Source organism: Lemur catta, chromosome 2 (assembly GCF_020740605.2).
Source record: "Lemur catta isolate mLemCat1 chromosome 2, mLemCat1.pri, whole genome shotgun sequence".
NCBI lineage: Eukaryota > Metazoa > Chordata > Mammalia > Primates > Lemuridae > Lemur > Lemur catta.
Window position 1 is genome coordinate 28859914 of NC_059129.1, and position 121896 is coordinate 28981809.

Genomic DNA, 121896 nt, shown 5'->3' on the forward strand with positions numbered 1-121896 from the left:
CAGCCTGCCCCAAGCTCGTGGGTCTCAGCGCCCTGGTGGAGGGGACTGGACGGGCCATCTGTGAGCTTTCCCAGGGCTCTGAGGGTGTCTCGACCCCACCGCCTTGAAGTGTGCCTGCATTCTCTGCTCATTTATTTATTTTCAGAGCAGGAAAGTGGATTTGAAACGCTCCTTCTGAATGTTTACCCCTGGGGGAACATCAGGCTAATGAATAATGCAGCACAGCGGGGACTGGGGGCCTCGTGGGCTCCATCCTGTCCCAGGAATGCGCCAAGTCGCCACGCTGCAGAGGCAGACAGGCCCTGGACAGATCCCTGCCCTGCCACGTGCTGCTCTGTGAGTTTGGGCAGGTGCCTCTGAGCCTCAGTGTCCCCAGCTATGAGATGGGGTCATCGAGCCTCTGCTCGGGGTCGTTGTGGTTCCTTCCGTTTGCCACTCCCGGAGCGGCCCCATGGGGCGCTGGGCCCGTCCCCATGGCTGCCTCGCCTCTGCCTGGGCATCGCCGCTCTTCCTGCCAGAGCTCAGAGCCCAGCAGTCTTTTCTGAAGATTAGCACAGACGGAAGGTGACTCCAGGCTGCCAAGGGCCCAGGCCGGGTGGGGCCCTGGTGGCTCAAGTGGGCTCTTCCTGTTCCTGTCCCCAGTGATCCTGGTGTGCCTCTCTTAAAGGGGCCATTTGAATGCCTGCTCCTGCTCTGGGCCTCCACCCTCCCTTCTGGGTAGAAAGGGGGGCCTCTGGATGCCAGAGGTGTCCCTTGTCCCCCAGCAGCTATGCTTGGGGCAGTGTCCTGCCCCTCCCAAAGCCCCCTGCCAAGACCCCTCAGGATGCCCGCAGCTTGCAGTCAAACCCAGCTGGGGGTGCCCCCTGTTGGGGGGGTGACAGAAAGCACGGCCCCACCCTGAGCAGGCTGCTGAGTGCTGGGCCCGAAGCAGGGACATCTCAGGTTAGACACGGGAGGGTGGATCGGCGTTCAGAGGGAGGAGCCAGCAGTCCAGCAGCAGGTTCTCTGGAGCTGGGGTGGAGGGCTGGGGGGCCTGGCTGGGAGCGGGGGAGGGGCCACGGATCTGGGGCAGCACCCACCCCTTCCCTGCAGCGCTGGGAGGCAGTGACCTCACGCTACTCTCTATCATAATATTTACCAACAGCGCTGCAATTGAGCCAGGCAGCTCGGCAATTATAATCATGTTATCATTATTGCTGATAATTCTGATCATAAGCATAAATTAGACACAGGAGCAAGGCGCAGCGGGTAGAGCAGGAGGCAGGGACACCTCTGGGAGGGGGGAGGGGAGCCCGGCCTACCTTCCCCTCAGCCCCTGCCGCCCCCTCCTGTCTCTGGCCTTGTCCCCTCCTAAGGCCTGCGGGGACATTGGTGACTCCAGGTGGGTTCTTCCCGCCAGGGTCCCGGGGCTGTCCTGACCACCTTACACGGAGCCCCACTCCGCCTCGCACAAACTATTAAGGTGCAATTATTACGGAGACGGTCGTTCCAAATTGATCTTTCAGTTACTCCACAGCTGCAACCATGGCGACGGCCCCAGCTCAATTACATGCCTCTCTCTGTTCTTTAAAGATTCCAGCGGAGGAGACTCGGAGGAGAGAGTGGCACAGGCAGCAGGGGGGCAGAGACGCCGAGAAGCAGAGATCACAGAGACAGAGCACAGAGACAGAGCACGGAGACCCCCAGAGATAGAGAGACGGAAATGGGAGAACTGACTGAGACAGAGAGAGAAATACAGAGGCTCAGAGACACCCCGAGCGAGAGAGACAGAGAGAGATGACAGATCCCAGATAGCTGGGAGAGATAAAGGATCAGAGATAGGGACAGAGGAAGGACAGCTGCCTGGGACAGACAAAGACGAGAGACCCAGGGAGAGAGAGCTGGGCAGCCAGGCTTGCACCCAGAGAGCAGCAAAGAGAAGAAGAGACGGAGGCCTTGTAGAGACAAGGACTAGGGACAGACCCTCCCCCCATTTTGCTGGTGACAGCTACATAAAAGGACAAGTAACCAACAGATGGAGAGAAACAGAAAGAAAAATAGGACCAACAAGTCACGCTGGCCAATGAGGCCCGTTTGCATTCATTCATTCATGCAGCAAATGTTTGCAGAGCCCTACCGTGTGCCACACTCGGTGCCAGGTACTGGGACGACCCCCTTCTGCCCTCACATGGGGCTTAGAATTTAATGGGTGGGTCAGATCCAATAATCACCCAAGCCATGCAAGATTTCCACTGGGTCCAGCGCTCAGAGGAGCTGAGGGGCTCAAAGAGCCTTGGTGGGGTGGCCTGGCTGGCAGTCAGGAAGCCTGAGCTCTGGTGAGGGAGGGGCTGACTTGGCAGAGCGCCCCGGCGGAGGGACGCGCCCACCTGCTAATGCAAAGTAAAGATTTGGGTCCAAGGCCTGGGCCAGATCCCTCCTTGCGGAGGGGGAGTGGTACAGAAGGCTGGTGGGCAGAAAGGGAGACCCCCGGTGATGCTTCTTCCTGGGGCTGAAGGGGTGCAGCAGGGTCCTGGGTTTCCAGAAAATCCTGGGGCAGGAGAGAAATATTTTAGCAGGTGCTGAAACTCCTGGCCCAATGGGTCACTGCCTCCGCAGGCTGAGTAGCGTGCCCTCTCTGGCTCCCGCGCCCAGGGCCCCGTCATCACTGCACACACCCCAACTGCTCCCAGGGGCAGGGACTGGTTCTGTGTGACGCCTGGCCCAGAAAGGGCACCTCAGTGGAATCGTGTCTCAGGGCTGGTCTAGCCCAGCCAGATGCCAGGCCTGGCTGCTGGTCTGGGCATTGGCAGCTGCGACAGAGGAGCTGGCACTGGGAGCCTGGTGGCACGGGGGACGTGGCCCCACTAGCCATGGCTGCGGGCTGGTGCTGCGTCGCAGAGTGTGGTTAAACCACGGATGCCAGAGCTTGAATGGTCCTCTGAGAACATGAAGGCTGGTGAGCCCCAAACTTGAACGGGCATTGGAAAAATTTGGGGACCGTGTTCTAAAATGGAGAATCCTCGGCCTCTCCCCTGACTCCCAGCGTCTGAGCCAACACGTCTCCTGGAAGCGGCTGGCCCTGTGCTTTAACAAGCACACAAAATGAGGAAACCGAGGCCCAGGTCCCCTGAAGTCAGTGGCTGAGCCGAGATGGAAGGTGCTCCCACCTGACCCCCCATCCTGGCTGGTCCACTGGCCACGCCTGGTCCCTGCTCTGTGCCAAGCCCTGGGCTGCAGTGGGCTCACCACAGGCCTTGGGCTGCATTAGGAAGCCCCTCTGCAGGAAAGGAAGCCGAAGCTCAGAGAATAGACATGTCCCCAGATGATGCAGCTGCATTTCAGGCCCAGACCGATGCTCTTCTTGCTGTGCCAGGCTCTGCAGGGAGCGGGTGCCTGGCGGCTGGCATCCCTTCTCCCCGGCACCCTTCCTCTGCCTGAGGAGCTGGTTGGGACTGGGACCCCGTCCACCCCAGGCAGTGCGAAGAGACTGAGACACACAGAGCGGAACCTCCCCCCAGAGCTTTCCGAGGGACCTTGGTTTTTTCCCACAGTGTTGGGGAAGTCGCTTTGAAGCACTTTCTCCTCCATGTTTCCTGTTCTGGCCCTGAAGTTGTTCTAAACGCTCACTGATTTATCCCTGAACTCGCTTAGCAGAGCAGCTGCCTGGGATTTGCTGGAAAACCAAGCCTGCTGGTTCCCCCTGGGCTGGGGGGCTTGGGGGGCTGGGGGCTGAGTGCCAGGATTCTGCAAGCAGGGGCCCCTCATGTGGAGGATGGGAGGGCAGCAACGTTCCCCACTTGTCCCAGCTCCTCCCGGCTCAGGCACTTTTCTGAGTCCCTTCATCCCTCCGAATGGGCACGATGGACACTCTCACCTCCCTCCTTGGGGATTAACGGAGATGATACACGTAAGACGTTTAGCACCGATAAATCAGAAGCATTCAGTAAATGCTAGCTGTTGTCACCATTCGCATTTCCAGTGGTTGCTGTGCAGAGTAGGAGATGAGGGCGAGTGAGGTGAGGGGTGGGGGGCTCTCCAGGGGCCTCTCAGAGGAACCAGAGGACAAAGGGACCTGCGAGTGACCCCAAGCCCACTTCTACCCAGAGCAGCCCCACACTTATCTCATGCGCAACTTGAGCTTGTGTGTGAGAATTTATTGGAAAGGGGGTTTTGTGGCTTAAGAAAGGGTCAGAAAAGGATCCCCTTAGACCTGCGAGGCCCGCGGTGTGGCTGTTGAGCACGTGAAGTCTGTCTGGTCCAAACCAAGAGGTGCCGTTAAGTGTGCACGAGACCCTGGTTTTCAAAGACAGCATAAGAAAAAGAATGTAAAAGAGCTCAATTTTTAAATATTATTTCATGTTGAAATGACAACATTTTGGATATCTTGGGCTAAATAAAATGTCTTATTAAAATTAATTTCACCCGTTTCTTTTGACTTTTTTAGTGCAGCTACTAGGAAATTTTAAGTGTCCAATGTGGCATGCATTTGTTTATTTCTGTGGGACAGTGCTGAGCTAGACCACGAAAGGGGCTGAACCCCGGGACCTGGGAGGGTGAGGCTTCAGAACTGCCCACGTCCTAACGTGGTCCTCCCCGCTTCCAAGTGTCCCCACCCCAGCTTGCCAGGGTACCTGAAATCTCAGCACTAGAGTGTTATTTGGGGGGTTCTGGAAGCCTTGGAGGACTCTAAGAAGTTGCTCTGGGGATCAGATACCCCAGTGAGGGAGGGGATTTCTGTTTTTAGCAGCCTGGAGGAGCCCTGGGTACCAAGAACTGGGAGGACAGGGCCCAGGTCGGTGATGAGCGCCAACAGCTGGGGAGACAGCCCTTGCTGGGGTTGGAGGTTTGGGTCACAGACACAGGGGGGCCAGCAAGCCTGTCACCTTCCCCCTAGCCCTGGCCTGGTCCCTATGCCACCTGAGCACCCGCTGTTAGGCATAACAGGTATCAGTAACATCTAGGCTACAGACGGCACGCACCCTTGTCGGATGCTGTTTTACGGATCCTGCACCTGCCTTGGAAACACATTCCCACCCCTCGGACCTTACTTTCCCTTTGGCTTCCACGATGGGATAAGAGCTCCGTTCCTCTGGAGGGAAAGAGGAGTAGTTGATTCCAGAAGACATTCAAGCCTCATTTTTAAAGGATGAATAGCAATTATCAGACAAAATAATAGCCCTGAAAATATAAGGAAAGCCAAGGAGATGGCAGAAAGGAGTGGCAGGAAGAGGACCCGGATCCCGAGGTCTGACCTGCTTCCACTCACTCCTGGGTTGCTGTGGACCTGCCTGCCCTCGGGGCACTGCAACTGCAGCACCTGTAAGGTGAGGCTGCTGGGGCCGGGCACGGTGTCACGCCTGTAATCCCAGCACTTTCAGAGGCCGAGGCAGGAAGGTCGCTGGAGGTCAGGAGGTCGAGACCAGCCTGAGCAAGAGCAAGACCCCATCTCTACAGAAAATAGAAACATTAGACGAGACAGGTGGGGAGTAGCGTGGTTGCCCTTCTCAGAAGGAATTAAACATGACAAAAATGTGAATGTTCATGACCTTGTCCTTAGACTCCCCACCTCCTCAGGAAGAGCAGTTCAGCCACAAACTCCGAGTCTGACTTAGTCACTAGATGAAACCAACAAATAAAACAATTGAGAACTGTCCTTTATCGAGAATCTACTATGTGCCAGGCACCACACTAAACATTTTCCCTCTATCATGTGTCACCGAAGCCTTACAGCAACCTTATGAAGAAAGAATTGTCTTAGCTCCATTTTACAGATGAGGAAGCTGAGGCCCAGAGTGGCCAGTTGACTTGGCCTACAACACACAGCACATGTGGAGCCAGGCGTCATACCTAGATCGCACGTGGCTGAGTGTGGCCTGGACACGCTAGTGTTGTACCACACTGTCCCCTGGTCTCTGCTGGGGTGAGGCTGGCTGTTTGGGTGTCAGGGAGGCAGGCCACACCCACCCTGGGCCCGCCACAGGCTGTTCTGCATTCTGCCTGCAGAGGGCAGTACCAAGGTTCCTCCAGGCCCTGGGGTCCAGGACTTGGGGAGGGGGAAGCCTTCTGCCCAGAAACCAGCAGCTCAGCCGGATGAGCTTCCCCCAGCTGGGCCCACCGAGGCCACACCTTACCCTGACTCCTTCTGGGCTGGTGCAGATGTAATGGGGGACACGGTAGCTCAGCGGGCAGGAGAAGGGCTTTAGAGACCCTAAATGCAACATGCCCAGCACCCAGATGTTAAACAAGTGGGGGCCATCACCAGTGCTGTCCACCACGGGGCCACACTGTGGTGGACAGAGGGGCTGCAGGACGGGAGAAGTGTAGACTCTAGAGAGGGGTGCCCAAGTTCACACCAGTGGTAAGAGGAAGAGCCGGGATTTGAAGCCACATGGTCAGGTGGCTTTCTGTCTTAGCCATGCTGCTGAGCCAGGGCCAGCACACGGCACTGGGGAAGAGGGTCTGAGGGGGCCGCACAGGAGGGTGCCTCAAAGTGTCCCCAGGCCCTGGTAGGACAAGGGGGCAGCAGAGAAAGGAGGGCCTCATTCCCACCCCTGCTGCTCTGCCAGCACCCGCTGTGGGCAGCAGGGCCCCTCTGGGCTCTGCCTCAGGCTGGACGCTGGGGACAGGCCTGGGGCAGGGGGAGCCCTGGTCAGCCAAGGTTAACCCTCACCCAGCGCCTGGTGTGTGGCTGGCCAGCAGGGCCCGCAGGAGGCCACGGGGAGACCTTGTGGGCTTTGCTAGGACCTCGTGGACTCTCAGTCTACCTTTGGCTCTCCTGAGCCTGGAGCTCCCTGGGGTTGGGGCCTGCCTCGGGTGTGTCCCTCCGGGCAGCCCAGCCTAGTACAGGGCACCACGTGGCGAATGACTGTGTTCCTTGTGCTGAATTAGGATTTATGGCATTGGGGAGGATGGGAAGTGTGCTCCCTGATTCAGTAGGGCAGCCCGCGGTACGGTGTGGGGGGGCCAGGGGTAAAAGCCTGGGTCGAGGGACCAGAAGGGCAGGCTGGGCGGGCAAGATGGGCCCCGGAGTCCAACTGGATCTGCTGCGACCTTGGGCTTGTCACTGCCTTCCCGCACGTCCCCGGGGACAAAGGCTGAGAGGCACCTGGGCCAAGCCCCGGGAACGAACCTGAGCCAGACAGGAGGGCCTCCGCTCCCTCCCCTGGGAATGCCCCACCGCACCCCCTCCCCGCGCCCGCTGAGTGACCTTGACCCTGCGCCCCCGGCCCCGCGCCCCGCTCTCCCGCAGCCGCCGCGCCAGGACTCTCTAATCCGGCGCCGGGGAGGCCGAGGGCGCCGCCGCCCCTGTCGCAGGCCGGGGGGCCGGGGGCGCGGCGCGCTCCCCCCCGCGGTGCCCAGGCCGGGGCGCGGGGCGCGGGGCGGGCTAATCCCGTATGTAAATGGCAGCCAATGGAGGGTGGTGTTGCGCGGGGCTGGGATTAGGGCCGGGGCGAATGGCTGGCAATCTTACTGGGATTACAGAACAAAGAGCCTCCCCGCGCTCCCGCTCTCGGCTCCGCTCCCCGCGCCGCCCCGCCCTCCGCCGCAGCCCGCGCCGGGGGTGGGGGCCGCCGCGCGCCAGCCCCCCGGCCGGCCGACCCCCCCGCCCCCGCCCCGCTCCCTCCCCGCCCCGCCGCGCCGCCGTCCTCGCCGCCCGCCTCTCCTTCCCCCATTCTCCCGGATTAATTAAGGAGGCAGCGGCAGGAGGCTGAGTCCTGGCCGCGGGCCGGGGCCGGGGCGCCGCTGGCAGGAGCGCTTGGGGATCCTCCAAGGTAGGAGAAACTTTTGCGGGGGGCGGGCGCCGAGGCCCTGCTCCCCTTCTCCCCCCCACCCCCCCCGCTCCGGGGGCCCCCGCCCCTCCCCCTCAAGGTGTTACCGGATCTGAGTCCGGCTTTTGGGTGCACGGGGAGGCACGTGACTGGGATTATAATTCGGGCCGGGGGAGGGGAGGGACGGCCGCCCCCACCTGCCGGGAGGGGGTGGGAGCCGGGAGCTGTCACCCCCGGCCCTTCCCGAGGTGGGGGGCGTCCCGGGCCGGCGCCCGCAGGCTGCTGCAGTTGGCGAATGAGGTCAGTCGTGCTGCCCGCGGCGGCGGGCGCCGGTGTGGGAGCAGAGGGGGCTGGGAGGGCCGCGGCCCCCGCCCCCCCACCTCCGCCCTCCCGGGCTGGGCCGGCCCCTTGCCCGCGCCCCGCACTCACCGGCTGAGTCCTACCCCGAGAGCACTGCCCCAGCACAGTGGTTCCTGCTGGGGTCCCCAGGGAGGGGGCTGGCCTGAGTGGTGGCAGCTGAACCCTGGGGTGGGGGCTGGGGGACAAAGGGTTCAGAGGAGCAAGTTGGGGGTGCCTGGTCTGTGGGTGGTCTCTGAGTTCCTGCAGATGGGCAGAGAGGAGAGGAGGAGGGCCCACCCCCCATCCTAAGTCCCTGGCAATGACGGCCTTGAGCCCGGCCTGCAGCCAGGGCCAGGGGACCATGCCCTGGCCTGGGCCCAGGGCGGGGGGGCCCGTGCAGCTGAGAGTTCTGCCCTTCTGACAGTGCTGGAGAGGGCTGGAGCTCTGGCATCTGGCCTGGTGACCCTCCCGCCCAGGACCAGACTTGTGGTGGGAGGCTCCTGGGTCCCCATCACAGCTGAAGTGAGGGTGCTCGGCATGTAGGAGTCTACCTGCAGGGCATGTTGGGGGAGCGCTGGCTCTTGGACAGAGTGGGGACAGTGATGTGGGCTGTCCCAGGATGGGCCTGGGGGGCATGGGTGGAGGGCAGGCCCTGACAGCCTTTAGAGGAGTGGGCATTTGCAGGGGCTTCTCTTCTGGGAGTACAAGGGAGGGGTGGCCACAAGCCACCCTGGTCCCCTGTGTCCATCATCTGCCTCTGCCTCTGTGTGTTTGGTTGCCCCGTGGCCAGGACTATTCACTCCTTGGCACTGGCCTGGGGACTTGCCTGGGGCCTCGGGACTTGGGAGGTGTCTCGGAGCAGCCCATTTATTTCAGCAGCGTCATTCCAAAGGGAAAGGGCACCGGCATCGATTATTTATTCGGAGCAGGAGGTGGTGGGAGGCTGGTGGCTGCTGGCAGGGAGGGACTGGGCACGAGGATGGAGGGGGGCAGGTGGCCATCACAAACCACCTATTGGGGCCCAGGAGGGTGTGAGGTAGACTCTGACCCCTTCTGAACAGGCACCTGCGGACGAAGGGTCAGGCCTGGCCCCGGAGTGACAGGATGTCGTAACCCCCCACTTGCTCGGGTGTTGTGGCAGGCTCAAGTCCACACCCCATTCTGTAGCCTGCTCTGAGGATGACCTAGAAATTGGCAGTTCTGACTCAGAGGGTCCCAGAGGACCCCGGCAGAGGTAACGAAGAAGGGTCAGTGCTGTGCAGACACTAGTCACCCACACACTTGAAATGTGGGGGAACTTAGGGCCGAGAGGTGCAAAACTGGGTCTTGAAGACAGCGTCGTAAAGGGCGTGCTTAACCTACTTAAGAGAACTCTCAGAGAAGGGTCATTTATTTGCAATGTGCTAATCACAAGCAATTTTTATCTGTTCATTTAAGGCAGCCTCCCAGGAGCCCGGCCAGCCTTCCGACGAGGTGGTAGTCGGCAGTGCTTGGTGCTTGGAAACGGTCTGAAAGGCAGACGTAATGTGGGGGTCTTGGAGGGGGCTGTTCTTGCAGCTTCCCTGACTCCAGAGACCAGGGTGTCCACGGTTTGGTAATGACTTGGTTGTTGGAGACCCTGGCTTAGGAACTCAGGTTGATGGCTTGGGACACTCATGTCCTAAGCGTGACCTTGGAACCACAGACCGCAGCTCCCAGAACATTCTCATTCCGGGTCTGGTCTCTCCCATCTGCCCACCCACTGCTTCCTTGGCCCACTCGCTGGATCCTGTAATCTTGCCATTTTCCTGAATGGCCTGACTTCCTCCCACCCCTGGCCTCCAGGTACATTGTTCCTCTTACCTTGAAGGTTCTCCCCACCTTTCCCAAAAGGTGGCTTGGGGGCTTCCTTCAATGGCCCTGCCTGCCAGGGTTGGGGGGGGTTGTAGAATCTGCCTCTCTCCTCTCCGGCTTCAGCACTTGGCTTAGCTGTTGTGTCCTCAGGCTGGAGGCTTCCTTGTTCCCAGGGCTGGCCAAGGTGCTACCTCTGTGTCCCCGGGACATCCTGTCCTTCCTCTGTCTCAACGTTGATTTCACTCAGATATTCACCTCTGACTCCCCAGTTGTGCTGGGGACAGGCAGGGGTGAGGGGTGAGGCCTGCTTCCCAGATGCTTGTTGAATGACTACTTGTCTGAGTGAATGAATGAATGAAATCCTGCTAGTGAGCCTTGGCCCAAATTCCTGAGCAGACTCTCTCCTGTTGTTCCCAAATTCTCATCTCTGGGGCAGGTTCCCACTTGGTAGGAGTTCCAGGGTCTTGCCCTGAGCTTCCTGGGGCCCATTCTCTCCCTGTGACCCCAGACTGTGTCTTTCCCCAAACCTAAGCCTGGGGCTTTGCTCCCAAATGCCATCCTCCCTTTCTCTCAGTTCCCTGGCTCTGTGTGTGGGCATCTGTCTCTGACATGCCTGGCAGCCAGGGACATGGCCGGGTTCTTAGGGACAAGCCAGGAGTGTGTGCCCAGCTCCATGGGCCCTGCAGAGGCATCGGGGGGCAGCCAGGGAACAAGGCCTGCGGGGTTAATTCGCAAACACCAGGGAGCAGAGCGGGACCTGGGCCCAAGGGCTTGGGTCCCAGGCTGGGGCCAGGTTTGACTGAGGGGCTTCCGGGAGAGTGTGAGACCTGTGGGACAGGGACTTGGGGAGACTGGCAGAGGGTCCCCGGCAGGAATTCTCAGCAGAGGTGGAGCAGTGGTGGCGGATGGTTTTCTGGAGGAAACAAACCAACCTGGCCTGAAGACGGTGGGATGTGGCAGGTGGTTGTTGCTGGGGGGGTAACAGGGGCTTCTGGTGTGGATGTTGGGGGCTCCAGGTGGGGCAGGAGGGGCCAGCCCACGCCCCACACTCCGGAAGGGAGGCAGGACCCACTACTTTCTTGGCCTATTTTGGAGGTTCTAAGCCCAGGTATCTCCAGGTGTGACCGAGGGGCTGTTGGCCCGTAGGGGATTTAGGGGGCAGAGAACCATGCAGTAAGCCCCCTTTACCCACCCTAGTTTGACGTCTCTAACCCCACCTCCCTTCCTGCAGAATGTATCCTCCGTCCCCTTCCCGCCTCTCTGGGCTGATTTGCTCTTAGGCTTGTGGCTTCAGGAGTGGACGCCGAGCAGGGTGGGTTCTGGGCTCCTCCTGCTCAGGGGTGTCTGGCTGGGACCATTTGTGACCCTACTGCTCCCGGGGCGTGGGGGGTGGGGGGAGGACATCCGGTCATTTCAGACTCAGTGCTCTAGGTCACCGTTGATGACAGCAAGGGCTGCAGAGCCCTGTGCAGTTGGAGCTGAGTTAGGTTTCCGAGTGAGCTGGGTGAGGCTCTGCTTACCCTGCACGGGCTTGGGGTGACCGAGGGGGTGTCTCGGGCAGCGAGCAGAACTCCCGTCGCAAACGCCCCTCCTCTTGGCCCTGAGCTCGGCCTGGCTGACCCAGAGCTATTTGTGTGCCCACCTGTCTCCCTCCTTCAGGACCACCTGCTCTGGGTTGCCGGATTTAGCAAACGAAAAATAAGGCCAGCCGGTTAAGTGTGGATTTGAGGCGGGCAGCACCTAGTGCGGTGTTTGGGACGCACTTCTGAAACTTACCCGTCATCGGTCTGCAGTGCAGACTGAGCTGGGGGTCTTGCGTTTTACCTGGCAGCCCCACGGCTGCTGCCTCTGGGGTGGTGAGGCTGCTGGGGGCTGAGGGGGGACTCGAGGGTGGCTGACCCTGGAGCTGGGGTCGGGGCTCAAGGGAGGCTCGGATGGTCTGGAGCGAGTTTGAGTCAGGCGGAGCTGATGCCTGGTCCTTGTAATGTCCCTGGTCAGCTCTCTCCAGACTGTGGCCCGAGGGTCCAGATCTCCTGACAGCCTGGGTGACATGGAGGGTATAGTTGCGGTGGTCTTGGGGTGCTCAGGGACCCCCAGTCTGGGAAGCTGTGGTCTTCAGGGTCTTCCAGCCAAGGTGGTCTGTACAGAGATGCTGGGAAGAGGGGGGAAATTGCAGGAAACACCCTGTTAGACACGAAATGAGGATTTTCGTAGGATTTGCAAAGCAGGCCTGAGCTCTGGGAGACGGTGTCTCTGGTGGTCCCTTTCCAGGCTGGGAGATCCCGCCTCTGGGGTGCTCACAGGCTTGAGGGGCTGCCCCCTGGGGGGGCAAGAGGTGAGTACTGTACGGTGGGTGCCATTAATTGCCTGTGCTGTGGCCCCTGGAGTGGGGGTGCCCGGGAAGTGAGGGGCGGGGTCTGAGGTACCTGTTCCCGCCCCCCCATCCCGGCAGCTGGCTCCAATGTGAAGTGGAGATGGCTCTCCCCGGCCTGCCTGGGCCCTGGGTGGCACCATGGGGGTTCCACAGCGTGGGAGTGTGGCCCACCCCGGGTGCAGGTCTGGGGGGGCACAGGGTGGGAGGCCAGAGGTGAGGGCCCCGCTTGGGGTCCTGGGCAGCTTGAGGATGCTGAGTGAGGCGCGTGGGTGGGGAGGGCGGGTGAGCTGGGGGCCTGGGGCCGTTTCCCTCCCATGCCCCGTGGCTGGGGGAGACCTGCTGGGCTGCTGCTCTCCTAGCGGGTTGGCCAAGGATAGGCCTGCTTGCTGGTGGGGGCCTGGGGGGGTCTCGAGGTGCATTTTGTGGCTACTGCAGAGCCACTGTAGGAGGGAGCTGTGTCTGTGTGTCCCTCTGTCTTTCTCTCCACCAGCCAGGGAACAGCTTGCAGGGCACCAGTCTGAGGAGGTCTCATTAGGTCCTGACCTCCACCCCCGGGCTGCACACGGGAGGGGCTCAGTCTGCATCCTGTGACAAATACTGTCGAGCTGCGAGGGCTGTCCAGCCCGATGCCCACATCATAGGGGCTGTACGAGGAATGTGCCCAGGGCACACCCATGTGTCATCTAGCCCTGCGGCCCCCAATCCCCAGGCTGCGGACTAGTACCAGTCTGTGGCCTGTTAGGGACTGGGCCACAGAGCTCTACTATCCCCCCCACCCCAATCTGTGGAAAAATTGTCTTCCATGAAACTGGTCCCTGGTGCCAAAGAGGTTGGGGACCACTGATTCAACCCACGAAGACATAGAACGATCCCATTGCCCCCAAAGTTGCCTTGAGCCCATTTGTATTCTGTCCCTTCCCCTTGCCCCAGCCCCAGCCCCCACTGATCTCTTCTCGCTAGGTTTGCATTTCCAGAGTGTCACGTAAACGCACTCGGACAGTAGGCAGCCTCCCAGTCTGGCTTCTTCGCTCGGCACGATGCGTTTCTCCATGTTGCCAGGTGCACTGGGAGCTGGTCCCTTTTGGTTGCTGAGTAGTGTCCCATCGTGCGGATATGCCACATGTGTCTGGCCACTCTCCTCTTGGGGCACATCCAGGAAACCAGCTTGCAAGCCCTGCACCAGCTCGGGACCACCCACAAGAAGGGTGCCTTTTGTTAATTTCACAAAGGCACCGTCTAGCTGGCAGGGCCCCTGCGCCCCGCACCCCCTCACTACACCGGCCCCCACCACCATCGAGAGCTGACTCTGAGCCAGGAGAGCGGCACATCTCTGTCCTCAGAGCTGGAATTTCATCCTCCGTTTCTGGTGACTCATACAGTGAGCCCCACGATGAAATTACACCTGCCTGCCGCTGCCTCGGGGCCTCTGCCCCCAGCCATCCTCCCGCCATCCAGGTGGGCTCCGGGACAATTGAGGCAGCGGGGCCAGGACAGCTGGGCGTTGAGAGCAGTACCAGGGAGAGGAGCTGTCTGTGCCCTGGGGTGTCTAGCCTGTCTCCCGTGTACCCCGTCCCCTGGGCAGCCTGGGGGTCCCTGGCAGTGTGTCTCTGGTCTCCACTCCTGCAGCTGTTTAGCTTGGGGTAGAAATTCCATGTTTTCCTGAAATAAGGGCAGGACTTCTTCTGGGGCTAGGGAAGGAGGGAGTGAGGCTGCTGTTGCAGTCAGGAGCTTGATTTAAGGTCAGACGGAACAGGGCTGCATAACCCTGGACGAGTGATGTCACATCTCCGGGCTTTGGTTTGTTCATCTTTAAACAGGAGACCAGAACATCTGGTTTTGGGACACTGGGGTAGCACAAGCCTGTGGATTACTGCATAGCCCTGGAGGGCTCGGCACCAGCTGCCAAGGGGCAGGAGGTGGGGACGGGTGGGGCTTCAGCTGCCGGGTCCCCTTGGGCCGGAAGAGGACCACTTTTATTGGAGTTACCTGTCAGGACTTTCAGTAAAATTTTGGTTGACAAAACATTTGGGATCCACTGCTGCCTATGGTCGGCCCTGCGTGAACACTAGCCATAGTCACACACATTTGTGTGGCCAGCACCGAGATCGCAGTTGGTCACAGAAGCTTCTGGTCAGGCCGATTCCAGCCCACCACTTGCCCGCAGCATGTGACTTGGATGGTCACCTAATCGGCTGAGCTCTGGTTTGACCGTCTAGAAAGTGGAGGCAGCGGCCAGCACCTTGCGGGGTTGCGGGTGGGCGTTGTGAGTGGAGTGGGGACTTTGTCAGTTTCCTGCTGGCGGACTGGTGGGTTTCCCAAGGCTTGAGGCTTTCTGGGAAAACAGAGCTCCCTGGGTGATGCGTGGTCTGCGTGTGTGTCTTGAGAGATTTGGTTTTTTCTCCTTGTTATTTGTGAGGTTGTTGTAGCCTTTCCCCGATGAGTTGGGTCACCCCTGGCATGTCACCCCCATGCCCCACCATTGCCTCTCAGCCCTACTGTGTCTCCCAAAGCCCTCGAAGCTGGACCCCTCGGTCCGGCCATGGGGCCAGCACTCGGCGGAAGCCTGGGAGAGGCTGGCCCCGTGCAGGCTCAGGCCAGGCCTGCGCAGAAGGGCCCCTGGGTGTTCTTGGGTGGCTCCCTGGAGCAGGCAGGACTCCTGCCCACCCACCCAGCTCCAGGGTGGTCCTGGCAGCTCCGAGGGGGTCTTGTGACTGGGCCAGTCTGGTGTCTGTCTCATGTTTATCCAGGAGCTGGTTTTTCAGGTGTGGCAGCTTCTAGCAGCGAGGCCCCAGCTGGGAAAGGCAGGGCCTTGGGAAGGAGGTAGTGCCTGGCTCCCCATGGGCACCCTGGCTCCCAGCCGTGGGCGCAGCCGTCTGGGCAGGGGGGCCAACCACATCCTTCCTCTCTGAGCCTGCTCCGCTGACTGCCTGCCCTGGGCCAGCCTCCCCCCACGAGGCGCTCTATTCTCAGCACATCCAAGGGAGAGATGCTCTTGGTGGCCCTGGGTCAGAGGCCAGTGTCCCACCTTCACGAGGCTCCTTTGGCTCCTTCCCCACTTGGCAGCAGGGTGCAATGGAGCCGTCAGGGCCACCGAGGCCAGACAGTCCTGGGTTCCAATCCAAGCTTGACCACTGACCTGCTGTGTGGCCTCAGGCAAGTGATTTCCCCTCTCTGAGCCTCATCTGAACAAACCAGGCTAGTTTTCCTGTCCAGTATTGGAGGGTTCTTGGAGGAGATCAGTGTGTTTAGCTGGGGGAAACTGGCCACCATCCCGGTTAAACATTTTTTCAATGTGTTGCCTCATGTCCCCAGAAGCTGGCCCTACGGGAGCCCCACTCCCACCCCAAGAGGAACCGGACACCGTCGTTCGGCTCTGCTCTTACCTTCTGTCCCTCTGGGACGTACCCCCTCTGCCCAGGGAGCGTGGGGCATGGCACGCCGTAGCGTCTGCTTCTGCAAGCTTGGAAAACCCCAAGGGTAGGACGGGTTAGCCCTCTTGGCCTGTCCGCCCCTTGGGTGTGGTCATCGGCCATCGCACGCACTTGTCAGATGCCCGGCCCTGCCTCTCGCTGGGGCCACCCCCCAGGACAAGCCCACTCCCAGGTGCAGCTGAGGGAAGCCCGCAGGAGAGGTGGATTCAGAAGGAGGAGTAGGCAGGGTGGACGTTCTGGGGACGCCCGGGGCAGAGAAGGGACGTGACGGTTGGGATGCGTGTGGGGTCCAGGCGAGGACCTTTATCTGATCACCTCACTCCAGGCGGCTCAGGGCTTCCCATTGCCCCTGGGAGAGACCAGAGGCCAGGCGTGGCCGGGCCCTGCCTGTTTCTGTGCCGGCTACGAGGAGCTTCCCTCAGGTTCTAGAACACACTGTGCTCCCTCTTGCTTCCCCAGCATGCTGTTGCTTCTCCCTACGGCGTGTGTGATGCTCCCTGTCCCGGCTGATTCCTGCTTGCGGGACTCAGCTTGGCAGTCACTTGTGGCTGGAAACTTCCCTGCCTGTCGTCCCCAGGCCCGTGCGAGGTGCTCTCCCCCGAGCCTGCACCGCGCCCCCGGGGCCCGCATCGCAGACGGGGTTCTAATTGCCCTTGTGCTTCACAGACAGAGTGTCACCTTGCAGCGGCTCGGGCCGTGCTATGTTGTCCCTCTGCGTCCCTGCCCTTAGCACCCTGCCTGGCGCAGAGCAAGTGTCTGGTACAGGCTCGTGAAGTGAGTTAGAAGCAAGCTCAGGCCGAGCGTTCGGGGTGGGGTCCCTCAAAGGTTGGGGGACCTCCTCCACCCTCCAACACCAACTTGCTGCCTCTGCTGGCCTGGCAGTGGCTCTCAGGGGCTTCCAGAGGGCAGTGGCAATGGCAGTGAGGGACACTGTGTCTGTCTGAGCTGGGTATGGCCCAATTTGGGGGGTTCCCTCCGTGAAGGGCAGCTGATGTGGCAGACAGAGCACAAGTGGGAGCGTCAGGACAGTTAATCCCCTGGGCTATTTAGACACGCGTGCTGATGTGTGTGCATGTGTGTGTGTGTGCTCGTGTATGTGGCATTCCGGAGGCCACCAGTGGGGACCGTGCTGGAGGACTTAATATTCTGCTGGATCCTGACCAACAGCCTGGGACCGGCACTCCCCAGTGTCCACAGCCTCCTTGTCCTAGCCGGTGGCAAAGAGGTTAGGGGTGCATTGGGTACAGGTAATGGCAAACCTGACTGGTAAATATGTAAATATTAAATGTGGCAGAGTTTAGACATTAAACCTGACAGAGACTCGAGCAAAGGAAGGTTTGTTCATTCCTCCCAAGAAAAAGCCCGCGGGTAGGCGGCCGGCGGCTGGGGTGGCGACTCAGTGGTACCTTTGGGGGCTCAACAATGTCTCCACGGACTTGGTTCTCTTCCTCCCCAGCGTGTTGGATTTCTTTTGTTTTCTTAGTTTAGTTTAAAATTATTCCTTTTAAGTGTATAATTCAGTGTTTTTTCATACACCCACCGAGTTGTGCAGCGTTCTTCACTAACGTCAGAGCGTTTTCATCATCCTGAGAATCTCGACCCATTAAGCAGTCACTCCCATGCTCTCCTCCCTCCAGCCCTGGCAGCCGCTCATTTGTTTTCTGTCCCTATAGATTTGCCTATTTTGGACATTTCATATAAATGGAATCATGTAACACGTGACCTTTTGTGTCTGGCTTCTTTCAATTGGTGTAATGTTTTCAGGGTTCATCCACATGGTAGCGTGAGGATTTCATTCTTTTTTATGGCCAGGCAATATTCCACTTAATGGGTATACCACGTTCTGTTTGTCTGTTCATCAGTTAACGCACATCTGGGTTCTATCTGCTTTTTGGCCGTTATGCATAATGCCAATATGAGCATTCGTGTACAGGGTTTTGTGTGGATGTTCGTGGTCAGTCCTCTTGGTAAAATACCTAGGAGTAGAATTGCTGGGCTATATGGTAATTCTCTGTTTAACATTTTGAAGAACTACCAGTCTGTTTCCCATACTGGCTGCACCACTGTACATCCGCACTCACAAGCTATGAAGGTTCCAGTTTCTCTACATCATCACCAGCATTAGTTATTGTCTGTCTTTTTCGATTATAGCCATCCTAGTAGGTATGAAATACTCATTGTGGTTTTGATTTAGTGTGTTGGATTTTGTTCATGAAGGTGCTTGTGCCTCATGGTCACAAGGTGGCTACATCCCCTCCAGCCCTCACATCCACGGTCCAGATGGAGAGAAGTCGTTAGGGCAGAATGCTTCTCCTTATTGACTTCCCCAGCATTGCACAGTTTAGACCTAGGTCCCATGGTGTCCTCTAGCTACTAGGGAGCCAGGAAGACAGAGGAGTCAGCCTCCCTGCCTGATGGCGGAAGAAGGGGGCTGGGAATGGTAGTGGATGGGCTGACCCCTAGTCTTTGGAGGGATTGTGGAGCCCACCAGGAGTCCTCAGACCATGGATGAGGACTGAGATTGTGGGTAATTCTGGCCTCTGCCCCATTCCCTGGGACCTAGGGGACCCCACCTGTGGGGGCAGTGTCAGTCACCTCCCGTGCCCACCCAGCTTGCCTCCTTTCTGATCAGTTCATGAAGCCTGCAGCCCAGGGGTCACTTATTCCCACCTTGAGGCCTCAGTCCCTGACACCTCCTGACCCAGAACAAGCTACAAGCGTCTCACCTTCACAAGCCGGCCTGGGCTGGAACTCTTGTACCCAGCCAGTGGGAGTGGAAAATGATACGGCCATTTTTGGAAACAGTTTGGCAATTGTTTATTTATTTCTTAGTGTTCTTTATTAAGATATTACGGCATAAAATTCACCATGTTAAAGTATATTATTCAGTGGCTTTTAGTATCTTCACAAAGTTCCTCAACCCTCACCACCATCTAATCCCAAAACATTTTCATCACCCTGGAAAGGAACCCCGTGCCCCATTAGCCGTCTCTCCATGTCCCCTCCCCTCCCCCAGCCCCTGGCAACTACTAATTGCTGTCTTTATGGATTTTTGGCAGCTTTCTATAAAGTGAAGCCAACACTTACCATATGACCTAGCAATCCCATTCCTGGGTATTTACGCAGCAGAAATGAAAGGTTCGCATGAAAACCTAAAGAGAAATATGTACGGTGGCTTTGTTCGTAATCCCCTGAAACTGGAAACAGTCCAGATGTGCACCTGGCGGTGAGATAAACAAGTCGGTACCTCCACGTCAAGGAATACTGGTCAGCAGTGAAAAGGGACAAACTCTTGGTGCACCACCACCGTGGGGGAACCTCAGAAGTGTTTGCTGGCCGGGCACGGTGGCTAACGCCTGTGATCCTGGCCACTTGGGAGGCAGAGGTGGCGGGAATCACTTGAGGCCAGGAATTCAAGGCCAGGACCAGCCTGGGCAGCATAGCAAGATCCCATCTCTATAAGAAAATTAGGCGAGTGAGGTGGCATGCACCTGCAGTCCCAGCTACTCGGGAGGCCGAGGCGGGAGGATCGCTTGAGCCCAGGAGTTCGAGGCTGCAGTGAGCTGTGATTGCGCCACTGCACTGCAGCCTGAGGGACAGAGCAAGATCTTGTCTCAAAAAAGAAAAAAAAAAAGCGTATGCTAAGTGGAGGTATTAGACTCGGAAGGTTGCATCCTGTATGGTTCCATTTATGTGACATTCTGGAAAATGCAAAACTAGGAACAGCAGATCAGGGGTTGCCTGGGAGTTGGGGTGGGTGAGGGTTGACCAGGGGCACCGGGGAGTTTTTGGAGTAATGAACTGGTCTGTATTTTGATCATGGTGGCAGTTACATGACTGTACGCTTTGTCAAAACTCATAGAAATATATCCTCAAAAGAATGTGTTTTACTGTGTGTATATTACACCCCGATTTAAAAACCAGCCTGGAGTTGGAACCAGCCTCTCCAGAGTTAACCCTGTTTAGAGTTAATCCGTCCATTTGTTCTAGTTGGTGCTGCCTTTCCTTCTGCCTGTCGCTGCTGAGTTTGGGTCTGTCTGTCTGTCTGGCTAACGTGACAAGCCTGGGCTTCAGTGGGGACCCCTCCTCTTCCCTTCCTTGGGCCTCCTTCCCCTCCCCTGTTCCTGAGCTTCCCGGATGGGGTGATCCATGAAATGTTAGAGCTGGAGGGGGCCTCAGAATATGTTGGCCTCTTCTCCTTTTGAGATGGGGAAACTGAGGCCATGGGGCTGGGAAGACACTTGACTCAGTTTCCAGAGTTAGGAGAATTGAGATGCAGAGGCACATCCATGACTCTCAGTCCGGGCTCCTTGGCCTCCTGCAGGTGTCCCGTGAGCCTCCCTTGTGTCCTGCTCCTGGAGCAGGGGCTGGACAGGCCCGCGGTGGGAGGGGCACATCCAGCCTCCTGGGGGAGGCTTTGGAGCAGCCCCCGGGGGACGGGGCAGGCGGGCGTGGGGATGTGAGGGTGGCTGAGGCATCCAGAACACCCCAGAGGACAGCAGAGTCCGTGATGGAGGCTGGCACGTGGCTGATTGTGGTGAGGTGTGAGCGTGGTCAGTGGCCCCAGGGGACAGGCAGGGGAAGAAGGGCACCCATATCTGCTCTTTGGAGCCCCTGAGTCACCTAGAGTAACCCCCAAGCCACCTAACGTGTCCTGGGAAATCCCAGCACATGCAGTCCTCGGGGTGGGGCTGACAACCTGGGAGAGCTTCCTGTAGGAGGGACCCCAGGAGACCCTGGGGACAGAGACGTATATTGGGTGGTGTCCTCTCCCAGGAGGGGTGAGCCCAGTCTCGGTGCCGTAGCCCTGAGATTTATTCTGTCACCGCCTTCGCGGGCTGAGTCTCTTGGGGCTGCCGAGAGCTCCCGAGACTTCTGTGAGCATGGGGTGGGGGGGGTGGCTTCATATTGGGTGTAAACCTGTGGCTCGTTGCGGCTCTGGTTGCCTCGGCTCAGGGTCCCCTGCTGCAGACGAGGGGGTAGACTGAGCGACCCGGAGTCTGGGGTCCGGTTCCAGGAATTCTCCTGTGCTGTCTCCGTGACCCAGCCAATGTCCCGCAAAGCCCAGGACCTTGGCAGCACAGGACACCGCCCTGGGGCCCCTGCCCTGTTTATGGCTCAGAAAATGGCGTCTTCGTACCTCTGGGGTCCCTTCTGGTTTTCAGGGCCCACGGTGCCTCCAGGAAGCCCGACTCGGGCCTCGCCCAGAGGGGAGGCCCCTCGCCCTCCACCGGGGAGGCAGAAAAGACGTGTTTGGAATAACGTGCCCGCTGGGAGAGCCACTCAGCCATGCTGCGAGTATTTGTGTGCGAGTCTGGACAGTGGGGCTGGCAGTGAGCCGTGCCTGGGGGCTGCTCAGGGGACATCATCGGGGTGGGGGGTCAGGCGCATGTTTGCTCTGGATCCCAGCAGACTTCACTTTGAAGCTGGCTCCTGCTCTTTCTGCTGTGTGACCTTGGGCAAGTAGCCCAGCCTTTCTGAGCCTCCGGGTCCTCATCTGTAAGGTGGGAGAGCGCTGTTGTGCCCGCAGGGTTGCTGCAGGGGTTGCGAGATGCCCACTTGTGGTGTGGCCCTGCCAGTAACGGTGCTAACGCTGCCATGGGACTGGCTGCCAGGAGAGTAGTCCCAGGCCCAGCTGGGCCTGAAGCCCAGGTGGGGTTTGGCTAGAAGAGGGATCACCAGCCCCTGTGGCCTGGCTCTCACCGCCCCACCTCTGCTCTGTGTCTATCAGAGGAGGAGACTGAGGCCCAGAGTCAGGGAACAAGTCATCCAGCATCACACAGCGACTTGAGGGGCTGAGCTGCGACCAGACCCCGATGTCCTGGGCGCTGGCCCCGTGTGTGCTCCTGAGACCACCAGCGTCTGGTGAGGGGCTGCCCGCTGTCGGTCTCTGGGCTGGGCTGTCCTGGGTTCTCCCACCCCTGGGGTTGGGAGGGAAGGGGCTGCCGTGTGGCCAGAGGCTCGGGGGAGGTGGATAGAGGAGGCCAGCGATTGACACACCCGATAGAGGGACACCTGCACAAACAGCCTGCCCCGAATGTGTGGCAGGAGGGTCTGCTCTGGAGTTGGACAGCACCGACGCTGGCGCATCACCAATCCCTAGGCCTCAGTGCTCCTGTCTGTGAAACGGGCCGTCGTGTGCATGGTGGTGCCTGTGAGAAGGGGCTGCCGACACGTACCTGTTACTGTATTACTGAATCCCAGCCCAGCCTGGCGCGGCAGACCCAAGTTCCTGGTGGACGTCTGTGCCCATGCTCCCGTCGCCCCGGTTGGGGGCTGGCGATGTTCTGGGTCACCACTTATAAACTTTAGCTTCTCTTTCCCCGCCCAGAAGTCTGCAGCAGGGACTGGGCCAAGTTCACCCCCTCCCAGGCCTGGGTCACAGCAGGTGCGGTGAAAATGCCGGCAGTTAGTTGGTGTCCTGCAGCATCTGACAGCTGGGTACGACGCCGGGTGGCAGGGGGCATGGGGGACCCAGGACTGGAATTAGGGGAGCCCCTGGAATGGGGGTACAGGCTGAAAGGGCCCTGGGGATGTGGCACTGGGTGTAAAGTGAGAGCACGAGGGGAGGGGCCGGAGGGCACCTGGGTGGGGGCGGGGCCTGGGTGACTGACGGGTGCTCTGGAGTGGTCGGGCAGGTGTGGAAGCCGACGCCAGGGGAGGGGCGTGGTGGTCCTTCCATGGGGGCAGAGGCTGGAAAGGCCCTCGGACAACTTCTAGCGCAAGTTCTCAACTGACAGATGGGGAGACTGGAGCCCAGACGGGGCGGTGCCCAGGCTTCCCCTAAGGGTGGCACGTGGGCTCAGAAGCCCCGTCTCTTGATCCCCGGGGCACCCTTCCTGGGAGCCCTGCCCCCACCCCCAGCAGCCCAGAGGTTGGGGGGCCGGGTGGGCAGGGGCCGGCGGCGGGAGGGTGAGAGCCAGCCGGCGTCCTGGGATTAGATCACCTGCCAGTGATCAGCTTTTCTTCTGCCCGGCCCTTTCCCGACAAGAGAGGGCCTGACGCTGCGCACCGCGTTGTTCTCGGCATGTTTACGTCTGCCGAGGGGCTCTCGGGAGACAGGAGCCCGGGCCTCCCGCCGCCTCGCCCCGGGGCTGGCACCACCCCAGAGCTGGTTCCTTCCCACCGGCTCCTGCCACCCAGCCCCCGAGCTTTTCAGATGCTGCTTAAGAACAAACATCTACACGCTGTGCAGATGAGCCGCCAGAGCTGGGGCGGACCAGGTGCCGGGGTTCCCTGGCACCCAGCTGAACGCCAGGCCCACGTTTCCCACCCGGGCCCCCCCCCACATGGGGGGACAGAAATGCCTCTCTGAGCTACCCGAGTTGACGTCAGGGTGATGTCGGGGAGGACAGCAACTCTGTGGGTGACATCAGCACGAAGCCACCATCCCCACGGCTGCTGCCATTTGGTGAGTGAGCAAGACCCCCAGGCCCAGCGCCAGGCCCTGTTCACGTGTCCTGGTGGGGTCCTGGTGGGCTCACCAGCTGGTTAGAGCTGGGTGGGAGCCTGAACCTGGCTTTGCCTGACTCTGAAGCCGGTGTGGTTTCCCCCTGCCTCACCAGGGGGGAGTGGAGTGGTGCAGGCTGGAGCTGGGGGGCCCCTAGCAGCCAGGTGCCAGTGACGGTGGGAGGGCCCTGCATGCCCGGGAGGTGGAGCCTGGCCAAGCTCCCTTTGTGCCCCCTGCACTGCCAGGCTTCCTCCCTCATCCTCTCCTTCATCCACCCAGCTAGTATTTCTGTTCTAGGTTCTGGGGGCACAACAGTGCCTAAAGCAGATTCCCCCTGTTCTCTAGGAGGGGCTGGGAGGCCACCACCTCCCTCTGTCTCTTGGCTTGGCCTTTGGGTCCGGCCTCCACGTCCTGCACACACCTTCCCGCCAGCAGCAGTGAACCTGGAGCTGGCCTTGGGGTGGGGCTAGGTTGGCAGAGGGCCTGGGCATGCGGCCTTTGGCTTGAGATCGGGGACCCATGGGTAAGTGCGAGGAGACCCCAGGGGTCAGGGGTCAGTGTCTCCCTGGGCCTGCGTCCTGAACTCGGAGGCTTTGGGATCCATCTGGGAGGACCTGGGAAGCTTGGCCTGTAGCCCAGGGACTGTGCACGTTCTCCGTCCAGCCCTCCTGGTTCAGGTTTCCTCGTCCTAAAGAATGAGCCCCAGGGGCCAGGCGTGGTGGCACATGCCTGTAGTCCAGCTGCTCGGGAGGCCGAGGCAGGAGGATTCTCCACGTGCTTTCTGGCCCAGATACCCACAGCCTCCACCTCCCCTGCCCACCCGGCGTGCTGCCCCCGCCCGCTGCCCCCGCCCGCTGCCATCCCAGCCTTCCTTGTAGGTTCCTGGGCCGCCTGCCTCCTCCCTGACCTCTGACCTCTCTGCCCCTGGGCGCCCACACCACCTCCCTTGACTCATTCTCCCTGATTTCCTCCTTGAATGCCCGAGTTCCCCAAGGTCTCACCTCCAGTTTCCCTCTGATTTCTCCCGCTACATTTATCTTGGGTGGTGCCATCCATGGAGGGGGACTTGCTGCCCCCATCTCTCTCACATCTTGTCCCTCCAGCCCAGAGACCTCTCCCAAGCCCCCCAACCCTTCACCTACAGGATACAGATGAGCCCTGGGCCCCCAAGCTCAGCGGCTCAGCCTCCTCTCTTCCAGCCTCCTCGCTGCTGTGCCCTGCAGGCCAGAGGCACCGTCATCCACTTGATCACCAAGGGTCACTCCAGCCACCTCCCTCTTGGGATCCCCCCCCCACAACGTCCCAATGCTCCGCCCTCTCCCCCACCCCCTGCTGCCGTCTGCTTTAGGCCTGGCTGTCCCTGGCCCGGGCTGTTCCAGAAGCTCAGTAGCCACTGGTTTCCTGGTTCCAGGCGTGTCCCTCCAGTTCATCTGCCACATCCTACCGGGATCCCCCGAACTGCTCACACCCTTCAGTGGCTCCTGGTGCCTATGTGCTGACCCGGCCCGTGGCCGTGCTGGTGTCTTACTCACCACCTCCTGCCCTGCCCCGGACGCTCCAGCCACGCACAGCTGGGCGTGTCCCCACCCACCCACCCACTCCCGCAGCCTCTGGCGGAGGCCTCTGCCCCGCTCGGGCCTGACCACGGCACGCGGGCAGTCCAGGTTGGTGGTTGGGTTTCCTGGGTGGCCAGAATGTGGCACTTCTTCAAATGCGTCCAGTATTTTCTCAGTCTGTTTCCAGGGAAGGTGGGTGCTGCAGGGGGAGGAGCAGGCGTCCCCTGGGAGATGGCAGGGCCTGGGCACGGTGCCCACCTCCCCTCCTCACCTGCAAACGCTGCTCCCTGGGATGCTGGGGGGGGTCCCTTCCCACCCTGCCCGCCCCCCCATCCTGCTCCCATGTCACTTAGTTCTATCTTTAAGTGAGGTATAATTTACTTATAGGAAAAGACATAAATCTGAAGTGTCCAGTGTGATGAGTTTTCCCTGTCTGTATCCTCACGTAGCCATCACTCAGCTCAAATCGTCACACTACATTTCAGTCTTTTTCTCCCCAAGTCTATTTTATTGTCATTGTCCTATCTCCTCCCAGCCTGAGAATCCCACAAGGGCAGGCGCACCTGCTGTAGGTCCCAGGGCTCTGGGGGACAAAGTGTGAAGGTGTTGATGCGTGTGAGCGGGAGGCCGGTCCCCACACGTGTGTTCGACAGAGGCTGTGGGAACGCATGGGTCTGTGAGCCCGGCTGGGGCCCTGCTGCAGGGACACACGCCCCCTCCTCTGCTCACAGGGGGCTCGGCCGCCCCCCAGCCAAGGGCCTCCACAGGGAGCTGCGGCCCTGCCGGAGAGGCCCTGCCGGCTGGCAGCCTGGAGATTAGTCTCCAAGGCCACGACGCCAGTTGCCATAGGCACGCAGGCCCGCGTCAGGATTGCAATTTCTCATCCTGGTCACGCAGGCGGCGGCCGCCGCTGCCCGCCCGCCCGCCCGCCAGGAGCCAAGAGCTGGGCTTTAAATAACGGGGTGGAAACCTGAGCCCGGGAGCTGTCTGCACAGAGCCCGGGCTCCCGCCCCTCCCGCCGGGGCAGGTACAGGGGCAGCCTGGACCCCTCTCACTGCCCACAGGGTCCCTACCGTCCCCTCCAGGGTAGGAGGGAAATGGAGATCTAGGGATTCTCTGAGTGCCTGGCACAGGGGCCTGGCCTGGTGAACCCACTCCTCCCGCTGAGGGCTGGGAAGCCCTGCCTTCCAGAAGCCTGGGCCACGGGCAGGGGGGCTTCCCACAGCCCAGCCCCAGACCTGCCCCTTGCGCCAGCTGCTCCCGGGAGAGGGCAGGCGGCTCCCGCGGGGCCCCTGGCAGGCGGCACGAAGTGTGTTCCCTCTGCCCGGCCTGGGGTGGGGCGGCTGCGTTGGGTGGTTGGTTCTGTTTTGTTTTAAAGAATGAGGTTTCTGTTATTTCTTTCCACACTGTAAAAGTAACACCTGCCGACCTTGGGGGATATGCAAAATGCAGGAGAGCAGAGGGAAGTCGTCCGTGGAGCCACCCTGCAGACAGGTCCCCTCTGAAGTCTGCGTCCAGGCTCCCCCGTGTGTACCTGGGGTCGTTGTGTCGACCTTGGTGTCAGCTTGTCTTTGTGTGCGGCTGTATTAGTGGATGTGCGCAATGAACGCTTTGGTGAAATGTCCTTGCACGTAAAATTTTGCATTTTGGGTAATTTACTCAGGATACATTTATAGAATTAGGAGGTCTGGGGTGAAGGATGGGACCATGGTCAAAATTAAACCTCTTGAAACACGTCATAACGTCACCAAATCACTTTGCTGAGGGGACTGTGAGGCCCCGCCGTGGGGCGAGCTGGGATTTAGTGTGAGGCCCCTGCTCCGGGGCTGGTGGTCCAGGAAGAGCTCGGCCACAGGTGTGGGGTCTGGTCTCCAAGAGACGTTCCTGGCTGGCTCTCGCAGCCCTGCCCTGGTGACAGGATGGGGTGGGGGGATGGGGAGGCTGCAGGTGGAGGCCTCGGCCTCTGGGCAGGACTGCGCCCTCACTACTTGCAGGGCAGAATTAGAAAGGGACAACTTGGCCTAACCGGGTGTCCCAATTCCTGATATCTTTTACAATCTTTTTATTGAGAGAAAGTTGTTTATTGCAAGTGAACACCTTGATAAATGTTTATACACCAAACCGCTGACGTAACCAGCACTCAGATGAGGAACAGACCATCATCAGCCCCCCAGAAGCCCCTCTCACGCCCTTTGCAGCCACTGCCACCGCCCCCCACCCCAGCAAGACAAACGCCGTCCTGACATCCGACTTCAGAGTTGGGCCTGCTCTTGAACCTGACGTCAGTGGAGTCCCACAGCGTGACCTTGCCCTCCTGGGTTGTTCCGTCACATCTGCAGGGTTCAGCCCTGGTGGTGTGTGCCATTGCGGTGTGTTTGTGTGTCTGGTGACGTTTCCAGCAGACGGGGCCCCGGGGATGGTCGCAATGGGAGCGCACGTGGGCCGCACTGAAATCAGGGTACTGCCTGAATTATTGCCCACTTCCAAAGGCATAAGGTTTGTTTCCCTAAAGGAGCTTCTCTAGACAACAGCAAAGAATTTTCGAGTCGCAGAGCGCTAAGCCCACGGGAGGGCACGATGCGTTTTGGCATGAGCCTGGGCTGCGTGTGCAGACATCTGGGATGCAGTTCGCCACCTCTGGGCCTTGGTTTCCCCAGATGGACGTGGAGGTGGTTGGATGAGGGGCCCATCCAGCTCAGTGCTGTGACACCAAGTGTGTACTTAGACGTGCCGAGAGGTTGTTTTCTAAGGTGTTTGAAGTTTGCTGTTGCGATCCTGTTCAGCAGCTTGGCTCACTTTCTAAGTAGAGCAAAAGTGAAACTGCCTTTGACCTCTGCCCGAATTACCCCAGCCCAGGTTCCTTGGCGAAGGATCCTTGTAGATTGTGTTGGCCTCTCGAAGACGCAGAGACCCTCGGAAAGCCCTCGGGAGGTGGGGGACTTCCACTTGACCCCCCGGGGTGGGAACCGAGTGCCCACGAGGCCGCTTGTTCTTCTGTTCTGGGACAGTTCTCCCAGTTGGGAAGTGTTTCCTTGTGATGAGTCAAAACCTGTATCCCTGACACCTCCACCAGTGTGACGTGAGTGGCCCTGGACTGAGTAGGACATGAGGAGCCAGAGCTGAGGACGGGGGGAGGCAGTGCGCATCGCCAGCCCCCCATGGTGATCTTGGTGTGTGCTTGGTAATGCTTGGGAAATAGGTATGGCTGCTGCTGTTGCTATTTTTTTTTAATTGTGGTAAAATGCATGTAATATAAAATTTGCCTCCTTAACCGTTTTTAAGTGTACAGTTCAGTCATGTTAACTAGAGTCACATGTTGTGCAACCAATCTCCAGAATTATTCTCATCTTGCAAAACTGAAACTCCCCACTCCCCACCTCCCCAGCCCCTGGCAACCACTGGTCTGCTTTACTTTCTGTCTCTGTGAATTTGAGCACTCTGGGTACATCCTGCAAGTGGACTCATGTCCTCAAAGTTCATCTGTACTGTAGAATGGGTCAGAATTCCTTCTTTTTTAAAAATTTTTATAGAGACGGGGTCTCTCTGTGTTGCTCAGGCTGGTCGCAAACTCCTGGTCTCAAGCGATCCTCCTGTCTGGGCCTTCCACCATGCCTGGCCAGAATTTCTTCCTTTTTAAGGCTGAATAATATTCCATTGCATGGATATACTGCATCTCCCTAATCCATTCATCCATCGGTAGGCAATGTTGTTTCTGCCTTTTGGGTATTGGGAATAGTGCCGCAGTGCCCACGGGTGTACAGCTGTCTCTTTGAGACTGTTATTTTATTGTTATCACCACTGCTATAATAAAGGATCTCAGCCCTGGAATGGACCTAAGAAGTAACTTCTTTCAACCTCTTACCCATTGCTTGAGTCCACCCTCCCAGAATCCACCCAGTGTCAGGCTTGCATGCATGCTGGCATGGGAGGCTTCCTACCTTCCAGCACCGCTGACCGAGGGCCCATGGATGGGTGGCTTTGTGAGTGGGATCATGGCTGGAGGAAGGACGACCCGGCATCCTCTGTCTACAGATGCCCAACGGAGGCAGCAGGCAGAGGCCACAGCAGGAGAAACCTGGGTGTGTGCTGGGACACCCTTTCCTTGGTGGTGAGGGTTGATGGGAGTGCCATTCATCGGGGAGTCTTGGAGACTGAGGCCTTTAAGAATAGGTGCCAATTCAACTAATGCTGCTGTTTAATCCTCCCAACAGTGCAGTGAGGTGGGTGTGATTTGCCCCATGTTACAGATGAGAAAAGTGAGGTTCAGGGAGATGAATTAACTTGCTCATTAGACTCGCTTCCTGCAAGGTGGGGCTTTTCTCTCATTCTTGAATGGTGACTGCACCAGAGCTTTTTAAAGTTTATTAGGTTGATTTGTTTTGATTGATTGATTGATTGAGATGGAGTCTCGTTCTGTTACCTGGGCTAGAGTGCTGTGGCATAGCCTAGCTCACTGCAACCTCAAACTCCTGGGCTCAAGCAATCCTCCTGCCTCAGCCTCCTGAGTAGCTGGGACTACAGGCATGTGCCACCACGCCCGGCTAATTTTTTCTATTTTTAGTAGAGATGGGTTCTGGCTCTTGCTCAGGCTGGTCTCAAACTCCTGACCTCAAGCGATCCTCCCGCCTCAGCTTCCCAGAATGCTAGGATTACAGGCATGAGCCACTGCGCCTGTTCTGTTTTTATTTATTTGTATTCCACCTTATCCCAGAAGTGATTTGAAAGACTTAGAAAGAAACATAAAATATAGTAAGACGACAGAGAAGGAAGTAAAACAAGAGTGGTGGCCTGAAATGGAACCAGAAGCGAGTCTGAATTGGAAGATACGAACCTTGGACTCTGTTCCCATTAGGGATGTGTTCAGTTGCAGGGGACTCGAGAAGCAGGCTGAGGAGGGAGGGGTTTCTCTTGTACCTGGAAGCCTGGAGGTGAGCAGTCCAGGGGCAGCTGCTCAGGACGGGAGAGGGGCTGGCTCCTCCTTCCTAGGCGGGGGCTTTGGTCTTTCTGGCCACTGTGCAGGAGGACAGGGAGTGGATTGGGCAGCCAACACCTGCTCTGTAGGTAGCTCTGCCTTTTTATCTGGGAACGCCTCCCTGGCCAGGCAGCATGGGAGCACAGGAATGGGAGGATTCTGGCAGGAGGGGAAGGCAGGGGGAAGGCAATTGTATAGTGCCTGTCTGTCTGCCTCGGAATCCTAGCACACTCAGCCGGGCGTGGTGGCTAGTGCCTGTAGTCCCAGCCACTGGAGAGGCCAAGGCAGGAGGATCACTTGAGCCCAGGAGTTCAAGTCTGGCCTGGGCAACATATCGAGACCCTGTCTCTAAAAAAGTAAAAAAGAGAGAAAGAAATAAGACACGTTAAACAAAAGTTGAACTTGATACAGATGAGAGAAATACAAGATAACTTCTCTTCTTCTCAGTATCCTTCTCGAACATGAAAGCTTTCCAGATCTGCTTGATATTGTGAGAAATGCTAAGTCCCCCAAAGTACAACTGTTTTTGCATTCTCTAGGAAATTTTTTAAAAGCCAGAGAAAGATAAATTATCCACATTACTTAAACAATTTTTTTAAATGTACAAGAAAGCCTAGCTTATTTAAAGCTCAGAAGACTGTAATTCCATTGGTAACAGAATTGTTATGCATTTTAAATATGATTAAATCCAAAATTGGCAACTTCTGACTAAACTGTAGTTTTGAAATTAATATAGCCCATTTGCGGTAATTCTGGGCAAAACAACTTATACGTAATATATTTTTATATTTTCAACGAACGAAGTCATTTCAGAAACATGGAGGACTTTTTCGAAAGAATTACTTCTATTTTAATCTTCTCAAAGTTTTCACTTTCGCTTCCATAGCTTCCATTGTTTTTGGAACATTGTGCCTCCTTAGGCATCGCAGTAAGGGGGTGACGGGACTGCAGGTGGAGCCCCCAGAGTGAAAATAAAACAAGGAATCCCAGCACACGCAGAGTCCTAGGTTCTCGCTGTGGGCAGGTCGCAGCGGGGGATGTGGGCTCTCTAGCTGACAGTCAGAAAGGGAGTCTTGGTCTATGATAAAATAGACCAAGAAACAAAAACAGGTGACTTCACAACTGGAAAAGGCTGGCGTAAGTAGGAAGCTTTAGCTGCAAGTAAAAGAAACCTGCACTAGAAGTGGCTTAAGCAGTGTGGACATCGATTATCCAACCCGAAGGCCGGGGATGGCGGATCCCGGGTCTAAAGGGCCGGGTTCTTCCCTGGGTCGCCCTGTTGTCCTCCCTGTGACGCCTTCACCTCCAGGCTGGCTCTTCTCATGGTCCGCAGTTGGCTGTCATGGCTGGGGACATCCCATGCAGGAGAAGGACATCCCTGGTTTCTGTCCTTTTCTAAGAGCAAGGACAGCTCTTCTAGAAGTGCCTCAGGTCTCAGTGGCCGGAACTGGGTTCTGTGCTTCCCCCTCCACCAGCCCCAGCGAAGGGAGTGGGAGCCCTGCTCTGGGCTTTAGGGAGTCTCCAAGATTTGCTCCCAGGGCTGGGGGTGCCCAGCTGCTCAGAGATACCAGGACACAATTTGGGGGGCACTCCGTTAGCAGGTAGGGGGAAGGACTCAGGAGACAGCCATTGGGGCCAGAGCCAGGGTTGGGACTTGGGTATCTTGACCGCACTGCACACCGCCTACCGCTGCACTGCAGCCCTGCAAGACCCCTCCAGCTGCTCTGCCACGGGGATGGGTGGGCAGTGGGGGTGGGGCAGGAATCCAGGGCCCCAGGCAGTCCCATGCCCCAGGGGAGCCCCTGGGACAGGAGGTGGAGTATCTGGTGGGAGAGTGGAGCTGCTGGGTAAGAAAGACGCCCTGCCCCCCAGAAGGGGATAAATCTCTTTTTTGTTTGTTCTCTCAAGCTTCTTTTTCGAGAAACACAAGCATATGGCAGCGGATGGTGCGGGGGCCGTGTTTGGGTGGTGTGTGCGCTTGCCTTTGCCTTTTGCGTGGTTGGGTGTATATTTTTCTGTCGGCTCCAACACCCCAGCTGGTCCACAGGGCAGGGAGACTCAAGTCGGAGGCGCTTTCCCAGTGTCCAGAAAAATCTAGCCCTTTCCAGTGATGCTTCCCGTGGGGAAGGGATTGGAGAACTTTCCGGCAAACCCAGGCCCGAGCATTGCAGAGGTCTGAGCTGAGGACATCCTCGGGAGGTGGGGTATGGGCAGTGGGGCGGCTATAACATCGTATCACACACTTGGTGCTCAAAACAACAGAAATTTCCATTCTTGCAGTTCTGGAGGCCAGAAGTGCAAAATCATCACCATCAGGCCAAGGTCAAGGTGTCGGCAGCCACGTTCCCCCCCGCTGGCCCCAGAGGAGAGTCTGTTCCTGGTCTCCTCCAGCTTCTGGTGGCTGCCGGCACTCCTGGGCTTGTGGCCGTATCACCTCGTCTTCAAGGCCAACCTCTGCTCTGTCTTCACCTGGCCTTCCCTTCGGGATGTATGTCCAGTCTCCCCCCGCCCTCTTCTCGGAAGGATACCTGCGACGGCATTTAGCGCTTAGGCGGATAAGCCAGCATAATCTCCCCGTCTCAGGATCTTTAATTCAATCACATCTGCAAAAGTGATTGTTCCACACAAGGTAGCTTTCATAGGTCCCAGTGATTAGGATGTGGCTGTCATTTTTGAGCCTACCACGAGTTCCTAAGGGCAAGTTCAAGCAGCCGTTCTCATAAACAGGCTCTCCCGCAATCTGTGCCAGCCAGGAAGAAGCAGCCAGTGGAGATCCCAGCAGACTTGCCACTTCTCTGCCCACCTCAGCTCTGTCCACGTTGGGGGGACCTTGTCGACCGGTGTGTGGACACCCCAAACCGTATATCTAAGCTCCGTCCACCTTCCCCACCAGCTGCCTGTTGGGGATATACAGCAGCGTCTGTGTGGTCTGCCCTTAGGGCGTATCAGTTACCTCTGACTGCGTGACAAGTAGCCCCAAAGTTAGCAGTGTCAAACAGCAGTCATGTCTTATTTTAATCTTTCACAGGTTGGGGGGGTGACTGGGCTTAGCCAGGTGCGTTGAGGTCATGTTGGTGATGTCCTTGCCCTCTGTCCCTGGGCCTGAGCTGGGATATAGCCGGGGCTCCTTGGGCATCTCTGGCACCACCTGGATTGTCCGTGGGGTGGCGTCAGGATGGCCGGGTTTTGTTCACCTCGGCTCAGAGTCCGGGGGTGAGGGTCTCAGAGTCTGGGGTGAGGGTCTCAGAGTCCGGGGGTGAGGGTCTCAGAGTCCGGGGGTGAGGGTCTCAGAGTCTGGGGTGAGGGTCTCAGAGTCTGGGGTGAGGGTCTCAGAGTCCGGGGGTGAGGGTCTCAGAGTCCGGGGGTGAGGGTCTCAGAGTCCGGGGGTGAGGGTCTCAGAGTCTGGGGTGAGGGTCTCAGAGTCTGGGGGTGAGGGTCTCAGAGTCTGGGGTGAGGGTCTCAGAGTCCGGGGGTGAGGGTCTCAGAGTCCGGGGGTGAGGGTCTCAGAGTCTGGGGTGAGGGTCTCAGAGTGAGTGAGCCACCAGGGTAGTGTAGCGCCTGTTGGGACCTGGCCGAGGAGGTCACATGGCTGTACTTCCAGCACACTCTGTTGGTTCAAAGGGAGTCATTATTCAAGTCATATTCAAGAGGAGGGGAATGAGATGTCACCACCTGGAGGAAGTATCGAAGGATTCGCTGTTGCGTTTACACCCATCACAGGAGGACAGGCCAGAGAAGAGGCCCCAGGGCCCCAGATGGGCATTCGTTTGCCAGGCGGGTTCCAGGGGTCTGAGTGCCCAGAGGATGCTCCGGAGCGGGCACAGGCCCCGGTTGGGCGTGTCCCCTAGGCGTGCAGACCACTCCAGCCCAGGCTCTGGGGCCAAGGCTGGGACCCAGGGCAGAGCGTTTCCGCTGGGCAGTCCCGGAATCTGACCACATCTGTGTTGAAAGCGCTTCGGCGATCTCTGCCCCGCAGAGCCTCACTGTGGACCCCACGCTGCGTCATGCTCACTCCTGCCTCAGTGCCTTGGCCTGAGCTGTGCCCACTGCCTGAGGGCCCCACTCCCTGCCTCCCACCCTCTTTGTGTCTCTTAATTTTTCCCAGCCTGCGTACACAGCCCCTGCCCTGGGAGGGCTTTGCAGGCCTCGCTGCGTGCGGCAGGCCGGTACTCGGCAGGCCTGGGCGCACAGATGGGAGAAATCGGGCCTGTTCTCCAGGAACTGGTGCCTGGGGGGGCTCAGATGCTCCACATGCTGGGGGAGGAGGGACGAAGGGGCTGTGGGCACCCAGCCAAGGGACAGACTAGGAGGCGTTGACGTGCCTAGCAACAGCTAAGAGGGGTCCAGAAAGGGCAGGGGCGTCTCTTACCAAGGACATAGCGCATGCCAAGGCCAACCCGGGGGCCGGTGTGTGTCTGGGGCCTGCAGGCGGGGGAGGACAGGGCAGTTTGCTCTGTGGCCCGACTCCTGGTGGGATGGTGAGCCCCTTGAGGACGAGGCTTGTGTCCTGCTTATCCCTGTGTCCCAGCACGGCCTGGGCTGTGCGTGCTCTTAGCGCACTCGGGTTGTGCTGGCACTGGCCCCAGGAGGACTCGCCCTGGCGTGTGAGTGTGCACGCGAGTGTGCGTGTTGGGTTGCTGGTGCTCACACTCACCCGGGGGGCCCCTGCCTCTCTTTCTCTAATCCCCCTTAGCACCATTCCAGCAAAGGCCACTGAGTGTCCACTGTAAGCTTGGGATTGACACTCCAGAGGGGACACTCCATGAGAACAACCAAACACTTCTCTCTTTTCCCCCCAATATTTTTATTATATTAAAACACACAGAGCATAAAATTTATCATCTTAACCATTTGCAAGCATACAGTTCAGTGGTATTAAATACCTTCATAGGTTGTGCAGCTATCACCACCATCCATCCCTAGAACTTTTTCATCTTGTAAAACTGAAACTCTATACCCATCAAACACTTCCCCCTCCCCGACCCTGGCGACCAGGCTTCTACTTTCTGTTCCTGAATTCGACCACTCTGAGCACCTCCTGCACGTGGAATCATGCGGTACTTGTCTGTTTGTGTCTGGTTTATTTCACTCGGCATAATGTCCTCGAGGTTCATCCACGTCATAGCACGTGTCAGAATTTCCTTCCTTGTAAAGCTGAGTAAGATTCCATTGTGCATGTGTGCCACTTTGTGTTTTACCCATTCATTCATCCCTGGACTCTTGGGTTGCTTCCACGTTTTGGCTATTGTCAATAAGGCTGCTATGACAATGAGTAGACAAAACTCTTGGAGAGCCTGTTTTTGGTTCTCTTGGGTTATATAGACAGAAGAGGAGTTGCTGGCTCATATGATAGTTCTATTTCTAATGTGCTGAGGAACCACCACACTGGTTTCCATGGTGGCTGCACCAGTTTACATCCCCACCAACAGTTCACAAGGGTTCCAATTTCCCCACATCCCCACTAACACTTGTTATTTTGTCGTTTTGCGTTTTGGTAGTAGGCCTCCTAGTGAGTGTGAGGTGATATCTCATTGTGGTTTTGATTTGCATTTTGCAAGTGGTGATGGTGATGTTGAGCATCTTGTCTTGTGCTTATTGGCCATTTGTATATCTTCTTTGGAGAAATGTCTGTTCCAGCCCATTTTTCAATTGGGTTGTTTTTTTGTTGTTGAGTTTGAAGAGTTCTCTATATATCCCGGATATTAATCTCTTATCAGATATACTGTTTACACATATTTTCTCCCATGCTGTGGGTTTCCTTTTTACTGTATTAACACTGTGCAAAACTTCTCTTTATCTGTGGAGCAAAGGTTGTGTATCTCCAAGCCAAGCTTCTTCCCTTTGCCTCTCTCCACAGAAATGACACTCTTCCATTCATGTGCCCAGAGAACTCCTATTCACCCTTCAAAACCTATCTCAACTGTCATCAACTTAGGGAAGCCTTCTTGGCAGGCCCCTGCTCACCTAAAATTAAGTAAATAAAACATTTAAATAAAATGTGGATAACCCCTTTCCCCCATGTCAAGCTCTGTGCCCAGGCAAACTTGTCCACTTGTCCTCATTTCATGGTCCTGTGATTCTTTGTGGACACGCTGGCCCTGTGAGTTCCAGGAGGGCCAGTGGGGCCTGGCACAGAACAGGCTCCTGGTAGGTGTTGAATGAATCAGTCGGGGGGCGGGGAGGCGAAGATGGCCAAGGAGGGCACCCGGGTGCTCCCCCACCCTCCTTCAGGGCCTTGCCACAGGCCACCAGGCCTCCAGCTTCTGTGGAGCTGGTGCAGGCTGGCCCCTCCCCCTCCTTCCAGCTCTCTGCCTGGGACTGTGACCCAGCTGGTGGCCAGGCAGAGATGGCTTCTGTTCTGTCCCACTGTGACCTAGGTGGGTAGCCAGTAGGCACAGGGACAAGTGTAGCTCTCAGGGTTCAAAAGTGTGTGTGAAAGGAATGAGTGAATGAATGAATGAACCCACAAAGGAATGAATGAGTGCATGTGGCGTGTGAAGAAGGCCCGAGATCCCCCGACTGAGGCACCCCGACATGTGTCCTGCTGCTGAGGGCCTGGCCGCACTAACAGCCCACCTCGGGGGACTTGGAGCTGTTTGCTTCCCCTCCGAGCTCGAGCCCCCGCCCTGCAGATGCAAAGCGGGTTAGAAGAACCCCCTCCTGGTGGCTTTCTGAGAATGTGGTGGAGTGACAGATTGCACATTGCAGGAGAGTTGGTGACATTTGTTTCAGCCCCAAGCTGATGGGGACAAGTGATCCTCCCCATCCAGGGTAGCCCTCTCTTGTCACTCTGCCGGGGCTGTTCTTGTGTGTGTGTGTGTGTGTGTGTGTGTGTGTGTGTGTGTGTGTGTGTGTGTGTGTGTGTGTCTCCCTTTCTTAACTGTCCCCATTCTTTCCATCACTTATATGTGCTCTCTCCCCCTCCTCCTCCCCCTCCTCTCTCCCCCTCCTGCTCTGTCTCTTTCATAAACACACACACACACACACACACACTCTGCTTCTTTAAGCATGTGATTTTCTGAAGCCCTGGGGATGCTGGGGGGAGGGGGGGAGGGGTGTGGGTGCCCGAGCTCCAGGGCAGGCCCAGGAAGGAGAAACCGACATTCGGCTGCCCCCTCCTGGGCCCCCCGGGCAGGAAGCAGATGCCCGGTGGACTTTGCCACTCACTGCGGGCCAGGCCCGGGGTCAGGCAGAACGGCTTCGGCGTCGTGGAGGGAAGGGGCTTGAAGGCTGCGGCGTGGGGTCGAGGGAGCCGGGGTTTAGCCAGTGTGACCTGGGCTCAGATACCGGCTTTGCCATATCCCGGCTCTGGGGCGTTTGGGCAGGAATTCCTCCTCTGGGAAGTACGAGGGCCCAGGAGAATTAAACATATGATCGGGGCCTGACTGTCCCAGCACTTAGGAAGCAGCCCTGTGACTCCTTCCCTCCGGATGGGCCGGACCTCGGCTCTGCTAAGCCCACGCCAGAGGGTAGTGGCTGAGCCCCTGCGCCAGATGCCGGGTCAGGCCACACTTCCTTGGCATTTACTGTTTTGGCTTTGGACACCTTTGGTGTCACGTGAAGGCGTCTAGGGTGGTGGGTGGGGGACGGGATTTTTTAAAATAGGCTCACCTGGGAGGTCTGTCTTTCAACCTGTTCTCTTGCTTGTACGCCCTTTCCCACCTCCCACTAGACACACTTCCCTGGGGGGAGGTCGGCACCTGCCAGGCGAGGCACCTGTCTGCCCAGACGTCCAGAAAGGACAGGTGCAATGGTGGTGCCCCTTCTAGCCTCCTGGACCGCTCAGAGCGCTTGGTGCAGGGTGTCTGGGATCGGAGGCCCCAGCTGAAGTTCTGTCCACCCTCACCCTGGCCCCAGGGCCGGCTAGAGTGGGCTCTCTGGGCCGGACTCCTCTGGGTGCCCCCCAGCCTGGAGTCAGGCCTGCCTTGGGTCGGCACCAACTCAGACACGGACAGAGAACTTGGCTAATCTTTGGCTCGGGGACTGGGCTGGCCTCCAGCTCTGAGAGCTGCCACTGTCCGGGCAAGGAATCCCTGGCCAGGCAGGGGGCCGGCGCAGGCAGGAAAAGCTGAGCTTCTCGGAACCTGGAGTCGGGAACTTCCCCAGGGATCACCCAGCCCTGTGCCTGGCTGCCTCTCAGGATCCCCAGGAACTCACAAGTGCAGTGATCTGGGCCCACTGCCCAGGGGACCTGTCACCTCAAATCTTTGGTGGGTGGGGTCCAGGAGCCTGGGCGACCCGCAGGTGTTGGCGGCAGCTGTGCTACCCGCAGCCTGCTTCACAGGTGGGCAGAGCCGGGTCGGGGGCTGGTGGTGGGGCAGGTATGACACAGCAGGTTTCCCATGGGTTGGGGACCCAGACCCAGGCTCTTCCCAACCGACTTCCCTCCACCGTCCCAGCTCTTGTGGCTTCAGAAAACAGGCTTGTACCCAACCTTCGGAGATGATAGTGGCTTCTGGCTGGGTGTGGTGGCTCACACCTGTAATCACAGTGCTTTGGGAGGCTGAGGTGGGAGGATCGCTTGGGGCCAGGAGTTTGAGACCAGCCTGGGCAACATAGCGAGACCACATCTCTGCAAAAAATGAAAAAAATTTAGCTGGGCGTGGTGGCGCAGACCTGTAGTCCCAGCTACTCTGGAGGCTGAGGCAGGAGGATCACTCGAGCTTGGGGAGTTTGAGGTTGCTGTGAGCTCTGATGACGCCACTGCACTCCAGCCTGGGTGACAGAGCAAGACCCTGTTTCAAAAAAATTGAAAAACAAAAAAGTGGCTTCCTTTCCCCACCTTTATCTTCCTGGATAAATCCCTGGCCTCCTCCTTGTCCTCCCCATTCTCTGTCCCCTTCCCTGAGTAGCCCCCAGACCCGCCTCTCACCTTATTAAAAGAAGCTGATTTTTTTGGCCCCAAAAGATGGATATTTAGCATCCACCAGCGCAGTGCTCATTAGCATCTGTCTGCGTTCTCGGCTGTTGAGAAGTGTCTGGGCTCCTGGTTCTGTTGGTCCCTGCACCGTGGGGTTACCTGGGAATGAGGGGTTTCCTAGGACATAAACTTTCTGTGCTAAACCCAGGAAAGTCCTGGGCAGCCCAGGGCAAGTTGGCCACCCTGGCTGTGTGTCAGCTCTGCATCTGACCAGCTGGTCTTCCTGTCCCCTGCGTCCCCGTGAGTGGGGAGCGTGGTCCTCCCACCCGCCCGCATGTTGACAGCAAGGACATGTCTGGAGACAGACACGTTGGCTGCAGCCTCAGGCAAGTCCCTTCCTCATCTCTAAAATGACCGATGCTGTAGCAGGGACAGTAACCCCCACACACGGATGCCCCCTCCGGACGTTTCTGACAAGTGCCCAAGTCACGCCAATGCTGCAGGTCCTGGGGCCACGCTTTGAGGAGCACCTGTCCCGGACACCTGTCTGACCGAGCAGCCTCCCTCACCGCGGCCGTGGGAGTGTTAGGACCCTGACACCATCTGGATTTTCCATCACGTTCAGTTCCCTGGACTGTCCCTCCTTCGTGATCCAAATACGTCCAGAGGGACAGTCTCCCAGTTGCTGCTTTCTTCTTGAGAGCCAGGCGTGCCCAAAGTCATCAGACCCTCTGCTCATGGCTTGAGAAGCTCCCAGCTCCCGCCCAGGTTGGCCAAACAAACCAGAGCGTCTGTCAGTTCCCTGAGTATTTGTTGAGCACCCACGAAAACCCACGCAGGCGCGTTCTAGGGAGGTCATGCTCCAGGTGGGAAGTTCAGGCAAGAAGTATGGGAACAGGTTGTTTCTGATCGCAGCAGATTCTGTGAAGAAACCAAGGAGCCCGGTGGCAAGTGCCGGGGCTGGGCTGCTGGTCTGGCTGGGGGTTGGGGAAGGCGGCAGGGGAGGAAGGCCTCGGCCTGGAAAAGCCCTCCACAGGGGCAGCCTCGCGTGCAGAGAGGGGGGCTGCATGTGGTGTGTTTGGGGGACAGAGGGAGGTGCCGTGGGCCCAGTGCACAGGGGGCAGGGCAGGGCAGGGCAGGGAGGGTCCACCTCGGTCAGTCTGTGTGCAGTGGAACCATCAGGTGCTTCCGAGCAGGTCTCCCTGGCTGGTGTCTGGAGGAGGGACAGTGGGGACAGAGGAGGGGCAGGGAGACCAGTGAGGATCCTGGTTGCCCTAGCATGGCCAGCAAGGCTGGTGGCCTGGACAGGGTAGTGGCCCTGGAGGTTGCCCTTCTCCTGGCTCCCCTGTCTCCACTGACTGGCGTGTGATTGCCCAGGCTGTGGCCTCCGTCCCTACTGTCTCCTCTTCCTGGGGACTTTTCTCCTGTTTATTCCCGGGCACCTGCTTCGCGGCCAGCTGCCTGTCGTGCTTGGTGTCCTGTGTTCCCTATCGTTCCCTTCCACTGGGTGGTTTCCCTCCCCTGCATTTCTGTTTAGAAACAGCCCCGCTTTGCAAATGAGAAAACTCAGGCCGGGCGCGGTGGCGCACGTCTGTAGTCCCAGCTACTCGGGAGGCTGAGGCAGGAGGATTGCCTGAGCCCAGGAGTTGGAGGTTGCTGTGAGCTAGGCTGACACCACGGTACTCTAGCCCAGGCGACAGAGCGAGACCCTGTCTCGAAACAAAACAAAACATAACAAATGAGAAGACTCGGGGTTTCAGCGATTCACCTGATGTGGTCCTAGCAGGCCTGGGTCTCCTCTTGGCTGTTCTTGCTCCGTCCCAGCGTTCTTGCTCCGTCCCCGCGTTCTTGCTCCGTCCCCATGGAACCTGCCCCTCCCTCCCTCGGCGCTGGGCATTTGCAGGGAGTGGCTTTCTCACCCCTCTCCCAGTGCACCCACCTGGGCTCCGGCTCAGGACAGAGGGTCCTGCAAGCCCCGATGGCCGGGACAAGGAGTCAGGGGACAGCCCACCTCCCAGCCCCCCTTCCCTCTCTTCATCCCTCCCTCTCTGAGTCCCTGATTCCTTCCTAAATGGATTAGGACCTTTGGCGGAAGGAGCCGGCGGCTGTCTGGGCGACCCGGAGGCCAGGGCCAGAGCGAGCACTGGCTGGTGCCTCCTGCTCGGCCCTGATTCGATTTGGGCCTCGGCAGCTGGGGGACTGGCGGTCGCAGGCCCTTCTGGGAATGGCTCAAGGGCTGAGCTGGCGGGGTCCGGCTGGGGGGGCAGCCTGCAAGCTCTCAGGCAGGCAGACCTCTCAGCTGGGTCCTTTTTGGAGTGTGGTCACACACAGACCCTCAGATGGGCTTCGTGCCATGGAGTGTCCCCAGCCATGGCTACTGGCCACCTGTTGGTCCGTTAGCATGTCCCATCCATGGCCTGTGTTCTAGCCATGGCCTGTCATACCCTCAGCGTCGCTTAATACCATAGATTTCAATCTCTTATAAAATTGCAAGGCCTCAGTCTGTGGTTGGGACCACACACCTTGGCTTGTCACTCGTGCTGGGCACTGAGGTGCAGCGGTGGCGGGCAGACCTGGTCCCTGCCCGTGAAGAGCTTATGGTCTGCAGGGACAGCCGCACCAGCAGAAGACACCCCAGGCTCCGTGCCCTTTGGGGTGCTGGCCCCACGGTCCCCCTGCCTGGGGGGTGCAGACTCCCCGTGTGCAGGTGGCGGGCGGAGGGCAGGTTCACTGCATGCCTGCGGCCATGCTGCCCACCCACTCCCTCAACTGCCTCCGACGCCCGGCAGGCGCTGCGCATGGCGCACTGGGGCCAAACCCAGAGAGGGAAACCGAGGGTCCCTGCCCTCTCCCTGTCTGCAGTGGGTGAGTGGCAGCTGGCTGGGGGCAGGTGCTGGCAGCCTGTGGGTGGCTCCCCACACCTGATTCCCAGGTCAGGGAGGGGAGGGCAGGCCAGAACCAGGAACTGAGGGGGTCTGAGCTTTGTATCTTGTGGTGCCCAGTTCAGGCCGGGTGGCACAGGGGCAGCGAGCCTGTGCCACGCTGGGGAGCCACAACAGGAGGCCTCGGCCCGAGGGAGCCCCAGTGTGGGGGAGGGTGCAGCTCTGGCCTCCAGGGGCCCCGTCACCACGGGACAAAGTCCTGCCCTGGGGAACGCCTCGTGTGGGATGAAAGGGCCTCTGCCCTGCAGTATCTTGCTACATCCTGGGGCTCCGAGGCCTCAGGGCAGTGGCTGTGCCCTTGGGAGAATGTGGTTTGACACAGAAGTGTGATGGAGGAGCTCAGAGGCACCTGGGTATGTATGGGAGGTGGGACAATCAGGGACTTCCCAGTGGGACAGATCCTCTCTCTACAAAACAATTTTAAAAATTAGCCTGGTATGGTATGTGCCTGTAGTCCCAGCTACTCAGGAGGCTGAGGCAGGAGGATGGCTTGAGCTCAGGAGTTGGAGGCTGCGGTGAGCTGTGATTGCACCCCTGCATGCCTGCCTGGGTGACAGAGCAAGACCTTGTCTCATAAATAAATAAATAAGTAAAAAAAAGCTGTGGGGCTAATCAGCAGATGACAGCAGGGCCAGGAAGGGCACTTGGGGGGGAACTGAACCTGCGCAGGCTGGGGAGGGATAGAGGACGTTGATACGTCTGGGGGTGGTGGAGTCTAGGGGACCAGGGGCATGGAGTGTGAGGGACGGAGTTGGGGCAAGGGACAGGCATCCAGGCCAGGAAACCAGAATACCAGGCTGAGGAGTCGAGAGCTAATATAGGCAGTAGGGAGCCACAGAGGGTGTGTGAGCAAGGGAGGGCCATGGCCCAAACCACACACCTGGGGAGAATTGGCAGTCGGGGCCTGCCCAGCAGACTGTTCCTGGTGCTGGGCTCGGTTTGGGCGGTGCAGACTTCAGGGGACAGCCCACTGGGTGTCATTATCGTCCCATCTGTGCCCGGGCCTGGCAGGCTCTGACTCCATCACTAGTAAAGGCCCTTGGGCCAAGGGAAGGCCAGCCCTTTCTTCGCCCCACCTGGGAATCCAGGGGCCAGGTGGGCAGGGGCAGGTGGCCACCACGTGTGCCATGCCCTGTGCCTTGTGCCCACCACGCTGCCTCCTTCCACCAGGCGACCATGGCCTTGCTGGGCAAGCGCTGTGACATCCCCGCCAACGGCTGTGGGCCCGACCGCTGGAACTCCGCCTTCGCCCGCAAAGACGAGATCATCACCAGCCTCGTGTCTGCCTTAGATTCCATGGTGAGTGTCCCTGCCTGCCCGGGAGGAAGGTGGGACCCCCAGCCCTGTGGGGAGACGTCAGAGCTTAAGTCCTACCTCAGCCACTCAGAGGAGCTTTCTCTGACCTGAGCCTCAGTGTTCCCATCTGCAGCTTGGGCCACGGTGCCTACGTCAAGGGCGGGAGGCTTAAGTGACATCAGGGACATAAAATCTAGTGTTGGAATAAACGCTGGCTCCTGACTCTCATCTCCTTGTCCCGCTACTTCTTTTGCTGTCCCATCCTGTCCTGGGATGCACCCCAGGTCTCCCTCCTGGCAGGTTACCTGGGGGATAACGTGGGGGCAGCAATGCAGTATAGAGCCGCAATCCCGACATTAAAGCAAGAGCTGTCACTGCGTCTTGGGCTGGGAGAGAGAAGCGGGGCCTTGTAAATCACTCCTTTGCCACCGTTGCCTACGTACCCAGACCTGTAGCAGTTTATCCCAAATGAGGACATAATAATGTCATTTTCCTCCACCCTTTTCCTGGGGGACAGTTCTGTGATGGAGGGTAGGTGAGTGTTTAAAAAATCTATATGGCATCAGTTAGCTGCACCTCTGCATTTTAGGATGATGCAGTTGAAGTTCAGAGAGGGTAGTACCTTGCCTGAAGTCACACAGCATGACCAATTTTTAAAGCAGACTTCCAGGCGCAAAGCGTACAGTTCCCTGAGGACAAAGGGCCTCCTTCAGGCTGTTCCTGCTGTAAATGGCTCAAGAATGGCTTAGGTAGTGCGTGGACTAGCGAGGGAGCACCCCTGGGGAAGCTGGCTGGGTGCTGCACTGTGCAGAGTGGCCTTCATGAGGAGGGGCCCAGGAGCCCGACCGTGTGTCCCCACAGCACTGTTAGCTTGTTGGTGCGACCTCGGGCAGCGATGAACAGTACTATGGCCACTGGCCACATGTGGCTATTTGCACTCAAATTCTAATTAGTAAAAATGAAACAAAATAAACAATTCAGTTGTTCGTTTGCACTGGCCTCATTTCAAGTGCTCAGGAGCCAGAAGTAGCTGGTGGCTACGGTATTGGACAGGCCAGAAATAGAACATGTCCCTTGTCACAGAAAGTTCCATGGGGCGGTGCTACTCTAGGGGGTGTTTATTAAGCACCTCCTCAGAGGAGCCGATGGCCCCGTGGCTATCCTGGTGGCTGGAACAAGACAGGCTCCCCCTGTCCCTGGGCCCTTTAAGGGTTTCCTGAGGGACCTTCATGGGTGACAATGACACTTGTTTGGCAGTGACTTAAGTCCAGCCTCCTCCAGCGCTCTGGGCCAGGTCCTTGGTGGTCTGTAGGGGGAGTGGGCAGAAGGGACGTGCAACATCCCCCCAGCCCCATCCCAGCCCCTCTTCCCCACGCCCCATCCCCCCAGCCCCCGCTGAGAGGTGACCTGCCCTGAAGGATCTCTTCCAGCTCCGATGGCCACTCCTTCACTGGAACGGTGGAGGGGCGCCCTCTCCCTGGAGCTGCTGGGGGGTCTCAGGCAGCTGGGAGCTCACATCCCAACCCCGAAGCTGGCACCGGAGCTGTCCTGGAGCGGGCAGGGTTGGGGGGCCTCCCGCTCACACGCCCTGCCCCCCCACAGTGCTCAGCGCTCTCCAAGCTGAACGCGGAAGTGGCCTGTGTCGCGGTGCACGATGAGAGCGCCTTCGTGGTGGGCACCGAGAAGGGGAGAATGTTCCTGAACGCGCGGAAGGAGCTGCAGTCAGACTTCCTCAGGTTCTGCCGTGAGTACCCAGGCTCTGCAGGGCCGGCGCTGTGGCCCATGTCTGGGTCCCGGCCGTGCCCAGCTGGGTGGCCCTGCGTGGGGGATGAACTGGACCAGATGGGTTATCGGAGCCCCTCAGTGTGGCGCTGTCGGGGAGGCCATGGTTTTTGTTGGACTCATCCAGGAGCCCCTGAGTCGACAGAGTCCGGCTGCTGGACCCCGGGGCGGCCCGGGCCAGCCACCCGCATCTGCCCATTTACAGACGAGAACACTGAGCCTGCGGTCGCTGCCTGGTTCTTCCTCTTGACTGTGTGTCCCCAAGCACAGGGACCAAGCACACTTGTTCCACCAAGGTTTATCAAGTGCCTGCGTGCGCAGTGGCTCATCCAGCACCAACTCACCCTGACGTCAGCCCTGTGGGGCAGACATTGTCATTGTCATTGCCATTGTTACCATCTTGGTGCCGCCTTAGGGAGGCTCCTGGGGACACAGTGACTGAGCACACGTCCGGCGCCTTGGCACAGTCGGGCAGCAAGTGCGTGAGCTGTTAGAGATGTCGTGAGAAACAACGCTCCGGGCCAGGCCTGTGCCGGGTGCTTCGTTTGCTTCCCCGGCAGGCTTGGGAAACGGGCACAGATTTACAGACCAGAGACTGTGGTGGCACACCCGTCCCCAGGCACACATGGCGGGCACGTGGTGGGGGCGGGGCTCGAGCCAGGCGTCTGGTTCTGACACATGCGGCCTCTCTGCTGCGCTCCCTCCAATCCCGGGAGGTGCAGAACAGGCAGCTCCAAGGGCCTTGCTGGGCCGCCCTGGTCACTCTCCAAGAAGACCAGCCCCTCCTGGGAGTCCTGAGGCAGAGGGGTCTTTCTGCAGCCCCCAAATCTCCTCGGTTCCAGGGCCTTCAGGGGCCCTCCTAACTCAGCCTGTGCCTCTGGCAGCCCGTTGTGCTCAGGCCCGGCTCAGTGTCGCCGTGTCCCATGTCCTTTCTGTCTCGGGCCCTGCTGCTCCCCCAGCTGGAAGCCCCGCTCCCCTCTGCCTGGCAGACGCGTCCCAACCCCCAGAGGCACCACGCCTCCCACCCGGGCCTCTCAGTGCCCCTCACCCCTGCCCCCGGCTGCAGTTGCTCCCACACGACAGCGGCGTCTGTGTCCTGAATCCCTGAGGTCAGCGTCACCTCTGTGGTGAGTGAGGGCCCGGCCCCAGCACAGAAGGCCGACGCCGAAGCCGGCACGGGAGCCACAGCCTGGGCCGCTATACCCGGGGCATAGCTTGCCGTCAGGAGAGCAGGGGTCCGCGCCCCGGCTCTGCCCCCGCTGGGCCCCAACCTGCTCATCTGTGAAAAGGGAGAACGTGGGGTGGTCCGAGGGTCGACGAATCCGTACCCGGCAAGTCTTAGAACGGCGTCCGGCACTCAGCTGACACTCGGTCCACGCTGGCTGTTGTCATTAGCATTCACGCTGCATCCCTAGATCAGCCACCTCGGGGAAGGGCGTCCCCGGCGCTGGGCGTGCAGCCGTTTCCTCAGCCCGCCCCACCCCGCCCAGCCGCAGAGCCTGTGCCCTCGCCAAGGCCAGGCGACGGCCGGGCTGGCAGGGTGGCCCCTGGCAGGACCTGCGACTCCCCAGCCTCCCAGGCGGGGGCCAGGCGGGGGCCTGGGGAAGGCGCACCTGGCTTCCCAGAGCCGGGCAGAGCCGCTATTTATAGCACCGGGAACGCGGCTGGTTTATTTCAAGCTTCTCAGATCCCAGAGGAGAGCAGGCTCCGAGCTGGGAGGGGGCTGTGGGGGCCTCCTCAGCCCCTTTCCGGGGCAGCTTCTAGTACATTCTCCAAGCATCCACCAGTTCTCCCAGGTCCCCACCTGGCCCAGCCTGGCAGGAACCTGCTCTTTGCAGCCCACGGCCTCCTGGTGGGGTCCCCACTGTGTCCCGCTTCAGCAGAGCAGAAAACTGGGGCCCAGACTGGTTGGGACAGAGTGTTAGTGTCAGCACAGAAAGGGGCGCGTGGGACAGACACTCATCGCACCCAGGTCTGAGCCAGGCCAGCTGATCTCCCGTGAGCATTCACAGACGGAAGCTCAGAGAGGGAAGGGACTTGCCCAAGGTCACACAGCAAGTTGGAGGTGACGAGGGATGAGACCCAGGCCCTGTGCTGGGCACTGGGAACTCTGAGATGGCCAGCCCTGGCCCTCAGCGGGGTGGCTGGGGCAGGGCTTGCTCACTCATTAATTTTTCATTCATTCATTCATTCACTGTGCACCACATTGGGTGCCAGGCTTCAGGGCTCAGCACAGGGCAGAGATATCCGAGCCTGAAGGTCAGGTGGTAAGACAGGTGCTCACTGTGGCCTTGCCTGCTCTGTGTCCCACAGGAGGGCCCCCATGGAAGGATCCAGAGGCAGAGCACCCCAAGAAGGTGCAGCGGGGCGAAGGTGGCGGCCGGAGCATCCCACGGTCCTCCCTGGAGCACGGCTCGGACGTGTACCTTCTGCGGAAGATGGTAGAGGAGGTGTTTGATGTTCTTTATAGTAAGATCCTTCCTCATTCCATTTGGGGCCCCCAGGGTGGGTGGGAGCCCCAGTCCCCGCCCAGTGGAGGAGGCCCCCTCTGCCCCGCCGTGGGACCTGTGCAAACCCGAGGCAGGGGACACTGCCTGCCCGAGCCCCCACTCATCCCTGCCCCCCGCGGTGTGGCTATTCCACCCGGGCCTGGGTTCCCGGACACCGTCCATCCCCACTGCCCTGCCCTGGCTCAGGGCGCTGCCACCCTCCCCTAGAAGCGGCCCCAGGCTCGCCGTGACCTCCAGGCCGGGTCCCTGCTACCCTCACCTGCCCTGTGATCAAGGGCGTCTTCTCAAAGCACAGGTCTGACCATGAAGGTCTGCGCTCCATGGCCTTCGGTGGCTCCTGTCACCCTCAGCGTGGTGCTGGGTCCCACCATGCCCATCCCCGACCCCCTCCCAGCCTTGTCTCCCCGCCCAGGGGCACAGACCCTATTGATCCGCCTCACAGAGCCACTTCCTGTCCTCTAGCACACTCTGGCTCATGTCACACGTCCTCGCCTCAGCACCACCATGTCTTTTGGGACTGCCTCTCCCATCCCCTGTCTGGGGGACACCTGCATCATGCCCTGAGGCTCGACTCCCAGAAGCCCCCTCCCCCTGGCTTGGGCCCCTCTGGACACCTGCAGTGCCCTGTCCCCTCAGTAGCCCAGGAGCCCAGGGTCAGCGGCTGTGTCTGCCCTTTCTGGCTGTCCTCAGCCTGCATTCCAGGGCCCAACAACAGCAGGTGCTCAGGTGATGTTTGTTGAATGACTGAGTGAGAGCTGATTGCTCGCCCAAGTCTTTCCTGCAGGGAGAGGAGTGGAGACCTGGCCTCTCTTGGGAAGTGTCAGGTTGCAGAAAGTCTCAGGGCCCCAGCCGTAGCCTTCATACTCCCAAGGTGACCTTGGGCAGGTCCCTGTGGTCCCTTAGGTCCCACCTCATTTATTTCTGACTTGTTTGATCCCTTCCCCTACTGCAGCCCTTGGTTTTATGGAGCCAAGGTTTGCGAGGAAATTTACACTGGTCCAAGGTTAGGAGGAGGAGGCCCCGTGGGGCCAGGGGCCCAGAGGCCCTGGGTGGGCATGATGGCCACCTTGGGATGGGAGGACTGCCACACAGGGCTGGCCATGCCTCCGTGGACACTTTGGCCAACTGCAGGGCCTGTGCCCAGAGCCCCCCCGTGCTCCTGCCCACCCCCAGTGTCCCTTGACCTCCTTGGGCAGAATCCCGGGTGGCCATGAGGGGACAGGCCTCTTTCTGGCCCTGGCTGGGGACTGCCATGTGGGGTGATGACAGATGTTCTCAGGGCCATCCCCCAGCCCCTGGTCCCCATCCCGTCTCCTCTGCTCTGTCCCACCCCTGCTCTGCCCCCAGGTCTTCTCGGTCTGTCTGTTCCTCTGTCCTGTCTCTTTCCGGATTCCCTCCCTGCTCCTCCCCTCCTGTCTTCCTTGCTCTCTCGCCTCTGCCTCCCTCTCTCCCTCCCTCCCGCTTTTTCCTTGCAGCCTGGCTCGTGCAAGCCCCTCTTCTCTGTCCCTTGTGCCCTCTTTTCTCTGCCACCCCTTTGTCTTCCCCACCCCCTGCCCGAGCCCCTGCTGGAGCCAGGTGCCCCGAGTGGACAGGGGCCTGGCTGGGGAGGGACCCCTCGGTGAGGGAGCCCCAGGCCCTGAGGTGCAGCCCTCCCCGCCCTGCCCCTGCCTGTACGGGGTTATTCCACGTGGAGTCTGCAGTCACCAGGGCCTGTGGGAGCCCCGCCCCGGGGGAGCCACTCCGCATGGCCGGGGCTCTGGGGCGCACCGGCCCTGGCCCCAGCCTGGCTGTCCTCTCATACCAGGCCCCCCTTCTCGACGCCCCCGCAGGCGAGGCCCTGGGAAGGGCCAGTGTGGTGCCGCTGCCCTACGAGAGGCTGCTCAGGGAGCCGGGGCTGCTGGCCGTGCAGGGGCTGCCCGAGGGCCTGGCCTTCCGGAGGCCCGCCGAGTACGACCCCAAGGCCCTCATGGCCATCCTGGAGCACAGCCACCGCATCCGCTTCAAGCTCAAGAGGTGAGTGCGGGCAGCCGGGGGCCGGACCACGTTCGCCGGGCCAGGGCAGGCCAAGAGGGCCACAGGTGCCATCTGGCTCAGCCACCTGTGACCACTTACCCAGCCCCCGGGGGTGGGAACCTAAGACACCCACAGGGGACCCTGGTTGTGAAGGCTCCTAGTCGGAAGGTGGAGGTGAGGCCAAAGCGCAGTCACAGAGCAGGATCTGAGCCGGCTGTTTAGTGGCGGAAGTTTCCCAGAGGACCCCTGCATTGCAAGGAGACTGGAAGAGACTTGGCTTGGGACAAAATGGCACTGATGGCATTCCAGGTGTCAAAAGTGGCAGAAGCCGTGTTATGTGCCCGCTGGGGTTATAAATCGGGTTAATTAGGGACAGAGGGGAGGGGAGGTTGTTTAGGCTGGGCATAGTCGTGTCCTTTGGCAAGAGGATAGCCTGAGGGCTTAAGGTTGAGCTTGTCTCTGCGGTGCACAAGCAGGGAAGAGGGGAGGTGACAGGAGAGGGGAGGCAGTCCCCTGCCTCTGACGAGATCTTGTCGGTGGGCTGGAGAAGACGGCAGGCCTAGGACGTCCAGTGGCCTCACTGCGTGGCCCTGGGCACAGCACAGCCACCTGGGGCCCCACCCCCACCTGTAAAGTGGGGACTAGCTCCCGTCCTGCCTCCTCAGGGGGCTGTTGTGTTCCACAGAAGGTGGGGCCAGGGGAGCTGGGGAGGGACAGGCGCAACAGGCAGGTGTGCGAAGTGTCCCTGTGTCCTCTCCACCCAGGCCACTCGAGGACGGTGGGCGGGACTCCAAGGCCCTGGTGGAGCTGAACGGCGTCTCCCTGATCCCCAAGGGGTCCCGGGACTGCGGCCTGCATGGCCAGGCCCCCAAGGTGCCACCCCAGGACCTGCCCCCCATGGCCACCTCCTCCTCCATGGCCAGCTTCCTGTACAGCACCGCGCTCCCCAGCCACGCCATCCGGGAGCTCAAGCAGGAAGCGCCCGCCTGCCCGCTCGCCCCCAGCGACCTGGGCCTGGGCCGGCCCGTGCCAGAGCCCAAGGGCCCCGGTGCCCAAGACTTCTCCGACTGTTGTGGTAACACCGCCGCTGGGACCTCCACGTCTGGGGGTGGGACGGAGGCCACTCATGCGGGGACACCCTCCCAGGGCAGGTTGGGATGTTGGGCCCGCCCAGGCTGGAAGGAGGCAGGTTTGGGCAAGGGGCTGGGGCTGGGGCAGACGGTGTCCTGACCCTGGGTCCCTGCTCAGCCACCTATGACAGTGTCCTTAGCCTGGGATCAAAAGACAGCTGGGGGACTCTGTGAGGAGTCTGAAGGGAGAAGGCATCTCGCTCAGCCCACATGCACTCAATGGGCACCTGCCACGTACAGCCTGGATCAGGGCTCTGGGGCGTAGGAGAAGGAACAGCTGAGTGTGAGGGAGACCTGGGCTCCTCCCCTGGCTCCTCTGCTGAGGGCCTGTGTGTCCCAGGCAGGTCTCTACCTCTCTGAACCTCAGTTGCCTCATCTGTAAAATGGGGGTGCTAGCAGTACCTGCTTCCCAGGGCTGTTATCACAATTAAATGGCAGATTGGTGGCTGCAGCAGCGTCTCCTAAGAGCAGGTTGGAAATGCATGTTCACAGGACCCTCCTGTCTTCCTGAATCTGAAGCTTAGGGACGGGGCCCGGCGGTCTGTTTGGATAAATCTGCCGAATGGTTCCAGTGGGCCCAGGTGTTCTATATTAAAGCACTGGGTCCAATGCTGGGCGCACAGTAGGTGCTTGTAAGTTATATCGGCTGTATAACTCGGAGAGAAGAGGACACCCCCTCCGCAAGTGTGTGGGCTGACCAGGGTTTAGGACTTACACACCTGGAACAAGTGTCCCCACCGGGAGAAGGCGACCTCCAGCGTGCGGCCTTGCTGATCTGGCGTTAGGGTGGCAGATTCTGGGGCAGGGTGTCTTCGGCCTCTGGTCAGGGAACTTGCCTTGAGTTCATGATCACGGCGCTCAGTTCTGGGCTCTCCCTGGCTGTTACCCAGAGCCGAAGCCTGTGCCCCGGCGCGGGACCTGGGGAACACGTCTTGGGGCCCAGCTAGAACCTGTCCCTTTTGCTTGTCCAGGACAGAAGCCCACGGGACCTGGTGGGCCTCTCATCCAGAACGTCCACGCCTCCAAGCGCATCCTCTTCTCCATCGTCCACGACAAGTCAGGTAGGACAGCGCCCGCGGTGGCACTGGCCAGGTAGGATCGGGGTTGGAGGTGTTGCTCACTGAGATGGAAGTGTGTCCTACCTGCGCTGTCCCCCTGAGGGCCAGAACCGTGGCCGACAACTCCCTGGGTCTTTGTGAGGAAAAGGAGGAACAGTTCTGCTCAGGGGGCTATGAGTAAAGCCAGGGTGTGATAGTTACCTATTGCTCTGTGATAAATGACCCCAAATGTAGCTTAAAACAACAAGCATTTACGACTGCACACTTCTGGCTGTCGGGAGTCTGGGAGCGGCTGACCTGGGTAGTTCTGGCTGAGGGTCTCTCATGAGTCTGTAGCCAAGGTGTTGGCCGGGGCTGCCGTCATCCGAAGGCTCGACTGGGGCTGGAGGGGCTGCTTCCAGGCTCACGGGCGTGGCTGTCGGCAGGAGGCCTCGTTCCTCGCCACGCCTGCCGGCCTTCACGGGCTGCCTGGGCGTCCTCACAAGGTGGCAGCTGGATTCCTCTGGGTTCACGATCCAAGGGGAAGGAGGAAGCCACGTGTCTTTTATGACCCAGCTTTAGAAATCGCTGTTACTTCTGCCATATTGTAGCCATTAGAAGCCAGACACTTGATCCATCTTACACTCAAAGGAAGGGGAATTAAACTCCACCTCTTGAAGGAAGGAATTATCAAAAACATACGTGGATAGATTTATAAAGTACCACACAGAGAGACTGAGAGCAGGAAAACTTGGGATTCAGTTGTACCAGGAAGGAATGAACTAAGACGTCGCAGCGGTTTTGCTTTGTGGAGGTCTCAGCCTCACCTCCAGTAAGAGGCTCTTGAAGAAAACCCAGTGTCCTGGGATCAGAATGGAGATGCCCCCCATCCCCGACTGTCCCAAACGAGACCCAGCCCCGCTGGGAGGGGACTTGGAAATCCAGGTGGAGCAGCGTCCCAGGAGGCCAGTGGGCGAGGGACACAAGCTGGGGTCAAGTCTCACTGGGTGATCTCAGGCAAGGCGCTCAGCTTCTCTGAGCCTCAGTTTCTCTCTCTGCAAAATAGGAATAACATCTATGTTCAACGATTATCATGAGGGATTAAAGAGGATAGGCATTATAGATATAAAGTACTTAGCGCAGATAAGCACGTAATTAAAGGTGTTACTTTTACTAATTATAATGAAGCAAATGATCGTTCTTGTTATTAATATTAAATTGAGGCAGGGGCTCTGGTTTTGTGGGAGAGGCCAGCAGGGCTGAGGGTTTGGGGGAAGCTGACAAGACCAGCGCCAGGTGAGACCTGAGGCGTAGGAGGTGCAAGGGTTTGATCTTTGACACCCAGACTTGGGCTGTCCCTCACTGGGGAGGACCCCTCTCCCCCAGCCTCCCGCCTGTCCAGGGCAGGACGGGCCCAGGGTGGATGGGCGGAGCCCGCGTGGCACACGGCACCCGGGGGCGAGGACAGAGGCAAACGTTGGGGCAAGAGGAGAGAGCAGGTGGGGGCGAGGACCCTCAGGTTACCCTGGATTTGTGCAGGGTCCGAGGTGGGCGGGGGTGGAAGAGCCAGGGCCGCCTCGGGGGCTCTGGCGGAGAGAGCCGGGTGTCTGTGGTGGCGGGGCAGTGTGACGTCCCGGGGCCCTGCTTACTTGAGCCTCCTGTGTTTTGATAGAGAAGTGGGACGCCTTCATAAAGGAAACCGAGGACATCAACACGCTGCGGGAGTGCGTGCAGATCCTGTTTAACAGCAGATATGGTGAGTGGGCGGCGCGGCCGCCGCGTGGCCCCACAGCCGTGTGGAGCATTCATTACGTGGCAATCACTCGTGTTCCCCAACACGACAGCAGGAGCCATATGCTGGCACCCGCGCGCCGTCAACGCTCATGTCACCCGGCGCGGGCTCCTCCTGTCTGGGTAGGGGGTGGTTGTGTCAATATTTCCCTTCCAGATTCTTCAGGGGGCGGAACTGATGGCAGAGCCCCAGACCTGGACTCGCCGTGGGAAACGGGGCGGGGCGGATCGCCAACGGCGGGGGGGACTGTCCAGAGGGCCCAGAAAAGTCTCTGTTGGCTTCACGTGCTTGCCGGTCCCCACGGCACCTGGCCGCTTCCTGCCCCCTGCCTTGGCCTGTGCCCTACACCTCTGTGGGGCAAACTCCTCATTGTTCTTTGAGACTCAGCTTGGCAGTCACCTCCTCCAGGAAGCCTTGGCGTCCCCAGCCTGGGCCCGGGAGGCCCCCGTGGCCCTGGTGGTTGTCTCTCTGTTACACGTGCACTTGATGTGCCTCACCTGCTCTGTCTGCCTGGGGACCAGGACTGCGCCCAGCCCCTCTCTGTGTCCCCAGCACCCAGGACAGAGCCAGGCCCAGAGCAGATGTCACCCCCCGCATGCTGGGCAGCAGATACCGGTGGCGTAACCGGGGCAGGCGCGGGCTGCTCCAGGCTGGCGAGTCTCAGGCCAGGAGGACGGCCCGGGCACTGGTGGTGGGAAGATGGGGCTGGGCCCGCAGACCTCCAGCTCTGGGCCTCGGGCACCCTGCTGTCCCCCTCGCACCTGTCTTCCTTAATCCCTGGCCGTCCTCGCTCCTTTGCCCGGCCTTCAGCCCAGCCTTCAGTGAGCCCCCACTGTAAACCCCACTCAGTGGTCGGACGCAGTGTGTCCCTTGCCTGGGTGGGTGGCTCTCCGTCCCTGGGGAGAGGACACAGACACCCACACAGTACTCAGGGACCACACAGGTGTGACGTGGCTAATGCCACCTGAGTTGTGCCGACCCTTGCCACAGGGACGTCCTCCGCACAGGGGGCCCTACCCAGAGTTGTGGGGACCATGGCACCGAGGCAGGCAGAGGGACTCGGTGGCCTCGGGAACTCCCTGCACACTGAGGTGGGAAGAGCAAGCCTGTGCCAGGAGTTGGTGGGCTGCCCGGGGGACCTCGAGTCGGCCTCCCTCACCTGGGCACTCTGCCCAAGAGCTGCCTCCCCCCTGCCGCCAGCCTCTTTCTTTCTCCTCCCTCCTGCCCTCTCTCCTCTCATTGGTCTTCCTCCTTCCCTTCCTGCCTTCCCTTCTTTAGTCTTCTCACACATTCCCTGTCCGTTCACTTGCCACTCGGGCATCTCGAGCCCCACCTGTGCCCGGCCCTGTACTGGGGGCAGCTCAGGCTGACTCTGGTCTCAAGGTGCTTCCGCAGTGGCTGAAGGTGTGTGTGCAGCACAGCAGTGAACAGGGACAGTGAGCAGAGTGGTGGGCACAGGTACGCAGGAGCACATGGTGGCTGAGGTCAGGAAGAGAGGAGAGCTCAGGGGAGGTGGTGTCTCAGCAGGCTGCAGGAGTCAGGGCTGGCTTCAGGGAGGAGGTGCCCTTTGGTTTGGACCAGGGGTGGGGACCCCTGGGCACGTGGGCTGGGGGTAAGCGAGACTCCAGAGGCCTTAGCGAGGACTCGGGGGTAGGCTGGGTGCCTTTGATGTGGCCCCCCTGGCCCACTCCCTGTTCCCCTCTGCTCAGTAGCTGGAAGGGCCGTCCGCACCTGCACCCCCTCCTTCCCCGCCCCGGGCAGGTGTGAGCCTGGCAGGCAGTGGCGGGAGGGAGCTGGGGGGGAGCCGGCTCTGTCTGCCTCAGGAAGGTTCCACCGGGCCGGGAGCACAGTGGGAGACCTGGGCGGCCGGCAGTCTTCAGCCTGTGCACACGCTGGGCTTTCCCACATGTCAGCCCTGGGCCAAGTCCAAGGCGTGGTCAAGGCCTTGATCCTCCTCAGGCCAGAGCTCCCTCTGCACACTCCGTATAGCTGCCCCGGGGAGAAGGACGCTCCCCCCGAGAACTGGGTGACTCCGTGGGCGGGGACATGGTTTGGTGGCCGGAGGCGTCCTGCAGACCCTGGGTGAACAGCCTCTGCTCCCGGCCCGTCCTTTCAGCCACCACATCTGGGTGAAGTGGTGGGGCAAGGGGTATAGACAGGAAAGAAGCAGAGACCCCAGCCTTCGGGAAGCCTCAAGGACACTCGCCTGGGAAGATGTTGGGGCCAGTTTGGGGGCTGAGCCCGCAGCCCCAGCAAACCAGACGACAGAGGAGACGGTTCACCTGGACTCGAAGGACGGATCGCTCAAGGGCTGGGGGAAGGGAGGTGGGGAGAAATAGTTTGACAGCTGTTGAGATTTCGAGGGTTTAATTTGACAACAAGCTAAGTGTGACTTCACAGTGGGATCTGGCTGCCAAAGCCACCAACGCAGACTTGGGCCCCATCAACAGAAAACAGTGTCAGCGGCGCCCACTGGAGGGCCAGACAGCTCCGTCCTGCCCTGGCCAGGGCATGGCGGGAGGGGGTCCAGCTCCGGGCTGGCACTTGCAGGAACACAAAGAGAGCGTGAGGAACAGCGAGGAGACGTGGGACCCCTGAGAGAGGACAGTGTGACGGTCACATGGGGAGGCGAGAGTGGACGCCCAGCACTGCTTGTCCCCGAGACCTCCCAGGCCTTGGGGAGAATGGGGACCTGCGACAGTGCCAGCCCGTGTCAAGCATGTAGTAGGTGCTTAGGAAGTGTTTGGTGGGCGAGTGAGTGAAAACGTGCAGCTGGGGTGTGAGTGCATGGCTGACACGGCGCAAGGCCAGACCTAGTGGTCTGGAAGAGCAGCACAAGGGACCAGGTCACCAGCCCAGACTCTGTCCGCTGTGCCGTTGGCAAAGCTGTCGGCTTCTGGCCAGTGTCCTGCTCGTGGCGCTGGTGAGTGAAGGGCGTGCCGAGCCCCTCCCGGGAGGAGAGGACACACCTGCGCACACCTGTGCAGCCGGAGTCGCCCCGCCAAGGGCAGGCCTTGAGCCTGGGCATGTCCCTCCGCCATTCATTCATTCATTCATTCATTCCCCAGCGCTGCAGGGAGCTAGGTACCTGGTTCCATCTAATGGCAGAGCTAGGGCAGTGACAGCCTCGCTCCCGTGGCGCTCTGTCCCAGACAGTGAACACGTAGGTAGAGATGGGTGTGGACGCAACGTCAGGTAGTGATGAGGAGGGGACGACAAAGCCGTTGGGGTGGGAGGGGCAGAGGCTGCTTTAGGCACATGAAGTGCAGTTATGTGACAGGTGGGGAGGGTGGCGTGGGGGTCTCCAGGAGAGATCTGGGCAGATGCCCCGTGATGGGTGTACACCTGGCATGGGGGAGGCAACAGGGGGCCAGAGAGGGGGGCAGAGCAAGCCAAGGGGTCAAGGGGTCAGATGAGGTCAGAGGTGACAGGGTCACATATATAGGACTTCGCTGCACTGAGATGGGACCCCGTGGACATTTTTAAAAAGCCAAGTGACATGATTTGATGTTTAAGCAGGATTCATCTGGTTGCTGCGCGGCCAGAGTGGTGTCGGGGTGGTGGGAGGTGACGGTGGCCGGGGCCCCGCGTGTCCCGCACCCTCCTCTCACGCTCAGCCTTGCCGTTGCCCTTCCAGCGGAAGCCCTGGGCCTGGACCACATGGTCCCTGTGCCCTACAGGAAGATCGCCTGCGACCCAGAGGCTGTGGAAATCGTGGGCATCCCGGACAAGATCCCCTTCAAACGGCCCTGCACTTACGGGGTCCCCAAGCTGAAGCGGATCCTGGAGGAGCGGCACAGCATCCACTTCGTCATTAAGAGGTGTGGGCTCCGCTCGGGGTGCCGGGCGTCTGGGCGGGGCGGGGCCCTGGGAGGGGCGGAATAAAGGGGTCCTCGGACTTAGGGAATGCGACAGGCCTGGGAGAGAATTTCCAGCCGTGTGGCCTCTTCTTTCTGGGCCTCTTGAGGCGCGGGTAGGAAGTCGAGGCACGGTGCCTGCCCCGGTCAGGCACTCGGTGAGTTCCTAAGGAGCCTTTGGGCTTCTTGCTGTCACAGGGGCCACCAGAGCTCAGGCCGGGCTGGGCCAGCCTCTCCCGCTCCCGTCTGCTGGGAGTTTGAGCACCTCTGCTGTCCTCGCAGGCTGCCGGCCCCTCCTGGCGCGTGTGTGGGTGGGAGAGGGCAGAGGAGATGGACTCCAGAGCGGCAGCCCCAGGGCGCCCCCAGGGCACCTGCCACCGCAGCCTGTGCGACCCCAGCCTTGTCCTCCCACCACGCAAGCGCCAGAGTCCCCAGGCAGTGCCCAGACCTCCTGGCACGCTCCCTCCTAAACGTTTAGGGACGCAGGGTGGCCAGAGCCGTGTCATGCAGCCGCCTGCCTCCAGGCAGAACCGCACTGGGCCCTTCCCAGACGCCTGTTCCTGGACACCCCCTGAGGGCACACTCCCAGCGTGTTCCTCACGCACCTGCCTGCTGCCAGGGGACTGAGCAGGGATTGAGGGTGGGGACTGCGCTTTGTTCACTGCAGAATCTGCAGCACCTGGAACAATCCCCGGGCTGTAGTAGGTGCCCAGTACGTATTTGCAGAATGAATGAATGAATGAACAAATGCTTGCTTGTCCAGATTTGGGCTCATGCCTTTGAGAGCTTCTCCGTAGCACTCAGGAAATAAACGGGAACAGCAGAGGGAGAAAAGGCTGGGTCGGGGGAACCAGGGTGGTTGGCGCCTCTGAGAGAAGGTCCCGTGTGTGAGGACACAGCTGGGGGCTGGGAGGGACTGCCGGGAGGAGAGTGTGGCAGAGGAGCTGGCACGTGCCCGCGGCCCAGATGTCCAGGGCTGTGAGCAGGCAGGGGCCAGAGCAGAAGTTGGGGTCGACGCTGAGAGCGCGGCGTTGTCCCGGGGCCGTGGGAAGGACCCCTGCAGGGTTGCTGGAGGCTGGAGCCAGGATCTGGGGGACCCTCTGGCTGCTGGGGCAAGAGTCTAGGGAGACAGGGGCAGAGACTCCCGAGGACCCTGAGACCGTGGCCCAGGCCGGCAGCAACGGGGCTGGGCGGGGCCCGTGTGGTGGGCAGAGGGAGAACGCGGCTGGTTTGGGACATTTCGAGCTGTGATAGGATTTGCTGTGGATCGACCGTGGGGGCTGGTTGGGGAAGCACAGAGACAAGGACCACCCGAGTCTGAGTTTACTGATTGGGGGGTGGGGCGGTGAGTTCTCCTCGGGTGTATTAAATTGGAGACGCTCAGGACACGGAGGCTCAGGGGACAGGTCTGGGTTTGCGAGAAAAATCAGAGGGCTATCACCATGGGCTGGGAAGAGACCACCGGGCTGGGGAGAGAGAGATGTGAGAAGAGGGTCCAGAGAGACCTCCGGGATCCCCACGTTGGAGGTCGGGGCCATGGAGGCCGAGAAGGGGTGGCCGGAGAGGTGGGAGGGAAGCCAAGGGGGGAGACTGTTCCCACGTCAGCTCTGACCGTGTGGGTCTCCCGCTCAGAGCCCTTCTCCGGCCCCCAGGACAACACACGCTCTCGCTACCCTGCCCGCAGCCACCTGCCGGCTTCGGTGCCGCCCTGGCTTCCCCCGCCCCGGATCCCGTGCACCGTTGGGCGGCCGCCCCCGCACGTGAGCTTCCTCCCCTCTGCCTGCAGCGGCCCCTACCCGCCCTCCCACCTGTCTTCCTCTTTCAGGACTTGCTTTCCTCTGCCTCCAGAAGCCCTCCCTTGTCCTCATTTGGAAAGAATGTCACCCTCTGGCGGCAGGTGGCTTCTCCTTCCCCCTTAGTGCACTCCTCACCTGCTCGCATGCGGCAGTGGGACCGCGTCCGAGCCGCCTCTTGTACCCTCACAACGCCTACTGGGGCCTCACCTGATAAATGATTCTGGAGGGGAATTGAAATCCATTGCCCTTCGGTCAGGCAGTGCTTACTTCTGTCTAGCTTAAATCTCTCTTGCTGCTGCCTAAGTCCTTTGCCCTCAGTTGGCTCCTGGCAGGAGGCTAGGGGAGAAGAAAGCGGTAAGGGCCCCCCTGCGTCCCCTCACGTGCCTGAGCGTGGCGTTAGGCCCTCACTGTGGCTGATCTTGAGTTCTCTGCTCTGTGCAACCGTAGCCCTCTTCAGCCTCCACCGGTGTCTGCCACCCACCTGCAGCCCTGCCCTTCACTGGGCTCTGCTGAGGAAGTCACAGAACAGCAGGCACAGTGGCAGTGGGCGGCCACCCGTGGGATGAGCTGAGGACGCATCGAAACACATTCCCGGGTGTGCACGGCCCAGCAGCACCTGAGCAGCAAGTCTGTGGGGCTTCCTGGAGGAGGCAGCTTTGGCGTCAGGCTGGACCAGGCTTGAAGCCACTCACTTGCATCCATGATAACCTTGGACAAGTGGCTTCTCTTCTGAGCCTCGGTTTCCTCATCTGTAAAGACGGACAGTGCTGTCCCCCGACCCCAAAGGTTTTTCAGCATAAAGTGGGGGCATGGCCTGTAACAGCCGGGCGTGTAGCAGGAGCCTCTTCCTTCACCGCACTTCCCGCGTGGTCGGAAGCATAGCTAAGTGGCCCGGGTTCGAATGCTTCCCGTTTCCCAGCTGTGTGTCCTTGAGCAAGTTACTTAACTGCTCTGCGTCTCACTTATATAAAACGGGCCTGATAACTGACCCCGCCCCATAGTGTTGATTGGAGACTAAGTGACTTGGAACAGCGGCTGCTGCGTTCTGAGCCCCCGGTACGTTTTTCTCTGTCGCTCACCCCAGACTCGTCAGTTATGCATCTGAGATCGTCCTGGCAGACGTGGGTCAGGACGGGGCTTACGGTGGAGCCGGGAGCTGGTCTCTGCCCTGGCCCAGTGGCTGCGGGCCGTGCGGGTGGGGGAGGTCGGGGTGCTCTCGGCAAGGCCTGGGGGTCTTGTTACTGGTGGTACGGGCCCTCCCCCCAGCTCATGCTGAAGTCTGGCCTCAAAATCCTCAGGCCCCTGTTCCCACCTGGATCCCTGAGCATCTGAGTTCACCCCTCAGGGGCAGAACTTAAGTGGAGAAAGTATCTGGAGAAGGTTCTAGAACTCGGGACTATGGTTGGAGCCTTGACAGTCAGTGCGTGTCAAGCTTTCTGGTCCAGCAGCCGTGAGGCCGTCTGACCTTCTCCCTGACATCTGCCCCCACCCCCACCTCCACCCTGGGACCGGTGTGAGCCCCTGGTGCTGTCCTGACACCCACCCCCCACCCCCACCCCACCAGGCTGCCTGATACGTAAATAATCCCGCGGGTGATGGAAGCGCAGTGGACGCTGGCAGCCCCGCCGTGGCTGAGGGGGCACTGAGGAAGGGGCCCGAGACCAAGGACGCGGTTTCCCCCAGAAGTGCTCCCTGAGGCTGCTTCTCGGCCTTGTGGGACCCAGATGTGTGGGCCTCCGGGAGTAGCGGGGGTCCAGGCCTCCCAGGATGAGCACGGAAGGCGCACCCAGGCGCGCTGGGCGATCCGGGTTCTGCCCCTGGGACTGACATTTTTGCATCTGTTTGAATTTCAGCCGGGACTCCCTGGGCGTTGCTGGGTATGTGGGCTCGGACACCCCTTCATTGACCGCATGTCACCTCCAGAGCCTGAGTGTTGTCACCAAGGCCTCATCCTCTCGTCCCGCCCCTCCGTGGCACGAGGACTGTGCTGCAGCCCCCAGCCAGCTGCCCGAGACCCCCGACCCAGCGGCACCAGCCGAGTGGAGCTGAGGGTAGAACGGAAAGAGGCCAGCCCTGGAGGCAGGCAGAGCCCGCCCCCACCCCTCGACCACCTTTGCTGCAGCCTCGTCTTCCTGGCCTGGGCCCCCCCGCCTGTCCCCTCTAGTCCGTCCCACGATGGTCTGACCGCGTCACACCCATCAGGGCACCCTGGTGCCCCCAGGTAGAGGCCAGGCCTGAGCACAGCACTGAAGGCCGCGCCTCCCCTGCCCCAGCCTCCGCTGGGCCTCAGCTTGCCCTTCCCTCCTCCACGAAGGGTCTGCCACTCCCTCCTTGGGCCCCCTTGGTGTGAGGGGTCTCCGGGTCACCCTGCATGGCCATTTCCTGTGCCTTTCACTGAGTGAGACACAGAGGGGTTGGGTGAAGGGCCCCTGGGCTGACGAATGAGTCATTCACCGGCAGGCACTGGTGGGGAAAGGGCTTGAGTCGTTCACCTGGGGCCGGAAGAGGCCCCCAGGGTGTGGTGAACAGGCTGGACCCTCCAGGGCCACCTGGGCCTGGCCCCTGCCTTCCTGGCTGTGGGGAAACGGTTTGGGACGTTCTGTTCTGCACCGTGGCGTCTCCTTCCGCGTGCACACCAGCCTGGTGCCCCGGTCTGCAGCTGTAGCTGTGCGTGGCAGACTCAGTGACGGTCACCGACGGGGGCCTGGGGCTGTCTCCCTGACCCCAGCGAGCCCTCGAGCCTGCACACTCTCACACTCGCCTCTCTCTTCTCTCCCCAGGATGTTTGATGAGCGAATTTTCACAGGTATGAAAGTCCGTTCTGAAGCCTCCAAGTTAGTGCCCCAAGAGTCCCTGAGCTGTCTTCACGCTGGACCCAGTTCCCTTGAGTCCCTCCCCTGGGCTGTGGCTTTTGTGTCCTGGGACAGACAAAGCCCTGGCCTTCCAGGTGCCACAGACCCCTGGGACAGCACCTCAAGGCGTGGGAAGCCCTGGACAGGAAATGATAAAGCTAAGGTTTGCTGAGCACTGACACGGGCCAGGTTCTCGTCTAAGCTGTTGCCATATTTTATTGTAATTTAATTTAATTCCTACAGTCCCGTGAAGGCAGCTCTGTTCCTACCCCCCAGTACAAGTGAGGAACGGAAGCCCCTGGGGAGCGGTGGCCCCCGCCTGTGCCCTGGGCATGTGGCTGCAGAGCCTGTGCCGTTACCGGCCGGCAGCGCCTCGGGAGGGAGAGGTGGGCTCCGCCTGGGCAGCAGAGGCAGCACAGATCTTGGGGTGCGAGGGACCTGGGTCCCCGTTCTAATCCTGCTTCCCACCAGCGCTGTGACCTCGGGAAAGGTCTTACGGGCCTCAGTTTCCACATCTGAGCAATGGGAGGATGAGAGTGCCTTCTCTGGGTTCCTGGAGTAATGAAACGAGAGCCTGGCGCACCCTTGGGGGAGACCAGCCCCTTCCGGACGGCTGGTTCAGCCACAGCGGTGGCTTGAGGGCAGCACGGCCACCTCTGGCCACAGCCTCTCCTTCCTCCTGCCCTTGTCCTCCCAGATCCCTGGCCTCCGCTGCCCCTGGGGCCGCTGTTCCTTCTTCCTGGAGAGCCATCTCCCCGGGACCCTTCCGGGCTGTTGTCTGGGCATGGAGCCCGCGAGGAGAGGCAAAGCCAGAGCCCACCCCCAGGCAGCCCCCACGAGCGTCACATGGAGGCCCCTGCCCGGGTGCCCCACAGGCAAGAGGAGGCCAGAGGGCCTTCGTCCTGACCTCGCTGACTCTCCCCGCAGGGAACAAGTTTACCAAAGACCCCACGAAGCTGGAGCCAGCCAGCCCGCCGGACGACACCTCTGCGGAGGTGTCTCGGGCTACCATCCTCGACCTGGCCGGGAATGCGCGGTGAGGCCCTGCCCCGCTCCCAGCCCTCAGCCACCCCCACTCCGGGCTGGGGCCGTGTTCCTGCAGGGGGGGACAGGGCCTAGGGTGGCTCCCAACACCCTCGCAGGCACACGGGGCATCACACGCAGACACGCATGCACCCTACTGCGGGCTGGGAGACTCCAAAGGGAGGGGAAGGAGGATTGAGATGCCGCCTACTTCTTCCACCCGGACGACTCTCACTCATCCCCCAGGATCTGGCTGATGTCCCTCTCTCAGAAGCCACTAAATGCCACACTGGGTCAGACGCCTGCCCTGGTGCCCACCAGGCCCTGCCCCCAGCACACGGCCTGCTCACCACCCACCAGTGCACCCCACCCAGGCTCTGAGCTCCCGGGGCCAGGGATGGGCCATTTATCCCAGACTGCCCGAGACCAGCCCCGGCTCCCCCTGCAGTGCTCTGGGAGACAGGGAGGGAACTGACCAAATCGTTGGTCCCAGGGGCCCTGCCCACCTTCACTCCCCAGCCCCTCTCCAGACTGCCTCACCCCTTCGCGGCTGGCAGCCCCTGCAGCTCCCATCCCTGCGCTGAGCACCTGCCAAACCCACTGCGCCGAGCCTGGGCCTCGCAGCTCGCAGCCGGTCGGGAGGGTGGACGCCCAGAGGCTTCACCCCAGGCAGCCCTGGGAACGGCGGGCCCTGAAGACAGGGCACTGGGGGGCCAGGGGTGATGTGCCAGGGGTGTGTCTGAATTGGCGGCTGCTGTGGGCCCCTGGCCGCCTGCCGGGGCAAAGCTGGGGCAGGACAGCCCTGGACAGGGCCGATGCCGTGTCATTTCGTGGCTTCCCTTCACAGGTCAGACAAGGGCAGCATCTCTGAAGACTGTGGGCCAGGTGAGGAGGAGCAGGACCCGCTGTGTGTCGTGGGGCCGCAGGGCCGGGAGGGTGGCCCCCAGCCCGGCCCGCAGCCGTGGGGAGGAGACCAGCTCTGACCGGGAGCCTGAGTACTGGAGTCTCCTCTGGCCACCCCTGTCCCCAGGCCTCACACCGCCAAGGCGCAGAGCATGCTGGGGGCCACGGAGGGGCAGGGAGGGTGGGGGGTGGCACCCCAGGTCCCGGCATCAGCACGGTCTCTCCTCCGCGGGTCTGCCACTAGGGCGCCTGGCCTGAGCGCCCAGCCGGCCTCCATTCCTGGTCTGGGCAGGAGCCAGGGCTGACATGACTCTTCCTGGGGGCTCACTAACAAGTTACAGACACAAGAATGTTCTGGAATGACTCGCCCTGCCCGGCCACACTCGTGCTAGACCTGACCGGATCCCTTGTTTCCTCCTCGCAGGAACCTCCGGGGAGCTGGGCGGGCTGAGGCCGATCAAAATCGAGCCAGAGGACCTGGACATCATTCAGGTCACTGTCCCAGGTGAGGGGCAGGCGCTGGAGGGCCGACCCGCCCCGGGGATCGAGTGGCTCGAGGAGCAGGGCTCCTGGGCCCGCGGGAACAGGGCCGTCCAGTCAGCCCCACAAGGGCCTGTCCCGGCCGGGAAGGGGTCTCCAGGCCGTGATTCTCGGGGCGGTTCCCAGAGCGATGAGGGTGGCGAGTGCTTTGTTCCGGCTATGCCTTCCCTCTGCGTTGGGAATTGGGGCTCTCAGCTCTCACCTTCCAGAAGCTTCCCCCAACCTTAACCTCTCTGTCTCCTGGGGTTTGCAAGTCTGGAGAGGAGAGAAAAAGGCATTGCAGGGAGAACTGTGAGTTTCACTCCAGACTCGGACCCCAACCGCAGCTCCCTTGCCAAGCCTCACTTTCCCCCCTGGGGGTGGTACTCGGCGTCTGGAAGCTCAACACGGGGTGACTTCCGGGAGCCCACAGGGCTCCGTGCCCACCCTCCCAGTGCACCAGCTCGTGGCTTCCTTAAGGATCCTGCTCTGTGGGGGTCCCCCGGGGACTGTGACGGGGGTGGGACAGGCAGGAGATGCCCTTGTCATTTGGAGTTTTGTCTCTAGACCCTTCGCCAACCTCTGAGGAGATGACGGACTCCATGCCCGGGCACCTGCCCTCGGAGGATTCTGGTTATGGGATGGAGATGCTGACTGGTAAGAAGTGGCCAGCGGCTGGCGGTGCTGGGGACCCACCTCCCTGGGGAGCATCAGGGAGGGGTGGGCCGGGAAGCCCCCAGGCTTTTCTCGGTGCCGACCACCTCTCATAGGGGAAACCTAGGACATGCCCGACTCCCCTGCCCAGGCCGGGCTCCTTCCAGAAAACTCGAAGGCTCGATTTATAACTAGTTACTACAGCTTCCCCAGGAGCTGCCTGTTTGTGTTAATTTGTTCATTTATTCAACAACTATTTATGGAGCACCGACTGTGTACCAGGTCCTGTGTAAGGTGCTGGGGACAAAGCCATGAACCAAACCAACAAAGGTCTCTGCCCTCGTGGGGCTGACGTCCCCATGTGGAGAGACAGGCAATAAGCAAATATTAATAAATACGATAGACAGTCAGATGGTGGCAAGTACTGTGGGGGACACAAAGCCAGGAGGGGAAGCGTTGGGGGCATGGGGTGGGTGGTTAGGATTAGGGTGGCAGAGGACCTCACTGAGAAAGTGACATTAGAGCAAAGCCTTGAAGGAGGGCCATGTGGATATCAGGAAGGAGCTTTCCAGAGGGAGTGGCAAGTGCAAAGGCCCTGAGGTCACCTGTGCCCAACATGTCCAAGGAGAAGCAAGGAGACTTGAGTAGCTGGAGCAGGGGGAGGGAGTGGAAGGGGAGGTCAGAGAGGTGGTGGAGTGGATCATTTAGGACAAGGACATCAAAGAAAGACTGGGGCCTTGACTGCGGAGATGGGGACCTGCTAGGGCTAACGTGGGACACTTTAGCAGGGTTTACTCTGGCCTTGGGGATGTGAGTGGACAGCAGAGAAGTGGGGACAGACAGAGAAACAGACTCTTGCGCTAATCTAGGGGAGAGGATTGGGTTCTATATATTTTGGGGTTTTTTTTGTTTTTTAACTTTGGAAATGTTCAAAAACACAAAATTGAAAAGACTAGTTTAATACATGTCACGTACCCAACTCCCAACTCCAACAATTATCAACAGGCGTTATTATGGATAATAAAAGGAGTTATCGGTATTTAAAGTTTTTAAAAAGTGCATCATCGTAAAGAAAAGTACTATGTAAATGGTAGTACAGAAGGTTCTCGAATGTGGCAGAGGGTGAGGGTAGAACTCAAGTGAACAGGAGTTTGGAAAGGTCTGTAACGGAGATGGAGCCAGGCCCAGACTGACTCCTGGTGCTGGTCTCCCTTGTGCGCGAGGTCCTGCTCGGCTCGTGGGGCGGGGAGGGCGTGAGGGCGGCGCTCGGAAGCAAGTAGGCAGCATGGAAATGAGCAGTGAGCGCAGAGTCCTCCAGGACGTGGTATTTGGTGGAATGAAGCAGGCACAGAAGGACACGACAGTATAGCATTTGTCTGAGTCTGGAAACACCAACGGTATCGTGTGGCGCTAGAGATGCGCATGCGTGGGGTATACAGATAAACACGCACAGTGGCTTCTCCTGCGGAGGGAGGGAAAGGAAGAAAACAGGAACTCAACAAAGCAGACTCCAACTTCATGATGTTTTGTGCAAAAAATCAGGTACAAATGTGGCAAAATGCCAACGTGCATCCCTTCTGGGTGATGGGTATGTGGATGTTTGTTATAATATTCTATATTTCTCCTCTACCAAAAATAAACAAATGACCAGAAAAATACATACGAAGATTTCCTGCAAGCCCAGGCGGGTGGTGCCCTGTTCATTGGTGACAGAGTCAAGGCAGAACATCTCTGTGCCTCGTTTGCCTTCATTGTCTCCATCAGGGAGAATGTTCTAGAGACGGGAGCGAGGAGGACACGGGCGCCCAAGTTCGGTAGGAGAGATGAAGGGTCTGCAGGGAAGATGTGCAGGCTCATGCTGCGGATGAGTTTGGATCTCCCGAGTCATGGTTGAGTCTCGGGCTACCTAAAAATGATACCTAAAAGCCACCGTCCGTGGCACTTGAGAAGTCAAGGCAGACGGAAGATGAGCCGACAGTGGACACCAGACTGCGGGATGAGGGTTGACGCCAGTCACAAGCAGTAGACTGTGTGGGTCAGTCTCGGGCGCGGTTCTAGAGCAGATTTCAGTGAGCAGTTGGAAGGGACCCAGTTTGGGGTCATTTATCAGGAGTGAACTGACTCTCAGGGCAAGCGTTGGAGAAGCCGGGCTGCAGAAGGTGTCCCGCGGTGTCCTGGAGGGCTGGGTCCCTCCTCGGACAGTGATCGGTTTGTTGGATAAAGGTGTGGAAGGCAGCGAGGCCATGGAGTTTGCGGAAGCCCCAGGAAGGAGCGAGCAGTCCCCCCCACGATGATGTCCCCGCGGCCTGGGCTGGAATCCACAACAGAAAGACACTATTCAGGGACACATGTGTCAGCTTGTGTTCCCTGTACAGTGTGTGGGATGTTTGTCAGGGGCTGCCTGTGAGAGCAACACCCGTGTGAGGGCAGGGCCTGAGGGAGTCGCAGAGCCACGAGGCAGCCCCAGCGACAGCCTCCTCCAACCCCGTGGGGGCTCTGGGGCCTGAACGGAGGCCCCTTAGCGCTGTTCCAAGTTGAGCTGGGGTTTCCTAGCCAGGGTGTGACCTTGGCCAGGGCGGTTGTCTGCAGCACAGGCCGTCCTTGAAGGAGCGACTGCTGGGGGCTGTCCGTGGACCACACCCCCTGATGCTGGGCGGCAGGTTCCTCCTTGCACAGGCATCCGGGTGATGCAGCCCAGCATCGGCCACCACAGGAACGGATGAGTAGCCAAAAAAGGGAGACCTCGAGGAAACACAGCTGTGGAGAAGCGAGGGTGGGAGAGAGGCCACCTCTCGCACCTTCCGACTGGACGGGGATTCTGCTGAGCACGCTGAGATGTGTCCTCACGGTGCTGGTAAGATTGCACAACTGGCAAGTTACGTTTTAAGGCAGTTTGTCAGCTTGAAGAGCCGTAAAAATGAAACACCCCTTGGTGGCTCCAGGAATCCAGTCATAGGAAATTGTCTGAGGTAGGGACAGCGTTTCCTGCACAAAGGTGTTTGTGTCAGTGTTAATGATGGCGGTGACAAATTAGAAAGAGCCTGTCCGACTATTGAGAGACCGTCAACAGTGTCCTCCTGGTGGGCTTTACACAGCCGTTAAACACAGGCACCAAAAGATGTAAGCGATGTTACGTGGGCGCTTAGGACGTGATGTTAAGGAAAAGATGAAAAATTGACTGTATTCTACTTACAACTCTCTTGCACACACAATCACTGGGGGAAACAGGATATACCAAAGCCGTAGCTGTGTTGGGTAAAATGATTTGTCTTTTTCAGTTCCTAAATCAATTATGATTGCACTTTTAACACTTTCGTAAAGAAGAAAAAGTATTATTTGTCCAGGCACAAGCTGGGCGTGACTTGACAGCAGGCTGTGGTGGAACCTTCTGGAGAGTTTAGGTGGCCACAGGCTCAGGGTGAGCTGGCAGTGTGGCCTGGTGGCTGAGGAGTTGCCTGGTGCCTGGCTGCGTTCACAGTGATGTCTGAGAGCGCCGTGGGGGTCTCCAACGCAGCACGGGAGGCCACAGGCTGTGTGACCCTGGGGGGCCATGGGGCCCACTCATGAACACGGTGCCCTTTCTCTTGGAAAGGCTCCCCCCCCCACCTTGGTTTGACAGAGCAGCAAGGCTGCTCAGCAAGGCTAATCCACCTCCCCAAAGTCACACAGCATCGAGCTAGAACTCAGGTTCTCGGATTCTCCATACGGGGCTCCTTCTACAGCCCCCCCACTCGAAACGGATGAATTATGAAAATTCTGCGATTTTCAGGACCACTGTGGATGGGAGGGTTTTGTGTGTGTGCTTTTTCTGTTTTCGCATGCACGATGGAAACAGTTCCGTGACACCGAGCTGTGTGACACGCAGGGAAACGCTCCCGCGGTGCCCTCCTCAGGCAAGTGCTTGGGGGCAGCCGGTCCAGCCCTCCAGGCCTGGGCGGGGAGCCAGGCAGGGTCCCCACATTTAGAATTTGGGCCCCCACAGCGCACAGGTCGTCTCCCGCTGCCTTTGGAGAGACCCCCAGGAGTGGACTTGGCAGGCGTCCGTGTCAGGGACCCGGTGACAAGGCTGGCCAGAGGCCCCTCCTTAGATGGACCCATGGACACCTGAGGGGCCCCTGCAGGTGGCTGGTCTGATCGCCCCTGCCTAGCTCTGCCTACGTGCTTGCTGCCGCCTGGGGAGGCTCCTCTGCTCACACGGCAGCTCAGAGTGGGGGCAGACCCCTGGCCAGGCATCCCCTCTGCTGTCCCACACGGGCCACCAGTGTGACATGTGGGCAGCTTCCTTCACCACGGGACATACAGCTACCTGTGACTGCTCATCGAGTACCCTGGCCCGGGCGACCCCCCTGCCGGCCTGCCTGGGCCTTCCGTCCCCACCATGCTCCCCTCTCCCTCTCTGCCCCGTCTGTCTAGAAATGGCAGAAATAGTTTGTTTAGGGTCCCTGAGAAGCTGACCCCGAGACAAGGCTCTGGGTGCATTCACTTATTTGGGAGATCCCAGGGAACACCAGCTGGGCATGGAGGTGGGCCTGGGACCGCGGGGGGCGTCATCAGGCCAGTCACCCCCGTGGGCAGCTGAGCCGGCCGAGGAACCATCAGCCCGTGTGGGTTGGGCACCGCAGGGTGAACGTGGGCGAGGAGGGAGCTGCCATCCCCCGTCTCTGGCTGAGAGCCGTGTCCAGGGTGCCCACTCTGCAACTGCGCGGCTCGAGGGTTCTGCTCCCACAGCCAGAACAAAGCCTCCAGGCAGGGCCACGTGGCACAGCGTCTGCGGCCTGGGATGTGCCCGTTTTCCCAGGAAAGTGGTGGCCTGACGCTCAGGGCTGGGCTTCGCTTTGTGCTGGCACCAAGCACAGACGAAGCCTTCCAGCACCTTCCAGCTCGCTCTGGGCTGAGCCTCAGGCATCAGTCTTGCGTTCCAGCCCTGGGCTCACCTTCCCTCCTCCATCCTGAGCAGGCCCCTTCCCCCGGCGCGGGGTCCCACTGGGACGGGAGTCCGTGCTGTGTGGTCATCCTGGGTGCTCCGCACGGGCCGGGGTCCAGCCCGCTCCACCGCTCGCTGCTCAGCCGCAGGCTCTGGCTGCAACGGGCGTTTAAGGGTCAGTCCTGCGTGTGACAGCAGCCGGCCACACACAGCCCTGCAGCCTGCTTCCGGGGTTACTGCGCCCAGCCTATTGTTCCAGGTGTTGAAAACCCCCTGGTGCCTTCCCCCAGTCCTGGAGCGACACCCCTCAGCCCGCCAGTCAGGCCACCCTGTCACTTGCTCCCCACTCTCCACACTTGCACCCTCCAACTCTGAGTTCACCACCCCCACGGCGCTCCCCCCCACCGCCCGTGCCCCTCCCACCCCACCCTTTTCCTGGATGCTGGCGTCCAGCCCAGGTGTGCCCCTCCTGCAGAACGCCTCCCCTCCTCAGTCTCCCAAGGCCAGCAGGGACCCCCTGCCGCCCCATACCGGCCTGGCCCCTGCCTCCCCAGGTGCTCACTGCACCACCCCTCGCTGTCTGGGAACAAGTTTGGGTCCAGGCCAGAGCCAGTGCCATCGCGTCAGAGAGGCCCTGCCCACCTGCCTGGTACAGTGCCACCCCCCCTGCCTGCCTCTCCCTCTGTGCCCCGTCTGTCTCCGTCATGGCATCACCGCTATCTGGCATCACGTGCTACGTCTGCCATTACACAGGGAGGACGGACCCTGTCTCATTCCCGCGTGTGCTCAATGCCCAGGGCAGGCTGGCTTGGGGCTGGCCCCAGGGGTGCAGCTGACCTCAGCCCGCTCCCCACGTGGAGGCCAGAGCAGGCACCTGTGTGGAACTGAGGTCCCTGGTCCCGTCTGCGGGCGGCGCTGTGATCTGCTCCAGAGTCGGGGCCCACCTGCCTGCCGTTCCCCACCGGTCTGGTCCGACGTGGGGGATGCAGGCCCAGGACGTGATGAATGTGGCTTCCCAGCGTCCTCTGTTCTCTTTTAGACAAAGGCCCCGGTGAGGACCCGCGGCCCGAGGAGAGGCCCGTGGAGGGTGAGGCCCCGTCTACCCCCACATCCCGCCCCCACCCCACCCTGCCCTGCCTCCCCTGTGTCTCTGGGCCTGCTCCTCCCTCCACCCCAGCTCTCTCCAGCAGCCTGGCGTGGGGGGGCGGATTTATAGACCTGTCTTCCAGAACCAGGAGGTACCTGGTCACAGGTGCAGGCTCCTCCCTCTAGCAAGGGACGTTGCAAGGCTTTGGTTTTGGTTTACACATACCCTACTGCCTTCTATAAAGATTTGAAGACGGGGGTCTGAGCCTAGTCTTTCTGAGCAAGTAGAATTGAGGCCTGAAAGCACAAAATTGGCTTTGTGTCCAACAGACGTCCTCATTCTCGGGAACAGTGCTCACTCCCTCCCTTCTCAGAGTGGAAATAGGACAGGAAGGGACACCGAGGTGACTGGGGGGTCTGTTCCATCTCTGCGGTATATCTACCCCTGGAGTGGAATGAGTGGGTGTCAGAGCAGGGAACTGTCACTTCCCCAAACCCAGCCTGGCAGGGAGAATGGTGAAGTCTTAATGGCGGTCCACTGCCACCTAGTGGCGGCCTGCTCAATTTGCAGGCTTACTGTGCACTTTTTCTTTTTTTGAGTCTTGCTCTGTCACCCTGGCTAGAGCGCAGTGGTGTCATCATAGCTCACTGCAGCCTCAAAGTCCTGGGCTCAAGCAATCCTCCTGTCTCAGCCTCCTGAGTAGCTGGGCCTATGGACAAGTACCATGACACCCGCCTAATTTTTCTGTTTTTAGTAGAGATGGGGTCTCACTCTTGCTCAGGCTGGTCTCAAACTCCTGAGCTCAAGCGATCCTCCTGCCTCAGTCTCCCAGAGTGCTAGGATTACAGGCGTGAGCCACTGTGCCCGACTGCACCCGCTATTTAAGTCGCTTACGGAGCCAGTCTAGAGAGTGACGCCTACCTAGAAAGACCGTCATTCCTAGGCCCCAGACCTTCCAAACCTCCGTCCAGGCTGGTCATGCCCTAGACCTGATTTCTCAGCCAGGCGTGTGAGCCAGGAACTGGGAGCCTGGGGGTACCGCTTCTGAGGAAATGGGTTACCCACCCCCGCCACCCCGGCCATCCACATTCCAGTGTCCCACCACAGGGTCATTCTAGGTGGCAGCAGAGCTGGGACACGAGGCGAGAAGCTGCCACCGGGAGGCTGAACAGGCTGCCTTTTGCCTTCCAGACAGCCACGGCGACGTGATCCGGCCCCTGCGGAAGCAGGTGGAGCTGCTGTTCAACACGAGATACGGTGAGCAAGGAGTGGGACGGGGCCGGGGCATCCCAGCCCTCCCTGCTGCCACCCTGTTTCCAGAAGGACTTTGAGCCCACATCCCCCCACCCCAGCTGCTCCCTGCACAGGGACGAGGGAGGGCAGGGAGGAAAGGGCCGCCCAGCCGTGTCCCTGCTCCAGAGTCCCACAGAGACTGAGGCGCTGCCGGAGAATCCCACCCCCTGAGATGCCGCGCCCGGCCTCCCGGTCAGTGTACTCCCGCTCACACTCCCGCTCACTCTCACGCTCACACTTGCCCGCCGGCTCACTCACTGTCGGTCTCGGGGCAGAGACGCTGCTGTCTCCACTGTAACAACCCTTGCCCTCTGTCCCCACGGACCGACAGCCTCACCCAGGGTCCCCAGGAGGACTTGTAGTAAGAACTTTCCTACCCTGGAGTCCAGGGAGAGGACGGAGGGCAGGGAGAGGTTAAGCGCCTGTGGTTTGCCAGGCACGAGACCAGGTGCTTCCGACATGCTCTCGTCCCATCCTCACGAAACCCCCGAGTCCTAAGACCCATTTTACAGATGAGAGACAACAAGGCCTGGTGAAGGGATGGGACTTGTCCGAGGCCCCACGCTGCTGAGTGGCAGAGCGCGGCCTGGGCCTCAGATGTGGCTCGTTCTCCGGCGTGCTGTTGGGCCACACCAGGGCATGTTTGTGGTGGCAGGAGGGACGCTCTGGGGAGCCGTCCCAGGAGGATGAGGACGTGGACTTGGGTGGAGCCAGCGCTAGGTCTCAGCTTCTGCACGGCCTGGGCGTGAGGGTGTGGACTGAGCCGTGGGCCTTGGGGTCCTGCTGGTTTGGGTTCTTGTCCCCCGGCTCTGCTGCTCTGTGGCTCTGTGACCTCAGGCCAGTCACGTCCCCTCTGAGCTCCAGGTTCCTTGCCTGCAGGCTGGGGGTGACGTCTCACTCCTCAGGAAGGTTGGCAGCTGCAGCCCCCCACACAGGCGTGGGAGACGGGGGTTGAGGCTCGTGGCCCCGTGGCTCTGGGTGGCCCTACAGCAGCTGTGTCTCTGCAGCCAAGGCCATTGGCATCTCGGAGCCCGTCAAGGTGCCCTACTCCAAGTTTCTGATGCACCCAGAGGAGCTGTTTGTGGTGGGGCTGCCTGAAGGCATCTCCCTCCGCAGGCCCAACTGCTTTGGGATCGCCAAGCTGCGGAAGATCCTGGAAGCCAGCAACAGCATCCAGTTTGTCATCAAGAGGTAAGGCCCGGCCAGGTCCTCGGGGCCACCGCAGGCATGCCCAGCATCCAGGAGTGGCACCAAGTGACCGTCTTCCCCTTCTGATTGGCAGAGGCTTTTTCTTTCCTTTATTCTTTTACTCTTAAACAGTGGAACGTGACATGGGGTTTGGCCTCAGTTGAGTAGGCACGAGGTTGCCCAGGCCCAGCCCAGCCGGCCAGACCCAGAGCAGCCAGCCCGACCCCTCCCAGTCTCACGAGGGCAGTGCCCGCTGTTCCCAGATGCAGAGTGGCAACTGCCCACTGGCTTGTGTGTTCGCTGGGCTGCTGTGCGGGTGTCCTGGGCCAGGGACATCAGAGTGCTGCTGTGGGCAGTGTCCCCTCATCCCAGGACTGAAACATCCCGGGGGGCTTTTCCAGGCCCTTTCTGTTTCCTTGGGTATCTCATTTTTGTCAGTGAGGGCCCAGCGTGGCATCAGCATATCCAGCCTCTGTGCCCAGCTGGGTAAATGTCTCTCTGGAGGAGGCGGGTAGGAAAGGGGAGAGGGGGCCGGGCGCAGTGGCTCACGCCTGTAGTCCCAGCACTCTGGGAGGCCGAGGTGGGAAGATGGCTCGAGACCAGGAGTTCAAGATCAGCTTGAGCAAGAGCGAGACCCCGTCTCTACTAAAAATAGAAAAATTAGCCGGGCGTCGTAGCGCATACCTGTAGTCCCAGATACTTTGGAGGCTGAGATAAGAGGATCACCTGAGCCCAGCAGTTTGAGGTCACAGTGAGCTATGGTGATGCTGCTGCACTCTAGCTGGGGCAACAGAGCAAGACCCTGTCTCAAAAACCGAAAAAGAAAGAAAAGAGGAGGGGATCAGGGACATGTTTTATGCTTGTTGCTTCTCTGTTACTGTCATATCTTGTGAATTTAGGCTGGTTTGGTTGCAAGTGGCAAGAAGGAGGAAACTCAGGGGGTTTGTTCCCCGGGGGACTAGACGGCCCCCAGGCTGGGAGGCTCACAGCATCATTCGCACCCGGGGCGGCAGGCGAGCACTGAGGCCCACTGGGGCCGCGAGCTGTCCTGCAGAGCCTGGTTTACACCAGGAGGGTGGTACCCCAAGAAACAACAGCAGGTGTGGGGTTCTTTCCTTCAGCAAGTATGTCCTGAGCACCGACCATGTTCCAGGCTGCAGTCCAGTGGCCAGCGCCACCAAGTCCTGCCCTCGAGTTGCCAGTCCCACCAAATGAAGTCACCATATAATGTCAGGTAGAGATAAATGCTGTGACAGGTTATAACTCAGAGTAAGGGAGCAGAGAGGGGCAGGAGGAACGTGCTTAAGGAGGTGATGTCAAAGCAGAGACCTAAAGAAGCGAGGGAGCCAGTTGTGCAGACAAACAATGTTCAGGCAGCAGGGATAGCAGGTACAAAGGCCCTGGGGCAGGGCCGTGCTTGTGATTCTGAAGCTCTTGAGGCACCCTTGTGGCTGGTGCAGAGTGAGCGAGGGAAGGGTAGTGAGGGGTGAGGCCCAAGAGAGAGCAGGGACTGAATCACACAAGGTCGTGGGCTGGCTTAAAGAGTTTGAATTTTATTTTAAACTTAATGAGAACTCACTGGAAGGTTTTGAGGAAGAGTGAATAAAGTGGTCTGTTTGTTTTAATTACTCCAGCACAGGGTGGATGGTGATCTGGGGGGTGTGGGCGGGACAGGGGCCAACGAGGGGCCGTCAGCTTGGGCCCAGTAGACTGGGCATGGTGGAAGGTGCCAAGTTCAGGCAACGTTTTGAAGACTGGGCTGACAGAATTTGCTGATTATTGGGTGTTGGGCTCTGAGTGGCTCCAGGGGCCTTTCCAGGGAGGGGGGCAGGCCGATGGATGGCTGGTGGGCTCAGGGGAGGGGTCGGGGTGGGAGGTGGGAGCTGCCGGCGCTCAGAAGGGCACTCATATCCAGAGGCTGCTTGCCATGCCTGTCCCCTCAGCCAAGAGCCAGACGTACCCGGCCGTTCGAGGGTAGGTAGGAGCCGAATCACCTGCCAGTCCCCGTGAGCCGACCCCTCCACGGCTCACCTGCAGGGACGGCCAGTGCACAGGACGTTTGTTAAAGCCGGGAGAGCATTCATTCCCCACCTGCTATTTGGAAGGGAGGCGGGTGAGCTGCCGGCCGTGTGGCCGCCTGGAGAGGCAGCCGCTGGGTTTGCTCATCCCCTTGGTGGCTGGCTCTGCTGTTAGACGGATGGCACTGTGACCACGCTGGCCTGGGAGCTGGGAGCTCCGGTCGGCGTCTGACTCTAGGGTGATGGTTGGGAAGTCACTTCCTCTTTCTGGACCTCAGTTTCCCCACAAGGAGAAGGGGACTGGATGCAGTCCGAAGCCTTTCCTAGCTCCTGGGCTGTGGGGCAAGGACGGGCCGGGCCTCCCTCCTCCCCCAGCCCTGGCCCCGTGAGCCCAGCTCTGTGCCCGGCACCCAGGCGATGCCCAGGAGACGCTGCCAGAGCAGGCTGCAGGTCCTCACCTGCTGGCCGCCTGGCCTGGGCGCACCTGGAGTCTGGCCCTTGGCCTCACTCGCAGCCAGGGTCTCCTCTGCTGTTGCTCGGCCACCCCGTGACAGAGAGCCAGCTCATCACCTCTCCGGGCGGCCTCACCCTCGGACATGCGCCGCCAGCACTGAGCCCGGACCCTGCAGCCCTTCCCCGTGACGCCCTTGGGGAGATCGAAAGGAGTGGCTCTGCCATGTGTGCCACCCCACCAGCCCGTCAGCGCCCCCGTGGCCAGCCTGACTTCAGCGCCCTCCGCCTGCCGCAGCCCCCAGCGCCCTCCCCGCCCCCTCAGACAGGCCTGCTCTGGTGGGCAGGGTCGCGCTGCAGACGGGCGTTTAGAGCCAGGGCCGTGAGGAGGGTTGGCAGCGTCTGCGAAGGGCGCTGAGGAGTCCAGGGAGATAAAGACGTCAGTGCAAAGCCGGGCCCGGTCCCCCAGGCTCCTGGTGCCAAAGCCACACGGCATCTCTCAGGCCTTCCCAGCACCTTGGAGCTCTTGCTACGTAGTCAGCCCCGACTGTTCTGCACTTTAAATCAGCCCCATGGGAGGCCCCCTGAGGCTGCGTGCTCTGTCCCGGGCAGAGGCCCCTATATGTTGGCCCAGAACCGAGATCGAGGGTATTAGCCCACCCAGTCCAGGATGGGTGAGTCTCACTCTCGGCTAGACCCTCCGAGGTCTAGTGCAGCCCCCCAGATGCTGCACGTGGGCCGGCAGGACAGGTGTCCTGGGGTGGCAGGGATGCCAGGCCTTGACTGTCCAGAGCCAGGAGTGCCCATTACACAGATGTGTAGACTGAGGCCCAGAGGGGAGGGCCAGGCAGTCCCAGGGATGCTTGGTGGGACCTGGGTGATGGCCCCGCTCCTGTGGTGTTTTCCAGGCCCGAGCTGCTCACCGAGGGAGTCAAAGAGCCCGTCGCGGACAGTCAAGGTACCTGCGCAGGGGCACGGGCCGGGTGCGGGAGGGCCCCAGGCAGCTGCCGCCACCCCTCCCCCTGCTTCCTGGTCCTGGTTCCGTCCTCCCCGGCGTTCTCCCCGCCCCCCATCGGGTTTGCCCCCACCCAGTCCACCGTGGGTCCCAGGAGCTTCCTCCTCACCGCGGCTTCTCTCCCCCGCCCCCAGAGAGGGATTCCGGGGACCCTCTTGTGGACGAGAGCCTGAAGAGACATGGCTTCCAAGGTAAGGTTGAGCTCAGAGTGAGGTCAGCTGTCCCAGTGCCATGACCTTGACCTGGTTTGGGTTTGGAGGGCCAGGTTGGCGGTAGGGAGGGGCTGGTCCCTGGCCTCAGGGCCTGGGGGGCCAGGTAAGGTGGGCTGGCAGCTCGAGTTACAGACTCCGGGCTAGGAGGGTGCCGGGGGGCGGATGGCAGGAGCAGAGGCGTCCAGCAGTCAGCCGCGCTCTTAGGGCTTCGCGATCAGAGGAGGGGAGGTCGCTGAGGGCAAGGAGGGCTCCTTGGAGGAGGAGGACTAGGGCTGGGCCCAGAGGGGGTGGGAGGAGAAGGGAAGACGGGAAGTGTGTGAGTGAAGGCTCGAGGGGGTCCGCAGGAGGGGGCCGGGGTCTGAGGGAGAGACAGGCTGTGCCCTGGGGAGCCCCCGAGTGAGGGCAGAGGCCTGTCCCTGCTGTCAGCAGGGCACGTGGCTGAGACAGTCGCCCACGTCCACGTGGGCTGCTCTGAGGAGCTGTGGCTGTGGCTGCAAGTGAATCCCTGCGGGTGGGTGCTCCTGGGAGGGGTCAGCGGGACCAGTGGCAGGAAGGGCCCCAGGGGTGGGGGAGCCCAGGCAGCGAGGACCCAGGTCCCAGGGGCAGCTGCTTGTGGCCTCCAGTCTCTCTTGCTCGTTTCAAGGCAGCTGGAACCTTCTGTGATGAGGGGAGTCTCTCTCCTCGTGCCCAACCCCCCCAGCAGAGTGGGAGCCTCACCAGGAGCCCGGCCTGTGTGCCCAGAGATCACCGGTCCTCCCTCCCGCCCTCCCCGAGTCGCTCTTCCCCGGGGCGGTGCCAGGCTGTAACCTCTCTGAGGTCAGGGCTCACGGTGGCCCGAGGCCCCCATGGCACGTGCTGGCACAGGGCGTCCTTAGTGAACACCCTCTGGGCGAGTGTGAGCTGGGCTGGCCCCCACCTCCACAGGGACCGCTGTCCTCACCATCCGGCCGGGCTGCTGGGTCAGCCGAGCTCGTGTCCCCCCTCGCCTCCCGCCGTCTTGATGAAGCGTCCTGGCGTCCTGGCGTCTCTCATCTCCAGGGCTTATTTATTGGTTTGGAGATTTTCAAATGTCAACAATTAAGTTAATTTCCAACTCACTGCTGTTGTCGCAACAGTGTGCGTCCTTCCGGAAAAACACACGTCTCCATCAAGATGTTAGCTCTGAAGGGCTCTGAGGGGCCCACTCCAAGGATCTGTTAATTGCCAGAGAAGGAGTTCCCCATAATTAGAAAATCATATTCCTTAAAAGTCACCAAGTGCCTTTTAATTTAACAGCCCAAATTCATAATTGTTTTTCACTTTGCAGAAAATTACGACGCTAGACTCTCACGTATCGACATCGCCAACACGCTAAGGGAGCAAGTCCAAGACCTGTTTAATAAGAAATACGGTGAGCTGCGGGAGGGGAGGGAGGCCCAGCCGCTGTGGGCAGGGAAGCAGGAAGCTTCCCAGTTCTAGCTGAGGTCATTTCCAGGGAAACCGTTCACCCATTTACACGTGTTTCTTGAGCACTTACTATGTGCCAGGCCCCGTCCCGGACCCTGAGGGTACAGCAGTGAATAAAGCAGATAGTCCCTGCCCTTAGCGGCCTTGTAGACCAGTGAGGTGAGACACACTTTCAGCAACTACATGCAGAATCTAATAAATGGTGAGGAAGCATTCCACGAGCTCTGCAGGAAAGGAGCGGACTGCTCGAGAGAGAATAACGCATACTTACCCTAGACTGGGGACAGGGGAGGACTTTTTTGAAGAAAAAACAGAAGGATGGTAAGGAGTTAATCAAGCAGAGATTGGAGGATGGGCATTCGCTGGGCTGGGAGAATGGCATGTGCAAAGGCCCTGCGGCTTGTCCGGAGAAGGTGCAGAAAGCTGAGGCATATGTGCCAATCGGGAGGGGCCCAGTGGAGTTTGTTGGGGGGTGGGCCACACCGCCCAGGGCCTTGGAGGGAGCCATGGTATTGGCTTTGTATTTCGTCAGGACTGAAGTGCCCAGAGCCACTTTGCCCTTGTAAAGCACCCTCCTGGCTGCTGTGAGGACAGTGAATGGGTGCGGAGGGTGGGGATGGACACGGGAGACCAGCTCAGAGGCTTCAGCGATGAAAGGGGTTAATTGGCGCATGATTCCGTTGGTCTGACTGCGGAAGAGATCACCCCCATCTTGGTCGCTCGAGTTGCTACAACAAAACACCTTGGACTGGGTGGCATATAAACAGCAGAAATGGATTTCCCACATTCTGGAGGCGAGAAGTCCAAGATCAAGGTGCCAGCAGATTCAGTGTCTGGAGAGGGCCCGTTACCTAGTTCATAGACTCTGTCTTCCTGCTGTGTCACATGGTAGAAGGGACAAGGGATCTCCCTCGGGCCTCTTTTACAAGGGCACTGGTCCCATTCGTGAGCTCTCCAGCGGGGAGACGACAGGGGTCAGTCAGGGCTCCTGAGACATGTGTCCCGAGAGAGGGGGAGAGAGAGAGAGTGCCAGGAAGAAGCTGTGTTGCCCTTTATGACCCATCATCAGAGGTCTCACAGGGTCACCTCTGCCAAGCTCTGTTGGTTGAGGCAGTTACAAAGTCCCACCCAAGTTCAAGGGGAGAGGATGCAGACTCCAGTTCTCTACCAGGGAGTGTCCGTGTTGCACTTAAGAGGAGCTCGTGGAACAGGAGACTATTGTTGTGGCTGTCTTTCGACAGTGCAGCTCAGCACAGCTCATAGCATGGGCAGTTCAACAGTAGAGTGGCCTTCAGGGTCAGCTGGATCCAGCAGCTCAGGAATGTCTTTGGGATTAGAGACACCTCAGGCTGGGATCCCATTTGCTTGTAGAATGTCCGCAGCAGGTCCAGGCATCCCATCAGCATGCCCCGGAAGGGAGAGCTTTGACTCCTCCACCAGCTTTAACGGAGCCAGGTCATTTCTTTCCCAGAATTCCCTGGCAGCCCTCCCCTTGTTTCTCACTGGTCCTCACTGAGTCACATGTCCATTCCTTGCCCAGTCCCTGTGGCAGGGACACATCCTGTACTCACTGGCTTAGGCCTGAGTCACCTGACCTGTCACTGTCACAAGGGGTGGGGCATTTCCCTGATCAAGGAGGGGGTGGCTCACACCACCCACCAGGGACAGGGGGACACCCAGACTGTCAGGCGGGGGGAAGGGGCAGCGCCCTCACTGAGGGAGGAAGATGATGGGTTCCGTGTTGGGCGTGTTGAGTTGAGCCGTGAGCGGAGATGACCCGCGGGCAGTTGAATGTCCAAGTTTGCTGTTCAGAAGGGGCTTCTGGATGGGACATAAAAACTAAGCCACTGTCAGTGAAAATGCTCTGTGATAACGGTAGTGATGGATACATGTTATTATACGTTTGTCCAAGCCTGCAGAATGTTCAACACCAAGAGTGACCCCTAGTAAACACTGTGGACTTTGGGTGATAACATGTCAGTATAGGATTATTGATTGGAACAATCACGTTAATACCACCCTGGTGCAGGCTGTGGATCGCCGGCGAGGCTGTGCTTGGAGCAGGGGCGGGTGTGGGAAATCTCCACACAGTGAGTCCTCACTTAATGTTGCTGGGCGCTTGCAAACTGCGGCTTTGAGGGGAAAGACATCCTTATATAATAACATTGTTTCATTTGTTCCATTGTAAGTTGATGAGAAGAAAAAATTAGTTTCATTATATGTCATTTCACTTAAAGACGCAGTTTCCCAGCACCTAGCGATGATGTTCCATGAGGACTTACCGTACCTTCCTCTCCATTTTGCTGTGAATCTAAAACTGTGCTAACAAAAGAAAGTCTTAGCCGGGCATGGTGGTGCATGCCTGCAGTCCCAGCTACTCGGGAGGCTGAGGCAGGAGGATCGCTTGAGCCCAGGAGTTTGAGGTTGCTGTGAGCCTTGATTGCACCACTGCACTGTAGCCTGGGCGACAGAATGAGACTCTGTCACTAAAAAGTAAATAAATGAAGTATTTAAAAGAAAAGAAAAGAAAATTAGGCACAAATGTAGATGGAACACCCATGGGGGGTATAAAGAGGGCAGGAAAGAAAAGCCCAGACCAGGCATAGGAGCCCCTGCTTAGAGATCAGGCCGAGGAGGGGGATGGGTGGCCAGAAAGAGGGGGAAGCAGGAACGCGTGACATCATGGTCACCAACGGGAGGGCTTCAAGGAGGGGAGACTGGTCATCTGTGTCGGATTTTGCTGCAAGAACCGCAAGTGTCTCCTGGATTTGTCCACACGGAGGCCATCGGTCATGGTAGCAAAAGCCCATGTGGTGGAGAGAAGTCGGGAGGTAGGGATGGCTGTGCTCCCCTTTCTGGATTGTGGGTGTACATTTTCATTTCTGCCCAATTTTTTTATTTTAAAAAGAATCTCTTTGCAATAGCTTAGCAACTAGTCAGCAACGAAGTCAGGATATAAAGTTAAAACTGCAAATCCACAGAGACAGAAAGTAGATTAGTGGTTTCTGGGGAAGAGAAGGTGGGGAGTGACTGCTACTGAGTACGGGGTGTTTTTTTTAGGGTGATGAAAATGTTCTGGAATGAGATAGTGGTAATAGTTGCGTAGTCTTGTAAATATTTTTAAAACCACTGAATCGTATACTTTAAAATGGTGAATTCTATGGCATGTGAATTATATCTCAATTTAAAAAGAAAAACCAGGCCGGAGCAATGGCATGAAGCCAGGGGTGATATGAAGACTCAGAAACTCTGTACTTCCTAAATATGGGGCACAAATCAGGCTCTGAGTTTCCTGGGAGCCAAAGCAAAAAGGGAAATGGAGTCAGTTATCCAATTCCCAGTGTCCCTGAGACAAAAATTAGCTTATTGTGCAAAAAAAGTTCAGTTTCTCGTAGTGCTGAGACCCGCGCAGACTTTTGCCACATGTCTTCATAAAGGGCAGCTTGTGGTGCTGGGGGTGATGCCTTCTGCAAGGCCCCCACGGGCACGGCAGTGAGCTTCATCCCTCTGCCTGGGACAGGGGTCCTCTGGGCGACACCATCCAAGTCTGAGAGATGTGGGCTGCAGCTCAGCCTCACAGCCTCCGCGGCCACAGCACCGGCGCCCCTGTCCCTAAGGGCAGTGGCAACGCTTCCCCAGAGAGGTGCCAGGTCAGCCATGAGACACAGCCCCCTGCAGAGCGTTGGTGACAAAGCCGTGATGCAGGAAGGCGTCCCTGCAGTCTGGCTGGCTGTGGCCGTGGCCGGGCTCTCTTGCTTCCAAGTGCAATCTGCCCTCTCCGGCCAGGCTGGCCCTGAGCCAGGGTGTGGCAGAGCCTGCGGGGCTGATGGGAGGTCAGAGGCTATAGGGAAGGGCCCCCTGTGCCCATCCCCAGGCTGTGAGGAGTGTCAGCCCCTGCTACTCAAGAGGTTTCCGGAGCCTGTCACTCTCCCACGTGTGCCCTCCCGTCACGCACCTGCACCCCGTCCATGCACACGCACCCTGCGCTGCCTCTGGCCCCTGACGGGCAGGGCCGTCCCTCTCACACACAGGGGAAGCCTTGGGCATCAAGTACCCGGTCCAGGTCCCCTATAAGCGGATCAAGAGTAACCCCGGCTCAGTGATCATCGAGGGGCTGCCCCCCGGAATCCCGTTCCGAAAGCCCTGCACCTTCGGCTCCCAGAACCTGGAGAGGATCCTTGCCGTGGCTGACAAGATCAAGTTCACGGTCACCAGGTACTCGGGGGAAGGGTGAGGGAAGGAAGCAGGACTAGCACAGACTGGGCTTGCAGCAGGGGATCCTCTGTCCCTCCCCGCTGGACGAGGAGGCCTTCCTGGCACCATCCTGGGTTCTGGGGGTCACAGAGGGACAGCAGGCAAGCCAGGGTGGATGGAGCCCGACAGACGTGGGACCGGCCACCCACCATGGCAAGGGCAGCCTTGTGGGCACCTTCTACCTGTCCAGCAGCACCTGCTCACTTGCCCCTAAGCCCCGGGAGAGGCTTCGCTCCCGCATCAGTGAGGAAGGACGAATCACAAGACAAGTGATTCGCCTGAGGTCACAGGCCAGCCGGGGCAGAGCCCGCCTGAGGTCACAGGCCAGCCAGGGCAGAGCCCGCCTGAGGTCACAGGCCAACCGGGGCAGAGGCCCAGTGACCCTCCTGCAAGGGGGCACTGCCAGTGCTGGGCCCTGCTGCGTTGGCCCCATGTCCCTCACACAGGTCACCTGGGCTTCTTGTTAAAATGCAGATTCTTGGGTTGTGAGGTGTAGGCTTAGGTATAATAAAATAATAATAATAAAAATAAAAAATAAAATAAAGGCAAACTGTGCTGCAGTAGGTCTGGGCAGCACTTCTCACCAGCTCCCAGGTGAGGCCAACGCTGCTGCACCCAGGGGTGGCTGCCCCGTCCCCCAAGCTCTCCCCTGACACCCCTACCTCTTTTCTCTTCCAGGCCTTTCCAAGGACTCATCCCAAAGCCTGGTAAGAGGCGCTGGCTGGGGGTGGGCCGCTGGGCAAGGGCCCTGGCCACGGAGCTGGGGCCAGAGGCCGGAGTGAGCCCACTGTGGGACACAGGTTTGGGGCCTGGGAGCAGAAGCCAGGCCCCTGCCCTTCTGTTCTCCCTCCTCACCTGGGCACCTGCCCCAGGTAGACGGCAGAAGGCCAAGCTGGAACCTGGGCCCGGCTCCTGGGGCAGAGAAAGGGGTGGTGGCACCGGTGACTTCTGAGCTTTGCCTAGTCCGGGTTTGGGGTGGGGGGCCGGGCGGCGTCAGTGCCCCCCACTCCTCCTGGTGCAAGGGCCTGGCTGACCTTGGTGAATAGGTGAGGCTGCTGGCAGGTGGGTTCCTAACCACAGAGGGAGGGGTGTCTTCGTGGGGCCGGTGGGCGTGGTGGTGAGATGGGAGGGGCCTGCCCGGGCTCAGCCGTCACTGCAGCACCTCTCCTGACCCCCTTTAAGGCACCCACCCACCCTGTCTCCTCCGTGGGCTGCCTCCTGCCCTCCCGAGCCCAGAGTGAGGGGGTCCCTGTGGGGGCAGCATGCCACCTGCTGAGCACTCAGGGTGGCCAGAGCCTGTGCACGGGGAGACGGGGAGCCTGCCAGCTCGCCCGCCCTCCCCCAGCCGGGAAGCCGCTGCCCGGGCGTGCAGCAGAGAACCAGCCTGACCACGCGCTTGGGGAGGCTGCGCCCGTGTCCTGGGCGTGGGGACGGGCACAGCAGTGCCAGAGCAGGGGACGCCTGCAGCGCAGGGATGTGATTCCACAGCCACCCTTAAGCCCCCCTCACCTGCCACAGTGAGCCTGACCCCTTGGCTCCCGGGGGCTGTTCCCTCCTGTGCCAGGCCTGGCTTGGTGGGCTTCTGGGGACGGGGCAGAAGGCCATGGGACGGGAGGGGCAGACACTGCCTGGCGTGCACGGCTTACTGGGGGGGTATAGCGATGTGGCCACTGCCTTCAGCCACGGGGACCCCAAAAGGGGGGTGGTGAGGATGAGGAGTGGTTGGGGAGGTTTCCTGGAGCCTCAGTTGAAGACGGGACTTGGAGAGCCAGAGGGGGAGGCGAGGCGTTTGGGGGGGGAACGCGGGGGTGGGAGCTCGCTGTGCCCCAGAGCTGTGTGCCCAGAGCTCGGAGAGGTGCAGAAACAGCCGGGTGACGTTAGGAAGGTGGAGGTGAGGGGGCAGCAGCAGCAAGACGCAGCGTTGTGGACCCGGCGGACGCCTGGCCGGGAGGTCTCTGGCCCCGCACTGAGCACTTCATGCAGGTGCGTGTCACCTGTGCTTCAGGAGGTCCCGGTGGGGCCAGGTGGTGTTGCAGACACTGGGGTCACAGCGGTGGCCAGACACATCTGTGGGGTAGGCGCCAGAGCCCGCCTTACAGAGGGGAAACCAAAGCTCGTGTTGCAGCGTGTGTCCTGTGTCCCAGGCCCGTGCGCTGCAGCAGCCCACCATGTGGCTCCGGGATCCGTCTCCCACACCCACGGAGAGGCCTGGGCCAGGCCAGAGGCAGAGGCGGAGCCGGGGGCTGCCAGGGTCAGATGACCCCCACGGAAACGGGTGCTTCCCCAGGAAGCCGGCTGGGCACAGCAGGACAGGACAGGGACGCGAGTGCTCATGTGCTCCCGAGAGCATCGCAGGCAGGGGACTCGCAGAGCTCCCTTCTTGTTGGCCAGAGGGACCGGGACATACCTTCCCCAGGGCCGCCCAGGGTCCCTGGCCCGTCCCTGCCCTGGGACAGATTCTGTGGACCTTCCGGGCTCCAAGCTGACTGACGTCACCGCAGGGGGCCGCAGAGTCAGGTTCCAGCCCTGGCCCGCCCTGCCCTGGGTGCCTGCGTTGGCATCAGCACTGGGCAGCGTCGGTGCCCTTCCGCGGGCAGCCCAGAAGGATGGCCCCGGCCTGCCTCTGCTGATGGAGAGTGGAGAGGTGGTGAGGTGCCCCACGGCCAGCCCTCTGCCCCCCGGCCCCCTTTCCAGAAGGAGGGTCCCCGTGGGGGCTGTAATCCAGGTGCTCTTTCTTACGTTGCATGTCCTTCCAGGGACATGGGCACGTTTCTAAATGAGCTTGGAAAGCAGGAAGGGAACAGTCACCACTGACGCCTGATGTGTGCCAGGCTGAGTTCAGCACTTTGCATTGTCACCTTTTTCTGTCCCCTTTTTACAGAACAAAGAAACCGAGATTGAGGGACTGTTAAGTGACTTGCCTGAGATGCCTCCGTCCTTGTAAGCGCTGGCTCGCAAGCCTGGCGTCCCTGGGGCAGGGTGCAAGTCAGAGACACCACGGAAGGGGCAGTGTCAGGCCCTGGGGAGGAAACCTGGGGTTGGGGGGGGGCCCAGCAGCCTCGGGGCAGACCACGGAGCCCTGGGGCCCTTCCTGGGTGACCCCTTGCACTGAGCGGGGCTCGCCCTCCAGCTAGGCGAGCTCGGTGGCTCCTCTTGCTGTCTGAGCTGCTTCTAGAATGTCAGCTTTCACCCTGTGGGGGCCACTTGCCCCCACCGTCTCTGTGCCCGTCTGCCCACTCTCCCGTCGGCCTTCCCTTTGGCTCCTCTGTGCAGACAGAGCCCTTGCAAGTGCCTTCCCTGCCCACGCGGTGTGGAGGGTGGCAGACTGCCTGGAAGAGGAGACAGGGAGGCGGCCCTGGCCCCAGCCCTCAGGCATAGACCTGCCATCCCTTTCCAGGCATTGGCACCCCGGGCCGGTGTCTGCCTGGAGGGGCCGGAGCCCCAGGCTGGCAGGCCAGCTCCACGCTTACTCACAGCGCTCGTCACGCTGGGCTGGCCTGGGAAGGCGTCCAGCTCCCACGGCTCTCGGGGGTTCACCAGAGGCCATGAGTGCTGCTGCTGCCCCGGAAAGGGCTGTTCCCAAACCATCTGTCGCGCCATCCCCGGAGCCTGGTTCAGGCCAGCACCTGGGGTTCCGAGGCGAATCCGAGCAGAAGCTCACATCTGCTGAGGGAGGCAGAGACGATAGAGGCCCCTTGGTCCCCAGGCAGGTGCCCAGGGCACGTGGAGGGTTGGCAGACAGTCTGCTTTGGGGTGTGGGTCCCCGGCCGCATGTGGGCCTCGGGAAGGCACAAGCCTGTGTGAGCCCCTGCACCCTCTGGCTGGCGTGCGACTCTGAGCCTCCACTTCCTCACCTATAAACTGGACAGAGGCACACCTGCCTGGCCAGGTGACAGGTGGCAGTGCCAGGTGGGCTGGAAGGACTTGTCCTCCTATTGCTCTTGAGTGAGCTGTTTATAAAGGTCTCAGCCTGTACCAGCTACAATGGGAAGCTCAGCCCGTGGGGTGGTGGTGGTTGCTATTCTTGGGGCTTGGGAAGACTGCCTGGAGGAGGTGGCTTGGAGCTGGGCCTTGGAGGTGTGTGGCATTGACACAGGGGATAGCCTGAGGGGAGGTACAGTCGGGGTGTCCAGGGGCCAGGCAGCCACTCCCCGTGCCTAGGGCAGTGGCGGGATGGGGCCAGGCGGGGAGGGCGTGGCGTATCATCCCAAAGTGGCAGGCCTTATCGGAGCACAGCAGAAATTTCCAGAGGCTTTTTCCTTTTTCTTTTGTCCTCTCTGAAAAGTATGGGATGGACCTTAGTCTGCAAACTCAGAAATGCAAGACATGTAAACTTTCTTCTTTATTCTTCTACAATTAAACTAGACTCCTACCAAAAGCCCCCAGTGCACGGTGGCAGAAACTTAACCTGAGTCAGCTGAGGGTCCCTGTCTCCAGGCGCCAGAAGGATTCCCAGTGCCAGGAAGTTATGGGGAGGGGCCCATCGAGCCTTGGATGTCACGTGTCCACAGTGGCACCCAGAAGACATCCATGGACAACCGGCCATGCCCTCAGGTGCATAGAGTCCCTCCTGTGCCTGCCTGTTGATGCCCGCGAGAGCCCGGAACCTTCTGTGAGGCCTGCCCTGTGGCACCCGTGCTTGGAGAAAGCGCCTCAGTGGCTTCGTGGTGCAGGATGGGATGGTGGGAACCAGGTGGTAGGGAGACAAGTGCAGCGCCCAGGGGGGGTGTGCAGGGGGTGGGCTTCCCGGTGGGCAGGTGCCGTGAGAACAGCTCTGAGATTTCCTAGGTCGCTTGTCAAAGGCTCCCATGGAAGCCTTTCCTAACAGAAGCATCCTGAGAAGGTGAATTCAGAAGAAGGAAATTATGCTGTGAAGATGAATCAGGCGCTAAATCACGAGAGCCCCGCTGCAGCCTGGACCTGCGGGCAGAGAGGGCAGGAGGCACGGCCGCTCCTAGGCCGGTTTTGTTCTGGTCTTAAGTGTTGTCCCAGCTGTGTACATCACATCTGCTCTCGGGGCCTCAGTTTCCCTGGTGATGTCTAGTGGCCCTTCCTGCTCTGACATGCTGGGTGGTGCTGGGTGGTGGGCAGGCTCCTGGCTAGAGAGGAAGACGGACTTGGACTTGGATGAAGCCTCGGAGGACAGTAGGTGGATTTCAGGCCTCGGGTCAGGGGAGCTGCGGGCTGGGGCTTCACGCGATTTCTGGGGGAGGGGTGCTGGGAGGAGCCAGCCCTGACGGGAGGGGCCCTGCTGGGGGGCCTAGGGCTGCAGAGCTATGATGGGGCCAGGGCCCCCCCTCCCATACTAGAGTGAACCTCAGCCCTGCTTTCCAGGGACTGAGGCCACCCAGGCTCGACCCTGGGGGCCAAGCACCCTTGGTAGCTCCTGGCTATGTGGCCAGGCCGCCCCACCCCCCTGCAGCAGCCCTGACTTAAGTTAGGGAGACTGGGCCGGGAGCCAGGGAGGCAGGTGGCTGGAGACAGCAACCCGGAGTCGGCTTTCAGAGTTCCAGGCATCCAGCCCTTGGGCCACAGACACGCACCAAGGGCCACAGGTCCTCAGACACCTGGCGTGCAGGTGCGGGGAGAGCTTAGCACAGAGAAGAGGCTCTGGGTGAGCCTGGTGTGGCTGCTCTGCTCCCAGCTCCGCAAGGTCAAGGTGGACGGCTCCCAAAGCCCAGAGCGGCCCGAGGTCATGAACTCCTGGGACTGTACCGGGGGCGGTGCAGGCTGTGCTGGGAAGAAACAGCGGTAACTGAGGAAGGAGAGGCCTCTGCCTGGGTAGCTGGTGTAATAACAGCCACAGAACGTTCTAGTAGGTCATAAAAACCTACTGCGTTTCCTGCAAGTATATACCCCTGGTAGAGATTTGGAAAATACAGAAATCTGCCAGCCCAGATGGCTGTTCACTTTTATGATGATACATTTCTTCCAGATTGCCCCCAAGCTTATTAATTTTACATCTCACTGTTGTTTTTTCTATAAATTTACACACTTAACCTTAAAACATAAACATGTTGCCATGTCTTTAAAAAGCTTTGTGACATTGCCTCGTCAGGCTGTATCGTGGTTACATAACTACCCTGTCCCCCAGCCGTGGACGTTGGGGCAGCCCCTCACACCGTGGACACCGCACACCCACGTCACGCTTAGGATTTACTGGTCACCAAGCCCACTCTCGTTACCACGTGACATCTCCCCCAGGAACCAGTCTTACAGGAGGGAACTGAGGTTCAGAGAGGTTAAGACACTTTCAGGGTCACACAGCATGTGCATAATGTGGCTGAGAGTTAACCTGGGTCTTTCCCGTTTAACTTTGGAACCCAGGGCTGGCTCTACCACTAGCCCATGTCTTGGTGTCTGCCCTACAGTGGGTCGTGATTGTCCTTCCCCACCCCTCTGGCGCATTTATCTACACTGGGTGGCTCTTTGCTGCCCCCTCCTGGCATCCAGTGGCTATAACATTGGTCCTGCTCAGGTAACCCTTTAGGCTCATAGTTAATCCTTTGGGGTTCATTTATTTGTCCAATAAAGATTTACTGAGGCCAGGCGTGGTGGGCGCGCACCTCTGGTCCAAACGACTCAGGAGGCTGGGGCAGGAGGATCGCTTGAGCCCAGGAGTTCGAGGCTGTAGTGCCTGCAACTAGCCACTGCACTCCAGGCTGGGCAACTTGGCAAGATCATGTCTTTAAAAAAAAAAAAATTATTCGGTGCCACTCTGTGCCAGGCAAGATGCTATAGAATAGAAAAAAATCTCCTGCTTTGTGCTGCTTATATTTTAGTGGGGCAGATGGAGAAATGAGAACAAAGAACATCCTCTTAAGTACTCACAAGTGCCGTGGAGATGCTACGACAGAGATACAGGACTGTGTGTCACAGGACAGTTTTAAATAGGCCACCAGGAGTTAAGCCCGGAAAGAAGCCAGGACAGGAGCGACACAGAAATCTTGGACAAAGTCAGGAGTCAGCCCTGGACGTGTGTCGAAAGTACAGCCAATGAGACTGCTGATGTGGTGGATGGGGACTGTGAGAAAAAGGAAGAGGTGTCAAGGATGGCCTCAGGATTTTGTCCTGAGCAGCTGGAGGGACAGAGTTACCATGGTGGGGACTCCTGGGGGAGGTGTGGGGACAGGATCTGAGCTGGAGGCAGGTTTGGCCCCCAGATGGACAGGTCTGATGGCAGGGAGGGCCCCCTCTGGGGACACGCCGTTGGGAGTCATTCTGCATTGAACAGATTTAAGTCTTGAGCCTGGGTCACGGAGAGATGCGTGTCACAGGTAGAAGGGGTCCAGGGGTGAGCCCCAGGTCCTCCAGCACTTCCGGGCGGAGGAGAGATGAGAAGGAAGAGGGAGGAGAAACCCCAGAGGGTGTGAAGCCCAGGGAGCCACTGAATGAAGGAGGGGGTTAAGAGCGGTTTCGGGGGCAGTGGTGGGCACTGGGGTGGAGCGGTGGGCTCAGGAGGGAATGAGGGAAGAGGGGTTGAACTCGCCAATGACAGATCGCCCTCTAAGGGCAGGACGGGGGGGCGGGACCCCAAGGGTGGAATGGGACCCAGAGAGGGTTCTAGAGGTGGGAACAGCAACAGCGTGATCTCTGGCAGATTTGATGGGGGGAGGCGATGGGGGTGGCGCAGAGAATGGCGGAGGAGGGGCACCCTGCTCAGAAATGGGACGGGTGGAAGAAGGGTGCTGAGGGCTCCTGCCTCCTCCCCTCGCCTGCTCCTCCTCTGGGGGAGGGACGTGCAGGGTGGCAGGGCAGTGGACTGTAGGTCCCCTCGGGAATGCAGGAGGAGATGGTCAGGGAGGGACACGGGACACGGAGACCTCAGGGCGGGGTGGGGGGTGCCGTGGCTGTTGGGGCCGGAGGGAGGGGAGGGGTGTCTTGGAAGGCGCCGTGTCTGTCCCTGCGTGCAGTCACAGTCCCCAGGAACTGTGGACGGGAGCGGGGTTGGTTTCTGCACTGCAGTGCGAGCTCAGCGCCACCCCGGGCAAAGACCAGCCCTTCCTCTCCCCCCGAGAGAGCCAGCTCTCCCAGGCCGGCCACCCACATTCCCCGGGCCGAGGGGCAGCCCCTGCAGAGGTAGGGAGCAGTGACATCATCCCCTCTGGTGTTTGCTGAGTGCCCACGTGTGTGGCCTTTCCACGCGCAGCCTCGCAGCCAGCCTGTGAGGGCGATGCTGTTGACGTTCCCATTGTGCAGCTGAGCAAACTGAGCCTGAAAGAGGCAAAATCACATAATGAGCGAGAGGCGGAGCCCCTGCCCGCTCTGTGCTGTCCTGCAGCCGGGTGCCGGGCAGTGCGGCAGGGGTAGCGACAGCTGCTGCCGGAATCATAAAGGGCCTTGACTGGAAAGCCAGGGACTCGGGCTTTATCTTGTGGCTTTGGAGGTTGTTTCGGTCAATGAAGTGATATGATCAGATCTGCACTGTCTTAAGGTTACCGTGGTAACGACGCTTCCACCCACTGCGGGTGGACGGGAGAAGGCGAAAGTGAGGCGGAGAAGCCAGAGAGAGCTGAGGATGGCAGCTGGGCCCGGAGACGGGTGGGGTTAGGACCTAGAGGTGGCAGTGGGCTGTGAGGAGGAAGGAAGGTTCCAGAAGGGTGATGGTGGTGCCTGTCCCCACGGCTGGGTGTGCGCGCCTACGGGACATCACAGGGGCCCGCGTGCAGCCAGAGTGGTGTCTGGTGCAGACAGGGTGGCAGTGGGGCTGGGGGCCGTCCGTGCCGAGGGGGCGGCTGTGACCACAGCTGGGAAGCGCAGGGCTGGCAGCGGGCCCTGGGCAGAGCCGCGGGGCACCCCCACCTCCTGGGGGCCCTGCAGGAGAAGGAGCCTGGCAGGAGCAGAGGAGCGAGGACAGAAGGACCCTCGGTAAGAAGAGCTCAGTCAGGAGCATCGAGGCAGCTGCCCTCAACCTCAGGAGAGGCAGCAGAGTCCATCTGGGGAACACTACAGGGATCAAGGAAATAAAGAACATTCCAGAACTGTTCTTGAATAGCAGCGGCGACAAAAGTAAAAAGCTCTGTCAGGGAGTGAACTCCCTGTCACTGGAGGCGTTTAAGCAGAGGTTGAGCTGCCACTCACCAGAGGGGCTGCTCCCCGCGGGGCTCCCTGCAGGACAGGAGGACGGGACGGGTCTGGCCCTGGCGTGGGTGGGTGGGGGACTCGGACCAGGAGGGGCGGCTCCGCCCACCGGGTCCACTTCCCTCTGCTGCCCAGCCAAGCTCCCCACCCCGCCCTGGGTTGGGGCCCAGCCGCCCTGCTGCGCCTCCCTCGTGGGCAAACCAGGGCCTCTCCCAGGACGGCTTCCTCTCCTTCTAGTTGTCCCCGGACCCCAGGGGTGCAGCCGCCCTCCCGGCCGACTTGAGGGGACACTCTGGGATAGCCCCCCACCTCCCCTTCCCCAGAGCAGGGGCTCCGGACCCAGGGACAGAGCAGAGCTGCCGACTTTCTGTGTGACTCCGGCAAGTCAGTTTGCCTGCCTGGGCCTCGGTTTCCTCACTCGTGAACTGGGAAGCGTCGCCCACACCACGTCTGCCTTCCGAGGGGTCCCACCCCGGGGCGCACGGCCAAAGCGAGGAGGAGGAAGGGCCCGTGGCGAGCGGGAGGTGGCGAGGCCGGCCAGGCCGGAGCGTGGAGGGCCTGGAAGGCCTGGCTTTGCAGCGTGGACTGGACCCTGCAGACCCGGCCTTGGCAAGCTCTTCCGCTGACGTCCCCGCGGCCGAGGAACCTGAGCACCCTGCGGGCCAGGGCCCACGTTCTCGGGGGGCCCCAGCTTTAGCTAGCAGGTCCCCACATAGTCAGCGTTCCACTTGGGGTTTGAGGAAATACGTCCAGTGACGTGCTGCTGAGGAAGGTAATGCCACTTCACTCGCGGCCCACTTGGAGCAGCCCGGCCATGGGGGCAGGGCCTGCCAAGCCGAGGGCTGTGATCCCATTTGCGGGGGGCACAAGTGGGGAAAGCCTCCAGCCCCACATGCAGTGGCACCACTTGTCACTGTCCCCTTTGGTCTCCTGCTAGGCCGCTCTTCTGTGGATCCCCTGTCACCCAGCAGGTAACTATGTGGGACGGGCCTTCCGGAGAGGAGGATCCGAGTGGCCGGCATGCCAGCGTGGGCTTGACCTCGGCAGAGGGCATCGGGAGGGCGGGGGAGGGACTGAACAGTGGCCGGAGCAGGAACAGGTCACTTTTTTTCTCCTTGGGAACCAATTCCGCCACTTCTGAGCTGTGTGATCTTGGATAAGTTAACTTCCTGTCTGTGATCTTGGATAAGTTAATTTCCTGTCTGTGATCTTGGATAAGTTAACTTAAGGTCTCTGGGCCTCCATTTCCTCACGGTTATGTGGAACAGGGACACTCTCCATGGTCCTCTCTTCCCCTGCCCAAGACCCGAGGGTCATCTCCTTGTCCCCAGTCACACACTCACCCTCCTGGCCCTGCCTCCCTGTCCCAGCCTTCCCCACCCCCGCCACCCTTCCCACTCTGTCCTGCTCCTGAGAGCTCAGAATAAAACCGTCCTTTCTCAAGTTTCTAAAGATACCACCATTCCAGCGCCAGCCACATGTTTCTCCACTTCATTATCTCTGCTTGTCTGTGTTAATTAGGCTTCGGTAATGATCTCCCTTCTGCCTTCCCGGGAAGAGCTGGCATCTGCAGGGCGGGGCTTGGAGGCCTTTGTGGGCGGCGGAGGCCCAGCGTTGGCCCAGCGCCGGCTTTCTTCTGGGGTGGCAGAGGGGCCGGGACAATGGGACGTCGGGAGGCCCCGCCCATTTCCTGGCCTGCGGGGACTCAGCTGGGGTCTTTGCAGTCCCATCCTGCCCCTCCCCATGTGGGAGAGGGGACCTCATGTTCACTGTGGGGGTTAGATGGGGCTCCCAAGTGCCCCCGGGGGCCGGGCATCAGAGTCTTCTGCGGCATTCTAGAACGTCTCTCAGAAACTGCCTAGCTGAGACCACCCAGGCTGCCAGGAACAACCAGCGCCTTTACTGGGGCTGGAATGAGATCAGCACCAAGGGGTGGCCGGGCACCCTGTGCTGAGCGGAAGCTCTAAAGGCTGATAAATGTGTCTCTGGGCCACAGATGGGGTGGGGGCGGGGCACTAACCCTGGCCCAGCACGTGGGTTTCCTGGACGGGCCAGATCTTAACAGCCTCCTAGGGTGGGGTCTGGTGACGAAAGGTTGGGAGGTGGAGGGAGGGGACACACAGGCCTAGCCCTCTAGGAGCCCCCACAGCTGCTGCTGCCCCGGTGGGAGGGGCACAGCCCCCCGAGGGCTGGAGAGGCCCTGGCAGGGCTTCCGGAGTCCGTCTGTGGACAGTGCCGGGCTGTCTGGGCCAGGCGCTGTGCTGGGTGCTGGGCTTTTGTTAAACACTGATTAAAAAACAAACCCTGGCCGGGCACGGTGTCTCAGGTCTGTAATCCTAGCACTCTGGGAAGCTGAAGTGGGAGGATCGACTGAGGCCAGGAGTTCGAGCCCAGCCTCCCCATCTCTACAAATCGTAGAAAAATTCGCCTGGCGGCTGTGGTTTCACACACCTGTAGTCCCAGCTATTGGGGAGGCTGAGGCAGGAGGATCGCTCGAACCCAGAAGTTTAAGGTTGCAGTGAGCTATGATGACACCACTGCGCTCTTGCCCAGGTGACAGAGTGAGACCCTGTCTCAAACAACAACAACAACAAAAGCCCCATGGAGCTAAGATTCGGGGTTGGGCGTGCAGAGAATAAATGGGATTTGCTGACTATATGGGTGTGAGATGTGAGTGCCAAGGAGAAGCAGGGCCGCAGGTGGCAGAGATTGTGCTTATCATTAGGGGACTGCAAGAGTATATAGGCAGGGCACAAGGCGGGGTGGAGGCTTGGAGTAAAGGCCTGAAGGGGCAGCAGGGAACAGCATCGCAGGCAGAGAGAAAGGCAGCTGCAAAGGCCCTGAGGTCACCTGCCAGGGTGTTGGAGGGAGGAGGTCAGGGGAAATGGAAGGGGAAGATCATGTGTGGCCGTATAAGGACGTTGACTTTTGCTCCCAGTAAGCTGGGAGCCGGCGCCGCGCTGAGCAGAGGAGCAGCAGGATCCAACTTGCTTCAGCAGAACCCGCTGGCTGGGCTGAGGACAGACAGGCGGAAGCCGGGAGAGACACGGGCGGTTGTAATGATAATCCAGGCACGGCCCGGTGGCGGCCGTGGGCGGTGAGTCATTGGCTCTAGGTGTACCTTGGAGCTACAGCCGACAGAACTTGCTGACGCTGAGAAAGAGAGGGGTCAGGCCTGACCTCAGGGATTCGGGCTGAGCTGCAAGGATGGAAGGGCCAGTAGCTGAGACGGGAGGAGCCGGGTGGGGTCTCTCGGGAGGAGCCTGGGGCACAAGCCGGGGCTTGGGGGACAGGCCCAGGCTGGAGGTATAATTCTGGGACTCGTAAGATACAACTGGTATTTAAAGCCCTGAAAGAGATGAGATCACCCAGGAGCCAGTGGGCTCAGGGGTGGACCCAAGGCCCAGCCCTGGTGCCCTTGAGCCGGTGAGGCCAGAGGGACACAGGCGTGGGTGCCATCCTGGAGCCAGCGGGAACCCCACTTCTCCCTGTGTCTTGTTGCCAGGAAGATCCAGGGCCTGGGGACCCGGCGGAGCATCTTGCAAGGACCTGGGGCTCAGGCTCCGAACAGCGGTGGCCCCTCAGCAGGACTCGGGCTCCCTGGGGACAGAGGGGAAAGTTGCCTTATCTAGGATCGTAGATGCCACACAAGGCGGCCAGGAAAAGAGGGTCCCCTCCGTGCTGCGTGAAGTGGGGCAGCCCCGCGTCTCCGTTGTCCGCTCCACGACACCGAGCAGGTTTCCCGTGACCCGTGGGCTGCCCTCGTGGGCGGCGGCAGGCGGGCGCCGGGGTCTGTGTCAGCTTCCTGTCGCTGCCGTAGCGAACTACCCAAACCCGGCGGCTTCAACAGCACAGACTTGTGGCCTCACAGTTCTGGAGATCGGAAGTCTGAAATGAGACTTCTGAGGCTAGAGGCGTCCGGGAGGCTTCTGGGGCTCTAGGGGACAATCGTCCCTGTATCTTCCAGCTCCGGAGGCTGCCTCCGTCCTTGGCTGTGGCCCTTGTCTCTGTCTTTGTCATGCTGTGTCCTCCTCCTGCTTCTGACCTTGCGTCCCTCTGATAAAGCCCCTGTGGTTCCATGTGCCCCCTGGGACCCGGGACCACCCTCCGCTCTCGGGATCCTTCACTTACAGCAGCGAAGTCCCTTCTGCCACAGAAGGAAACGTTCAGAGGCTGCGGGATTAGGACGTGGATACCTTGGGTGCCACCACGCAGCCTGCACAGAGTGACTGTGTGGGAGAGTCGGGCGAGGGACCTGTGAGACGCCCAAGGAGGAGGAAAAGATTTGTGGGGCCCATGGAGGGCAGCTGGGAAATGTGGGTTTGGGGTTGTGGGTACAGAGAGAGGCAAGAGGGACGGCACCGTGGACTGGGCAGGAGGCAGAGCTGCCCCTTCCTCCCCCACGTGTGGAAACAAGGTGACAGTGAGCAGTCACCGTGAGGACAGGCCGAGGCTTTGGGCACGCCTCCCGCTGTCCACGCAGTCAGGACAGAGAAAGGCTGTCCTGCAGGGTGGGTCCAAGTCTGGGCTGAGTCCCAGCTCTCCCCATACCCACTGGGAGCCTGGGCCAGGTCACCTCCTGTCCATGCCGCAGTGTCCTCGTCTCTGAAATGGGGACACTCACGGGGCCAGCCTGCAGGGATGAATCCACACAAGGATCTGAGAGCAGCGGCTGGCACGTAAGAGCTCAGTGTCTCTCGCGTTGAAATATTCAGTGCCCGTGACGTGTCGGGCGCGGTTGTAGGTGCCAGGGCTGTAGTTGTGCGCAGGCAGATGGAAGCCGACAAAGCCCTCAGCCCGCAAGGGGCATCGTTCTCACGTAGTTGGCTGCTGCTGTCGTCACTGGACAACTGCAACCCGCAACATGAGTCCTCCAAAGCACCCCCACCCGTCCCCAGGACACGCAGCAGGTCATGCTCCCTCCCGCCCTGGCCCGAGCGCTCAGCCGCCCACGGCTGTCCCCTCTCCCAGGAGAGGCGATGATGCCCTGCCCGTCTTGCTTGGTGTGCGACATTCTGCACCCGGCCAGTCTTGGCCACGGTTCAACCTAGGCCTTTGCCAGCCTCGGGCCAGTGCCACCTGGGCCTGCTCAGCTGTGTAGCTGGGCCCACAGGGGCAGGAAGTGGCTACCCTCGGGAAGGGCCGTGGCTGTGTCTGGCCCCGGGATTGTCTGACCGGAACTGACCCAGAGAACAAAATGAGTCTGTTGCTCTGCCCAGCCTGGCTGGGAGGGTTGAGCTTTGGGGTCACAGGAGAGTTTGTGAGACAGCCATCAAGTAGGAGCTGGGCTTTTCTCAGTGGTACCCAGGGGTCAGAGAGACCTGGGTTCAGGTCTCAGCACTGCCCATTGCAGACTGTGTGGCTGAGGTAGTCTTGGGCAGGCACCTTGATGTCTCTGAGCCTCAGTTTCCTCAGCTGTAAATGGGATCACATGTGGGATTTGCATGCCAGCGTCTAGCAGCCCAGGGGGCAGTGAAAGGGCCTCAGCTAGAGTCCCCTGCCAGCTGGGGAAACCGGGTGGCCTTTGTCCCAGCCCTTTGTGGGTGCTGGGGGTCAGGGAGGAGCTCAGAGCACCTGCCCCAGCAGGTGTGTCCCATCCACCACCCACCCCAGGGAGGGGAGGTGGCTGATGGCACAGAGCCTGGCCTGGAGGAACTGGGGTTGAGGAGGGCTTGCTTTCTTCCCTCCGCCTCCCCAGCGGACCTCACGCACGGAGCCGATCTACCGTGATCCCTGGTCTTGACCCACTCCCGCTATAGATCCCAGCATGTAACAAGTGACTGATTGATTGATATAACTTCTTATTTTGAAACAATTTTCAATTTACAAAGAGTCACCCAGATAATACAGAGATTTCCCAAATGCCCCTTGACCCACGTGAGATGTTACCATCTCACACAACCACGGTACATTTGTCAAAACCAAGAAATTAATGTGAGTCCAGAATGATGAACCAACTACAGCCTTTCTGTGGGTTGCATCCACTTTCCAGTAATGTCCCTTTTGAGTTCCAGGATCCGACCCAGGATACCATGTCGCATTCAGTATTCATTTATTTTTATTCCTCCATTTGCATTTCCCCACGTTCTTTGTTCCTTTGCTAGTAAATTCTGCCTCGCTCGAATACCCAGGAATCCACCACCACCTACAAGTTAGAACAGTTCCAGTAAAATACCCACACTGTCCTCTCTGCCCAGAACAAACATCTTGAATTTTATGCTTGTCTGCCTCTTACCTTTTCCTCCAACTTTTTATTTTGAAAAACTTCAAAACTGTAGAAAAAGATAAAAGAATAGTATGATAACTGCCCCTGTGAAGCCTTTCTTTGGATTCACTGATTTTTTTTTTCTTTTTTTTTTGAGACAGAGTCTGGCTCTGTTGCCCGGGCTAGAGTGAGTGCCGTGGCGTCAGCCTAGCTCACAGCAGCCTCAAACTCCTGGGCTCAAGCGATTCTCCTGCCTCAGGCTCCCGAGTAGCTGGGACTACAGGCATGCGCCACCATGCCCGGCTAATTTTTTCTATATATATATTTTAGTTGGCCAGATAATTTCTTTCTATTTTTAGTAGAGATGGGGGTCTCGCTCTTGCTCAGGCTGGTCTCGAACTCCTGACCTCGAGCGATCCACCCGCCGTGGCCTCCCAGAGTGCCAGGATTACAGGCGTGAGCCACCGCGCCCCGGCCCTGATTCTTAACATTTTGCCATTTTCCCCTCCTTCCTTCCCCCTCCCTCTCCCTGCGCTCTCTCACTGACACACACACCCCGTTTCTTCCTGTCTCTCCATTTGAAGTAAGTTGCAAACATCTTGACTCTACATGCCTAAATATTTCAACGCGCATCTCCTGAGAACAATGGCGTTCTCTTACACATCCACCGCGCTATTATCACACTTAGGAAGCGTAATAATTCCCTGTCGTCTAATATGTAATCTATTTTCAAATTCCCAAAAATGTCTTCTGTGGCAGTTCTGCTCCATGATATAATCACCGTTCACAAGTTAATTTTTACAATGATTTTATTGCACGTAATGTTTGCCTGGGCAAAAATTATTTCATTTTGCTTATATTTCTACTTTTACAGTGATGGTATCTTATTCTGTCCAGTCTGCTGGGCTTACTTTTTCCCCTGCTTACATTTCTGGGACGTAATGTCAGAGTGTGTAGCTGTAGCTGGTTTGTTCTTGCGGCTCTGTAATCTTCTGTGGGTGTGACTGTCCCACGGTAGATGTACCGTTCTCCTGTCTCCCTGGAGGGTGAATGCCGGCTTTCTTGCCTGTCTCCCAGCTAGACCCTGAACCCCATGTTCCTCTTTGAATTTAGCAGACGCCCCACACCTCGAAGGTACTCAGTAAGTATTGAACAAATGAACAGGAGTTCAAGGCTTGGATTTCCCACTCTCTGGCTCTGTGTTGTTAGACAAATCACCAAACTACTCTGTGCCTTATTCTCTTCGTCTGTCAAATGGGGCTGGGGATCCCATCCCAACGGGTTGCTACAAGCCCGAACATGTGCTGCATGTGGGCCGGAACGCATGCTGTGTGTGCAGCTGCTTACCAAGCCTCTCAGGCGTGAGAGCCGTAATCTGCCTTCACCAGGGCCCGGACATACAGGGGACAGAAAGCTGTGTCCCCTGGCAGCAGGGAGTCTCTGTGCTCCCACCCAGACTCAACACCACTGCCCCTGCCCTGCTGGGACAGAGCTGGCAGCCCCCCTGGTGTCCAGAGGACAGTGAGTCCCAGCAGGTGAGAATGACCTGCCACTCAGCAGACACCAACAGGTGTCAGGTGCCATGTCTAGCACTTTGCAGTCACCATCCCAAATTCTTACATAACAGTCCTTGCAACCTGGGCACATACTTATCCCCACTTCATGGAGAGGAAACTGAGGCATGGAAAATTAGAATCACCAGCCGGGTCTCATTCCTTGCTGCCACCCAGGAAGGGGGAAGGGTGGACCTGAGCCCCCCAGGCCGATGCTGCAGAGCAGGACTGGGGCCCACACTGCCCCCGACTAGCACCTGTGCCCACAGCTGCCCAGGGGCGGCGGCTTGGTGGCAGACACCACCACGTGGATGGGACAGAGGGCAGCAGGGAAGCTGGCTCACCTCTGCCTCCCTCTGCCCTGGCCTTCTCCGCCTGGGAGCCCTGGCCGGCCAGGCCAGCTGAGGCCTCACGCTGTCCCTCCCTCCAGGACTTCCAGGAACCGACTGTCCTGAGTCCTGCCGGGGCAGAGGTGGGGGCGCCGGGACTGGCGAGCTCAGCGGTGTCTCCCTCCCTCCCTCCCCCCGCCGGGACATCCCCAGGAAGGGTGCGTGCTGCGCGGTGCGTGTGGCAGGCCCAGGAGCAGCCACTGGTTCCCTCCGTGGCTCTGCACCCCGCCTCCCCCCGCCCCCGGGCCCGTGAGTGCACTGACAGAGCGAAGGGAGAGTGTGTCCCCATGCCAGCAGCCTCCCCCCGCGCTGTAATTTTGGATCTGGTGATCTATGGCTCTGGTGTGTCTGGGTGCCGAGAGGCTCAGAAGGGGTCCTGGGGACCCAGAGAGTAGTTCAACAAGCTCAGTCCCACTTCTAGAGAGTTCTGTTTGTAAAGTGGGTCAAACCCAAAGGGCCCTCCTGTACTCAGTGTCCAGGGCCGGGGTGGCAGGAAAACCACAGGTGGAGGGCCCAGGCCTGGCCGAGGGCCCCTCCCCACGGCAGCGGGACCTGCCGTCTCTGAGCCCCACCTTCCTCACCCAGAGCACAGAGCTGGCGGAATTCCTGGCGAACCTTCTTATCCTGGGAAGGTCTGGTGCCAGGAAGGGGAGGCCGTGTGCAGGCTGCGGGGCTTAAGGGGGGGACGTGGCTTGTCCCCACCTGCCTTCTCCTGACAGTGGCCCCTGCTCCCTGCACGAGGCAGCCTGTTCCACCGAGGCAGGGACGCCCTCTCGCCCCCCGATAGCCACACTGTCCACTGGGGGGCCAGGCACCCTGGTGTCCCGTATACCTGGACGCCCCGGCCCAGGCCTGGCGGAGGGCTGGGGCTCTGTCCGTGGAACAGGACGGAAGGGGGACATTGCAACTGCCCTGGCAGGTCCGGGTCTCGCCCCTCTCAGCAGCCCTCACCTTGCGGCTGGCTGTGTCCCTCTGGCTGAAGGCGTCATTCTGAGCTGGAGACCTCAAACCAGGTGGGGACAGGCCACGGCTGGCCAGGGCGCTTGTACCTTGTCCTGGGAGAGAGCTGTGGAGCCAGCCCACATTTAAACCAGTGGGTTTAAAATTGTGTACTTAGCACGACTGTGATTCAGCCAGCCTGGCTGTGTTTTCCGCCCGGGCAGAATTCAGTTAATCCCCGGGGAGCAGACAGCAGACTGGAGAGGGCAGGATGAGAGCTGCCTGCGCAGCCAGGGCCCGCGTCAGCGAGAGACAGGAGACCACAGACCCAGAAAGTGCCGGAAGAGGGAGGAGAAATGCCGAGGGTTGGGGGTGCCTGTCCACGCAGGGTGTCGCGGCCCAGGGGCAGTGGGTAGCAGGTCAGGTCACTGCGGTGGGGACAGGCCCAGCAGGGCTTTCTGGACAGTACCGAGGTCAGACCATGAGGGTGAGCCCCTCCCACCCTGGTGTGCTTCGTTAGAAAGGGTACTTGATGCGTTTCCAAACAGGTTCTCTCCACGATGGATAAAACAAACCCTCTTCTATAGTACTTTTTTGCATGTGATGTTAGGTTCTCCCAACAGGCCAAGATTTCCATTTGAGGGACGTAGAAACTGAGGCTCAGAGAGGTTGAGCGGCTTTCCAAACACCACACAGCATTAGAGTTAGAGTCAAGATTGTCTTGCTGTCTCCTGGGACCTCCCCCGTCACTGGCCCTGGGGACCGCCTTCCTGCACACGCTATACAAGCACCCAAGCAGGTACACTGAGGACACCCCCTGACATTGAGTCCTGACATTTCCAAACGGAGACATTCGGAAATGTTTGTAACCATGGTGTCCCTTACAGCCAGCCCAGGCTCAGGGGGGCTCGGGGAGGTCCCCCCAGAATAGGTTTGCTGACTCGGTATTAGGCGCTGGCATCCTTGTGCTCACTCCATGCTCAGGGCAGCTCTCTGCGGACTTCACTGTTGTCATCGCTGCGTCACAGACGAGGACATGGAGTGGTCAAGGGGTTGCCCAAGGTCGCAAGCTGATAGCAGAACCAGGATTTGAACCGGGGTAGTCAGGATCTTGGGGAGACCACAGGGCTGTGGCCACGGCCCTGCAGGGCCCCGTGCTTGTGCGCACCCCCCGGTGTTCTTGGCAGCTCTCTGGGCGGGTTCCTGATGCCGGTGTTGCCCGTGAGCAGCCTGGACTTGGCAGTGACCCGGCTTGCCCCGGCCACCCTGTTCCAGCCGAGGCCGCCGCTGCCCACAGCAGACCTTGGGGACGTCCCTGGAGACGGGCCTCAATCCAGGTGGTGACTGTGTGGCAGTGCAGACAGGAGCCTGGTTCTGTCGGGAAGGGGATCTCATGACCCACCAGCTGCCCACCGAGGGGCCCACTCAGCCCGGCCATCCGGGTCAAGGAGGATCTCAGCCTTCCTCCTCGGGGCTGACCGGCGTGGGTGGGCAAGCTTCCTCGGTCACAGACTATGGCCACGGTTCATGTCGTGGGAGAGGGCACTGGCCCAGGCCCCTTGGAGCCTGGCACCAGTGTCTGTTCAGGTTGGCACGTTGCCCCTTCCCCACAGGCATGGGCAGAGCAGGGCTGGGGCACAGGCACAACCCCAGCAGCAGGTCCCAGAGAACGGCAGGTGGGGGGCTCCTCACCTGGGGCTCAGGTTCCCTCCCGGTCCGTGGGTCACCCCTCTGCCCACGCGGCCCAGGGAGCTGCCCTGGTTTCTCTAGAGCTCGTCCCGCTCCGGCCCCCGCCAGAGCCTCCCCGCCCCGTTTCCTTCAGAAACTCAGCCTTTAAGAAAATGTGATGTCCTCCCTCTAAATGAAATAAAAACAAAGAGGTGGCAGAAGCGACAGCAGAGACAGGGGAACCTGGGCATCCTTGCTGAGGCCGGAGGCTGAGCTGGAAGGATCCCGTGGGCGAGGCGTGTGCGGCCCGGCACCGTGTCGCACGTGGTATGTGCCACGTTTGCTCTCGGGGTTACCGACACAGGCACACTCCGCCCGGGGCACGCCCCAGAGGTGTTCAGGACGCCTCCCTGCTGCCACCCCCCCGGGCAGCCCAGGCCCCACTGCCCTGACAGTCCCAGCTCCCACCACTCCTGGCCCCCTGCCTGAGCCTGTGTGCCCCATGCAGAGCTGCCCTGGTGTCCTTTCGGCTGCCCCGTGGGCCACTCCCCCCTGACATCTGCGGCCTGGGATGGGGGCGCTCCCTGCCCTGGACCAGGCGAGACCTGGAGGGAGGGGCGCGTTGCCTCCCAGCAAGCGTGTGTCGAGCACCTGCGGGATGCGGGCAGGTGCGTGTGTGTCTTGCTCACCTGTCACTCTGCCTCGGGGGTCGGGGGGATGAGCCCCCACGTGTGGAAGAGGCTGCATCCGTGGAGCTTGGGGCCCCATGCGGCTGTCACCTCCTTTGGGAGGCCGTCCCTGGCCCCGGCTGGGGCGGGTCCCTGCTACATGGTCCCAGGGTGCACGACCGGCTGTCTTCTGTGCTCTTTGAGGGGCAGCACAGCGTCCAAAAGGGCTCGAGAAATACTTACCCAGGGAAGGACACAAGCCCAGGTTTCTGACTTTTGTGCCTCTCCATGGCGCCACCTCTCCAGGGCGGAGGACAGCGTGGGACTCAGGTCTGTCCTGCCCTGGTCTCTGCCGTCCACACGGCCCTCAGGCAGCGGGAGCCGGCGAGGGGGGTGGCAAGTGGGTGCGCTCTGCAGACACAGCGCGCAGAGACAGCCACACCTGTCTGTGCCGCTTCCAGCAGCCACGGTGACCTCAGCTTACCGGGCTGGGTCCCTGGGGGCCGCCCACTTCCTTGCAGGCCAGCAGGCTTGGTCAGGCACCGGCCACCAGTCCTGCCCTGCCCCCGGCACAGGAGAAGGAGACAGAAGTGTGGGATTGTGGGCGAGAGAGCAAGAAATGCAGACGAAAACACCCTAAACATCAACCCCACCCTTTCCATGGATGGGGAAACTGAGACCTCAGGAAACCCAGGGCACACAATAGAGTGGAGAGACCGGGGTTTTGGGGTCAGAGTATTCCTGGCACTCAGCAGCTGTGTGACATTGGGGACGTTTCTTGACCTCTCTGAGCCTCCAGTCCTTGGCTGTGGTGAGGGGCAGCCATGGTCGTGTCTGGGAAGCTGCCAGCGCAGCGTCTGTCTACACACCCGTGGGTGATCCAGGCGTGCGTGTGCTGCCGTGCCGCTCAGAATCCTGCCACCAGAGGAATCCTCGGTGGCAAGGGGACAGATGAAAATGCCCCCTGCCTCCCCACAGGCTCCAGGAGCTGCCCCTGGGGCCCAGGACCCACAGTTTTCTGTACGGGACCTGGAGTAGGGTCGGGCCTACTCTTGCCACGTATGGGGTCCTGAAGACCACCTGGAAGGGCCGTGTTGGGACGTGGGGGGAAGAAGGAGGGTCCTGGGGGTCCCCAAGATGGGGACACTGAAGGGGGATGTTGTGTGGGACATGGGGTCTCCAGGGTGCCTGGGTGGTTGGCCTTGGAGAGAGACGCAGCAACTCCAGATTCCAGGGGCAGGAGTGCAGGTGGAACGGGCCAGACCGGGGCCCTGCAGGGATCGGGGGGCCCAGGGTGGCGGGTGAAGGGGCGCTGGCAGCGGGTGCCGGCCTCAGGTCGGTGTGGGCTGCAGGAAGCCGCCTGCCCCATGGGCGGCCGCACTGGGAGCTGGGGCTCCTCCCGGGCGGGGTGCATGAGGCCCGGCCACCGTGGGGTCTGGGCAGCACGGAGCCCCAGCCTGGGAGGGGCGGCTCTGAGCTGGCCTCCTCAAGGGAAGTGAGTCCTGCCAAAGGTTTTCAAGATTAAAACAGGAGTTGTTTTGTTGCAAAGACCCAGTTCTCTCAGCTCTGCCCCCATGGCCCTGCCTGTGACCAGCTCCTCCCACCCGCCCCCAGGGGCCCAGCAATATGGCCAGGGGCTCCCCAGAGAGGGGGCTTCCCACACCCTGGCCCCCTCCCACCCTGGCCCAGGCCCCAGGGCTCCTTCCAGGCTCTGCCTGGACCCTTCTCTAGCCCGGCCCTGCCTCCTGGGCTGCGGGGCCTCGGCTGCCCCTCTGGGCTATGGGAGGGGAAGGCTGAGCTCACAGCAGCACCAGCAGCTGCTGGCACGACAGCTGCCTGGGCACCCGGCAGGGGGAACACAGGCCCCACCCCCCTCCCAGGCGCAGGCCTTTGCCTGCGAGCAGCCAGGGTGGCTCCTGAGGCGCCAGCCCCTGTTTGCAGACCTCGCTGGGCCCGTCACCGTCACCTCCCCTGTACCACCTGGCAGTTTAGCCACAGCCAGCACACGAGACCTTTCACCCCTCAGTCCTGTGCACAGCCGTGCGCCCAGCTGTCATCCCACCTCCACCCCAGGTCACAAACTGCTACCGCTAAGCGTCCTGCCCTCCTGGGGACCTCCCACGCTTGCTCAGACAGGTGGACACCCTGGTCCCTGCCCCTTGTCCTCCAAGTGTGTCCCATTGCACTCAGAGGGTTGCAAGCTGTGACCAGGGGACACCTCCTCTGGGCTCGTGAGCCCCTCAGGGAAGAGCCCTGCCTCCTGCTGACGCGGGGACAATGTGGGCTGGATGGATGGACGGACGGACGGACAGCAGGCCAGAGCCTGGAGAAGCCCCTCCACGCCCCCTGGGAGAAGGAGCAGGTTCAGTGGCTGGGCCGGTGCCGACTCTCGTGCCCCTGTCCTCCTGTTGCAGATGAAGACGATGCCAACAGACTGGGGGAGAAGGTGATCCTCCGGGAGCAGGTGAAGGAGCTCTTCAATGAGAAATACGGTCAGTGCCGCGGGGCCGCCCTCCGGATGGCCCCCTCCCTCTGCAGCCAGCCTGGCCTGCGGTTGTCCCCAGCTGGCCTGGCTGCGCCCCGGGGACACGGCAGCCCTGGCCCCTACGCGTGCGTGGTGTGTGTGTGTTGACTGATACGCTCTCCGGGTGTGACAGCTGCTGAGCTGGGGCGCGCCAGATCCCAGCCCCTTCCCTAGCGGGCGCTGCCACTGACAGGGGACATCTGCCCTCACTCCGTTCCCCTGTGCCCTCTAGGTGAGGCTCTGGGCCTGAACCGGCCTGTGCTGGTCCCGTACAAGCTGATTCGGGACAGCCCAGACGCCGTCGAGGTCACGGGGCTGCCCGACGACATCCCTTTCCGGAATCCCAACACGTACGACATCCACCGGCTGGAGAAGATCCTGAAGGCCCGGGAGCACGTCCGCATGGTCATCATCAACCAGCTCCAGTGAGTGGCCGGCGGGGGACGTGGGGCAGGGCCATGGGAAGGGCGCTGCCTGGAGCTGGGAGGGGACACCGAAAGGCAGGCCCAGCCAGGGGTCCGGAAGGGAGGGAGCTGGAGGGAGGGAGGCAGCTCTGGCTTCCCCCCCACAGGTCCAGGGGGAGGAAACTGACACCCACAGCAAGGAGGGGGGTGAGAGTCGGGGTCACGGTGGGTCAGCTGGGATCCAGCCCTGGGTGTCCTCGTTCCAACCCGATTCTGCTGAAACACACAGCCTCGACAATCACGGGCATTTACTTATTTTTAGAGTTTTAATTAAGTTTGACTTTTTCTGACTATACCATTAATTTTAATATATTTAGAAAATAGTCCAGTACTCCCAACACCCAGAGATAACCACTGTGCATATTTTACCAGACATCTTCACAGTCTCTTTTAAGAAATACAATAGGCCAGTCGCGGTGGCTCCTGCCTGCAATCCCAGCACTTTGGGAGGCTGAGGCCAGGACTAACCTGGGCAACACAGTGAGACCCTGTCTCTACAAAAAGTTATCGGGGTGTGGTGGTGCACCTGTAGCCCCAGCCACTTGAGAGGCTGAGATAGGAGGATGGCCTGAGCCCAGGAGTTCAAGGTTTCAGTGAGCTATGAATGCGCCACTGCACTCCAGCCTGGGCAACAGGGTAAGACCCTTTCTCAAAAAAAAAAGTTTATTTGATTATTTTCAGATTTAAAAACAATACACACAGCAAACTTGGGAAATACAAAAAAGTAGATGACCCATAACTCTCCTACTCGGAGTCGACACTGTGGTGCATTTGTTTTTTCCCTACATATATTTTCTTTCCAATTTTATATTACATGTTTCAGTTTATAGTACATGCTTTAAAATTAAAATAATATTTGCACATGTCCACAGAAAGTAAGTTATCCAGAATCAAATAAAAAAATAGAGGTTTCCCTCCCTCCTGAGGATAGCTCACCCCCTGAAGAAAGTCCTGGAAAATGTAGGAAACTATATGGAGAAAATGCACCTCCTGCCCCCATAACTGTACCTCCCAGAGACAACCACCAAAGACATTCTGGAGTTTTCCTTCCACTTTTCTTTGTATACCTATTAGATATCCTTTTGGGGGGAATAAAACTGACATGACATGGTATTTATCGGTAGGCAGGAAATAAAAGTTGCTGTTTCCTGTCTGGCCATGATGACCTTGACATTGACCTTGTAGGCACTTGAGTGCCACCCATGGCTGTCTTGATTCCCTTTAATGACTGGCCAAGTGTCAGTAATCTAGATGGATCATAACATCCTTTGCTGATGGAAATTTAAGTTACTTTTCTGTTTCTTTGTTGTTCACATAAATAATGCTGCAAGTAAAATAATCAATAAAATTAAAATTAAAAAATATTTTTAGGCCAGGTGTGGTGGCTCATGCCTGTAATCCTAGCACTTTGGGAGGCCAAGGAGGGTGGATCATTTGAGCTCAGGAGTTCGAGACCAGCCTGAGCAAGAGCGAGACCCCGTCTCTACTAAAAATAGAAAGAAATTATATGGACAGCTAAAAATATATATAGAAAAATTAGCTGGGCATGGTGGTACATGCCTGTAGTCCCAGCTACTCGGGAGGCTGAGGCAGGAGGATCGCTTGAGCCCAGGAGTTTGAGGTTGCTGTGAGCTAGGCTGACGCCACGGCACTCTAGCCTGGGCAACAGCCAGAGGTGGGCAGGTGGGGATGTTCCGGTTTTCATCTTGGTCCTACCTGGCTCCAGCAACAGCGGCAGCATCTTACCTGCTGGTCTCTCATGGGGGGTGTTGCCCATATTCGGGAAGCAGGTGAGAAGGAGGGAAAACCTCCTTTTCTAACTGCCTCCTCATTGCTTTCTTTTTCAGACCTTTTGCAGAAATCTGCAATGATGCCAAGGTGCCAGGTGAGTCAGAGGCTGAAGAGGCCACCCTTCTGTCCCATGGGGACCAGGGTCTGTTGCCTTCACGAAGGCAGAGACAGGTGCGGTCCAGGTGGGCACGCAGTAGATGGCCGACTACCTGGAGAAAAGCATACTCCGTCCCCGCCCCGCACGCTTCCCCAGGGCCAAGAGCCCCCGGCAGACCCCAAGGAGCCTGCGCAACACGGTGTGTCAAGTCAGCTAGCCAGGACAAGGGGCAGGCTGGGTCCCGGAGGCTGCCTGGGTAGGGGAGGGGTGGCATGTGACGGGCGGGGGTGAGGTGGCCTGTGCTGCCTGGGGCTGGCTGGGCCCCCTGCTCTGCCTGCGTTTGCAGCACCTGCGAGGCCGGCTGGCACGACGGTTCTGATGGAGCAGGCGTGTGACGGGACCGGGGAGATCGTAGCCCTGGGCGATTATGATGAGCAGCTGGTTAGGCAACACTGCTCTAGTCCTCCCCTCCTTGCACAGCTGGGACGCTGAGACCCAGAGGGGGGAGGGGCTTGCCAGGGCCACACAGTGAGTCAGAGGTTGCCTGGAGCCTGCTGTCGGGACCCTCTCTCTGAACCACAGGCCACTGTGGACCACGGGCCCCAGTGTGGCTGCTCCGTGGGGACCGGGATGGGACTCAGAGAGGCCACTCCCCGCTCTGGCTACTAGGACCTGAGCCCTGACTCCAGGTGGGTCCGGGTCCACCTGGAGCTCCACAGCCTGGAGTGGCACAGCCCAACGGAGGCCACCTCCTCCTACCACGAGCCGATCCCAAGGGTCGGGCATGGCACTAGGAGGACGTGGAGTGCGGAGGTGACTGGGTTTGAGAGCTGCTCTCGGGTCAAAGGCAGAGACACAGAAGGCCCCGTGGAGGGCTCAGGGAGGAGAGTTTGGGACGAATGCTCCGAGGGTGGATGCTGTCACTTACATCCACCACTCCCCCCACAACTGCCCCCACTGTGGGCATCTATCTTTAGGGTCTCGTGGTGACCCCAGGGTGGCCACAGCCCATGGACCAGCCTGGGACAGAGGGTGGCAGCCAGCACCTCTGACTTCCTTTTCATGTGGCATCTCCCACAAAAGTCCCTCTCTGGGCACAGCCTGGGCTCCCCCTGCACCCACACTCTTCTACTCCTGCCGCCTCACGGCCCCCAGGCCCTGGGCTTTCTGCACCAGCGGATGGACGATGGCCCTGTGGCCCAGCCTGCCCTTACTGTGTCGCTAGGACCCTCTGGTTGGCTGAGTCAGGTGTCCATACGGTAACTGGTCCCCTCCCTCAAGCCCCAAAAGGTGCTTCTGTAGCGCACAGTTGCAGGTCTTTGTTAAAAGTCTTACACTTTCGCATTAATTTCATTCGGCAGCAGCAAAACACCTGCCAAGCCCCGCTCTGAGCTGGGCTTGGTACCCGGCTCTTTCATGCATATCTCCTTTGTGTCTCATGTCACATTGTTTTCCCCATTTGGCTCAGACTGGTTGACAAATTTTCCCAGGGTTGCACAGCTAGTTAAGTGGCCACAGTGGAATTTGAACTTAGGACTTCTGATTCTGAACCGGAGTTTCCTACCACTGGGGCACTGCTTGTCCACTTCTCGAACCTGTGACCTGTCAGCTCGGGCCATCACACAGCAGCGGTAACCACGGCAACCGTATGAATGCCAGTTCTAGTTTGTGCGCACTTGCTGGGGGCCAGGTGCTGTGCTAAGGGCCCTGCACACGGTCTCCTGGGATCCTCCCAGCACTCCGGCAAGATCTCACTCACGTTTCACGGCTCAGGGCCACCTGGGGACTCAGAGTCCGCTTGGCTCTGGAGGCCGAGTTTTCTCCACACTGTCTAAGGCTGCGAGGGCATGCTGGGCCCAGGAAGGGCCCTGGAGGGCCTGGGGAGGCCGGGACCCCAGGCTGGGTGGTCTGGGGACGCTGTAACAGGGCCTGGGGATGAGGACACGGTGTCGGCAAAGGCAGGCAGGGGAGTGGGAGCAGGGCGCTGGGGCAGGTGGACCCTTGGGCCTCGTTACAGAAGGAGGCTGGACAGGTGCGCCCTGGCCACCCCGGGGTCGGGAACCCCAAATGCCGAGAAGGGGACTTGAACCCTGAAGACAGAGTCCTTCTCCGGGGAGGTCAGGAGGCCGAGACAGAACAGCCCTGGCATCCAGTGTCACCAGCCTTTTCTCCCACCAGCCAAAGACAGCAGCATTCCCAAGCGCAAGAGGAAGCGGGTCTCCGAAGGCAACTCCGTCTCCTCTTCCTCCTCGTCTTCCTCTTCCTCATCCTCTAACCCAGAGTCTGTGGCATCCACCAACCAGATTTCGCTCGTGGTAAAGTTGCACAGATCTGGACTCGACCACTCTTCTCTTTGGCCCTCGCCCCTCACTCGGGCAAGGCCGTCTGCTCCAGGATGTGGGTTCGGGGTACGGGGAGGCACCGGGCTCTGAGTGGGGCCTTCCACCTTCGGGGGTGCGGACACGCCCACCTGTCCTACCCATGAGACCGTCTGTCCCTCTCACTGGGTGTGCACGGGCACCCGGGCAGGAACTCACATCCCCACTGGGCAGCCGGGCCAGCCGAGGCCCAGGAGAGGGATGGGACCTGCCCACGCCCCTCAGCAGGGCTCCCGCCTCGCCACCACCCTGCGGGGTGTGGATGTCACCTACAGTGTGTAGAGGAGGACAGCGGGAGTCAGGGGAGGTGGCCCCACCTGTGGCCCCAGCGGCTCCGTGCTGCGTGGAGAGCTCCCCTCCAGAGCCCTGTCCTGCCGTGGTGCTGGGGTAGTTCTCTCCCACCAGGGAGGAAAACCTCATTAAGGGCATGCACTGGGAAGTTCTGATTTCAGACTATTAGCTTTGAAATCCTGAGTGCAAATGGGGAGAATATTTGAACACATTTGAAAGTGATTTTTGGATTTCTTTATCCTCTGACTGTATCTCCCTTCAGCCCATCCTGGAGAACCTAAAGGTGCGGGCTTTGCCTTGGTCCCCACCGAGGTGTCCGAGTGCCTGCGGTGGGTCGGTCCCTAGCAGCCCCCAGAGAGACGGCAGCTCCTTGGGAGCGAGGCTGCGCTCACAGGGCCAACACCTGTGCTGAGCCAGGCCTCACCCTCGGGCCCCCAGGCCTGTTCCCTGTGACCAGACCCTGGGACACAGGTGGGACAGTGAGAAGGCTCCAGCCCAAGCTCCGTGGCCACTGCTGAACCCTGGACAGGTCACGTCCCCTCTGGGCCTCGGCGGCCTCAAAATAAATAGCATCTGAGGAAGCCCTTCAGAAAGCAGAGTTAAGTGTTCTGGTGTTCTTTCCGCGTCACCTGGAGTCCTAACCCGGTACGTTTGTCCCTCTCTCTAGCAATGGCCAATGTACATGGTGGACTATGCCGGCCTGAACGTGCAGCTCCCGGGACCTCTTAATTACTAGACCTCAGTACTGAATCAGGACCTCACTCAGAAAGACTAAAGGAAATGTAATTTATGTACAAAGTGTATATTCGGATATGTATCGATGCCTTTTAGTTTTTCCAATGATTTTTACACTATATTCCTGCCACCAAGGCCTTTTTAAATAAGTAAAAAAAAAAAAAAAAAAAAGCGTTGCCTTTGCTCTTAACTGTTGCATGTTCTCTTTTGGGATTGCGGCCACAGCTGTCCCTGGGGCTGAAGTCGGGACACTCAGCTCAGGTGGCCTGCCAAGCCACCCTCCTTCCTTGCCACAGCAGAGCTGGTGTCCCTGACAGACCTCACTTCTTTTTTGCTGCTGGGGACATGTGACCTCAAGACAAGAAGCTACAGGAGGCAAAAGTGCCACAGACGGACACGCCTCCTGCTGCCAGACAGCGGCTAGACCACAGTCTGTCACGTGCCAGCTACATACGGCCACCTCCCCCCTGCAGCCTGTGAGCCGGACCTGTGTGTGGAGGGACAGCCCCTCGTCCCTTCTGCTGGGGGCTGGGCCAGGGCAGGCGGGAATGGCCGCAGGGGGCACACAGTGTGGTGGGGACACTGCCGTGACCCCAGTAACTCCGGTGCAGGCGAGAGTGTTAAGTATGAGCATCAGAGAGCGGCCCAGCCCAGGGCCTCCCCGTGGCTGGACGGAAGGCGTCTTGGAGAGGGGCTTGGGGGGCATCAACAGGGGGCAGGATTTTCCAGAGAGCTCTGGGTATTTGGGCAGCAGAGCGCTGGGTCCCAGCTGTCTCTCAGACCACTGTGGTGGCAGGTGGGAAGTTGGAGGAAGGGACAAGACTAGAGGCAGAAAGACAAGTCGCAAGAGCTTGGCAGTCTGGGGCCTGGCACGCGGTGGCTGCCCGTTCACCCGACAGGCATTGACTGAGCCCCGCCCGCCCGGCGATGGGCGTGTCGGCTGAATGTCCTGACGGGGGCAGGTGCCCTGCAGCACGAAGCAGGGGGACCTCACCCAGTGCAGAGATCAGGAAGAGTCCTTGAAGCTGAGACAAGAGCAGTCAGGCGTCGGCGGACAGAGGGGCGGGGCAGGGTGGGACGGTGTTTTAGGGCAGAGGGGGGGGCTGCACTGAGGCCCTGCGCATCCTGGGAATAAGAAAGAGTCATCAGAGCGGAGGGAGAGCGGCTGGAGGTGAGATGGAGGGACAGGTGGGGACTCGGTGAGGGCCTCTGTCAGGGCGTCTGAGGACGGTCAGCAGGTTGTGCCTGCACGTGGTGGCAGGCCCACGGGCGAGCGGGGCAGGGATTCCGCCTGGGTTCTGCTTGCCCAGCCGTGCAGTCTGGGGCGGGGCTGCGCCCTATGTCACCGGCCCACGTGGAAGGCCTCAAAGGCCAGGCCATGGCGATTTACGGAGGGAAAATGAGAGTCATGCACGGGGTGCCCAGGGGAGAGCCAGGCCCGGATCTGCACCTTCAGAAGGGGCCCCTGCCTGCACAGGGTCAGAGGAGTAACCTGGGAGGGCACGTGGGAGGCCCTTGTAGTTCCAGCAAGAGGTGGCGGTGGTTTGGCCACGTGCAGAGAGTGACAAGGAGGTCAGCGGGCATGGGGGGTGCTGGCGAGTGGAGGGGTCAGGATAGTGCCGGGATCTGGTTCTAATGGCCCAGCTGGGGTCCAGAAACGAGGCCTATGGCTTGGAGGAACTGAGTTCTGAGTACATGATCAGAACAGTCCAGGGGCCGCTGCCAGCCCCCAGGGTCAGTCCTATGCCCAGAGCTGGGAGGAAAGGGCCTGTCCCAGCCTTCCGGCTGCGCTTCCTCCTGGAGAGATGCCAGAAGCCACAAGCCGGGCACACCCCCAAACTGTTCCTCTCTCTGCAGGCCCCACGGGGCCCGCCCCCCGCCCACATCCCAGCCCCGGAGCCACCAGGCCCTCCATGCCATCCTGCCCTGGGCCAGGCCCTCCTCTTCCTCTCCAGGATCAAGGCAGGGTGACCCCTCCACTGGCTGCCCTGGGTGCAGAAACTGCCTGTGAACTTGGGGACAAGACGGTCTGCAGCAGGCCAGCCCCCTCTCCCGTAACCCATCCCCCATCCATTACTCTGGATTAAAACCCTCCTCTGCTCTCTCCTCCCCACAGCAGAATGCAAATGTCTTGGCCCCTCCCAGCCTGTCCCGTTCCCCAGTCCCTGGCCGCCCACCTCGGGGGGTGTCCACTCCATCCGCTGGTGCCATCAGTCCGTTGTCTACACCTGCCCGCTGCGCCAGCCTCTAAGATCAGTGGCCAGAGCCAGAAATGGCTCCCACCCGACCCCACCAGGACGCCCCATCTGTTCCCTCCCACGCTCAGCGCGCAGGTGGCAGGCCACAGAGGGCTGGTGTGGTGAGCCCTGGCACCTGCATGGGATCTCATTCCATAAGAGCAGAAGAGGGACGCCCCCCCAAGCCAAAGCCTTTGAACTGAGAGGTTCCCTTGTGTCATTCCCTGACCCCTGTCCAGGGAGCCCGGGCTTTGGGAGGTGTGCCTGGGTGGAGGACACAAGACAGAGGACACGGGACGTGCCCACCGTGCACCCCCAGCCCCCGTCGAGGCAGGAAAGCCTCACCGAGTATCTCCTCGCAGAAGCGCCCAGATGCTGTTTATGCAACCTCTCCAGAAATCTCAGTGTACTGTACTTTTTAAAAAGTGATTTGATTCAAAGCACTCATTCTTTAATTAAACTTCATTTAGCTGCCATCTGTCTCGGTTCAAAATGGCTTCGTGTTTTGCAACTCTAAATGAGAATTGTTATTGGATTTGTAAACACATCCCCAAAAACCACAAAACACTTTGGAAAGTAATAAATGAGGGATGTGCGGGAAGGAGTGTTAGGAGCTGCATCTTAAATGTTCTAATTGCCGGGGAATGCATTCTGGTGGGTACATAATCATTTTGCATACAAATCTTTGTATAAAAATCTGGTATCAATGAAAAGATCAAGATTATAGAAAATGCTGAAATTATATCTGGCTGAAAACAGTAATAAAGCCATAATGGGCACAGGGACAAAGCTGGTGGGGGGGACAAGAGAGGGGCAGCAGCTCTCACCCACACCTGCTCCCCTGGGGCTGCCCTCCCCCACTGCCCAGGTGCCCCACTTGTTGCTGGAAAGAGGAGGGTGATCCTGACTTCTCCTGGCAGGGGTTTCCCAACAGCCCCACGAGGTCCCTTTCTGTAGGGAATCAAAGCTTTATTAAGGGTCGTCTACTGACACGGAGGTACAGGGCTCCCACCTCTCACCTGGCGCAGGTAGAAGAGAAAAGATGTAGAGCAATGGTGGCCCCTCTTTTAAGGCATCCATGTAGTGGCACAGTGAAAGCTGAAAGCTCCTTGGGAAAATAATATTGATGGCTTTTCAGTGGGGAAACTGAGGCTCGGAGGTAAGGGACTTGCTTGAAGCACGAAGTCGGAGGAGGAGCTCACCTGGAGTCTGGCAGCCCCGGGGCCGGCAGCTCTGAGGGCTCACGGCTCCTGTGGGCGCAGTTCTGGGTGGTGGAGGCTCCTGTGGGCGCAGTTCTGGGTGGTGGAGGCTCCTGTGGGCGCAGTTCTGGGTGGTGGAGGCTCCTGTGGGCGCAGTTCTGGGTGGTGGAGGCTCCTGTGGGCGCAGTTCTGGGTGGTGGAGGCTCCTGTGGGCGCAGTTCTGGGTGGTGGAGGCTCCTGTGGGCGCAGTTCTGGGTGGTGGAGGCTCCTGTGGGCGCAGTTCTGGGTGGTGGAGGCCTGTGCATGCAGAGGTGGGAAAGACAGACCCCAACAGCCCCTGTCCTCTCTGATCTCACCTGCAGCGCTGTCTCTACGTTTCCTCAAGCACCCGCCCCCTTGCTTTCCCACTGTGCCTGGCAGCTCTTTCCCCCAAGTGTCCCCTCCTCCAAGCCCCTCTCCAGTCCACCCCGTCTACAGATTACCCCCTCCCACCTCGTAATTTTAAACTTTCAATTCCTTTTTAAAAGTCATCATTTTATTCCTACCAATTATAATAACTTTGTTTTCGGTGTCGTTAATTGCCTGTCTGCCTGCTGCAAGCTTTGTGACGGCAGGGACTGTGTCCATCGCGTCCACCATTTAATCACAGCACCACCCTGGCGCCAGGACGTGGAAGGTCGTCACTAAATACGAGCCAAGTGGATGATGAGTAACTACACCAATCTCCATGAGGAGCAAAAAATGAGAGCTCCCTTAATTCTCTTTTTTTTTTTTCAAATTGTGACGGGGGCTCACTCTGTCCCCAGGGCTGGAGTGCAGTGGCATCATCAGAGCTCACTGCAGCCTCCAACTCAGGGGCTCAAGTGATCCCCCTGTCTCAGCCTCCCGAGTAGCTGGGACCACAGGCATGCGCCACTGTGCCCGGCTAGTTTTTTTATAGAGATGGGGTCTTGATCTTACTCAAGCTGGTCTCAAACTCCTGACCTCAAGAGATCCTCCTGCCTCGGCCTCCCAAAGTGTTAGGATTACAGGCGTGAGCCGCCGTGCCCAGACAGTTTAACTCTTTAAATCCGCCTTCTACAACAGTTCCAGTAACCTCCTTCCCCAACCTCACCCCCAAATCCAACTTGGGGGATCCATCGCTGGTGCCTCTGCCTGGTCTTCTACCACTGGGCCTTGCTTTCTCTATCTCTGGTCACATGTCTGGACTAGAAAAGACCTGTATTTCAACATCAATGTCCCCGCACCAGCCCACCCGACAGGCAGGAAGTGGGATCCGGGATAAGCCCTGGGTGCAGGGGGAGCGGGCAGAGGACACCACTGCAGCGGGTCCCAAACCCACCCCGCCTTGCCTGCACTTTTGCAGATAACAGTAAAAATAACTACTGAATAGCTATCATATACTAGCTGTCTGCAGTGTCACAGCCATTATGCAAGACCTTTTGTGTGCGCTGTTAAGCCCCGCAACCCTGCAAGGTAAATATTATTCCTTCATTTCACAGATGAAGAATCAGAGGTTCAGAAAGATTGAGGGCTGCGTCCAGGGTTACACAACCAGGAAGGATTAAGCACCAAGCCAGGACTCAGAGCGAGAGCCACCAAGCCCTGCCCCAGGGTGAACCCCAGACACAGCAGCCATGGGGTGGGGGGAGGGCGGGGGGAGCTTCTCTCCTGGCTCCTTCCTGGCATGTTTGAAAGAGAATCGTAAAAATCCATTTGAAAAGGAAAGAAGAGATGGGTATCAACTGCCAGCAGTTCAGGTTTGCTCAGACCAGACCTCCCACATCAACAGGAGGTCACAGCTGGAAGGACCAGGGGCACAGGCACACTGGCACACACACACACACACACATATATACACACACACACACATTTCCAAAAAAAACTGTTAGAGGTGTTGTCACAGTCCCAATAATAGCACTGCGCTTGGCTCACAGATATTAAGAAATTAGCATGTGACAAAGAAAACGAGGCAGCAAGAAGATGTCCCCTCCCTGGCTCTGATGGGACAGTACCTGCTCAAGCACAGCCCTGCTGGCCTCCGCTGTGCCCAGGGTGAACCCACAGGCCTCACTCTGGCATCACAGGCCCGGCCCCAACAGCTCACTCCTTCTCTGTCTCCCAGGGGGCCTCGGGATCCAGCTCACGCCAGGAATCCCAGCGCTTCGGGAGGCCAAGGAGGGAGGATCACTTGAGGCCAGGAGTTGGAGGCCAGCCTGGGCAATATAGCGAGACCTTATCTCTATTAAAAGATTAAAAATAAGTAAATAAACAAAAGGGATCTAAGGGAGCTGGTTTGTCCTTCTACCATTTGAGGACACAGCAAGAAGGCACCACCTATGAGAAATGGTCCCCTTACCAGACACCAAATCTGCCTGCGCCTTGATCTGGGATTTCCCAACCTCCAGAACTGCGAGAAATAAATACTTATTGTTTATAAGTCATCCAGTGTATGGTATTTTCATGATGGCGACCCGTAAGGGCTAAGACACTTACGCTGCCCATCAGAGCCAGGAGGTCAAAGTGATCACGTTGTCTCCCCAAAAGGCCATACGCCCATTGCTATGTGGAATAAGCCACAGAGGACCGATGTTGAATGATCCCATTTATATGAGGCATCCAGAATAGGTAAACTCAGAGACAGAAAGTAGAACGAGGTTACAGGAGTTAGGAGAGAGGAAGTGGGGAGTTATTTAATGGGTACAGAGTTTCCATTTGGGGTGATGAAAAAGTTCTGGAAATAAATAAATGATTACACAAAAATGCCGCTGAATTGTACACTGAATAGTTAAAATGGTAAAGGTGTTATATAGATCATGCTACAGTAATTTCTTTCTTTCTTTCTTTCTTTTTTTTTTTTTTGACAGCATTTTGCTCTGTTGCCTGGGCTGAAGTGCAGTGGTGTCATCATAGCTCACAGCAACCTTAGATTCCTGGGCTCAAGCGATCCTCCTGCCTCAGCCTCCCGAGTAGCTGGGACTACAGGTGCATGCCACCACACCTGGCTCATCGTTCTCTTTTTTGTAAAGATGGGGTTTCTCTGTGGTGTTCGGGCAGGTCTTGAACTCCTGGCTTCAAGCCATCCTCCTGCCTCAACCTGTCAAGTGCTGGGATTACAGTCGTGAGCCACCACGCTTGGCCAAAACAAATTTTTTTAAACACTTTTTTTCTTTTTTTTTTTTTTTCATGTCAGATGGGTAATGTGGGTTCGAGGGAGGCCCACCTCACAAGTGAGCGTGAAAACCCAGGCGTCACACTATGAACTAAGACAGGATCTTTCAAAGCACTCCTGCTGCCAAGTGGAAGGTGGTGGCCTCAAAGTCACCCGCTGGTCATCACAGTCAAATTCCTCCTTCCAGTTTTCCCACCACCCACCCACGCTGGGAAAGCAGACAGACTAACCACACCACCCTCAGCCTGCCACGCACGCTCCCACCTCAGTCTGGTCCCCGGCCCACCCAGGTGACCCGAAGCCCCTGGACACTTGTTGGGGATCTTCTGGGAGACCCAAGCTTGCCTCAACCCAACCACCCCAGCAGGTCCGGGAGAAAGCAAGTCCCCCCACAACACCGTCCTGCTCACCAAGTTCACTGCTGCCACTTGGGAAGCAGAAGTGGAAGGAGGTAGCTGCCTGGAGGGTGTTTTGTTTTTTGGCGATGATGGCAGTGCCACTGCTGGGTAACACGCGAAGTGTCATCGCAGGCAATGCCGCCTGTAGGCAGCCCCTGCTGACCCCTGAGTGGCTGCTGGCACAGGGGAGAGGGCCGGTGCAGGGCCCAGTGGGGACCGAGTGACTCTGTCTGAAGGAGGAAGCAGAAATTCTATCCCCGGTGGACCGTGGGGATCTGTTTACCGGGCTGTGTCCTGCCGCTAGCCAGCTGCTCGGGGCCCGGGGTGGGCCCTGCACACAGAGGGGGCACTGGGGGCCAGTGCAATGAAGGGACAGTGCTTGAGGCCAGGGCCACCAGAGCCCGTGGATCTTCAGCCAGGAGGTGCCCGGGGCCCCAGGGAAGCACAGCCCCCTGCCCAGGGTGACCTGCAGGAAGTGGGCGGCTGAGCCAGCCGTGGCACCGCCCAGCCCAGCCCACTCTCCTGGGGCATCAGTCTCTGGGCCCAGGGGAGGAGGCCTCCCAACTGTTCCTCAGCGGGTGCTTTGTTCCATTCTTTTGTTCTCTCTCCTCCTCCCTCTCTTTCCTTTCTGGGAAATTTGATTAGAACTTTGAAAGCTGAGCCATCTTACGACCAAGTTGCCAGATTTAGCACATAAAAATAGAGGACGCTCAGTTAAATTTGACTTTCAGATAAACAATAAATCATGCTTTGGTACAAGTACGTTCCATGCAATATCTGGGACATAACTTGTACCAAAAATATTCTTTGTTGTGCAGCTGAAGTTCACATTTGCCCAGGCTTCCTGGATTTTATCTGGTGACCCTACCTTAGGGGCCACGACTCCATTAACAGTCTCACTTGGTCCCTGTGCAAAGGCTGCAGAGAGGAGGCCTTGGCAGGGGGACAACAGTCACACCCGGTTTCAGGAGTGTGGCCGCTTCCCTCCCCAGGCTCCCCCAGAGCCTAGCTGCACCCTGCGAAGCTCAACTGCCATTTCCCTGTGTCCTTTCTCCTTTGAACAGTCCCCACGGCTCTCTGCTCGGTCCCAGCCTGTCTGAGTTTCCAAGAGCAGAAGCAATCCAGGCACCTGCTGCAAGATGTCGAGAGATAAATGAGGAAGCGGCTCAGACAGCCAGAAAGACAGGAAACCCCTGGCTGCCTCGAGAGAGGAAATAGGATCAGGCCAGCAGCACTGCCGTCCCCACCCCCACCGCCACCGCGTGGCTGCACAGGGCCCTGGCAGAGGGCAGGCGCCATGAAGGCTCAGGGTGGCAAGAGCTGCTGAGCAAGGAGGTGCAGATCACGTGCACAGTCAACTGCAGGATTCTGTTTGCAGCTGGGCTAGACACCGGGCTCCTGCGTGCCCCAGCCCCGCTCAGCTGCAAGCCCAGGGCCCGAGAAAAGGGAGGGCACCTGGGCCCCGGTCCTGAGAGTGAGGACCCACCCCTCTGGCCCCATTGCCCTAGGCCACAGGACAGGGCCCCTGCCCTGGACAAAGCTCTATGGGGAGCTTCCCCTGGCCACTTCCCTCCTCTGCCAGGCTGCACCTGCCCCTCTGGGCCTTGTGTCCCCAGGCAGGGCTCTGATGGTCTCCTGGGAACCTGCTACATTAGCCTGCGGGGGCTGGGGCCTGACCCTCCACCCCGGGGCCTGCAGAGCTGGCGGCGTTGGCTAAGACTGCAGAGCTCTGCCGAGTCCTGCTCCACATCCTCAGCCTCCCCAGGCCTGCTGCCCCCCACTGCATGACACCCACCCTGTCACTGGGGTCCCGTGACAGCAGGTAAAACCCAAACACTGTTGCACTCTTCTTCTTTCTTCCTCTCTTCTTGTAAAGTTTTGGGACATTATTATATTTTGTGTGTGTGTGTGTGTATATATGTATATTTTTTTCTTTTTTAAGAGATAGGGGTCTTGCTCTGCTGCCCAGGCTAGAGTGGAGTGGCACAATCATAGCTCACTGCAACCTCAAACTACTGGGCTCAAGCGATCCTCCTGCCTCAGCCTCCCGACATATTGGGATTACAGATGTGAGCCAACATGCCTGGCCTATTATATATTATACTTCATCACGTTAAGAAATGTTTTGTGTAACAGTGTAAACCACATAGAGTAAAAATAAAAAATGTCATAATCTCTCCATTGCCTTCAATCTTATCCCTTGATATTAACTATCAATGTTGGCCAGGTGCCGGTGGCTCATGCCTATAATACTAGCACTTTGGGAGGCTGAAGTTGGAGGATCAGTTAAGCCCAGGAGTTCAAGACCAGCTTGAGCAACATAGTGAGACCCTGTCTCTACAAAAAAATTAAAAATTAGCCAGACATGGTAGCACTTGCCTGTAGTCTCAGCTACTCGGGAGGCTGAGGCAGGAGGATCGCTTAAGCCCAGGAGTTGGAGATTGCAGTGAGCTATGATGATGCCAGTGCACTCCAGCCCAGGCAACTGAGCCAGCCTGTCTCAAAAAACAAAAAACAAACCAACAACAAACTCTCAATGTTAATGGCAATATATGTATCCTTCAACATCTTTATGCTCATATAAACTGATCATACACATGCACACACGCACACACATCATTTTTCTCTCTCTTCTCCTTTAAATGAAAACGGGGCACACGGTGATCAGTCGGGATTACGTCCAGCTCCTGCACACAGTGGCTTAAATAAGAAATGAGTTTCATTTTTCTCGGGTGACAGAGCGCAGGGTTAGATGGCTCAGGCAGGAACACATACTCCCCCTCTTTGTGACTTGGGCCCCCATGGTCAGAGATGGCGTCTGGCCTCTAGGTGCTAGGTCTGTGTCCCAGGCAGGAGGAAGAAGGAAGGCGAAGGGGACCTGGCACATGTCCGCTGACTGTGATTTAAACATAGTTTTTGCTAATAGAAAAAACCACAGTTTTCCCATAAGTTCTTCCCAGTAGATTCCTGTGTCTACCTCTTCAACCAGAACTATGTCATGTGGTCGTGTCTAGCTGCAAGGGAGCCTGAGAAATCACGATTTACTTTTTTAGTCTGGGTGCACGGCCTGTGGGTAAGGACGAAGGGAGTGCGGATACTGGGGAGACGCCTCCAGGGCTGCCTGCTCAGACACCGCCGTGTTACTCTGCAACTGCTTTCTCCCTGCTGTGTGTGTCGTGGGTTTTTCCAGATGAACACATGCAGATCTAGCTCGTTTTTATCAAAAGCTGCACAATCGTCCCACAGCATGGGACCACCATCATTTATAATCATATCCAATATTATCCTAAAACAGGGAAAGTGGCAATTAACATCCTTGTGGACACCTCTTTTTGTGCTGGTGTTTTTCTTCCTGAAGGTTAGACGTCCCCAGGGTGGCTTACTTCGTGGAAGAGTATTAGTTAGTTATTAGTGTATTGTTACAGTTATCTATTGCTGAGGAACAATTACCCTGAAACCTAACAGCTTCAAATAACAGACATTCTGAAGGCCAGGAGCCCAGGAGCAGCTGGGATGAGTGGCCCCGGGCCAGAGTGTCCCCGAGTCCAGCT

At 59.3% G+C, this 121896-nt stretch overlaps 2 protein-coding genes and 1 pseudogene across 2 annotated transcripts; 1 reads left to right on the forward strand and 2 right to left on the reverse strand.

Annotated features, from left to right (window-relative positions):
- Positions 1-42029: 42029 nt before the first annotated feature.
- Positions 42030-111510, forward strand: GTF2IRD1 (GTF2I repeat domain containing 1). Its single transcript, XM_045543156.1, has 26 exons — positions 42030-42804; positions 44404-44545; positions 46897-47052; positions 48923-49106; positions 49871-50181; positions 51208-51297; positions 52946-53029; positions 56703-56886; positions 61499-61524; positions 62498-62606; positions 63441-63478; positions 63921-64001; positions 64583-64672; positions 70633-70680; positions 71872-71937; positions 72981-73164; positions 76538-76587; positions 76779-76835; positions 78163-78246; positions 82334-82517; positions 83235-83263; positions 105474-105551; positions 105816-106008; positions 107895-107932; positions 110114-110250; positions 111272-111510. The coding sequence occupies exons 1-26, from the start codon at positions 42682-42684 to the stop codon at positions 111338-111340; spliced, it is 2835 nt and encodes a 944-aa protein (XP_045399112.1). The 5' UTR covers positions 42030-42681; the 3' UTR covers positions 111341-111510.
- A 2495-nt stretch (positions 111511-114005) lies between these two features.
- LOC123632637 (ethylene-responsive transcription factor ABI4-like) lies at positions 114006-118558 on the reverse strand. Its single transcript, XM_045543157.1, has 3 exons — positions 118358-118558; positions 114779-115072; positions 114006-114684 (listed from the first exon to the last, which is right to left on the reverse strand). Exons 1-3 carry the CDS (start codon positions 118470-118472, stop codon positions 114644-114646), a joined length of 450 nt encoding a protein of 149 aa, XP_045399113.1. The 5' UTR covers positions 118473-118558; the 3' UTR covers positions 114006-114643.
- On the reverse strand, positions 117963-118050 carry LOC123633808 (annotated as a pseudogene).
- Positions 118559-121896: the final 3338 nt, after the last annotated feature.

Bases quoted from the DNA above. Each gene is read 5' to 3' on its own strand.
- GTF2IRD1 (XM_045543156.1), top strand. From the start codon at position 42,682: ATGGCCTTGCTGGGCAAGCGCTGTGACATCCCCGCCAACGGCTGTGGG. The intron at 49,107-49,870 runs GTGAGTGCGGGC...CTCTCCACCCAG, and splicing joins ATCCGCTTCAAGCTCAAGAG to GCCACTCGAGGACGGTGGGC. The intron at 110,251-111,271 runs GTAAAGTTGCAC...CCCTCTCTCTAG, and splicing joins CCAACCAGATTTCGCTCGTG to CAATGGCCAATGTACATGGT.
- LOC123632637 (XM_045543157.1), bottom strand. From the start codon at position 118,472: ATGACACTTCGCGTGTTACCCAGCAGTGGCACTGCCATCATCGCCAAA. The intron at 115,073-118,357 runs GTGAGCAGGACG...CTGCATGCACAG, and splicing joins AAGTGGCAGCAGTGAACTTG to GCCTCCACCACCCAGAACTG. The intron at 114,685-114,778 runs GTGAGCTCCTCC...TATTTTCCCAAG, and splicing joins CCGGGGCTGCCAGACTCCAG to GAGCTTTCAGCTTTCACTGT.